The sequence below is a fragment of the Triturus cristatus genome, chromosome 5_1 (genome assembly GCF_964204655.1).
Source record: "Triturus cristatus chromosome 5_1, aTriCri1.1, whole genome shotgun sequence".
Classification (NCBI taxonomy): Eukaryota; Metazoa; Chordata; class Amphibia; order Caudata; family Salamandridae; genus Triturus; species Triturus cristatus.
Genome location: NC_140587.1, coordinates 441,172,170 through 441,316,348, shown reverse-complemented (window position 1 = coordinate 441,316,348; position 144,179 = coordinate 441,172,170). Strand labels below are relative to the sequence as shown.

General features: G+C 44.8%; 1 protein-coding gene across 2 annotated transcripts; it reads left to right on the top strand.

Annotated features, from left to right (window-relative positions):
- The first annotated feature begins 41,589 nt into the window (after positions 1-41,589).
- PLEKHF2 (pleckstrin homology and FYVE domain containing 2) lies at positions 41,590-122,838 on the top strand. 2 transcript variants are annotated; one of them, XM_085605225.1, is made up of 3 exons: positions 41,590-41,725; positions 117,010-117,186; positions 117,974-122,838. In XM_085605225.1, the coding sequence occupies exons 2-3, from the start codon at positions 117,152-117,154 to the stop codon at positions 118,734-118,736; spliced, it is 798 nt and encodes a 265-aa protein (XP_085461351.1). In that variant the 5' UTR covers positions 41,590-41,725; positions 117,010-117,151; the 3' UTR covers positions 118,737-122,838. The 2 variants fall into 2 exon arrangements, with proteins under 2 accessions (XP_085461351.1, XP_085461352.1); XM_085605226.1 differs by lacking the exon at positions 117,010-117,186 and having other exon boundaries at positions 41,591-41,725.
- Positions 122,839-144,179: the final 21,341 nt, after the last annotated feature.

Here is a 144,179-nt window from a genome sequence, read left to right as displayed (position 1 = left end):
CACCAAGAGTGCAGAGAAAGCCACTATAGTAAATCCCACTCAAGGTGTGAGAGAAATGGGTGTTTCAAGGGTGATTTGCCTTGCATCTGTGGGCATTTGCAGATTCTTAGTGGTCCCCTTTCCTCCCAGGTAATAACTGGAGTAACTCTACTTCCAGAACTGATGGGGAACAGATCACCAGGTTTACCATGGTGTAGAGGCATGGGGAAAAATGTTCTCGTCACAGAAAAAAAAATATTTAAAAAGTGCATTTGCACAGGAGGCATCATTCTCCCTCTCTGGAATCATTCACTCAGATGACTCCAATGAAGTGGATTAAGGGCCTTGTTAAAAGTCTCATAGCATTCCCACTACCCTCCTGGACACCTGTGCCTTGCTCACTCTTTCAGACATATTATCGGGAATCTTTGTATAGATTTGAGATTTTGCTGCTGATATATTTGACTCAAGATAACCAGCACTTGGGATGTAGAAGCTGATAATGTCAACAAGGCTGATGCCAAGGCCGCAGCTTTTGGAATTAGCACGAGTAGAAATGACTCTCTCCAGTCTGTTTTTTAAAGGCTGTAATAGGAAATAATCTGCGGTTTTGAGATGTGTGCGCAGGATTACTCTCTGGAGTACGGTATTACCATACTCAGATCTACAAGATCGGGCAGAGTGTTCCGGTTCAGCTCCTTACAAGGGCCTCAGTCACTGTGATGACAATTCACGGTTTTTAACAGGCGTTAAGGATCAAATGGGTGCAGGCTACCACCCTAAAATATATGTCCAAGGAACTGACATGCATTCATTATATCATTTTGGACATAAACACACTGTGTTGTTTAAAAAAACGTAACTAATGTGATTTAGTGCTTTTAGTACTTGTTCTTTTCTGTGTTTTGCATTCTACATTTCATTGTAGCTTTAAATGCCATTGAAACCGATATATTTTCATAAAATAAATATACAAATGTGTGTTTCATGCCGCGCTTGAATAATATATTTCTTTGAAAAATATATTTAGCTATATTGTAGCATTATAAAGCATTCTAAATAGCAAGAATGTGTATTTGCCAAAAAAGTATCTCCCCTTTTATTAACTTAAGAAGAATGAAATGCTAAGAAGCCCATGCTGGAATTCAAAACAGTGTCCTGCAGGTTGCACGTGACTCCAGCAGAAATCACAAAACTGGTGCTGATAACTGTCTAAATACATATGAATATCATGTGAACTAAGTGGAAAGTCCATGGAATCTTATTTAATAACTGTGAGAACGCTACATACGTTTTCCCATTTAGTGCAGATTAGGAAAGGCTTTACTGTAGAAAGAAAATAAACCCCTACTAAAAATATATATCCGCCAGCTGTATATGTGTGCGTGTGTGTGTGTGATTTCACTGTAGGGCTTTTACTTAACCTCTCATGGGAGCTTGCATTGTTTTTCTTTTGTAGTAGTGGGCGAGTCATAGATAACCTGGTGTTATTTTGTGTATGGTAGAGAACATCAGCATCCATGCCTGCTGGATTTCACATGCAGGAACTTTTAGGTCAACATCATGCAAGTGAAGCGATTTAGTAGAGTTTAAGGGCACAAAGTCACCCTAGAAAAAATGAAAAAAAAGCATATGGACCCTCTTTGCTTGAGAATAGACTTTGCGAGGGCCAGTGGCTCCCTTGGGTGGGCCTCTAGAATCGGGATTGTCAGCCTGCATGTTTGTGGACTTCCCAAAGATGCGCTCCAATGTGATACTCCCTGTTGGAAACAGCCATTACATCGCATGCGTAACAACGCATGCGATTATAACGCGGTCGTTACAACGACCGCGTTGTTACATCGCAGTACAGTTATAACACAAGTCGTTTCAACGACTTGCTGTAGGGGGCGCTCTAAGCTAAGGAATAGTATAATTTACTTTTCCAACACCTTCTCTACTGTTGCACACACTGGAGTTGGAATAGTAAATTATACTATTCCAACATCTAACGCCCCCTATAGCAAGTCGTTGTAACGAATTGAGTTGTAATGGTACTGTGATGTAACAACGCGGTTGTTGAAACGAGCGCGTTGTAATCGCATGCGTTGTAAACGCATGCGATGTAGAGATATATATTCCCTCCTGTATGGTGTGGCTGCTTTCTCCTCATCATCCTTGGTAACCAGGACATCCTCAGAAACAGTGCCAGCCCATCAGAGCTACCATGGGACAGCTCTCCAGCCACACTTTCCTACTTTTAGTGTGTGTGCCAGTATGTGTGTGCTTAGCTGTGTTGTGTTAATTAAGCCACTGACACCACAATAGGACTAAATCACATGCCATCAAGTGAACTGTGTACTTCCCATATGGGAGCTGGCCTGTGCCAACATGTTGGAATGTAATTCTGGCACCTTTCTGTATTATTTAACTTTCTGCTCACTTCTTCCTGCTGATCCTTACTTAGCTGGGTCAGTCACCTATATGGGGTCCAGAGGGCACTAAGTAACATGCCAAGAAGGTCCCAGGGACACTGTACACCTTACAAGGTACTGTTTGGGATAAGAATGTGGGTACCCGACTTCGAATGCGGCAGGACAGTGGCGGATGAAAACGCATTTGACATTAATGATAGTTTGGCTGTTTTACAGGAACTCAATGAATTACCAGTACTAAAAAGCAAAGTCCAAGTAAAACGCACTGCCACTGGGGATGTTAAAGCTGTTCTGGCACTTCCTGTCTGGGTCCCAAAGATTGGGGACCTGGTCAGAGAAAATATTGTGGACAAAAAAGAATTTGAGCCGTCTTATAGAATGCCTGTACCTGTCCTGGCTGTCGAAGGAACAAGAACAGTATTTCTTCTGCCTCTTGCTGGCAAGAAAGTAAAGAGATTTGTCTCCATTGATCTGATCAAACCACACTATGTTGTGATATTGAATAGCAGGCCGCGTGGGCTCCTGGGTAGGCCCTGATCTCCTCTCGCTACCATACAGAAAGTTCCGACAGAAAGACTAATAACGTTTGAAGATTCTACTCTATGAAGTAACAGGGTTGCCAACAATGGAATGGAACTTGTGCCTATTGAAATTGAACAACAACAAAATTCAAATGAAACACAGATCTCGATTCAGCCTAATACCGACATCTATGTGAATATGCCTCATAACGAGTCATCTGCCAGTTCAACAAAACCTGCTGAGCTACCAAAGATAGATCGAACAGTGTCTGGCTACTTCATCAATTTTGATACCTTCTCACTGGATCCGAGTGAACCTGAGTCACCTCCAGCTTCTATTTCCCCCAAATTAAAAATATATGATATCTACCTTTGGATGAAATAGACTTACTTTGTATTTCCCTGGCTACAGCTTTGGATCACAATTGGTCTACTTTTCCTAGTACTTTGGATAGGTGTACTGACAGTCTTTTTTTGCTCCAGAATGGATATTATCTCCGAGAACGCTCTGCAGGACAACATGTGAACTTGGTCCTGAAACCACATAAATCATTTCATTGTGAATGAAGACACCTGTCTTTTGTGAACATTACAGCATTTCCAATTCCTGAAGGTATAGTTTGGTCCAACTGAACTTTTGACTATGCCACATGTATTTAAACAGTTCATTCTCTGATGAATGGGACTATGAAACTGTGAATAGTATGCTGTCTGATTTAGAAAAATCTGCTGCATTCTCTACAAATGAATTGTATGATGATACATCTGATTTTGACACCATGTACTGCTACCAACATTATGGTCATCATTTTTTGCACAAAGTGAGTATCCCATGTAACGTGTTTACTTACCATCAATGGGAACATTGCCCGACACCACCGAAAGGTAGTTCACAAACGTTTGCACACAAGTTTGCTTATTTTTCTGGGTTTAACACTTCAGACCCGACCTCATATCATTATAAGTTTGCACCTACACCTGCAAAGAAAAATATGCCACCAACACAAAACAGGTATACTCTGCTTCCTTTATTTCCCAGCTGTCTGTACAGGGTTTCGACTTTTGGAAGGAAACCATATACACAAAATCGGTCTGGGTGACTAAAGATTGGCAAGTTCAGGAAACTGAGGCGTTATTTAGAGCATGTTTCACACCACAACAGATTATCTTCCTGAACAATACAGTGAAACAGACTTCCTGTCTTGGACTAGCCAAAATCAAGGACTTGAACACACCTCGGATTCCCTCACTTTCACACTTTGAGGGATGACAAAACTATACACAGCATAGTGAGGACATGCTGGATGACAGTACACATCATGGTTCATACAATTCATCAGACCCCAATTGGAAAGGATGATTGTTTTGGCCTATAGACAGAAATAGGTGTCAGTCAAGATTCAGGGGTACCACCGAAGGGTTAAATGTTCAAAGGCCTGATCAACGCTATGTACAATGAGATCATCCGGTGGTGGTGACATCCTACAGTGTTGGGAAGTTATGCCTAGATTGGCTAAGTACCTAACACTGTCTCAGATGAAACAACACTCATCCTTACTTTCAGATGACATGGATTGAAGGGATTTTTTGCTAGGTCCCCACAAACCACGTCGTAAACGCTTCTCATATGCTATTTACAATGAAGTATGGAAAATCTCTCAACAGGAAGCTGCAGAGAGGTTGGGTGAAATTGATAGGGTTAACCTAGAAGAGGCTTTGGCAGCGGTCGACAATGGCATGACCACACTAACATCCAGGATTTATTCACTGGACAACATTGTGTCTTCTGCAATGGATATAATAAAACAGGACCTGTCCATTCTTCAACATGGCTATCGCAGTTACAATCCATCCTGTTATTATACTGGAGACTACAATCACTGTGCACTGGTAATGTGCCTTGGCGATATATCAACAGTACGCCTTTGTTCTCTGCTTAGAATTTAATGGAAAGGCAAACAACAATGGTACAAAGAGATGCAAAATATACAATGTTGCACATTGAAAAATTAGACCAATTACCTTTCACCGTGTCTGAGTCACCTTTCACAGAATGATTAATCCATGATCATATAACATTGCCAGTGACAAAATTCCAATTTCAATATTGTGTACTGTACCACCAACTAGGCAGATATGAAGTGTTGGGTAGAGTATACATCCATGAATCTTGGGACTTACCTTACAGATTTAGATGCCGAAATGGGGACACTGAAGTCTTTCTCAGCGGTTCAGACTGCAAGAATTCGTTAGGAGGGTCTCTAATTTGTCAGGATATTATGCTTCACGGATCTTGCAACGCTTCGGTTGCAAACCTATCTTCTCACTTGAAAAAACCCCCAGCTGCCGGGATTCATCTGGTATTCAAACTACTCTTTAATGGGATTTATTTGATTTTGAATGATCAAGGTTGTTGCAGGATGCTGCCAGGCATTGCATATCTGGTCACAGTAAGTTCCAGGGTTACTTGTTGTATGCAAGTATTGTTTCCACCGACCCACACAGTCAGAGAGGCACCGCTATGGCCTTCGTTGAATGTTTCCCTTATATGGTTTGATTCTCTGAGCAGACTGAAAGCCATACTTTTACATAAGGAGGTGGCCTAAACCTCAGCTCGAGAGACCTTTTGATCTCCCGGTTGCATGGTCTTCAGCAGAGATTCAGGCCCTAGTCTGAACTAACTTCCCACTCCATTGTATCTTTAACATGTCTGATACGAGTGGGATACTACTCCTATTTAAGAACATAGGTTCTGGGCTGTTAAGCATTTTTCAGAGGGTTTTTGGAGTTGTTCCATCTTTAATACACTCCGTATTGCGAAGCGTTTTTGGAGGGCTTCCACTGATCCTGCTACTTGGAGTGGGTATCCTGGTTTTAATTTTCCTGCTACGTAATGGACGTCCACACTCCTCAGGAGATGGAAAAGCGCTCTTGGAGCGACGTTCCCATGAGTGCATGGTACTCTATCTGGGCACATCTTGGTTTTGGGAGATAAGCGAGCATTGGTTTCTGTCATTCAGATCAGTCTGGGTCGACTGCGTATTTTTCTGTACTCCGCTGGCTATTCTGCGGACACAAATGCGTGTTGGATATCTGTCTAACACTTTAATCGGTTGCGCCTCAGGACGTGGATGCACTGCTGGACCCGTTAAAGGTCCATGTAGTGCAGTGTTCTCAGCATATTCCAATCCTGATGTCGGCATTCATAGAGCTATCACGGGATGCTTCAGCTCCTGTTGGAATGGACACCGGCTCCGTACCAGGCTTACAGGCATCAAGTGCTTCCTCAGCAACGGCTGTGGGAACTGGAGAAGATCACCTTTCCTCCATTGACCTGATCCAAGAGGTGTTACAGGGACCGTCGTCTGCGAAGGCAAGCAACAGTAATGGTGCATCTTGCACACAGGACATATAAACATTTGGCTCTCCATGTACTGGGAAAAATACGCCCTTTTTCAAAAACAACTAAGACCAGAATTCGAAAACATAATTTTTTTTTATTCTTCCTCTTCTACTCTCACTGAGTACTATGGCTTTCTCTTGCTCAGTTGGTGTAACAGTATATTGACTTTTTAGAGGACTATAGAGCTTTTTTACGTCACCATCATTTTTGAACACATACCATGTTTTTAGATGTTTTTTAACTCATATTTTTTGCAATGTTTTTATGCTTTTAAACAGTCATATTTTAGCATTTAGTACTATGTCGTCCAGTCGGATGAGGAGTGTACGCCAATATAGGCCTAGGTAATTACACGATCCTTTACCTACATTTGTCCTACCATTGTTCTACATAACGGGTCTGGTGCTGACCTTTTACCTTGTTAGGTGCTGAACAAATGTTGTGTGGGATTCTGTGAAATCCAGCCTCATTTATTATGAAAGAGGATTCTCAGTATCACAGCAGGATTACCATTTTATACATAATAACTATGTATAAGGGTCACCACTATCGTCATCCTTGACCTACATGCCCATAGTACACATCTAGGTAGAAACCCTGAGGGTACCTTTTGGGTGTATAAGCACCATATCTTCGCTTGGCAATCCAGAGGAGAAAGACTTCCATGCTGACACGCAGACACGAGGCACTGAGGTCCCTGAAAGCTGACACTCCAGCAAGCAGTGCTCTGACATCCCTTGTGGGGTGTCCATCTCGAGACCAAGACGGGGTCCTTCGATCTCCCACATCAGGTAATGGGGTTGGCTCTATCCTAAGGAGATTCTTGGCTATACACCTACATACATGCTAGGTACACTTAGGTACATCTAGTTAGGGTTAGCATCGTTGGAGTACGCATTATTACTGTCATGTGTCTACATGCCTGCATAAATTCATTGTTTGAGCACTATGGTAGGATACTACCTTTTCTTTACGCTGCTGGTGCTTATAACCATATATATCTGTTTCTGTCTCATGGTGGTTGCAGCACATGTATTTTATACTAAAATGACACTGGTTCAATAAATGCTTATTGAAAACATCCTCACCGTTTAATCTGTATATCTCTATGAGACAAAGTAAGCATGAGTGACTGAGCGAAAAGTGCTGTACTGTTTCCACGATCCCTGTGGGGTCAGAGTTGTCATGTTCGATAGTTGCCAGAAGCTATCTGCTCCTTGGTAAGAGGGGCTCATAGTGGCACTGTGAGCTAGCTGGTCTACAGACTAACATATCCTCTGAGGGTATCTGGAATCAGTCTGGACACCAATTCCTTAGTTTATGTTGTCTAAGCACGCAGATCCTATATAGATTTATAGGAACTACACGACATAGCGGGTTCCTGACAAAATTCAAGTATTGTTTAATGGACTACATTTCATAGAAGGGGAGACAATGTAAAATCCTGGTTGATCTGGCCATGCTTTACCCTTAGGCATCCGCCTTGTTGTAGCTCCATTTCCCGCTTCCTTCCTTCCTTCATTGTGTGTCTGTATGTGAGCCCTCCCCTCACACTGCCACTAGAATGTTGAGGAATTTATAGTGTGGTGTGGGCACTGGAAGGCAGGAAAGTTATTGGCATTATGTAGTGGCGGTGAAGCTCAGGAGAATAAAATTGGTTTGCCTCTACCTGTGTGTGGTGCTTAAGGCACCAAATCTGCATGTTGTGGTAAATACCATATTGTTTTCCCTTGTTAAATTCCAGTAGGTGTGATCTACTGAAATTTTGCGAAGGGTCAGGCGTTTACAACAATACCACCCAACTCGGTATTCCAACTCCTGCACAAACAGGGCTTTGAGCAGGGAGTTGGAAAGCCCAGACCAATTCGAAATTAGGGCCATAGCAGAAGATGAAGTCATGAGAAAGAGTAAAAGCTGGGTGGCTCTTGTCAGCAAAAGACAGCTGGCCTAAACCGGTCCTGATCATATCATAACAAGGCTCGTCCGCTTCCTTTGCTCCGGACACTGTTTCTCTGAGAAAGACAGGCAGAATAATCCACTGCAGCTTTGTGAACGTGTCAACCGACCAAATAGGCGGAATGTCCAGCAGGTAAACAGCCCTACGTCAGAGCTATGGGCAAACCCATCATTGAATATCACAAAATAGAAGAGACAAGGGGTTGAGTCTTCTCTGACTCCCTTACCAATATTCAAAACTCACACAACAGAGAAAAACTGACACTCCAGCACGCAGTGCTCTGACATCCCTTGTGGGGTGTCCATCTCGAGACCAAGACGGGGTCCTTCGATCTCCCACATCAGGTAATGGGGTTGGCTCTATCCTAAGGAGATTCTTGGCTATACACCTACATACATGCTAGGTACACTTAGGTACATCTAGTTAGGGTTAGCATCGTTGGAGTACGCATTATTACTGTCATGTGTCTACATGCCTGCATAAATTCATTGTTTTAGCACTATGGTAGGATACTACCTTTTCTTTACGCTGCTGGTGCTTATAACCATATATATCTGTTTCTGTCTCATGGTGGTTGCAGCACATGTATTTTATACTAGAATGACGCTGGTTCAATAAATGCTTATTGAAAACATCCTCACCGTTTAATCTGTATATCTCTATGAGACAAGTAAGCACGAGTGACTGAACGAAAAAGTGCTGTACTGTTTCCACGATCCCTGTGGGGTCAGAGTTGTCATGTTCGATAGTTGCCAGAAGCTATCTGCTCCTTGGTAAGAAGGGCTCATAGTGGCACTGTGAGCTAGCTGGTCTACAGACTAACATATCCTCTGAGGGTATCTGGAATCAGTCCGGACACCAATTCCTTAGTTTATGTTGTCTAAGCTCGCAGATCCTATATAGATTTATAGGAACTACACGACATAGCGGGTTCCTGACAAAATTCAAGTATTGTTTAATGGACTACATTTCATAGAAGGGGAGACAATGTAAAATCCTGGTTGATCTGGCCATGCTTTACCCTTAGGCATCCGCCTTGTTGTAGCTCCATTTCCCCCTTCCTTCCTTCCTTTATTGTGTGTCTGTATGTGAGCGCTCCCCTCACACTGCCACTAGAATGTTGAGGAATTTATCGTGTGGTGTGGGCACTGGAAGGCAGGAAAGTTATTGGCATTATGTAGTGGCGGTGAAGCTCAGGAGAATAAAATTGGTTTGCCTCTACCTGTGTGTGGCGCTTAAGGCACCAAATCTGCATGTTGTGGTAAATACCATATTGTTTTCCCTTGTTAAATTCCAGTAGGTGTGATCTACTGAAATTTTGCGAAGGGTCAGGCGTTTACAACAATACCACCCAACTCGGTATTCCAACTCCTGCACAAACAGGGCTTTGAGCAGGGAGTTGGAAAGCCCAGACCAATTCTAAATTAGGGCCATAGCAGAAGATGAAGTCATGAGAAAGAGTAAAAGCTGGGTGGCTCTTGTCAGCAAAAGACAGCTGGCCTAAACCGGTCCTGATCATATCATAACAAGGCTCGTCCGCTTCCTTTGCCACGGACACTGTTTCTCTGAGAAAGACAGGCAGAGTAATCCACTGCAGCTTTGTGAACGTGTCAACCGACCAAATAGGCGGAATGTCCAGCAGGTAAACAGCCCTACGTCAGAGCTATGGGCAAACCCATCATTGAATATCACAAAATAGAAGAGACAAGGGGTTGAGTCTTCTCTGACTCCCTTACCAATATTCAAAACTCACACAACAGAGAAAAACTATCAAAAAAAGGGGTTATTCTGTTCCCCAAACTGGGCAGCAGGGAGAAACACAAAATGTTCTACCTACCCTCAATGGGGTAGTTTGTTTTACATACAACCCTACCAAACACTAGACCTGGGAAGACAAAAAATTTCTTAGTACTGCCCTCACACACTTGACAGTGTCATGCTTCATCATTGGGCCGCATCATACATCCAGGTGCAGACCAACACACTGGATGGAGCGCAATTTGTTTTATAAAGATATGAAGAAAAGTGGTGAGGGTAAAGTACAAATTAAAAAAGACACAACGAAACACAAAAGTGTAACACAAATCGAAGGGAAAACAAATCTTCCCCTTAGAGAAGGGACCAAGAGAGGTGCAGATACATATATTTAAAACTGCCTAGTGGTTAAATCTCAATTTTTATTTTTTGTTAACCTCTGGTAGGATTAAAACCAACAATATGGGGAATTTAAGCAACTCCTTAACTACAAGGATAGCGGTTTAGATAAGTGACGCGATTGCTATGGGGTGATGGTCATTGATATTATTCACCAGATAACATGAGAAATATATAGCTTGGTAGACCCTTGCTGAAAAAAGAATGAGGATTATGACATTTTGAATATACGAGCGGATTATAAGCTAGATTTTAAACCTACGTCATCTTTAGTGGTGTCTGTGTTTACACGTGGTGTGGTGATCTTACTAATAGGGAATAAGGTGTGTGTAAAAAATGGGTTGCGATGAGATAAAGGAGTTGCTTAAATGACACATGGGGAATTCAAAAATAGAAATGGATAATGAAAAAAACGATGAGCACGGGAATTAAGGATTGTTCTCCCCCCTCTTTTTGTATTTTTTCTTGTTGTAGAAATATGATTCCTCTTGGAAATTTCCAGAGAGAGCGACGTTGGGACAGTGCCTAACACACAAAGCAAAAAGGTAAAAAACACCCGAATAGGGGTAAAGACCAGAAAATAGAGACCAACACCCTGACGAATGCCAGAGCAACCTGGCTAGGCGCAAAAAAAGCTGGCAAAAACATGTTGGTATTTGCAGTGGGGATAGAAGGGCCGTTACCTTCCCTTAATACCCCATATTGTTTTTTTTAAAAAAAATTTTTTATTAGAAACCGTTAGCACACAATAAAATACAGACAAGGGCCTACAACCACCAGGGCCGGCCGCTATAGAGCCCGAGGGCCCGCAGTGCAATGCCACACATTCAAATGAACCAGAGGCAAAGCGCCCGGCAGTTCGTGAGCACATATAACAGGCCGTGGCCATAGGCCAGGAGCAATCGAAAACAACAGTTTCATTTTTTTTATTAAGTATAAAACACACTCAAGGCAATGAGAGTCCGAAATAGCAGCGTGCTCTTCCCAGGATGGGGAACAACATACAGTGTCCAAAGCAGTTCTTGAAGCAGTAGAGGGGGGCAACGGGAAAACAAAGCATGGAACACACCTCACACCCTCCCGCAGAATGCGCGGCTAGGGGGTCAAAGCAATATCGACCTCTAATGGCAGAGGCGGGGTGCAGATACGTCCATGATATAAATTCCAAGGACCCCATACCCTAGTCCATTTCCCTGGCTTGCCTCTCGCCACATACACCGTCTTTTCCCTAAACATACACCAATCCATATTCTCCTTCCATACCTCGATCGTGGGCGGCCTCGGGGAGCCCCATAACTGTGCAATGTTACGCTTAGCCACCATGTACCCCAAGGTCACCCACTGCGTCTGTGCCGCATTACAATCATTCGGTTCCCAGACATTCAACAAACACCTCCTAGCCTCTGGCAACAGGGCAACGTGCGTGACCTCCTCCATTACGGTGTGGATACCGTTCCAAAATCGCACAACCTCCGAACATTCCCACAAGATATGAAGAAAGGTGCCCGGCAGGCCACATCCACGCTTACACAGTCCATCCATCGAATAACCCATACGCAGCAAACCGGGCCCCGTGACATACACTCTATGAAGGATCTTCAGCTGTACAAATCGTAAGCGGGCCGGGATCGCCACCTCTTTCGGGGAGGCCACCGCCGATACCCAGTCCTCATCGTCCAGTTCCAAGCCATCGCCCGTCCATGCCTCCCGCAGACGGAGCAGCAAGTCCGCGCGATCATTAATGAGTTTCTTATAAATCAGAGAAATAGTGCTGTCGGGCACGTAGCCATCCAACACTCTATCCTCCAGTGGGGAATACTCGGGGATAGCAGTAGCGTCCGGAAAAACCGAACACAGCGCATGGTAGACTTGAGCATACCGGAAGTACTCTCTATCGTTTAATTTATATTCAATTTTAAGCATTTCAAACGTTTTGAAAGATCCCTTCGCCCAAAGATCACCCACCTTACATATACCAATCATATCCCATTTCTCAAAGCCTTTCGATCTCCACAGACAGCCCAACCGCCCAGAGGCATACAACGGCGTCGCCCGAGTCAAGCGATCCCTCCACCCCATCGCAGCATTCGCCGCGTGCCACACACGTACCGCCACCTGCGTGGGTCCTGTCAACCGCGTGTCCGGGGTCACCGAGTACAGCGCCCTATTATAGTCCCCACCCGGGAGCAAAAATGTATCCATTTCGAAGGCCGGGTTCAAGGCAGGACCGTATATCCCGTGGTTCACCGCCGCCAACTGAGACGCCCAATAGTATCGTTTAATATCGGGGAGGGCGACCCCCCCATCGTACCAAGGGAGCGTCAACTTGGCGAGAGCAATCCGCGGCCGCCCGTCCCAAAACAGTTGGCGCTGAAGACCCTCCACCTCCCGGAAATAACGGGCTGGCACGACATCTAGAGTATTTTGCAAAGCGTACAAAAAGCGAGGTAGCGACATCATTTTAAACAATGCCGCCCGTCCGAGCGGCGAAAGCGGAAGTCGTCGCCACCTCGCAACGTCGGCCTTCAATCGCTGGAGGGGAGGGAGAAGGTTTCGCTCATAGCGGACCGCGGGATCCAGTGAGATAAAGATTCCCAAATATTTGAACCCCAGGGTAGCAATCTGAATAGGGCAATCCCTTGGAAGGAGGGGGGCATCCCCTGAGAGGACGTAGACGCACGACTTGGCCCAGTTGATGACCAGGCCGGAGTTGCGGCCAAAGGAATTCAGTACGTCCACCAATACAATTAGCGACTGTCGGGGAGAGGTGAGATACAGAAGGATGTCATCCGCGTAAAGGGAGACACGGTCTTCAAACTCCGGCGTCCATCTAATGCCTCGCAACGACGGCTCCCAACGCAACCAGGCGGCGAGAGGCTCCAAAGAAAGTGCAAAGAGAAGGGGTGATAACGGACATCCCTGCCGCGTACCTCTCCCCAGTGCGAAGGGAGCCGACACCCTACCGGACTGATCCTGATGAATCAAGTCGCCCACGACCCGAACCAGTCGGTTAGCCAACACCTTAGCCAGAATTTTGGGTTCTGCGTTCAACAGCGAAATGGGCCTATAGGAGGCGCAGCGATCTCGCGGCTTCCCCACTTTGTGTATCACAACTATGGTGGCGAGGCGTTGGTCAGGGTGGAGGAAGCCCGCCGCACGTGCCGCCAAAAACATGTCTCGAAGATACGGCGCTATCTTATCGGGACGCAACTTATATAGTTCGATGGGAAGACCATTAGGACCCAGGGCTTTACCCGATGCGATCGAGCGAGTGGCCAGAGCGATCTCATCTGACGAAAACTTCGCCTCGATCAATACTGCATCAGCCTCCGATAGGGTTGGCAATGCAATGTCTCTAAGCAACAGATGAGAATCCTCCTCCGGACTCACAGAAACCGGAGAGTATACCCCGCGGAAATGAGCCGCGAAGCAGTCAACGATCTCAACCGGGTCAGTCACACGCACTCCATCCTTCCTCTCCACAACGGGCACCACCCTGCTCGCTCTCTCCTTCTTATCCAACCAAGCAATCAGCTTTCCGGCCTTATCCCCCACATCATACAGTCGCCCTTGCTGCTCTCTACTCATCCCTTTAGCAGCTTCCGTGACTAGCGCTCTATAATCTGATTGTTTGAGGATGAGAACATGCAATTTCTCATCAGTAACTCCACGCTCCAAGTCCTCCTCCATTTCAGCTATTTCAGCTTCCAGGTGAACCACCTCTGCTCTCTCGCACCTCTTAGCATGGGAGATAAGGGACAAGGCCTGCCCCCTGATCACCACTTTATAAGCCTCCCATAGGGAGACGGCCGACGACACCGACCCCACATTATCAGTGAAGTAGTGATCAGTGGACTTGACCAGTTCCGCGCGGATCTTAGGGTTACGAAGATACCAGGGGCTACTGGGTGCCACTCTCCCCTCTGCCCCAGGGACAACCCTCAGTTGCAACCATATAGGGGAATGGTCAGAAATACCTCGGGCTAAATGACGCACCTCCCCAATCATCCCAGCTTGGATCGCCGGCATAAGCATGTAATCAAGTCTCGAGAGACTCCCATGGGCCCCCGAGTGAAAGGTATATTGCGCCTGTCCCGGGTGCATCAATCTCCAGCAATCTACAAGTCCCAAAGTGTCCAAAAAAAACCCCAACCAGGCCTGAGCCCTAGGGAGATCCCTGGGGGGGTGACGGTCCTCCAACCCGGAGACAACGGCATTAAAGTCACCCCCCAACACCAGAACCCCCCCAGGGAGTCCCAGGACCAAACGCCCCAAATCAGCAAATGTAGCCGTCTGTAACCCCGGAGGCACATACACAGCCACGAGCAAAATAGTCCTGCCCTCCCATCTCCCCACCAGTGCCACATATCGCCCCCTATCATCGTGAAGCACCTCGTCCACTTCCAATGGGAGAGAGGCCCTAACCAGAATGCCCACTCCCCTAGAGCCAGAAGTGAAACTAGAGTGAGCGGCAAGGCGATAGCCCCTCCTATTTAGGGCCTGGAAGGAGTTCCCAATCAAATGTGTCTCCTGCAGGAAAACAATGTCGGGCGAAATCCGCTTCAAGAACTGCAACACCACCCCGCGCTTGATTCTGTCCCCCAGTCCATTCACATTCCACGAAAGGATTCTCAATCCCCTACCCCCCCATCCCACTCCCGCACATGATACCCACATCCCGGAGAGCACAACCCGGATAAGTCAGCGGAAAAATTCACATTGCCTTGCAAAACAAAAAAACAATCCCCAACAACCCCCCTCCCCCACAGTCCCGGAACCACAACTCCCCCCTCCCTGCACCCCTGCTTGAGCCCAAACAGCCCCCCCAACTTGCAGTGTGCCTGTCGCCCTAACATATACCACAAAAAGAACCCCAAAAGGAGGAAAAGACCCCAATAAGCTCCCCACAACCCCCAAACATTTGAAGGGCATGTTGTGCCAAATTAGAGTGCAATTGAGCCAAGGTACAAAACATCGCCAGTCCAGTCCATCGCCAGGAACCAAGTTCTAGTCCTGCTCCACCACATCCCGTCCGCTCTCCGCCGTCCGACTGTCTCGATCCTGTCCCCGAGGCAGGGCATCCAACCAGTCTCCAACCGCCTCCGGCCGGTCGAAAAAGTGGGGACGACCCTGGAACTCAACCCGCAGCCTCGCCGGGAATAACATCGCATATTTCAGCTCCATGTCCCTCAAGCGCCGTTTGACACCCAAAAATCCCAGCCGTTGTTTCTGTACCGCTTGCATGAAGTCCGGATAAAAGCTGACATTGGAGTTCTCAAACTTCAGCGGCCCGGCCACCCTCGACGCCTGAAGGATAGCATCTCTATCCCGAAAGTTAAAAAGTCGGGCGATTATAGGCCGCGGGGGAGCACCCACTTTGGGCGCACCACCCGGAATCCTGTGGGCCCGCTCCACCGCAAAGAACTTGCTCAATCCCTTGGGCGCGAGACGATTGATCACCAGATCCTCCACAAAAAGATCAGCAGCAGATTCCTCCGATCTTTCCGGCACTCCAATGATACGAACATTGTTCCGTCTAGCCCTGCTTTCGGAGTCCTCAAGTCGACGATCCGTCAGGTCACTGGCAAGCCGCAACCTACGGACCTCCGTCTGCAGGGCGGCCACATCCACAGTTAGGCTCGACGCCGCTTGAGTCAAGGAGTCGACCCGCTCGTTGGTTTTGGACAGGTCTGCCCTGACCAAATTCACATCGATCAGGACCGCGTCCAATTTATGAGCCAGGGTATCAAACCGCTGACCCACAGCAGCCTTCATCTCCTCAATGGCGCCCATGACGTCCTGCAGTGTCAATTCTGACGATGGGCCCGAGACCTCTTTAGACCTCTCAGGCGATTTATGCAAGCCACTGGGGGATCCCTTTGTCTGCGCATAACGATCCATGTTGTTGGCCTGAGTATAGGATCCCCTTCGGGTTGACTTGGGTTTCGACTTGTCTCCGTCTAGTCTCGCCGCCATCGTCCGGAGGCCACCAAGGTTGGCACCCGCCAGCACCAGGGACAGGGACCAGGTAGCTAATTCAATCGAACACAGCAGTCGCAGACAGGAAGCCCGTGTATAGTCCGAAAATCAGGCCAGACACTCCGCCATCCGCGCTCCTCTGAACCACCCAGGTCCCTCAGCCGGTCTCAGAAAACAGACTTGAAAACGAAAGTGAAAGTGCGGGGCACGTGGCAAGTCAAGCCCAGCATGCCGCTGTTGTTCACTTCGTACCCGGGCACCTCACCAACTCGAGATCGGGACCAAGGCAATAGCAGGCCGCAAACTTCGGAGGGCAACCATTCGGGTTCCCGGCGTCCGATCTGAATTTGGAAAACGGGTGGCACCTCAGCGCGAATGCATCAGCAAAAGCCCGTCAAATTTACCAGGATTTAGTCAGGATAGACGTGGTAGGTTGCGGAGGCCCTCGAGAGCCGTAAGCCTACGCGGCCATCTTGGTTGCGCGCTAGGCTCCTCCTCCAATACCCCATATTGTTGGTTTTAATCCTACCAGAGGTTAACAAAAAATAAAAATTGAGAGTTAACCACTAGGCAGTTTTAAATATATGTATCTGCACCTCTCTTGGTCCCTACTCTAAGGGGAAGATTTGTTTTCCCTTCGATTTGTGTTACACTTTTGTGTTTCGTTGTGTCTTTTTTTATTTGTACTTTACCCTCACCACTTTTCTTCATAGCTTTATAAAAAAAATTGCGCTCCATCCAGTGTGTTGGTCTGCACCTGGATGTATGATGCGGCCCAATGCTGAAGCATGACACTGTCAAGTGTGTGAGGGCAGTACTAAGACATTTTTTGTCTTCCCAGGTCTAGTGTTTGGTAGGGTTGTATGTAAAACACACTACCCCATTGAGGGTAGGTAGAGAATTTTGTGTTTCTTCCTGCTCCCCAGTTTGGGGAACAGAATAACCCCTTTTTTTGATAGTTTTTCTCTGTTGTGTGAGTTTTCAAATCCACCATTGAACTGCTGGCTATCTGATGGTCATAGGAAGCGTTGGAGATGGGAAGATTTATGTCCTCCATATTTTGGAGTGGGGTGACACAGGGGACAATACCAACCCAGATTTTGGAGTGACAACTGAAGATAAACAGTTGAAGATAGAACATGTTTCTCTGAAGTCATGCCGCACATCACCTGCTTCCTTGAAGCACTGTAACCTGAGAAGCAAACTCTGTGGGAGCCGCAGGGCCTCTCTGTTTTGTTAACCATTTATTTGTGATAATTGGTGATGCTAAAACTGTCTGTTTGTTAAGCCTAGTGAGTCTGCAGATTAAGTGAAGCCTATTGGTGCTCTCGTAAATTAATATTACTTCTGGCTTGGCTGTCTTGAGAAAAAGATGGATTTTAGAAGAGGCTCAACACCTCAATAATTGCAATAAAATAATTAGGAAACACAAAATGTCCCCCACAAAGTTTGCTCCTTAAGTTACAGCTCTTCAAAAAGTTGCTTGCGAACAGTAGCATAATTTCAAACAGGTATGCTCCGTTGCTATATTTGATCTTCAGTGTCTGTGTAAAGCAGAAAATCACCCACTTGAAACTTATGACTATATATATCTATATATATATCTATCTATATCTATATATATATATATGTATATATATATATATATATATATATATATATATATATATATAGATATATATATATATATATATATATATATATATATATATATATATATATATATAGATATAGATATAGATATAGATATATATATATGGACATTGACGAAGGCAAGCATGGCCGAAACGCGTTTGTCTGCCGTTTGGAGCAGAATAAAATAAGTTAATCATCTTTGAGAGTGTGCGCCACGTTTTTGTATTTTACTCAACGTTTGGAAAAAAAAATATATATATATATTCAATGAAAAAAACACAAAGGTTAAAACTTAGCTATCGTTCGGAAAACTTATTTTCCCTACAAACCAAGTTTAAAATTCACAAACTTGAAAGATTTTAGAGTTATAACTTTAATTTACAAGTCATCCACCATCTTCAAATTATTATAAGTAGCGGACCTTGTTAAACACTCTTTTCAGCTCGCTAACCAGGTAACACTAGCTATAACTCACCACTCTACCATGCACTGTGTTGTGACAAATAATGTCATTAAGAAGTTATAAGTGTTGTTATGAATGTTATGATTTCACGTGCTATAAATGATGTAGTATGCAAGGTATACATGGTGCATGGGAAAGGGATGAGTTATAGTTAATGTAGTGTGGCGAGTGAGGTGACAAGACTGTGTTCGAAGGTGCGCGACTTATTGTAATTTAAAGGTTGTGACTAAATTGAAAAACGGAAGTTATAATTATAACTTTACAATTTATAAAGTTTATGTATTTTAAGTTGGTTTTGTATAGAAAGAATACATAACTATAAATTATCCTTAAACTTTGTTTTTTTCACCATTCGTTAATGGTTTTTATTTTTTATTTAAAATGTGTTTCAAATCGCAGTGTGGAGTGTCATTGATTGGAGCGTGGTACAGTCCTGTGAAGGAGAGTGTCATAGAGTCTAGTGTTGTGAAATAGAGTTAAGTCAAGCAGAGTGGACTGATGTAGCATATAGTATAGTAAAGAGTTATACAGTGGAGTGACATAGTGTGTCCTACTATGGAGTGGAGTATCATAGAGTGGAGCGGTGTGCTGTACAGTGTAGTGGCGTGTTTGAACAGTAGAAATAAATGTTGTACAGTGGAGTGTCGTCAACTGGAGTATCATAGAATGGAGTGTGGTGGAATGGCATGTCATTAAGCAGACTCAGAGTGTCCTACAGTGGCATAGAGTGTAGCAGAGTGTTGTGGAGTGTAGTGGCATAGCGTGGAGTTCAGTGGAGTAGAGTGTTGTATAGTTCAGTGTTGTCTAGAGTAGTTTCATGCAGTAGAGTAGCGGAGAATCTCGTACAGTGTAGTGCTGTACAATGGAGTATCATTATTTGTGAGAACAATGCATGGTAGAGTGGTGAGATATAGTTAGTGTTGTCTGGTTAGTGAGCTGGAAAGAGTGTGTAATGAGGTCTGCTACTTACAATGATTTGAAGGTGGATGATAAATTGTAAATGAAAGTTCACTTCAAAATTATCTTTATTTGTAAATGAAAGTTATAACTATAACTTTAGAATTTTTAAAGTTTGTGTTGTTTAAACTTGGTTTGTATAGGGAAAATAAGTTTTCCTAACTATACCTAAACTTTAACCATTGGTTTTTTTCATGATTATTTGGTTTTTTTCAAATTTGTTAATAAAAATGTGTTTCAAACCATAGAGTCCAGTGTTGCAAGTGCAGAGTTGTTATGTAGAGTGTCATAGAGTACAGTGGGGGATGGTGTTGTAAAGTCTATTGGGCATATTTAGACTGGGGAATTGTAGGCTGGAATTGAGTGAAGTAGAGTAGTGTGTAGTAGTGTATCGTACAGTGTAGTAAAGTGCAATGTTCCCTCTAATTGTATTCCTCTGCAAGCAGCAATGAAAGTTCTCTGTGCACCACAGCCAAGATTGAGGGCACCAAAGATATGTTTTAACCCCTTCGCCGCGGCAGGAATTCCGCCGCGGCGCTGGGGGGGGGGTTTGGGGGCACAGCGGCGGCGCCGTGCTCATGACGGAACCACTCCGTCATGAGTCACGGGCGAGCTGTGCTCATGACGGAGTGGTTCCGTCATGACTCCGCCCACGGAGCTAATCGCCCACACAGGCGGGGAATTAGCGCCGCGTGGGCGGGGCGGCCGACAACGGCCGCAGCATGACGGAACCACTCCGTCATGAGCACACGGCGCCCGTGGCTCATGACGGAGTGGTTCCGTCATGAGCACGGAACGGGTTAAAGACCAATAGTGCCAGGGGTGAGTGAGTCGCATGTAAGGCTATGCCTCACAGTGTATCTGATCTGTGACTGATGTATCCCAGCCATTGGCCTTAGGAAAGGCACTAGCCTACCACGAGGTCCCAATGATACCCGATACAACAGAGCACCCTGCAGCAGAGAAAATGGGCACAGGCATCTCTCTGTGCTTCCTTTCCCTCAGTTAAGAAACGCCTTTTCTGTTGGCTGCTGCTGCTCCGGACGTGAGCTAAACCACATGTTTAGACAGCCTGACTCCCCTCAGCTGACTGCGGTAGGCTTGCACTTCATGATCCGATGTTGAGGTGGATGAGCCACTGATGAGCCATTGAAAGCTCACGGCAGGCTCAAGTCAGATGTCTGGTTTTGGTTCAGCACAAAGTCACCTTGAACAGTGGGACCCTTGCAAAACTCAAGTGGGGGGGGGGGCAGGGAATGGGAACGGTGGATTAGGGAAATATGATAATTTAAAAAACGTACCTGTTCCGACACTGCAGGCCGCCTCGGTGCTCTTCTTCTCTCCAGAGGGTGTCCCAGCAGTCCCTGGGACACCAGCGCAGGCTCCTCACCCAATTGCGGTGTTGCTCCCAATAGCATGAGAGCAACACCAGGATTGGTCTGAGCAGCTTGGTTTGCCACCCAGACAGTGCCTTTAAGTCTGTGCTGTTTCTCCAACCCAGCTGTGCAACACAGCTGGGTTTGGAGAAACCTAAGTGTGCATGACGGTTTGGCCGGCCTAATACGGCCGGCCAAACCATCCTGCTCACTCACAGTGTGCACTTCTCCTCCCCTGCTGGCTGAGGCGACTGTCAATCCCCACCCTGCTGACTTGGTTAGCTCTAGATGGAAACAGGAAAAATAAAATGATACCAAAACCAATTTATTATCATTTTATTCCCCGTTTCCCTCAGCTGGCACTCATCAGGCGTAGGAGGGCACCACTTCCCCGCCCTAATGAAGGAGCCACTGCTGCTCTGGACTGGGGGTGAGTGCTTGGAATGTTCAACACTCCGTCCATCATTTCCTTGGGTTTTTGCTTTGTTCGCCATAAGTTGGCAGGGTATGCTCAGACGTGAGTCCCTTGCTCACTTTGCCACTGGATTCAAGCAAGCCTGGCTGAAGATGGCTGAAATGCCAGAAACCGGTCCTAGGAAGCTTGTTTCCGGTCCAGGGAAGACATGGCTTGGCAGTTCGGGCTGGACTGTTCCCATGAGGCACAGGGTCAGACTGATTTGTATATGGCCATGTCGGAACTGGGGTGGCAGAGTGGGCTAAAGAACGGTGATGGATTAAACCCAGATCAGTTGACTGGGGGTGAGTGCTTGCATTGTTCAACACTCCGTCCATCATTTCCTTTGGTTTTTGCTTGAACCCTGGAGCACACAATGAGTTGTAACCTCATGCACCAAACAAAGCAGCACTCTGATGTAAAGAAGGCAAGAGGAAGAGATACCCATTTCGTGGCTGCACTGCATGATGAAGATCTAGAAAACCTAGGCTCAATCCCAGCTTCCCTATTTCATCAAATTGTGTTATTCTTTGCAAACATTTTATTTCAATTGACCTCCTTTTTCTTCATTATTACATATAACAGCACTGTGGGATTCAGGGGTGTTGGGAGGGAAGGAGGGACCACACAATGACGTAATACGTATTGTATTTATTTTCAGCGTTATTGTTGTTTTTCTCTTTTTTTCTTCAGATAGGTAAATATAACAACAACAAAAAAGAAAGACTCGAACTGAGGATGAATTGTTCGTGGTTCTGCCCGATGACTGAGGGCAATAATAATTACAACAGAAGGAAACAAATATAAGGGATAGCTTCTTTCCCTGGATGGCGCTACGGGTTGTCAGGATTGGATCCGGGTCTTCCGGTATACTCTTCTCAATATTCTCTTTCGGTGGGTGGGAGGGAAAAGAAACAGAAATAGACTGGCGTCAATAATGAGGGTATGGTGCTTGTTTAGTGTGCTACCGTCACCAGGCTTCCTACAGTGGGGAAGAAAGGATGTGAGGGAGTCTTTTATGGCTCGCACAGTGTGGTTTGATTCCCGTACTTCCCCACCACCCCCACCAAAAGGCTACCTTCAGCTGTACTCGCCTTAAGTCGCGGTCCGCGTCCTGGACCGCGGTGTTAGGACCCGGGCGCCTTCTCCCTCTCACAGCCCGCCGAGTTTGATGGCGGTGAACACCAAGCTCTGTTGGATTCGTCTCCTCTCCACATTGTCGTCCCGCCTCTTCTGGTTCTCCTTGTCGCGTCTCGCTGCCAGTCTTCTTCTTTCCCCGCTCTCTTCCTCCGGCTTCTCTCCTTTCCTCTCCTCGCAGTCCGCTTTATCCTCCTCCCCTTCCGCTGTCGTCGGATCTGTCGTGGCACCCGCTCTTCGAAAGACTAGACCGCTACCCGCTTTCTGTCTTGCGAGAGGATCCGTGTTGTCTCTCCTCGCCTTCTGGTCCGCTACAGTGCTGTCACTGTCCTCCTCACAAGCACATTCAAATGTGTGACTCCAGGATGTGTGCTGTACAAAATCCTTTATTAAAGTGGTAATAGGTAGGAAAACTTATATATATTTTGAAGTTTACAGCCATGTACTGCAGTTGTTTCACAAAATGTTGTGAAATTCTGCGAAAGTACTGCAGTGACAGAGATCACTAAGTTTAAATGCATTATAACTTAAAACATACTCACCCATCTAAACTGCAGTACCTAAAAAGTATCATATATTCACCATAGTGTATAATTCTGCCAAATATCATGTTAAATTCATTCATCTGTTTTCATGCCCAATCGAGATCAGGTACCCACATTCTTGTCCCAAATAGGACTTTGTAAGGGGTGACACCTCCTAGGGAGCTTTTTGGCATATTATTTAGTGCCCTCTGGACTTCATATAGGTGATTAACTGAACTACAACCCAAACCTAATACCCTTACTGTTAAAGATTGCTTTAAGTCCCGGTTTTTCCTCTCCACGACCGAATTTCCCTCGGAATGGTACAGAGAGGAGTACCGCAATGCAACACCCAAACTTCCCATGACTTCATTGTAAGCCCAACACCTAAAAGCAGGGCCATGGCCAGAATGTAATGTGCCAACTGCATATGTTCCTATGAAGACTCGCAAATCCTTTATAACAGTTCAAGCGTCAGCCGAGAACTGAGGCCAAACGCACAGGAATCTAGGGCATGAATCCACTGCCACCAGGATGTACTTGTAAGCCCCATCAGATTGTAAGAGGCTGCAGTGGTCCAATTAGACACAGACAAGAGGTCTGTTTGATATTAGTAATGGTGTTTGTGTTGGGCGTGCTACGGTGGAACCCATCATCTGGTGACAAATGTTGCACTTAAGAACAAATTCTTTCTTTTGCTTTGTCAAACCTGCCCACCAATAGCATTGTTTCAGCAATGAAACAGTTGCGGTAACCCCTGTATGAGCAGAACCCAGACCCTCGTGTGCAGGTAGAATCAAACCTAATCTGTGATCCATGTTTGGTATTACTCTATCCCCCACTCTTGGAATTTGAGTATAAGGAATGTTCTTTGCATCTAACTTGTAGGGGTACTTGGGTGGAAAGCCTTTTGGTATGGCTGAGCTGTTTTTGCCTGAATTGATGACAGCTACTATTATCTGTCCGTCTATTCATGTGCTATAACAAGTGACTGCCGCTACGGCAGCAGTTCGCACTACGCTTTTGCAGCTTCATCTGCCAATGATTTCTCTTAAACGTGTATGCCATCACGTTGATGACTCCCCGTGTGTATCACGTGAGCTCTCGGCAAGTCTTTTTTCAACTCTATCATTTGTTCCCAAAGCATTTTGTGCTTTATTGTGCAACCTTTTGAGTCTTTACACCTATTCTGAACCCAGTAGTGAAGATATTCATTTTATGTCTAGACGCAATAAAACTAATCGCACACTATGAGTGTGGGGAATTTCCGATCTGTTTGTATTAGTGCCAGCAATAGGGCTTTTAATTCTGCCAGCTGTGCCGTGCAATCTCCTAGAGACTGCGTCTTTGTACTGCTGGGATGGAACTTGCCATCCCGCATACATCCTTTTACAGTCGAACATGGCTGAGCAGAACCGTCAGTGTAAATAATGTATTCATACTAATCTAGAGGCATAAATCTCATTCGGGAGAGGTAATTCTCGTTCGTATTGCAGAAATGCTTGTGTTTTTAGAATACAATCAAATTTGTATTCTACATCTGTTGCAGCGAGAGAATTAGCCCATTGTGTCCATCTCGGATGTAGCGCTTTTGCATTTGGAACACTAGCTTTTGTATCAGCCTCTAAGGCTGGTACTGGAGTTACAACAATTATTTGTTTCCCCTGTGCCAGTGCTCTTTAGCTCAACTACAGCAGTCTGTACTGCTGTCAGAATTTGTTCGGTAGAAGCAAAAGACATTTCAGCGTTTGTGTACAAGTGCGATTTGTATGCTATGGGTACCGTTTTGCCATCATTGAAGGTAGGTAAGTGTACCCTAATTGACCCACAATTACAGGGATCACCAAATTTGTGTGTAGGTATTTGGAAGCTATCATGTCAGCTTGTAAGGAACAAAGGATATCCGTGTGTTCTTGTGTTTAATGCCTGATTGAAAAATCAGGTTTTATTAAATCGTAGAAAGATTATACTTTTTTTGCGTAATCCAAAATCTACGTTCTGCAAAAATTTAGGAATCCCAATATGGATTGTACATTTTTCAGAGTTTTCGGAGGTTGGAGCAGCGCACACTTTTCTAAAAAGTTAGCTGCTAGGCTTTTCCCTTCACTTGAAAGCTCATATCCCAAAAATAGGACATTGAGGTGGGCTATTTTCAATTTTTTAAAGTTGAATTTGTAGCCCTCAGAGGCAAACCCCAAAACTAGGTTGCTCACCCTGGTCAAATGATCCTTTAAATCATCACCCATCAGATAAATATCATCTACATAGGACAATGCCTCCTCATCCAAATTTTGAAGTAACTCAGTTACCCTAGATGAGAACAACTCGGGGCTATTCTTATACCCTTGGTGGAGTCAACAGAATTGACGCTGAGAGCCTAAGGCTGAGAATGCTGTCAAATACCTGCTCTCAAGTGCTATATTTTAGTAGAAAAATTCATTTGATATATCTAGTGTTGTTTCGTATTTTTTCCGCACCATGTTATTCATCAATGCGGCACTGTGTGCATTCTGATATACAAGGAATAAGGTACCACTTAATATTTGATTATGTGGTTTGGGAGAAAAGGGGAAAATAGAAATATATATGAACATATACCTCCCACTCGACCAACTCTAACTATACATTGGCTATGATAAGCTCTATTGGGCTATCCCTATGCTTGGAAATATAAAAAACAAACTACAAAAAATACATCAATTCACATTTTGTTTACTATTTTCTCTTATCAATTATTTCTATCATTTTTTTTTAATACATTTTTTTAAATGGTAATAAAAGCCACCATAATTTTCACTGTGTCCATATGTACAATACAAATCATAAATAATGCAACATTGATACAATACTATTAAATGTGCAAATTTAGCATTACTTTTGCAAGAAAATACATACAATATAACAATATTAAATTTGTGTCCATACCATTATCACATTGTTACTAACCGCATATTCAGTCATAACATACCAAACATTCTCATACACACATCACAATCATCATTTTCCAGCTTAAAAAATGGCTTGCAACAGAAAAACTCATGGTGAAAATTCTTCTTTAGTATCCATGGTATTGCCGCCAGCTGGAAAAGGAACAGACCTATGGTGTGTGTATGAGAATGTTTGGTATGCTATGACTGGATGTGAGGTTATTATCAATGTGATAATGGTATGGGGACACATTTAATATTGTTACATTGTATGTATTTTCTTGCACAAGTTATGCTACATTTCCACATTTAATAGTTTGTATCAATGTTGTATTAATTATGATTTGTATGGTACATATAAACACAGAGAAAATTATGGTGACTTTTATTACCATTTAAAAAAATATTTTAAAAAAATGATAGAAATAATTGATAAGAGGAAATAATTAACAAAATGTGAATTGATGTATTTTTTGTAGTTTGTTTTTGATATTTCCACGCATAGCGATAGCCCAATAGAGCTTATCATAGCCAATGTATAGTCAGAGTTGGTCGAGTGGGGGGTACATGTTCATATATATATGACTGTGTGCATTCTGTACTGCAAATGTAGTTGTGCATGTGTTCAGATGTCTGTAGTCTAAAACTAGACGGTATGAATTATCAGGTTTCATTACAGTAAACAAAGGATTATTCATTGAGGAGGTGCAAGTTTCTATTACACCTTGGTATTCAAGTTGATCTAAGATCACCCTGACTTGTTTTTTCGCTTCTTGTTTAAAAGGGTACTGTCTCTGTTGGTGTAGTTTTACTGGGATTACATGGTGAGTGACTCAGCATCCCACACTACATGGTTGCGATATAATGCTGGAGCAAGTGCTACCACCCATTCCTGCATGTATGAATGTTTTAAGTATACGGGAACAAGGTTGGAAAAAGCGGGTAAATTTACAGTTTCTCCCTTTAGTGCAATCCATAACAATCTCAGGCGGCTAAACTTTTTCAGCCATAAGTCAGGTTTCTCCCAATGAGACCTTTGATTTTTCTGGGTTTGTCCTCCTTCATTTGGAGTATTATTTCATATAACAGGTGTGGGACACTTACCCTTGTATCAGGTGTCTCCCCCGTGATATGTTCATTCAACGCCGCTGTCACCAGAAATTCCATCAGGTTCTGGCGAGCTATTGTTACTTCTGCTGCGCTGTCTAGCATCGTGAAAACCCATTCCCCATTCAATATTTGAGTCCTAAGAAATCTGGGCATGTCTAAATTTAAGACCTGCTACTTTCTTCTTTTTAAATTGAGGTTTCGAGTTAGGTTTATCTTCTTTTTTTATACTATAGTCCGAAGTATGATGTGTGTCTCTGGACTTTATCCATTATTCTTGTCTGTATTCTGACCGTCCTTCCCTCTCAGAGTTTTTTGATGAACCCTGATAGGAATGAGAGGAACGTGTATCAGTATCCTGTCAGGTTTTTTAATGTTATCACAATTTCTATGGTTGTACCTCCTTTCGGAGGGCTCCTGTTGAGTAGACCCACCCCTGGATTGTGATATATTCTCTCCATTCTTTTGTTTTTTATTTACCCATTTCTTTTTGGAAGAATTGGGTGCTTGCTTAGTGTTGTCTTTTTCAGGACTACCCATGAGTTGAGGTTTTGTTGCCCTAGCTCCCAAACTATCTCTACCTAATTCGGCATAGGTATCTTTGATAATTTTAGGTAGTTCATGCGCCTGTTGTAAAGGAGTGAAATCCCTCAGGCATTGGCGTATGCCACTGCTGCTGCCTCCATTTTTATGTTTGCCCATAGAATAGTTGACACCTGGGCAAAATTTCTTAACAATTTCATCCCTAAGTTTAGAGCAGGTTCAGCTCCATACTCATTCTTGATTTGTCCTAATACATCTGGTATTACTGCAATTGAAGGGATACCATGAGTTCTGTTATATATGGCAGCGAAAACTGTAGCCCAAGAGGTAAAATCTTCTATCCGGGGAGCTATCCCATTGGCAAGCATACTGTTAGCATTCTGTGTTTTTATTGTGGGCTTGTGTGTGGAAACATTGCCTCTGTGTTATTTTCTGAGCTTTCCAGAATGGCATTTGCTCACGTCTAGTGGGGATTTTACCCATAACTGCATGTAGCGTTTGTGGAGTTATTTCAGTTGCAGACCCCTGAATTTGTCCTGCTGGCATAGCCCTTGTTGGCTGAAGTGTGAGTGTTCTCATAATGAACTGTGTCAGAATTCTGCAAAGTTTTATTATTTCTTTGTGTAGGTGACGCAAGTCTGCTACCGGCAATGTGTCAAAGTTTGGATGCGATGTGTAAGCTGCTAGGACCGGCCAAGTCGCTCTGTCTCTGCCGAGCAGACCGAGTCTTACTTTATCTGTTGTGTGTGGGAGGGCACCTTTAAACCAGTTTATGCGCTCCTGGTAGGTGAGAGGAACTTCATTGTCCTCATATGGCCAATATTCCTCTGGTATTTCAACTTTAGTGTAAGAATGAAATGTGTTTGTGCGTGCATCTGCTGTTGGGAATTTAACCCCTGAATAGAATACCTCTGTCCTGTATGACTCATGTGCCTCATTCATGAAAGTTTCTGTTACACCTGTTGCTATGACTCCGTAGTCTGCTAATTTTAATGTAGGGCAGTTCTGACATTTTTTTAAATGTTAATATCACCTTTCTGTTCTCCTTCTCCTACTGCATTTGCACGTAGCGTTGCAGTGTTGTCTTCTTCCGTCAATGTTGAAAAAGTTTCAAGGAAACTGAGATAAAGTTTTAAGCACAATAGGAACTATTTGTCCTTCGAGCTTGAATTAACCTATAGCCAATACATAGGATATGCCTACTCAACTGAGGCGGATTTTTCACTTCTCACTCCAGACGTCTCTGGGTAGATGTGAATAGGGGTCTCTAAGAAAAGCATGGCTAAACTACTCATATTTGACCTTTAAATGAGAACCAAACCAATGTTAGCAGCACAACGTTGGCGGCGGTGCCATCCGCACCAATCTCCTTACTCCCGTACCCGGCGAAAGTCATCAAAAAAGCCATCAACAGCCAGCTTGCCTCCTTGATAGAAGAAAACAACATCCTTGAACCCTCCCCATCCAATTTCAGGAAAAACCGCAGCACAAAAACCACCCTCATCGACGTGAAAGACAACATCCGCTCCCTCCTCGACAGAGGAGAGACTGTGGCCCTCATCCTCCTGGACCACTGCGCGGCCTTCAACACCGTATCCCACCGCACCCTAACCTGATGACTACGCAACGCAGGAATCCGGCCCTCAACTGCATCCACTCATTCCTATCTGGCAGAATGCAAAGAGTTAGACCCTAACCCTTCCTCTTGGATCCCACACTGACCACCTGCAGACTTCCCCAAGGATCCTTCATCAGCCCCACCCTTTTCAATGTTTACATGGCCCCGCTCGCACCCATCGGCAAATCCCACTGACTCAACATGGTATCCTATGCAGATGACACCCAACTCATCCTCTCTCTATCCAGCGAACCCCACATCTCCAAACACAACTTCCAAGAAGGAATGGAATCCGTTGCCAGGTGGATGAAGAACAGCTGCCTACAACTCAACACGGACAAAACTGAAGTACTCATCATGGACTCACACCAAGATGCCTGGAACGACACCTGGTGTCTCCCCGCCCTCGGTAACCCTCCCTCTCCCACCAACCACGGAGGCAACCTCAGAATCATCCTGGACTCCAAACTCAAAATGAACAACCAAATCAACGCCGTCACCTCCGCCTTTTTCCACACCTTCCGTCGCCTGCAAAAGACCTTCAACTCGATTCCTCTTGAGCACAGAAAAACCGTCACCCATGCCCTCGAAATCAGCAGGCTAGACTACGGCAACCCACTCTACGCCGGGATCAACAAGACCCTCACCCGCAAATTCCAATACGTCAAGTACCTCGCCACCAGACTAGTCCTCAACCTACTGCTACACTGCCACATCACCGAACACCTGCGGACACTACATTGGCTCCCCGTCGAAAAGAGAATCATCTTCAAGCTTCTCATCCACACCCACAAAGCCCTCCACAACACCGGACCGGCTTACCTGAACCCTAGAGATCCCTCCGCTCAGCTCAGCTCTCCCTAACTACGGTGCAGCGCATCAAGAAAACCAGAACAGGAGGGCGGTCCTTCTTCTTCCTCGCAGCTCAGGGATGGAACATCCTCCCACTCCACCTCCGGCAGACACCAACACTCGCCATGTTCATGAAGAACCTCAATATCTGGCTCTTCGATGAACCAGAATAAACACCCTGGAGCTGCGGCCTCCTCCTTTCCCCCCCTTGCCATGAGACCCTACGGATGAGTAGTTGCACTTCACCAACCCTTTGATTGATTGATGTTGTGTAGTTCCTATAAACCTATATAGGATCTGCGTGTTTAGACAACATAGACTGTGGGATTGGTGTCAAGACTGATTCCAGACAACCCCACCGGGTATGTTCGCCTGTATACCTAGCTAGCTCACAGTGCCACTGCAAACTCCTCTTACCAAGAAGAGAATAGTTCCTGGCAACTATCGAACATGACAACCCTGTCCCATCAGGGATCGTGGAAACAGTACAGTACTTTTCACTCAGTCACTCGTGCTCACTTCGTTTCAGAGAGATGCACAGAATAAACGGTAGGGCCTTTTTTCAATAAGCATTTATTGAACCAGCGTCATTCTAGGGTAAAATAGGTGGTCTGAAACAACCATAAGACAAAAACAGATATAAATTATTATAAGCAACAACAGAGGATGGTAGATGTTTACCATAGTGCTAAAACAATGAATACAGGCAGGTATATAAATACATGACAGTAATAATGTGCACTCCTACGATGCAACCCTAACTAGGTGTACCTAAATGTACCTAGCATGTATGTAGGTGTAGAGCCAAGAATCCTCTTAGGCTGAAGCCAACCCCATTACCTAAAGTGAGAGACTGTGGGACCCTGTCTTAGTCTTCAGACGGACACCCTGCGAGGGATGTCAGACCACTGCGAGCTGAAGTGTCTGCGTGCATGAACATCAGCGTCTCGTGTCAGTGTATCAGCATGGAAGTCTTTCTCAACGGGGATGGAGAGCAGATACACGAAGGTGTAGGCGAGAGACGCACCTTAACAAAAGTGTGACTACAGGGGTCTCTCCCTCTCTCTCCTCCCATGGGCCGTGTAGAAATGTTTTATGTATGTTTGGAGCACATATTTCACTGTGTAGTCTGGATTTATCCGATCTTTCTGTTGGGACGAAACCTAGTCCTTTTTCTTGAATCTCCACCTGTGAGGGTGTGAGAGCTTAGTCAGTGAGGTTCACCACTAGACTATTCATCTGCTTGTTCCATGTTCTGACATGGTTAAATTGCCATAACAAATTCCTTAAGTTCACACCCACAGTATCTAACAAGGAATTGGTGTTCTTAGATCTGAACATTATCTCAGACAATGGCAAACTGAAAACAAAAACACACATAAAACCTACAGCAAATAACTGCCTATTGGTTTTTGACAGCTTTCACCCTAGACATCTCAGAGAAACCTCCAATTTGGACAAAATCTCAGACTCAGACGTAACTGTTCTGATATAAATTACTTCAAAGGACAAGCAGAAGGTCTGTGCTCTAAACTGGAGGAGAGAAATTACCCACTCAACATAATTTCTAAAGCAATGAAAATAGCAAGAAACAATAATAGAGAGGCCCTTATGGAAGTAAGATCTCCAAAACCAAGGGAAGAGAGACTGGTTTGTATCACTACCCACAATATAGCATCCAACCAAGTGAGCAAAATAGTCAACAAGCATTGGCCTATCCTGAACAGTGGATCCCTGAATGTTCCATAAAATGATGTTTTCACATAAACGTGGAAGGAGCCTGAGAGACATGATAGTCCACACCAGACTACATAGTAAGGATAACTCAGGTACATCATAGAGATTCCTCTCCCCTCTCACGGGCCACCACCCATGTGGCAATTCCACAGTGTCTGCCATCTGACCACCACAACTGAAGAACTAACATTCAACAACAATTAAATTTGGGAGCAGAGACAGTTCACAAACTGTAATTCACAACGTGTTATATACATGATCACCTGTCCGTGTCATCTCCACTACATCGGGATGACAAAACGCATGATTAAGACACGCATCTGTGAACATCACAGCAACTTGAGATGTGACCGGGCCCCAACAAAAATGTCTGCGCACTATATTGAGAAAGGACACACAATGCAGGATCTTCACTGGACCGTACACGAACAAATTTCCAATCAATCAATCAATCAATCAGGGAATTGTAAGCGTGCTACTCACCCGTGAGGGTCTCAAGGCTCTGGGGGGGTGGGGGGGGTGCAGATCTGTTTAGCTGAAGAGCCAAGTCTTGAGGGTCTTCCTGAAGGTGTTGAGGGAGGGGGCACGTCTGATGTCTGCCGATAGCTTGTTCCAGGTCTTGGCTGCAATGTGAGAGAAGAATCTTCCTCCTGCTCTGGCTTTGTGGATGAGCAGGGTTTCGGCCAGTGCGAGGTAGGAAGATCGGAGGTTTCTTTTGGGTACGTGGAAGTTGATTCTGTTGCTGAGGTATTTTGGTCCGTTGTTGTGTAGGCATTTGTAGGCGTGAGTGAGGATTTTGAAAGTGACTCTTTTCTCCACGGGTAGCCAGTGGAGACTTCGTAGGTGTTGACTGATGTGTTTGTGTTGGGGATGCCGAGGACGAGTTTGGCGGTGGTGTTCTGTATTGTCTGGAGTTTGCAGAGTAGGGACTTGTTGATGCCGGTGTAGAGTGCGTTTCCAAAGTCCAGTCTGCTGGTTATGAGTGCGTGGGTGACTGTCTTCCTTGACTCAGGGGGGATCCACTTGTAGGTCTTGCGGAGGATGCAGAGGGTGTTGAAGCAGCTGGAGGTGATGGTGTTGACCCATTGGTTCATGGTGAGTGATGAGTCGAGTACGATGCCGAGGTTCTTGGCGTGGTCTGAGGGGGTAGGTGGGCTTCCAAGGGCGGTCGGCCACCAGGTGCTGTCACATGCAGAAGGGGTGGTACCGAGGACGAGGACTTCTGTCTTCTCGGCGTTGAGCTGCAGGCAGCTGTTGGTCATCCAGACTGCGACTTCTTGCATTCCTTTCTCCAATGACTCTCAACTATTCGAAAAGGAACAACGTTGGGTTTTTAGAATAAAAAACCCACACCAGTGGACTGAACGAGAGCAATCCTTGGAGAAACTTCTCTTTAATATACTTACCCTGCCCTTGAACAACAATTTTTTGAAGGTTTTACTAACGGGAAGCTTGTCAGAATACCTTTCCTGTGCTCCAGTTAGGATCTATCTCATTCCCGTAAGACCTTTTTTTCCCTTCTTAAGACTCAGCGGTAATATGTATATTCATTACCTTTCTATCTAATACCAGACACGACAATCTATTTCTGTAGTTCAGGATATGGTCGTGGAATGATAACTGTAACATCCTTGTAGGGTCTCCTATTACAATCCCTACACTCTAATTTTAATACTAGCTCCTAAGAAAGTTTGTCCTCTACACCTTTGTGGGTTGTAGATATATCTTTTTCCCATCCCACTACCACATAGTACAATCTAGTTAGTGTGGGTCATTGGACTCTTCACATAATATTCACTTAAGAGTCAATGTCCTCTCATCTCCTGATGTTTTCCATTTTGCTTTTTTGCACTTTTATTTTGAGGGACTATGTTTATCACTCATCAAGTAGACCCACTGACAAAATCGAGGGAAGATGTGCTACTTTTGCTTTTAACAGAGTAAATATGCCTAAACATTCACCATGCAGACCTGGAGGGATCATGTCTTCCTCGAACCTCGATGAGATGTGTGGGAAGTGACTCACATATTTTGCTGGTAGTAGCTTCTTCGGACTCCGTTTTTTCAGATTTCGATACCTTCAATAGTTAACAAGTTGTGATCTGATACGAGTTTTTTGAATCAGTTATTTCACCTGAATAAACCAATCTTTATTACCTTATTTACCAACTTTTTGAATCTCTCCTTGAGAGGTCCAGCTGGTCACTCGAACTTGCATCACTGTGAGCCCGAGTAACCAGGAAGTGGTGCTGCCGCGGGCGGCCATTTTGGTAAGGTGAGCGTACTTGTTTTTTCTAGCACGCAGATGCCGACTGCCATGCTGCTTGTCATATACAGGTTGGGCTCCGCACTCAAGAACATCATCGGAGCCGCAGGCTGGCAATTCGCAAGGCAAGGGAGTAGCTTTGACAAAGTGAGTACGGCATAACCAAGACCCCTGAAAAGTGATAATACCCTCCTTTTTCTTAATACTTGTGACAAATTTCGAGTGCTAATCTCAATCCTTGTTTTACTTTTTCAGTGTTTGACTACAAGGATCCCTTTCCCCGTTGAGCTCATGGGGCCATATTTTGGTGTTTCCTGACCTTTCCTACTTTTGACCACATATCATCTTGACATATAATGATCTGCATAGAACAATACCACTATTACCTAACATAACGATATTGGCAAAGGTTGGCATTTTGTAAGTCTTGTATAATTGATTGAGGATTATACCTTTGGTGAACCCGTACCACAGACAAGAGAATGCTTCTTTCTACCATGGCAAGAACGTGGATGCGACTGAGTGTGTTTTATGTTCGATGTTTTGTATTGTCTTCTTTGTCATCACAAACCTGATTATGGGTAGCACTGACACAGCCTACAATAAAGCTAAAGTTGTGTAGCACAGCAGCAGAAAAATATATCATGTGTTTTTCCACATATGGTGATCTGGGAAAGGGTGGAGCGAATCTCTTGTTGGACTGACTTTAACTTCTGCCCAGGAAGAGAGAGAAGAGCTGACATTGAATTGATTTGGAAGCGGAGGAACTCTATGCACTGAGAGGGAGAAAGGATTGACTTTTTCTGGTTCACTAGGAAACCCAAATCCAGGAGCAATTGGATGGTCCAGTATAGATGATTTAGTAACAGGTGCTTCTCTTGCACCATTAGGAATATATCATTGAGATATATGATAAGACGGACTCCTTTGGCACAAAGTTATTCGACAACTGGACGCTTCAACTTGGTGAAGCACCACAGTGTGGAGGATGGACCGAAGGGAATGACTTTGAAATGGAACCACTGACCCTCCTAAACTAACTGGAGGAACGAGCGGTGTGGTGGAAAAATGGGAATCAAAAGTATGCGTCTTTCAAATTGAGGTGGACCACCGTTTTGGAGGAGATCTCTGAGGAAATGAAAACCCACCATCTTGAAATGGCAGTAATGGGTCCAAGAGTTGAATTCTTTCAAATTGATGACCTAACAGGAACCCTCTTCTTTTTTGGGGACATCAAAGATGTTGCTGGAAAACCCCAAGGGATCGGGTGGGATATGAAAATTGCTCCGTTCTGCAGGAGTTGAAGTAATTCATCTTGAATAAAGGACTCATCTTTAAGGTAAAAAAGAATGAGTTGTGAGGGGTAAAGCTGAGGTGGCGTCCCGAAAAAATTCTAGTGTGAACCCGGAGACGGTCTCTAGAACCCACAGAATCAGGGTAATGGACCTCAATTTGGGAAGGGAATGTTTTGCCCCCCCCCCAAAATGAAATGATCAAGAGGGAATGAGCCTTACCTAAAGCGCCTGAAGCGGCGTTGGAATTTCCTTGGCCTCAGAAGGAGCCTCTTCCGTGTCAGGAACGCCCTCCTCAGCCTTTGGAGAGGTAGAAGGGGAAGTGCGACTCAGCGCTGTAGGAGCAGTTTCCACCTTCATAGGCTCTGGTGGTGCCTGGTGTATATGGTTGGCTGGAAGAACACCCTTTGTATCGACCAGCCCGTCCAAAAAGGTGCTGGTTGTGGAACACCTTATGCAGTGAGGACTATGCTTTGTCAAGATCTCTGAACTTCTGGACAAATTCTCCGATGTCTTTGATAAATTTGTCTCCAAAGAGGAGGCTGTTAGCTTTAGGGCCCGGTTTTGTAGTGGTTAGTTCAGCCAGCTTGGGATCTTTGCAGATGAGGATGGCCCTACAGCGCTCCACTGGGGAGCAATTAGCATTTCCCAGTAGGCATAACGCTAGCTGGGCCCAGCCAGCTAATGTCCCGGGGTTGATGGGGGGAGCCTATGCCATTGGCCCTGACTGTCAGCTTTAGGATATTACAAAGGGTATTGGACACACAAGTGCCCTTGCGCGTGTCTGGATGGGAGTGGTGCCATGCATCAATCAGAGAGTTAACCTCAGATATGGTGCATAGGTTGGCCGTGGCCTGAGGATGATGCATGCGAGCTCCTGTGTGGTCCAGCATCCCTGAGGGTGCGACATTAACGTCACCTCCCCATATCAGAGGGTGGGAGCCGAGGGAGGATATAATGTTCCATACTCGGGTGAAGAATTGAGGGTCATCAGTGTTTGGGCCATAGAGCCCCACGAGAATCACTGGTTGGTTGTAGAGAGTACCGAAAAGTATCACATACCGGCCCTCGGTGTCAAAGAAGGATTGTGTGGTATGCCGTGGGAGGTCCTTCCTAAATGGTGGCGCCGCGTGCATAGTTGGAATAAAAAGCAGAATAGGTTTCCCCCTCAATGTCGAGAGCGCAGCCTGGATGCGTTAGGGGAGAGAAGGTGTGTCTCTTGGAGGAAGCATATGCCACTTTATGTCGAATGAGATATGTGTGTGTGAGGCGTGCCTTGCGATAATCATTCATACCTCTAATGTTCCAAGTCAGGAAGGCTGGGTCAGTCATGTAACGACCAAAAGTAGGTTAATGATTTAGTGTGTGTGGTCAGTAGTCAGGTTGAGATGCCTAGAGTGACGGAGGACAGTGTCGCCCATTAGATGCGATTAGTGCCATGCCTGTAACAATACAGAAATAACAGCATAACATAACCCATAAGGTGGGATTCCAGGTATGGACCCCTGAAACGAAACCCTTGAATCCCCCCCACCCACTCCAACCCCCCAATTAGGTTGCACTACAGATCCTCCCCCACCCAAGGAACCCAAACTTGGAAGAAAGAGAGTCGATATGGGAATTAACACTTCGGGTGTGATGGCTCCACCAGTTACCCCTGTGGCCATGTAGGCAGGCTGGCCGAGCGTTGGAGAACACAGAAGGAAGCAAGGTGAGAAAGCACGATAACAGTATACATAGATAGAAGCTTGAGGTGCAGTAAGGCAAAGTCTTAATAGGAGAGCCAAGTGACTGTATGGAATAAATCAAAGCGAGCAAAATCAGCCATTATCGCTGGTGCGGCTGTCCTCAGATACAGTGCGGTGGCTCCAGGGGAGTGACCTCTGCAGCTGTTTGGTGAAAGTAAGGGCAGCCTTCGGGTCTGTAAAGAATTTGGATTTATCACCAGAATCAATACGGAGCTTTGCAGGGCACATCAGAGCATAGGTTTTTGTAGAATGCGTTTGACGGGAAGAAAGTCCCTGCGGGCCGCCTGGACGGACACTATTAAATCAGGGTAGAAGGACAGAATGTTACCCTGGTGTATGACCTCCTCCATCTCTCTGGCCCTTCGGAGGATGGAATCACGGTCTTGGTAATTTAACAGGCGGGCAATTATAGGTCTCACAGGGGTCCCAAGAGGAGGCCGCGGGCCAAGGGACCTGTGCGCCCGCTCAATGATAACATTTTCGAACAAGACCGAGCCGAAAAGTTCACGGAGCAGAGATACAAGGTAGTCTTCCATTCTCCCAGTTGCAGTGGATTCCGGTATGCTGATGACACGAATGTTATTTCTCCGGGAGCGCGATTCAAGGTCTTCGTTCTTGGTTCGTATAATTTCAAGGACCTTGTCCATTTTGAGGAGCCTCTGCTTGTTCTCGGCCCCGACGTCGTCAGCCTCGGAGACCCTGGATTCGAGCTGGACAATGCGGGCATCGTGAGAGTCAACCCGATGCTTGACCGGATCGAGGCGTGACGTGAGGTGATCGATCTTAGAGTCTATAGACTTCAGGCTGGACTGAACATCAAGCAGTATAGAACAAAGACTGTCGTCCTGTTCACTGGGCAGATCTGTCTAGGTGGATTGTTCACGGCATCTGGGGGTAGCTCGCCACCTTTGCCCGCCCCACACCCAGTGAATGTGAGCTTAGGTTGCTTGGCGTCAGTTTTCCCCATTATCGTTTTGTTTGGGCAGTCAAGTGAGTAGACAGTGATGGAGTTCCAGCAGTGCCTGAGGGGGTCCCGGGGCGTCAGAACGGGCTAGGCCCAGCACGCCCCCGTGAGGTCTGACACAAACCCCCCGCGCGGGCCGAGGAGGAAGAGCGAGCAGGCCGCAGGAGGCGGAAGAAACAGGCCAGCGATGATGGGTCGGAGTGTAGTGGGGTCCCCAGGCCAGCAGGCGCCGAGGAGAACCAAGGGCGCCACCAGAGGTGGGCTGCAGATTATTCAGCCCCAGGCAGAGACGCGACGGCCCCAGCTGCGACGAGCCAGGCGGCAGTCATTGGAGCTGAGTATAGTAATGTTCCATTCACCGGGCACAAACAGGCAGGGCGCCAGGTGGGGCGGCGTGGGCAGAATGTCACCAGGAGGAGTGCTTGGGGGAATACAGGCCCTCAGACGCACCCCAGGCAGTCCACGGGCAGGTGTGTTGGGGCAGGCGTATGCTGTTGGTGTCAGTCAGGGCAGCCAGCCCCCGACCGTCAGCAACCCTGTGAGTAGATAGTGCAGCCGCAGGGCCCAGCAACACGCAGCTTCAGCCTAAGAGCAGAGCCCAGGACACAAGCCTCTGCAGGTTGGGACACCGCGGCCACCTAGGCCCACGCTTGGAGCCGGCAAGGAATCGGAGCCCAGGCAGATGATGAAGGGAGCACTGCAAAGCCACACGCCACAGCCTTACTTGGGGATGCGGGCGTCTCCAGCGCTGTGTCGGCAATCTGCTGAAGGGCGGGCAGCCATCAGGAGGAGGGATATCTTTGCCAGTTCAGAATCTTGAGGACTGGGGGCTCACAGCCAGGCCGTGCCACCGAGGAGCCAGGTCGTCCGCTCCAAATAGCGGTCGCGGCGCTCACGGTGCAGGTGGAGGGCAGGCCATAATCGCAGGACGGCCGGATGCTGCCCGGGCAGGCGCATGTAACTTGAACTGCCGTCCAGACGCAGCCCGGGGCGGGGTCCCGCAACTCCCCGCGGGCTGATGTAGCTGCCGGGGCTTGGGAGAGTGCGCGCGAGGCCGGCCAGGCCCTAGCCCCTCCACAAGCTCGCCGCAAGTTGTCAGCCAGACACAGCCCCAGCAGAAGTTATCCAGGAGCAAAGTGCTGTGATTTTGTGGTGATAGCACCCCTCTGTAGGCGGACAATGGCGGATGTAGCAGGCTCGGCCGGCAGAGCTCGCTCAGTGCGCAGTCATCTTGCCGCTGGCCAAGCCACGCCCCGATGCTAAGAAAACTTATGTAGATTAAGATGTATTCTATTTGTTATGTGTTTGTTTCGGGGAGTTTTTAAGGATTTGGGGGACCCTGGGCCAAATGCATTTTGGGGACTCTGTTTAGAACAGCTTTGATTATATGATCCAGTTTCATTTCTTTCATGCCCTCTTTGGTCAAATTCTAAATGTGTGTACATCTGATATTCAGGGATAGTGATGTGTGTTTTCAGTATTGTAACACCGCAGCACTTCACTAATATTACTGCAAATAATCTCTGTCACATCCTCCCATTTCTCATATGTAAGGTCCTGCATTGATCTAAAAGAAACTTTTTATATGGATGTTGCATGAAACATAAACACATGTTATCTGAAAAATGTGTGCAATAGACTCTCACATATTAAAAATAAATGATACAAAAATGCTATTCATAACAATTTGTTTAAAAATTATTCAAAGTCTTCAGGGCAATACTCTGCAGAACATAGCTGTCTCTATCAAGGGGCCCCCTGAAAGGCTGGGGCCCTGGGCCTGAGCCCACTTTGCCCATTCCTTAAAACATCTCTGGTTTGTTTGTAGGTTTCCGTTAGCAAGTGACCATACATGGGTCTTTCAGTTGTTCGTGTAGGAAATCTGAAACTTTACATATTCAGTCTAGTTTATACTTTGGGCTTCCTTGCTACTTTTGGTAGGGTTGCGTTACATATGAAGGCCAAAGTGAATGAAAGGCAATCATTGTCAATATTATAAAAATGTTGATTCTTTTTATTTCCTAGAGGCCAATTACCATGTCCTACAAATAGTAGTTTGTGTACCTCACTGCTACGACAATCTTTCATTTTGTTGCACAAGGGTGCATAAGAAAGATGTTTTTTGTTTGGCTTGTTGGGCCAGTTTATTTTGGGAGAACAATCACACCGAAGGGGGCCCCTGAGAGGATACCTAGGCAGGGGAACAGGGGAAAACGTATCAATCAAGAACAAATCCACTGCCGGTAAGTAATTTATAAAAAAGCTGTATGTCTCAGATTTATTTTGTGAATCAGAGAGCATGCAAAGAAAACTTATGTAGATTAAGACATATTTTAGTTGCTATTTATTTTTTGATAGGTTTCCATTAGCATGTGACCATAAATTGGCCTTTCAGTTGTTCATGTGGTAAATCTGACTCTTAACAAACTAACAGTAATTGAATAACTAAACACAGAGCGCTGACCTTCAGTGTTTAACATCAGAGAGAAGGCTGCAACCCTAGTTTCTAAACTGCACAGAATACAATCCTGAATTAAAATCCCATCCTCTACACACTTTACCAGACTGCGTGACCCCTGGTCCATCGCTTTACCTGTCAACGCACAGTGCCAATATGTCACATGACATAGGCTCTCTTCACACGGTCACCTGGTGAGGAGCCCATATCACATGGTGACAGGAAAAACGAGCTGTAAGCCATTTAATATTTCCGTCTACTTTTAAGAGGTTTTTAAAAGACAGCATCCATTAAGAGGCGTGAAAGCACCCCAGGACATCGGCACCTCAGCAAGCTTTTTTTTAGGAGTAGGAGGCTTGTTGGGGAGGGTACAGAAGTGGCTATTTGGTAGTTCTGGGCACAAAGCCCTGCTACTCCAAGGCCACGCCCCCGCCTCACATGGGTAATATTTTTTTCATTTGGCAGGTCTGCTTTACTTCGCTGTGTATTATTTTCTTAACTATCCAGATTGAGAGCACACTGAAGTAACTCAATACGGGACCTCTGCTCTACAAAATCCTCACAGGTGGTTAATTTAACATAATCATGTTTCACTTTCGATAATACAGGCTATAGGAATAGAGAATATGACAAGCTGACATTTAGAGTAACTCGTGGCAACGTCATATTCTTGAATGTTTCAAGCTTAAACAAAATGTTTTTTTCAATACACGTCCTCAATTCAGTCACGCAATTGTACCTAATTGAGACACTGTGAAATGTTAAAAATATATATTTTGAACTTTTAAGTCTTTATTATATTTATTTCAAGAGTTTTGTTGTCAGATTTACTAATGGGTCCGATCCTGCTTTCACTCTTAAACCAAGCAAGATGCTTGTGTAATTCCCTGTTAAGGCTGTGTATGTCCTTCAGCAATTTTGTGTCTCCGTCCTATACCGTTGGGCCGGCTCACCCTCGGAGGGCTCCTCCGTCGGTGCGGCAGAGTGGCTTCACACTGACTTGATTAACTATTCACTGAGGGCAGTAGGCAGCACTCGAGTGGCGGGACTGTGTTGCACGCCAGAAAGAATTCTGAAGGAGGTCACGGGACGCGACGCGCTTCTGACGCAGCGTACGGGCCGGGCGGCTCTCCTCGACGGAAGTCTGGACATCGACTCCGGTCCTGTTCACGTCTACAGCTGCCTCGGGCCGGGCGTGCCCTGAGCGGGACAGGCAGAGTCGGGACCCCGTCAGCGGCCGGAAGGCTGGGCGCTCAGCAGGTGAGTTTGGTGCCAGTGCTGTGGCGCCGTCAGGCGGGGAGGAACTTTATGTCGCCCCGGGAAGCATCAGTGAAGTTCGGGCGGCCCCGAGCACCTCCACCCGGGTGGGGCACCGCGCTGGAGACCTCCGCGGCGGAGCGGCTGTCATGGAGAGGGCGCCTCGGCGAGCCAATCCTGCCCTTAATTTTGGCTCCCGACTGCCCCTAATGTTGCCTCTCGACTGCCGCACACGGAAGACCTCCCTGAAGTTCACTTCATAATAGTGTTGGAAGGGGCGAACCCCGAGCCCACGGCGGGTCCCGCGTACATACCGCTGGAACGGGTAATCGGAAAGAAACTGATAAAGCCTTTAAGCAGCCAAATACCACAGTGGAGTTCTTTACACCTTGGTTGTAATAGTTATTGGTTGGAATCATTGAGGCGATCAACGGTTTAAAAAGGTCGTTTCTGAAGTGTAACCTCCGAGTCCGAGACGCCTTTCACTTGGAATCAGGAATCCTATAGTTTTAAGAAATGATATTTCACAAAAATAGTTTAGTTCCTTCAGTTGTGTTGTACACTGCAGACATATTTGTAACCGCTAACGTTCTATAGAAACACTTAACGTCCAGGAGCCGTACTGCTATCTTTATCCTGCTTGATAAATATACCTCTTTCACGGATGTGTGGGTATAACATGCAGTCTGGCACGTTCTGGTCTCTTTGCCAATGCTGGCTCGTGATGCAGGGCATGTGTAAAAACATTTTGACACGTCTGTAGCAGACAAACGTTTTATTTAGATAGCACTCTGAACAAACTACACAGCCACATAGTATGTACATTTTACTGTTCTTTTTCAGTGCTTTATTTGTGACTTAGTACCTACACACATCAGCAGTGTTATCAGAGGGTTTGCGTTACAGAATACGGCTACTAAACTAACGCTTATTGGAATGTTCCTGCAAGACGTGGGTTCATGTGTGTCTCATTGCATTCGACGGCCAACAAGAATTGTATACACGCACGTATCTGTATTTTCAGGGTTGTGGTTTCGACCATTCGTTGAAACTAGCATTTGCAATGCAATTGGTCTCGCATTTACGAGGGTTTGAGCTTTGCCATTGTAAATGACTGCCTTTTATTTCTGTGTTGTTTTTAACGTAGATAAATAAAAGGCATTGTCATTTATAATGCCAATAGTTTAAACTCTGGCAGATGCGAGACCTATTGCATTGTAAATGCGCTTGGCGCCCGTGCTATATAAATAAATAATAAAAATGGTTAGGAGAGAGCGCGTGTCCTAATAGCAGGCAGGACAAAGCTATTTGAGAAAATAGTGCTTGGAGGCTGTAATGAAAGCCTACAGAGTAACAACACCCGTAACAAGGGGTGTCGCCATGGGAGGTTACAAAATGAGACACAGCTGTACTAAGGAGGGACTACTAATCCTATTGACCAATGAACAGCCACGTTTACAGTGAACAATTAAACAAACCAATGAAAAATATGGGCGGAGCTTCAAGTCCCTACCTGAATACAGCGTGCCTCGCAGCGCATGCGCTGACAAAGCTTGACCTAAAGATGGGGAGGATACTATTGAAATCTGAGAGGATTCCCCATCATAGTATGTATGCTTATTGTTGCCGTTAGCAACCCGCTTCTTAAAGATTGAATGTGTTGCTAACATTAGGAAGTCTGACAATAAACTTTGGCAATAGACCAACTCCCATTGCACTATGTACTTCTAGAAACATTTAGAATTTATTTTTAGTCGGTGTACTGAAGCAGTGGTGTGAAGATGGACATTCAGTATTAACTTCTTAAGACCTTTTGCTTGTTGGCAAAATCAGTGAGTCCTTGCACTTGATGACCATTGATATTGTAGGTTGGAGATGAAGTGGGCATGTACAGGACAAATATTCACCTGAGCCAATGCAGTTTGACAGAAAATAACACTTTTTGTTTTCTTTTTATGCAGTCCTTCATGTGTGGTCGTTTCTTTAAGGTTTTAGGAATGTAGTAAACCTTGTTCTTCACTTAAAGGCCTTCTCCGTGCATTACTTGAATACAACAGCTTATTCCCTTATTTATTAAAAAGAAAAATTCACAGAACATTTTTGTCAATGTAGCAGTCTAATACCAATTGGTGTTTATCTCTCAGTAGTTCCATATAAATATATTTTTTTCTTTACTAGTAGCACATGAGTGAAGAATATAGAATTAATTTCATATTAAACATTGTTTAACATGTACCCTCCCATTGGTCTCCATCTTCCTGCTGCTTTACTGCACCACTTCCCATCCTGTTCTTCCTTGCAATACTTTCCTTTCTTTTAGGCATACTTTCTTCTCTTTTGTCACTCATCACCCATTGCTTCTTTGCATGCTGAACATGTCTTGGAATTCCAAGCCATTGTCCCATTTCCTATATTACCTTGCTCTGACTTTTATTGGCAGACATTTACCTGCATGCTAAAGTTTGTCTTGTCAACTTCTTCTGAATTAATGCTTGCCTCTATCTTTGTAAAGAGATGATCAGCTGTCGCTGCCATTATTAAACACCCTTTATTATCCTTGTCAAACTCTTCCACCATTTCCATCGTGCTACAGTCCTGCCAAGTATCACGCATCAGACGTGACTAGCGCATTTCAGTATGGTGTTCCGCATCACCGTACTGAAATGCATTGTCACGCATTTGCATAGTGTCTGAGCGTCAGCGAAGCGCTGTCTAAGACAGTAATATGATGAGTGTGACAGCTAGCAGCGCGGCGCTGCTCCTGCCGGCTTGGTGTAGCTGAGCTTAAGGTTGCTGCTAGGCAGCTCACTGGCTGCTACAATGTATCGTAGATGTCCGCTGTGTGGCTCTCAGCTCTTGCACGGTAGTGCGGCTGCGCAAAGGCTACTAACATCACAGCCAGGGGGGCCGCAGTCATATAAAGCCATACCTGGCGCTGCCGGGTGACGTCCCGTCCTGCTGCCGAAGGCGGGGAGTTTGTTTTGTAAGGGGCTGGTTACTGGTCAACTGGCTCTGCACTCATGGCGCTCGCAGAACTGACTTCCGCTCGTCCCGGGCAGTCAAAAATCTCCCGCATGGCATTTAATCATTGCCGGGCGGCATCACGTCGCAAAGCCAGTGACCGCGTTTGTAGCGGTCGCTCAGGACAGACTTCTGTCACTGGACAGCAGACTCACCGAGGACAGCATATCTGACTCGTGGCAACAGGAGCCTTCAATCTTGAGATGTTTTCAGTTCCAGCGATCACGGAGCCAGTGACCGCGTTTGCAGCGGTCGCTAAGGACAGACTTCTGTCACTGGACAGCAGACTCACCGAGGACAGCATATGACTCGTGGCAACAGGAGCCTTCAATCTTGAGATGTTTTCAGTTCCAGCGATTAAGGCCACTGCCAGGATGGCTTAGGCCTCCCATTCTCTGCTTCAAATGAACTTGTCTCCTAAGGCTAGAGAATGTTACGGGCGCCCACAATCGACCTCTTGTTTTCTGTTTCCCCTTCCCACGTAGACCAGAGTGACTCTCGGGTAAGGAATCCGTGGCCCTTGCATGGTTTTGTTTCAGTGAGGCTCAGTAGTTTCAGACACACCCTGCACCTGCTCCTACCTAAGAAAGGCCAAGATGAGCTTGGAGAAGATGACAGCCGCAGGAAGCACTGAACAAAGGAGGCGGGCGCCGCGGTGGCTTGTGGCCTGAGCCTTCATCCCAGAGTCCACTGCAGGCTCATGGTTGCCCCATGCCTCCAACATTCTAATCCTCCGCACCACACATTGTCATTAACTGTCTAAAGCCTCTTGCCATGGTCAAAACTGCTAGTACCGGTTTTCTCCACTCTGCATTTCACTGGCACCATCTTCAGGCACAGTGTCTTTGGCCACGTCATGGTGAAGTTATAAGACTATGGGAAGACACACCAGAAGCAGATGTGGGAGAGCTCAAACGTGCAGCACAGAGGTATGTTTCTATGGCCCAAACCAAGGTGGCATCCTTTTCATTTAATACACAAAAGGCTTGGCAGTTCCGAGCAGCTGCAATGCCTGCATGCCCTCTGTTACTAAGGACTGCAGTCACGCAGTCTGTCTCCGGTGATGTATTTGCATTTCTGGTGCTTTGCAGCAGTTTTGAGCTATTAGAGTTTCTTGTTGCTCAAATGAGTGATATAACTTCTGATATTTATATGTTTCCCATGTCTTCATTGCTTGATTTTGCTTGCGAGAAAGTGTCACTAATAGTCGTTGAAATGACACTCATAATTACACTGAAATTATGAAAATGTCACTCATAGCAATCTGAAAGCTTGGCAGCTATGGTGCTACTTGCTCTTTCGTTTCTCTCCCCAGGTACCTCTCTGCGGCAAATCCATCTCACCCTTGTCTTTTCATATGTCCCCATAGTCAGTGCTGCTAAAAATTCTTCCTCCCTTTCCTTGCTGCCCTCTTAATCAATTATTGCCTCGCTCTGCTGACCTTTTCTATATTTCTGTCGTATTCATAATTCCAGCCTGTAAGGGCATGGTGGTTGGCCTGACCTTCCCTATATACTGAAAAGGTCTGAGCGACACTGTACCCAGTGCCGAAACACCTGTCCTGTAAGCTGTAACTTCCACACCATGACCTCCCTGCTACAATCAAGTTGTAGTTGATGCAGGCACAACCTATTATAAAATGAGCCTTAAAACCAATACAGCTATCCAGCAACTATGTTCCGTTATCTACACTTTAAACTAAACTAATGCCCGAATTCAGACTGAGAATCTCAATAAAAACAAACTTTATGTAGTCAGTATATTTTACAGGATCTCTGCCCAAGTAAAACCCAACGTAGTTGTCTCACTCCTACTACCACCCTCTGACTTATAAGAAAATGCTTTCACCCTCAAGTACATAAAGAGCCTACTTACTTTTCTGCTCTCCACTTAGATCAGGGATTAAAGGGTCTGCCCTGTGATTTGTTGCAACCTTCCCATGTCGACCTTCTTCACCTGTTAAGACCTTCCATCTGTCCACATGTAGCTGAATCCATTAATGCTGTGTTGCTGGTGGAAAGGAGCAACAAATCACTTAGATGCTGAGGAAGGCAAGTTTACATTCACTCTATAAAGGCTACTGGGGAGTGCTGGAGTCTCTGTACTGTAAAAGTGAATGATAGTATGCTAACTACTACACTTGTGTGGGGGGGCGTGTCTGCCACAGCAAACGCCTGAAAGACCTTCATGGCACTGCATAGGCACTATTTTACTACAGGATGTGTGTATAGTGAAGCACAATGTCATTGTGCTATCCCTTTCCTGGATTCGAGTTTCTGCCAGTCCTCTCACAGGCGTTTTCTGGGTTGATGCTTCCACTGTCAGGATATAATATTACCTGTCTCTCACTTGCGTAAAGGAATTATGTTACACATGTTTCAAAGTGTTATGATTATATATTTTGGCCCACAGATGTTGTCTATTAGAACAAGCATTTGCAATGCAATAGGTCTCGCATTTACGCGAGTTTAAGCTATTGACATTGTAAATGACAATGCCTTTTATTTATGTTTTAAAAACAAAAATATAGGGCATTGTTATTTGCAATGTCAATAGCTCAGTCGCGTACATGTGAGACCTATTGCATTGCAAATGCTTGTTTTTACATGCAATAGCTTGTTTCTGTAAAAAGTTTTAACAGAACCCATTTTTCATATTGTGCAAAAAACTGATTTCAATCATGACAACCTTACCCATGAGTTGTTATTAAAAACACAGTCATGACCTCCATTCGCAGCTGGCGACGCTGCTCCTTTCAGCCACATGAAAAACCAGTGACAAATCTACGTCCCAAAACATACCTTGCAAAACTTTAGAATACTCAAAACTGATGTATTTAGGTAAACCTGGGGGTGGTGGTCTGTTTAACCACTAAAGTTAAAAAATATTTTTTTTAACCAAATTAAGAAATATACCATCATTTGTAAATAAAAAAGGCATCTCACTAAACTGGAGACGGTTCTACCAAATGGGGTCGGTGGCAGCAATTGGGTAATCTCATTTTACGGTCGATCGGAACGGGGATGCACGCACACACACACACACACACTTGGTTTTCCAAAAGGAGGCCCTGTGTGCCTAATTGCTACGATATTATGACTCAAACTAAAGTAAAAAAAAGAATATTGAATTTGGTTGGAGTGAGGGGGTGGCGATTTGGTTTAGCCCCCATCCGGATATACTAAATATAAAATGCCTATTTCCAGTTAGATTAAATGTCTGAACTCTGTTCAATTAGGTATTGCTGTAACAGAGCAGCATTTCGTCAATGTACTGGCAACTCATGCAGTGTTTCCCGTCTGCTCTGGCACGGCAGTATATGTGCGTCACGGCTGATGAAAGAAAGGCGCTGCGGGTCAGACTGAGGTGCGTTGGTAGCGCATCTTTGTGTGTGAATGCGTGCGCTTTGTCAGCTGTGTGTGAATGCGTGCGAGAGTGCGTGCGTGTTGTCAGAGCTGTATGTGTGTGCGAGAGTGCGTGCGCGTTGTCAGTGGCGTGTGTGTCTGCCTGTCTGTCTCAGTAAAGGGGAAGCTTGGTGGCCTGGCAGAGCTGTGTCTCACAGTCCTGGAAGGTCAGGTTTGCTGTGAGTCTCATTGAGGTACTTTAGCAGAGCAGCGTTTGTGTCCCCTGATGCCCAAGTTACTGAGTGCTGTGGGCGACACAGAGGTGCACGGGCAGAGCTGTGTGTGCATGACCTTGTACTGGGAGAGCAAAGGTACAGAGTGCTACTGAACAGCACGGAGGTGCACTGGCAGAGCTGTGTGTGCATGACCTTGTACTGGGAGAGCAGAGGTACCGAGTGCTACTGAACAGTACGGAGGTGAAAGAGAAGCAAAAGAGGAAGGTGCACCAGTAAGAAGTCCAGGTCCAAACAATATCTTGGATATTTCCTTTTAATTTTCTCGTAAAAGACTCACAGCCAACGCGTTTCGTTCCACACTGAAACTTCTTCAAGGCAAAACAGCGATACGGGGTGCAATATAATAATATCCCACGTACATGAATAATTATCCACAGTCAATATTCTGATGAAAAGGAATATCAAAAGTTAATTGGTTTAGCTTGTAAAATTCAAAACAAGAAGGTCACCAATACAGGATAAGTAGCTTTAAATTACGGGCGACCAGGGTGTCGGCTCCTTGATACGAGCACAAAAGGGATTCCAATATTCAAAAGGTAATTTGGTTTAGCTTGTAAAATTCAAAACCAGAATGTCACCAAGACCGGATAAGTAGCTTTGAGTTATGGGCGACCAGGGTGTCGGCTCCTTGATACGAGCACAAACGGGATTCCAATATTCTTGAAAATCCTGCGACCCCGACGTATCCTGGGGAAACGTAGCAGCAAGGGACAGAAAGCAGAGCTGTGTGTGCATGACCTTGTCTTGGGAGAGCAGGGATACCGAGTGCCACTGAACAGCACGGAGGTGCACTGGCAGAGCTGTGTAGGTGTACACTGTACTGGGAGAGCAGGGGGTGCTGTGGTTCTGTCGGTCACGTGTCTGCATCCTAGTTCCGGAAGGGCAGGGTGGATGCAAGTCGCTGGGAGGGTCACTGTTAGGAGAGCCGGGCAAACCAGCAAATGAACAGAGCTTGAGCCGACCCATAATGCATGCGGCAGGTGCATTGTGCAACACACGTCATGAAAATATGTTGAAGACTCTTCAAAATCCCAAAAGTAGGTTTACTTAAGATGCAAAAACATTCCACTTCGGAATTTATATCACCGATTTGAGTGGCATTTATTAGAAATGATGGTTTCTAAACATGAGCTTAGAAACACGTATGCCCCTTCTCCCCCGCCCCTACGACGATGCCATTACTGACCCAACAAGCGGCAGTGAAAGCGATCGCGAAAGCGATCGCTATTGAAAAACCAACGAGTGGTGCGCGCGTGCGCCACAACGAGACCTGTGTTTTCAATTATTGCGCCCGTGTCTGGGCACGATAATTGGAAACACGTCGGCAATGTGCGGAATAGACACCAATAGGCCATGGGCGGAGCTCCCGCCTTTGGCCAATTGCGTGCTGTCTTTCATAAAAAGACGCACGCAAAGGCCAATAGCGTGGGCCAAAAGGAAAAGCACACGCTCGACCGTTGGCGATTCCTAGGTCCATTTCCAAACCCCCTACTAAAAGTCTCTCACTGCGCGATCAGTGTTGCGTACTGCACCGCCAGGCGCGAGACCTAAAAAGGCATGCCAGATGTGATGTATCAGGTGTGGCAGGGAAAAGGTTCTTCTTTTTGAGAAGGATTATAGAGGACAGATAACCATCTCTGGGAGCAGTATTACTTCTACAATGATGGTTCATTTTCACTCAAGCGCATTTCTGCCGATATTATACTCCTCTTTATTTGTGGTGGGATATCTTTTTTGTTCTCACCTGGATAGTGTGACCAAAATGAAGGAATTCACCAAGTACTTTATTTCTAAGTCACGTTAGATGATTTGCAGTAGGTAATTCTAGTAATAATACATATCTTATTGCTGTGCTTGAAACACTTTGGTTTTTGCAGTTTTGTGGACATACTGAACAATTACCACATTTTTGTGTATTTTCCAGGTCTCTTCAGGGATGAAAATTAATTCTCTATGCGAAATTTTGTCCTATTATGTATATTCCCCGTTTCAATTGAAATTGTTGGTCAACCTGCCATTAAGTCTCACCTGAGCCAGTGCATGCGCTGTTGCTTGCAAGACATTTTGTTAATTAAAAGGGGCTTGTTGCCTGGCCATTGTTTACCATTGGTTAGCTTCATTGTCAGTCTAGCTTTCTGGCTCGTGATGGGTCAACATATGCCGGTTTCATTTTCTCTTCGTTTGTTTCTCACTTCTCTGGCGCATTGACCAAGTATTGATTGCTTAGTTAGAAATCACACGCTTGTGAAGATAACTGTGTACTTTCTTTCTAGTGCCTTTTGACAAATGTGAGGAATTCGTAGAGGGAATGTTTTTTTTAACCAAATTATTTTAGTTTTGTAAACATGATCAACTTTGAAATTGAATGCGGAATACTTTGCTTTTGTATGCCCGTTCACTTTTGCATTTTCCTGAACTCCATTTCCTGGAACCCCGGTGTTAGTTTTTAAATCGTCCATCTTTTAGCTTTGTCGCTCTAGTGGTTCTTTGCCACTGTTATTCAATAAGCCATACACCACGGACACGCCGCTCGCGCCAAGGGCTAGCCCATCTGCGTCCAGAACGTGACCAGCACTAGCCACGCTGCCCGTTCACGGTCAGGTACCCAAATGTTATCTGCATTTTTAAATCATTAAATGATACTGCTAGGCATTGCGATTCAAGTTTGTCTCCTAGTATTATGAAAGGTCCTTTGAAACCTTTCCCTATTCTTTAATTTCTTCTATAAAAACATTCAGGAAAAAAATCGCTATGTGATGGTCTTATTAATGCCCGCTCTCCATATAAACATACTCAAGAAATTTATGACCTACTCCTGGACCTTTGGTTGTACTTCCTTTTCAATACCGAATCGTGGCTTACGGAATGGTTTAATCCAGACATTGTACATGCCTTACCTTTAGGATACCCCATTCTTAGGACAGAACAAATTTGTGCGGAGTTGGGCTGGCATTTATTTTTTGAGGCTTCCTCCAATGCCAAACATTTGATCTAGAGTCCCTAAAAGGGGCAGAAAGTCTTGGATTTTGTTTTAAGCTTAGTCCCTCCTTGTCTGTTGCAGGAGGGCTTATTTATTGGCCCACTGACCCAAGCTCTATTTATTTAGCTTCTTTAGGAGAAGTAGTAGCTCTCCATGTTCTTCGCTATGCAAATTTGACCGTCCTAGGAGATTTTGACCTTCGTTTGAAATGTTGTAATGATCTTAATTTAGCAATTTTATGGACCCGTAAAGCACTTTTGGGCTCCGTCAATTGGTGGCCCTACCCATGCACTCTGCAGGCCACTCTCTAGATGGGATTTGTTCTAATTTGTATTATCTGAAAGTTCAAACCACCCCCCCCCCCTTCCCATCCGGCAGATCTGGTCCGATCAAATGTTGTTCCCTTTTTGCATACACTAAGCAGCTTCCTGCCCCATTAGTGTCAGCCCCCCAAACAGTTCATAAATGGGCTAATCTGATACCTGCCTTGTCCGGTTATGTAAAGGAGGACACCCTAGATTTCAAGACCTGGATTATTCAGGTCACCGATAAACTAGCCCTGAAGACGTGAGGAAACTGAATTTTCAGCCCCTTGGTATACCCAGACCGTAGCAGACTATCATCTCCATTGCAAGCAGTTGGAGTGGAAGTGGAGGAGAGACTTACAAGGCTGATGACCTAGGTCAGTTTAGACTGGCATTGAAGATTTATCATGGCCATATTAAGATAGCAAAAAAGTTGTATTTTGTAAAGCAGTGAAATAAAGCTCAACTTGATCAAAAACCTATTTTCTCAATTGAGAAATAATTTTTACAACCAAATGCTATGACTAAAGATATCCCCCCTCAGACTATGTAACCAAATCTCCTCATATTTTGAAGAGAAAATCCAGAACATTCAATGTGAATTTAGTTCTACTTCTCTGTTAAATACTGATTTAGAAGAAAACCTTTGTCCGACGGGAGCTTCTCTTCAAGCTTTCCAGAGCTTTAGCTTAGCTCAGCTCAGTCCAGACAAGCTATATTATCCTGTAAATCATGATTCCCCCTTTGATTCCTGCCCACCCTACATACAATGGTAGACCTTGTGAATCCAGTGTTTAACAATATATTACATTTCTCATTGTCCACTAGAAACATACATACAGATTGGAAACTAGATGCCATTAAACCCCTTCAGAAAAAACAATTGGCAGACCCTTCAACTCTTTCCAATCTTCGACCCATCTCACTATTCCCTGTCCTTGGTAAAATCATTGAAAAATTGGTAAATCGCGAATTAGTAACATTCTTGGAAGAGGCCAACATTCTTTATTTTTGGCATTCTGGCTTCCGCCACAAGTACTCTGCGGAGTCAGCTCTGTTCGAGGTCACAGATATTCTAAAGTTAACTTTATATGCTGTAAAGAATGATGTGCTGATCTGATAAGATCTATCGGCCACATTTGATTACATCTCTCATGATATCTTGTTATAGCGGATCAAAAGGTTTTTCATCTTGCATCTGGCTGTAGCCTGGTTGGAATCTTTCCTTACTTATCGCAGGCAAACAGTGGTACTAGGACCTTTTCTATCCCCTGACAAAACTGCTACTTCAGAGTGACGCAGGGCACATCGCTCAGCCCTGCTTTGTTTATATGCCCCCCCTTATTTAATTGATCTCTTCCTTTGAAATTACTTCATATGCTGATGATATGCAGCTTATCCTGGCCTTAGATAAAACGTCCACTGGCTCGGAGATGGATTTTAAACTCTGTTTAACTGAGGTTATTCAATGGATGCAATCTAAACACTTAAAATGCAACACAGATAAGACGGAGATCATGCTTTTAGGTAAGGACCACACAGTTTATCCTATGTTATGGTGGCGTAATTCTGCGCCCCCTCTGCCCCAGTACTGTTGAGGTAGTAAAAAACCTGGTTGTGAAATTTTGATTCTTCCTTATCATTACCGTTACAAGCTTTGGCAGTGGCAGGAATGTGTTTAACCTAATAAAATCATAAAAAATGTTTTTGACTACCTTCCTCTTTCAGGAAGAAAGACAGTGGCATTTTCATTGATTACGTCCAGATTGGACAATTGCAATAGTCTATATGCAGGTACCACCAAACAAATTCTTTACAAGCTACAGGTAGTACGGCACGCAGCTGCTAGGCTGGTGCTGAAACTGCCAAGTCGTTCATCGGCCTTAGCAGCTCTTAAAGCCCACCATTGACTGCGAGTACACAAGCGGGTTCTGTTTAAAATCCTACTGCTAACCTTTAAAGTTTACAGAGCAGTAGGACAAATATATCTAAACTTCAGATTTACTCATTACACTACCTCTCGGACTCTGAGATGGTCATAAGCTAATCTTCTTAAACCTCCGACATTTAGGCTCAAGACTAAAGGAGACAGATCCTTCGCTTTCTTGGGGACTAAGGCTTGGAACCACCTTCCCATTCAGTTGAGACACACCCATTCTAAATCCCTTGTTCGGAAACTACTGAAGACCTGGCAGTTTGTGGCCTCTGATTCTTTGTGTCATTCACTGATTCGATGACACCTTTTAAGGCCTTCTGCTGCTGATATGATTTCTGGTTTTTCTCTTTTTTTTACCACTCGGCACCAGGATGCTCCCCTGGGAGTGACAATGGCGCTTTATAAATACTGGATTCATTCATTCTTTTTGATTAGTTTCCTTCTGCTGCTCGCACTGGAGTTGAGGTACTTTTTTTTTTCCCCCCTCATCGTCGTTGCTTGTTCCCCTGTCATTACTTGTCAGTTGTTGATTGCCCTCCTTCTGTGTCTTTGCTTGTTCCATTGTTGTTGCTTCCTCTTTCACCCTCCCACGTCCTTGCTTGCTATCATGGTATAAATTTATTGTACCGCGTTTTCTACCCTCATAAATAGGTTTGAAATAGTATTCCCCTTGCTTTAACTGTAACGCTTTAGGCTCAAAAACAGTGGTGTACGAATGCCAAATCAACTCATTTTTAGGTTATTGCCTAGTAATATGAAATCATCACATAAGAATCAGTTGCTCTATGTTAAACTATTCGTGCAGAAGAGCGGCAGCTGCAAACATCAAGAAGGCAGTGTTCACTCTTTTGAAATGTCGAGCATAAACTTGATTTGCAATAGATGTATTTCATCACCTTCTGAGACGTGTTTGTAAATGAAGAATTTCTGATCTGTAACTGCTGTATAGCCCCTCCTATAGTCTTACGAGAATCGTAGGCTACATATGCTTGCAGAAGTGCAAAACGCGTGCTGTAAATCGTCAGCAAGCAGCTTTGTCTCACAGGGTTCGAACATACATCTGCTGCGTTTATGCTTCAAGTGGGAACAAACATTAGCAAAGCCACTAGATCTTGCCTATGAGAGATCAATTGACTGTCGATGTTTTCTTACCCAAGTTGTACAGCAGCATGACTGTCATTACAGACCTAGCAGCTTCTTCCTTTCAGTTATCACTCAGAATAATTCTCGTTTTATATTTTCTGGCTTGAAAATGGAGCTGTCTACATGATCTATTATTAGTAACATTAAAATATAGAGTTGGTTAAAACTCTGCCCAGAGGACTATTGTCTCTCACGTCATGCAGTTGGCTGTTCGGTGTACTGTTTTGCCTCTTATGAAGTTCTTATATTGCAAAGCATGAGGGACTATTTAACATCTCAAAAGTACATGGCTTCATCACATATTAGATTTTTCCTCTTAGAGCATTGTATACAGAAAGCAGTCATTTTTTATTTGTGATTTTTGTAACATAACGTGTATTTATAATGCACACGTTCACCCAAGGGTATCTTGGAGCTGAATAACAGCTGTTTATTGTTGCCCAACTTAACAGTACTCATTTTATCGACCTCAGAAGGATGAAAGGCTAAGTGAACCCTCTGGGATTTGAACCTGTGACCAAGAGATCGAGCACATGCTCCTATAGTCAAAGCATTAGTCCACTAAGCCACCAGAGCAGCAGGCTTTTTATTTTATTAAATATTTTAGTCAGGACTCCAAGTGCAAGCCAGACCCGTTGGCCTGGGCATCATCATTTTTATTATTATTATTATTATTATTATCATTTTTTTTGTATCATCCAGCTTTTATAGATCACTGGAGATAAATATGCTAAATCCTACGGTGAAGAATACTCTTACCTTGTTGTCATCTGCCTCAGTTGTGCATTGCATATCTCTGAAGTGACAGTTTGTCTGTTGATGCACATCTGTGGGCTGTCTGCTTGGAGTGTTCATGCTTACAGTGCTGTGAAAAATAAAGCTCCGCTTTAAGAATAGTTGGCGTTCCGTGTGTGTTGTATTATATTGGGTCGAGGCAGCATTTGTTAGTGTGTGAAGTACATTTAGTTGACTTTATGCATGCTTGGTGCCTTAGTGAATGTGTGCCTATATTGATGTTGCAGTGTGATTTGGTAAGGTTGTATCATGCTTGTAATCAGTTCGGGGTCATGTATATCAATGGAACTGCAGGTGGGATATACTTTTTCTGTGCTAAAAACGCATTTCTTCTCCATGTTTCTTCACTTTCAATTCATTTGTGGACATTTTCTCACAAGGTCGTTATCCTCTTTATAGAAACAGTGCAGCAAGAGTACACCCTGGGCAAACACACTCTGTTGCAGAAATGTCTTGTAATTCTCTCAAGTATCATGTAGCCATGCCTTGGTAGAAGGGTGTAGCTTTCCCTGGAGCTTACTTCCGCCTTCCCCAACAAACTTCCCATTTCTCATGTGCACTGCACCACATCTGCAGTCCCATCCTGGCACCCCTATGGATGCCTGTACATACATATATTCCCTCCCACTCCCCTTTCCAGTTATTCCCTGAGTAGTGCACAGCCTTCATATTTGGGTTACTATCTTTGTAGACGTGTTATTGCTTTTTGTGGCATCACTTGGGGAAGCGATCCCTTCCCCTGTGTTCGCATGCGTTGCCCAAGTTTGAAATACCAAGCATAGCTGAGGAATGGCTGGTGGTGGTCTCATCCCTGCCTTGGGCCTCTCTCCCCTGTATTGAGGGAAGCAGGAGAACAGTCATAGGCTATGCTGTCTGTGCTAATCTGCATATTCCTTTCTTTTATACTTGGGATGTTTAATGCTGAAGATGACGTAGGAGAGGTCAGGGTGCCCAATGTTTTTCTCTTAATTTTGAACGGATGAGTAGATGGATTGCCAGAGGGCAGTCGAGGTGAGGTGATTGTCAGGCACCAGGTATATCACTAGGCAAGGGGCTGAGGCTGGGTAGACCAGGTTCTGTATGGCTTCTCCACTGTTTCTCTACCTCTGTGTTGCTATAGAAAGCAGGGGCAGATTTGGTGGGTGATTGGGGCATACAAGACATACAATTGTAGATGAGGCTTCTAAAAGCTTGAGTTATCTATGATATCACTCTAGTTATCTATTTGGTGTCCTTCAGAACCTGACAGTGAAAAATATCAAACTAGTCCACAAAGGTCTGTGCTTTTATCCTTCAACTATAAACGTAACATTTTTTTTCAAAACCATCTTACTCGATTACTATAAACTGTTGGAGTACACCAGTGAAGTGTTTTGACCATAGTCCTAAATATGTAGATGGTTCTTGGGTGTTTTGGGGCTACTCATATATAATTTATTTTCATATATAATTTATTTCTGTTACTTTGATGATCGAATTTTTTCATGTGTTTGACCAGTTTTCCCATGGGATGGAACTTTTGGATTTTATTTTCTGTCTGCTTTCTTGAATCTAGTATATTGCTACTGGGTCTGGGCGCATTGGTTCGTAAACCTTGTTCTGGACCGTAGTATGTGTTTTCTTTTGGGAATGAATAAGGCAGAAGTAGTTTTAAAACCCTACAATTTAATGTCTAATGAACGTTTTGGGCATTGTCGGAGCTACTTTCTTGAACGTAAACTGTCGTTGGCAAGCAATTTTCTGTATATAATTGGGCGAAATATTTTGATGTCTAGCAAGGTTATTTGCACGTGGCTGTGATTTATTTTCCAAGCAGTAAATGCTTACACTTAATCCTATTGTTTTTTTTAACGAATTTTATTTTGAAAAATGTAAAACCAAAATGTAAACGGTAAGACCAAGCTATTTTGCAGTTCTTGCAGAATGGAAACCGAATTGTTAGGGGCATATTTAAGCCATTGAAAACACTTGCAAAATCCTTCACGACGTTGTTGATTCAACAACACGTTTGCATGTAAATAGAATGTTGCGAAGCGTCTCGTCTTTCCCTATTTATAAACTCTGTTTCAAATTGAAACTACAAATGCCTGTGTGACGAATTTTGGCTGGGCCGCAGGGTTTGCCATATAGATTTGGGTTGCTCACGAAGGAACCAGTATGCCCACATTGCAGAAGGCTGGCCTTGAGTATTTGTCTGAACATGCTAGAATCTAGGTATTTGGACATTTTTCCTTTTGAGGAAAATTAGATGTCACATTTATTTGGTGGAAGGAATGAATGAATGAATGAATGCCATATATCCTTTACAGATAGATGAATAATGGTAAAATACACATAGATACGATCATGTTGGCACTGTCACTGCCGTTTTTAGAAGCTTAAACCTTGCTGATTTGTGAATTATGTTACCCAGGAGACTAACAGAAAAGCTGTTGTGACCTCCGTGTGGCTCTGAGTCCCTTTGTCAAGATGCGGGTCCATTGTTCTGGTCCGTGGCATTCCCCATCGTAAATAACCTGCGGGTGGTGGGGGAGGAGTGTAATGCTGTATACTTCTGACTGGACAGAAGAAAGACCACACACGTGCGCCCCTTGCCTCCCATCTTCTAAACTCCACAAATGTTCCCCCATGTCGCCTCACCACCTGTTTTACTTGCATCCGTTGCCCTCAGTTAATATTGCATCTGCGTCAACCGCTCCACCCCTTCAGTTTTTTCTAAGCTATGGGTTTTTTGTTTTTGTGGAGCAAGTTCAAAAAGGTTTTACTACTCTATTGATCCATACAATATCGGAACTTTGTGAAGACAAAGATGAATTACTTGCAATTTACCCCCTCTTTGTTTTGGTACAGATAATCACCCCATCGGCTCCTGAATCACCATGACAGTTGGATAGGCCCTGCTAGTTGAAGCTGATGAAAGAAAGAATCGAGTTATTATTCATTATCGCAGTTGCGTGTATTGAAGGAAGTTTGTAAATAAAGCCTGTACCGCAGTTTCCACAGCCACTTTCTCTAAGGCTAATAGCTTTGATGCATTCGTTCTAGTGTGACTATATATTTATTTATTCTAGAGTTTTATATAGTGCTGGCCAGACCCGAGGGTATCGGAGCGCTTTACAACAGTTAAAATGAGAGCATCACAAAATAAGGCAAATATACACATGATGGTTAGTAAGTCCCAGCGTGGATGCTGCATTGAGTTATGGAAGTCCAGCGAGGCCTCGCAGTGCGTACATAGTCTAGGGCAGAACCATGATCGGGGCGGGGCGAGGGTACACTGGGAGGAGGTAGAGTCGGTGACCAAGTGTCAAGGTGCTGCGGATTGCATGGGTGAGCGCTTCAGCGAAGGTTAACTGCTTGGGAATGCACGGTTGAGGAAGAGGTCTTTTAGGAGTCTTTCGAATTTTACAAAGGACTGGATAGCCCTAATGTTTGCTGAGATAGAGTTCCATATTTTGGGTGCGCTTCCAGCGAAGGATCGAGCAGCAGTTTTTTGCTTGCGAGTTTTCATGGGGATGAGCAGTAGGGTGTTGGAGCTCCTGAGGTTCCTTGACTGGCTGGAGTTTGGAGGCCAGGTATTTCGGTTTCGCTGTGTGGAGAGCTTTGTGCGTGAGGCAGGCGGTCCTGAAGCTGGCACGCATCTCTATTGGGAGCCATTTAAGTTCTTTGAGTGCAGGTGCAATGTGATCAAATTTCCTGATTCCAGTGACCATTCTGGTTTCTACATTGATTGTACTTTTGAGGGGGGAAACGTGGGATTTGGCTGTACCGGTTAGGATAGCGTTTCCATAGTCGAGTCTGGATATCACCAGGGATTGGGTGGCTTGTTTGAGGTCCTTGGGAGGGATGAAGGGTTTTATTTTGTTCAGGAGCTTCAGATTGAGGAAGGCACTCTTCACGGAGTTCTTGATGTGTTTGGTCATGTCAAGTTTGGGGTCTAGGGTGATGCCTAGTGATTTTACGGAGTTGGCTAGGGTGAGATTACCCTTGAGAGTATCGATTGCTTTAAGTCATTCCATAATTTGGGGGTTCTCGTCTTTGTTGGAGATGAGGAGGATTTCGGTTTTTTTCATGGTTGAGTTTGAGGTAGTTTACGGATAGCCAGTGTTGGACTTCTTTGAGAGTGTTATTGAGTTTCTGAGTGTCTTCGATGGATGAGGTTTCCAGATCTGCGTTTCATCTGCATATAAGTGGAAGGAGATATTGGCTTTTTTGAGTAGGGAGGTGAGGGGTTCCATATATATGTTGAACAGTTGAGGGGAGAGCACTGATCCTTGAGGGACGCCTCTGCTGATAGGGTGTAGGTCGGATATGAAAGAGTTGATTTTTATCCTCTGGGTGCGGTTGTGTAAGAAGGAGGAGAACCATTGTATGACCGTTTCATCTGCACCTCCCCTATCTTGAAGAGGCTTGATGAGTAGATTGTGGTCCACCGTGTCAAAGGCTGCCGATAAGTCCAGGAGGATCCGTAGGCAGCATTTGTCAGTGTTAAGAGACTTGTGAATGTCATCCACGAAGTTAAGGATCGCGGTCTTGGTGCTACATCCTTTTCTGAAGTCCAATTGGTGGGGATCAAGGAGGTTGATGCTGTCCATGTGTTGTCAGTTGTAGAAGAACGCACTTTTCGAGGATTTTGGCAAGGAGGGGGAGATTGGAAACGGGTCTGAAGTTATTCAGATCATTGGAGTCAAGGTCTAGTTTCTTTAGTAGATGTGTAACTTGGCCGACTTTGAGGCAGTCAGGTACGACTCCGGTATTTAAGGAGCTGTTTATGATCTTGCTCCAGAATGGAGCTAGGGAAAGTTTCAGCTTTTTTGTCATTTGGGTGGGTAACGGATCTAGTGCGTGAGATGCGGGCTTGGAAGAGGAGATCAGCTTGAGGATCTCGGTTTCGGAAACGGGATTGAAGGAATTCCAGGCTTTTTTTGGGTGCTTGTGTGCATTGGATTTGGTTTCAGTAGGTGGGTTTGCGTTTGGGTTGGTGTCTAACGAGAGCTTAATCTTTGTGATCTTGTCATTAAAGAAGTTGGCGAAGTTGTCACATAGGTCCTTGGCAGCCTGGTCAGGGGCCGCCGAGGGCTTGGATGTATGTTTGTTTGATGTTGAAAAGTTCTTTGGGTCGGTTTATCGCGTGGTCTAGGGCAGTGGCAAAGAAAGTGGTTTTTTCGTTGTTGAGTTTTTTGTATTTCCTTCGGGTTGTTTTGAGTTGTTTGAGGCGGGTGGTAGAGGGATTGTTCCTCCATTGTCGTTCTGCGGCTCCAAGTTGTCTTCTTATCAGCGTTGATGTCAAAGTTGAACCAGTACCTAGATGAAATAATCCTCTTTTTTTTTTTCAGTTTCGGGGGGGCTAATTGGTCTCAGATGGAACTCATAGTAGAGTTATAGTGAGTGGTGAATTCCGTTGTGGAGAGATCGTCCGTGGGGGTAGGTATGAGTGAGCTTACCCTTTCTTCAAGGTCGGCCATGGAGATCTGCAAAAAATTTCTCATCCATTTGGGGGGGAGGGGGGTTGGGAGGGGGGTTGATGAAATAGGTTGGGTGTTGTGGAAGAGGATGAGGTGGCGGTCAGACCAGTCCACGGGTAGGATGTGATTGATAGTGATGGTGTCACGTTGGGAGATAAATGCATCCAGGTTCGCTCCTTTGTTGTGCGTAGCTTCTGAGCAGTGCTGGGTTAGGTTATTGCTGTGTAGCAGCTTATTTAGGTTCTGGATTGTCGGGTTATATTTTTTCATTCCAGTGTAGGATATAGGAATGAACTGTTTATTATAAAGGTTAGCCATTCCATTGAGAGCAAAGGAGGCAATGACTTACTTCTAAGACGCAAAGCTCGGAGTGAAGCATGTGCGCCCTTTCTCAAATTTCTCCTCACGGTTTGTACACAATGCTATGCGCTTTCAGAAGTGGTGTGGACAAATTGTGTATTTTTTTGTTTGTATTGGTATTCTTCCCAAATTGATGCACTGCACTTGATGGCAGGGCAGGTCTGTCAGAAGCGAAATTCATATTGATTTCTCTGCTATGGCTGCATGTTTTCTGTAGGCTGAAATGCAAAGGCGATGTCTGGTTTGAGTGCCTGTCCTTTTGGTTGTTGCTCATTGCTTGATGGGATTGGCCACTCCGTGCTGGTGAGCCTCCTTCTGTTAAATGCTAACATTTGATGGCAGTATTTGCTGATACTGAGAAACTTGGCCCTCTTCTTTAGTTATTGAATTTGCAAGGAGCTTTCGCAGAAGTTTTCTCGGGTATCCGGGTAATGAGTATAAAGTAAACATGAATAAAATGAAAATGAAGCATTATGATTGAGAGAGTATGTATTGAGAGAGAAATAACAGTTCCTTTTCAAAGTCAAAAGTATGTCTGGACCCGACCAGAGCACATTGTGAGAAAGGAAGTGTAGTCATTTTGGATAACGAAGAGAGCAAAAACAGAAGTTCCAGCAAGGTGGGTAGCCATCAGTTTAACAAACAAAACAAAAAAAAAGGAATTGGTTCTTCTTTGAAAGGGGATGGGGGTTAAGTACCCAGCTCTAGTGGTAATCAGTCTTCGTGAGAGTGAACCACTAAAGTCACCAAGTAAACCTGAGCTCAACCCCCTGGTAGCTACGGCACAGAGCAGACCCGCTTAACTTTGTGGCAATGTGTAAAGTATTTATAGAGCAATAATGTCAAAATGCAAAACCATAAACATCCCAAAACGAATAAGAAAAATAGAGTAAAATGTAATAAACAAACTGACAAAAATCCAAAAAGGGGAACCAGAAATAAGTTTTTTTAAGTAGAAATAGTGCCAAGAAGCACAACGTGCCAATGATGGTCATTGGTCACAGTACAACACAACTTGGGCACAATTTGACCCAGATGCGATAGAGTATGGGTTGGATCAAAGATTTTTCCCTCTGACATTAGTCCTTTTATTTACCAATCCACCACAGGAGTACACTTATGAAGCGCCCCAAAACCCAGGGAAGGCACTTGGAGACTCGCTGGAAAGCAGGCTGAGGGCAACAGAATGGTCCAGTAGCCACTGGTCAGCGTGGCAGTTGCAGGTTAAAGCCTCTTGTAGCTTGTTCTGTTCCTGTAGTTTTAACAAAGTTAGTCGCATCACCCTTGGAGTTCACTTCTTTGTCCTGTGTACAAGAGAGAGATCTGGTCTAGCCCTCCACGGCTCTACTCATGTTTCAGAAAGAAGGTTTGATCCTCTTCTGATTTTCTTCCGATCAGCGAGTGTTTTGAAGTGGGTTCCTGTAGATGCCACAAGTATGCCTAGCACGAGCTAGTGGGTGGGAATGACCCCTGGGGACATCCTAACCAAATGTTGTAAAGGTTCAGAGGGCTAACCCTACCCACTTTGGGCATTTTCAAGATGGCCGAAATCATCAGCTACAAAAAACCCAGGCTTTGCGGGCTGAAGGTGTGCAAGGGGGCGTACTACGGTAATTCTAATGTCCTTTCATATCCAACACCAAAATCCAGTTTAAGGAAGTCTCTGTACACTCAACAACGTCCGAGACAGATGTCTGGTAGAACAAAGCTGAGTTTTCAGCAACCAGACATGGGATACACAAAAATTGTTTTGGCAACCTGCCTTTGCCATTTGAAGTGCACCCCAAATGTTGTATGTAAACCCAGAAGATCTGTCAAACTGGCTGAGACGCTGTAATCTTAAAAAGAGACCCACTGTGATGGGAGACTGACTAGCTGGGGGGACAAAAGAAATCCCCTGCCTGTGTCGGCTAACATTTACTGTGGCAGGGAAGGGCTGTGTGAAGTGTGTGCCAAGAATCATATGAAAAACCTCAGCAGACCTGTCTAGGAGGATAGGGCATTCAAGCAGGACTTGATACGTTGATGTTAAAAAAAGATTATTCCAGCCCCTACTGCAATTTCGGTCAGGTTCAGATGGGCTGCCTCTGCCCATTTAAGCCAGCCTAACTTTTGCTCATGGGAGCAAGTTAACAATTCATTCACACCTATTCAAATGCTAATTACTAGCTGGCCGACGTTGGAGAGCAAAATGCAGATTTGGCTTCCAAGGACTTCAGGCAGAGCAAAGGTAACTTTCTAAAAGTTACTATTATATAATATTTAGATAAAATGTGACTTCACCATTGAATTAGATTTTTAGTAACTGTTAAAAATAGTTGTTTAATTATTTTCAGAGTTAGACTGGCCTGTTGAGCCCAAATGGGCTAGTTTGACGTCCATGTTGGTGTGCTTCTTGACTGTTTGTGTGTCAGTTTTATGGTCTGCTTGGCTGGTTTTACTGCTAATTTCCTCATATGTTAAGTTAAATTTGCCTGCAGGAAGCTCAAATCCATGCAGTCTTCCATATCTTGAAAAACACTTAATACAGTGTCTTTACAAGTTCAAAACTGCCTCAATTTACAAATATGAGGCACTTTTTTTAGCTATTTAGTTCACTAATAGGGGCCAGTTTTATTTTGGTGCCTAGGCCTATTTTCTATCCCAGTCCCACACTGATTATTGTTTTAGCTAGTCCTATTCCCAAGATACATTATTAGTCAATATTACATTCCAGTTTTTCCTATTGAAAAGCCAGCCTTGCTACAGTGAAAATAGCTTTGTGTCACTAGTCACTGTACGGACATGTTTAACATTAAACTTTTATATGTCCTTCTTGTTAATACCATGCAACCTGCCTTACTGACAGAAAGCCCTACTTAGCCTTAATTTACCAGATTCGGTACACAGTTGGTACCATATTCTAGGGACTTATAGACACATTAAAAATAAACCAATCCGTGTTGCAAGCACCAGCTTCCACTCACCTAGGATCCAGATTCCACTGGTGTGAAGAATAACCCCGCCCCACCCCCGACCAACCTCCACACTTGATTCTAAAAGGTGTGGATGATAGTCAAGGGAAAGGGAGGAGGGTAGTGGGAATGGAACGAAGAGACAGGAAGATTCAAAATGCAGTCAGGATAGCTTATTGGAAGAGTGCTTCCTGAAATTTCCCTGGAATATGGGAGAGGCGTTCCCTGTCAGGAAACCAAAGAAGAGATAGGAGAGATGTTCGGTACTGTGTATGTATATGTCCCCTTATGCTACCCCCTGAACTCCAGGACTTACCGGCCACGACTACCGACAAAGCGGCGAAAGAGCAGTCACAATTCCAGTTGGAGGGGGAAAGGAGTAAGATGAATCCCACAAGTTGCAGATAGAGAAAATAGCTCAAAGGATCCCAAAAGAAGCAGTTAACACAGTGAAGATATTTTGGGAGTAGTCATCCGGGATAGCGTATTCGTACAAGGGCATAAGAACTCAATTACGTTTTTCACCTAATCGATGATACCCATTACCCAATAGGTGTTGAAGAGTAAATTGCAGTCTGTCACCTATTAATGTCACAGGCACTATAGCAGTCCATGGCCTATTCACATAGGCACCGTAGTGAGTCAAATGGTAAGCGTAGTAATCGCGATTGAGCTAGAAAGTTACAGTGCACTGACTTAAATAGTCCCAAAATAATGCGCTACGGAAGCGCGGGCAGAAAGCATGCGGAAATACCCATGTACAGGAACTGAAGATCAAGGAAGCGCCGATGCGCTGTATGTACCGGGCCATCACTGGAGTGAGCAATAGGCCGCGGGGAGCTTGAACACCTAAATGGATACGCTGGAGGAAGCAGGAAAGCCGGAAGCAGAATGTCTCCTGAAGTCTATTATAGCCCAGCAACGAGGGTCTGGGAGAACGTGTTTAAATAGCGCACATCTAAGATGAAGGAGAGAAAAGCTATGCTGCCGTCTCGTGAGAACACGCACGCCTGAAGAAACAGAATGCGGAATTACAGGGAGAGGGGCTTCGCATCAATACATTAGGGGCACAATGACAGTGATCCATAAAACAAAGCCACACAACCAGGTATTGTTCTTCTCCTGTTGTCATAACAGTAGTGGGTGGGGGCGCCTAAGGTCATATCATTGCATGTCTGTAGTATTGTGCCTCGTGTCCTTAAGCATCTTTTGGTAAGTATAGAGTTAAAGTTGGAACTTTACCTGTGGCTCTAGAATTATAGAGCTGAAGGATGTATTAGTGTTCTCTATGTGGGGTCAGAACTGCTGGGAGACCATTGTGCCAGACGTGTCCTTTCCAGCAGGGGTTGGAATAAAGGAAACCAGTTCTTAATTGCATCGTGTTTGCTATCGTTCTGACACAGTCTATACAAATGTAACCTGTTTAAATTGCAACACAAGCACTTTACCACTGGCTAGCAGGGGTAAAGTGCACAGAGTTCTATAGTCAGCAAAAACAGGATTCAGCAAAAAGACAAAATAAAATCCTCGGTGACCCTGCAGAAAGGGTACATTTCCAATAATCCGGAGCCAACAAGCAGAGCCAACAGTAGTATCGCATGGAAGCCTAGGCATTCACAAATACAGTTTGCATGCACTAGGTCTTTAAAGCCAGATCCGTTGGCTTGCCCATGCTTGTGATTATATGAAGCTTGTGAGAAGATGTAGCTGTGTCTCAGAAAGACCTACCAATAGAACGGTAAACACTGTCAAATATAATGCAGTATTTGCTTTCATAGATGCTGTTAAAGATACAATAAAAACGGTACACACTCGGGAGATTTGAGTAAATTCTTTATCAGTGACACTGCAGCTGTTGAGGCATGTACTTTCAATCTTGTAGGCAGGCTTGATAGATGGAAATTGTTATCTTTATTTGTGCCTTTGGATTTCAAATGCCTACGTGTGAGAATAACGTCAGGCATATTCTGCTTTGCAAAGAACCTGAGCCAGACTTGATCACTCGGCATTAATTATGTTGTTTATTACGTCTTAGTTTCGCTTCCATTTGAAGGAGCCTACTGGGGTCCATTCCTGTGCGTGTGCTGCGGACCTTGAAAAAGGGGGGACCATTTAACCTTTGTCGGTGGAGTGTGCTGTTTCGCAAAACTAGGTGACCAGATTATCTGTGTAGCAACGTTTCTTACATTTCTTTTCTTCATGAGTGAATGTGGCAAATACACCCCTTGGCTCAATATACCACAAATGTCCCTCCACGCAGCTTATTGTACAAACCAGTCTGCAATAATTACTGACAACTGCCGGTGCCAAAGGGGTAACGTTCACTGCAGTTGGTTTTATAACCAAGACACACATTGAAGATTATCTACACTTAGTGCAGCAGCTTCAGAAACTCCCCCATATCTTCTGAAGGACAGGATGCCTCGACATTTTTCACCTAAATTGTTAATTTACACACTCGTTTGCAGCTTTTTCAAATTCAAATTCAAAAAGACCTTTATTCGAATTACTTGAATTCATAAAAGTACAGACATAAAAACAATTCATCATTACAATATACAACACAATATCTCTAAAAATTTTATAAGGAACTAAAACAACAATCTTTCAAGGATTTTCCATCATATTGCGTGCACGGATTATTAGTCTTAAGAAGGTGCCAGTACGAAAAATCAGTTCCTCAGAGTCCAGGGAGAGTAACATTTGACAAGACTCCATAAGAGAAAGGGGTTTGTGTTTTCTAAAATAGGGTGTTAAAAACCAGTTAATATATTTTAAGTAAAATTTACAAAAGAATAAAAAGTGCAACTCATTCTGCTTACTGGTGCTATCACAGGGGCACGGGTTACAGTCGGTAATTAAATTGTAACCCAAAGGGAAACCTAGCATGAATTTTATGGAACCGGCCCTTAGTCGAAATAACAGAGACCTCTCCCAACTAGTCATAGGTAAAGTAAGATAAAGTGGGAGAGGTTGCCTGGGCAGGTCATTCTCAATATATCTAATAACCGTAGCTTTCAATGTTTCCCTTTCCAGCCGTTCTGCCTCATAAAGTGCGTATAGTGCTTGTCTGACCTCTACCTTGTCTTGACATCCAATACTGGAGGGATCTACAAAGAGATCACCTTTATTCACAGCGCTTAATGATTTTGAAACTCCCGCTAACCATGGGATTAAAAGCCCATGATCACATTTAAGACAGTCTTTGATTATGTCTTGTGTTAGCGAGGCTGCATTATTCCTCCAAATTCTCAACCAGAATAGAACTGGTCTACTTCTAATGAAATCACAAACGTAAGGGAGGTTTAGCTCTTTGTGGCAGATAAATTCAGAGGACGAAATTGGGGCACCCAAAACTTTTCTGCAAAAACGTGTCTCTTCTCGTTGGATGCCGGGATTTTTTGCAGTAGCCCAAACTTCGGCCCCATAGGTGGCAACAGGAACGCACTGTAATTTAAAATTTTTTAAAATAGCACTGGTTGCACCTAATTTCTTAGGGCGTGGGAGACTCAATATTGAGTTAATGGCCTTCGAGAACTTGCTCGTGGCGTGGGCGGAATGCCCACTCCACGAGTTGTTCGCAGCGAAGGCCACCCCTAGATATATAAAAGAATTTACGGAGTCAAGTTTGTCAGACCCGATATGGATAGTGTTAAGTTTTCGTTTACCAGGTCCGCATGACATAACAAAGGATTTTTTAAAGTTCACACGCAGGTCCAAGCCCTCCATATGATGTACAAAATTTTCCACAAGCACACGGAGGGCATTAGGGGTGCGGCCCATAAGGACCGCATCATCTGCGTATAATAGAACTGGCAAGGGGTGCCCCTGGATAGTTGGGACATCTCTGGTTACTTGTTTTAGAGCCTTTGCTATGCCATTAATATAAACGATGAACAACAGGGGTGCTAAGACGCACCCCTGTCTGACCCCCCTGCCAATTTTTATAGCACCAGAGACTTCTCCTCCTGACCCAATCCTAACTTGTGCCCTAAGATCGGTATGGAGATATGCCAGGAAGTGTACTAAGGGCTCGTCCAATCCATAACTGAGAAGCATTGACCACAGTTTAGATCTGTTTACCAGGTCAAATGCGGATGAAAGATCCATGAAAGCGAGATATATAGGAGAGGATCGGGCAACGGTATACTTATCAATTATTAATTTTAAATTCAAGCATTGTTCGACCGTGCCCACCCCACTCCTAAATCCCATCTGACATGGATCCAATAGGTCAGAATCTTCAGCCCACTCTACCACCCTATTGTAAATAACTCGCCCAAGTATTTTTAGAGTATTGTCTAAAAGCGAAATTGGTCGGTAGTTTGCTGGGTCTGACCTATCGCCCTTTTTATAGATTGGAACAATAATACTAAGGGACCATGTCTCAGGGATGGATGCTCGTGTCATACTGTTAAAAACGTTATATAAAATTGGTGCCCATAGGTCTGTGCTGTGTTTTATAAAATCTATCGGTAGGCCATCTGGGCCAGGGGCCTTATTGCCTAGGCTCTCTCTAATGGCTGTCGTCACCTCAGGGAGATCAAACCGTAAGTCTCCCAACTGTTTCAAATCCAAGGTAATTATTTCTTCAGCGGGAGCAGCATAAATGTTGGAGAAGTGGGCTTCCCAGGTAGGGCCAGTTATATTGCAGCCAATAGGGGATACATTTTTACCCATGTCGTGCATTTTCCTAACAGCGGGCCAGAATTGCCCGCTGCTCTTTAAATTGGCACTATCAACCAGGGCCTCCCACTGTTCCATCAGAAGTGCCGCCTTCCTTTCAGCTATTTTTTGTTTGTAAAATTTCCTAGCTGTTTGTACCTCCGCTGTGTTCCTTGGTTTCGTGGTTAGTACCCTACGTAATTCCCTATTTGCCATAGAGCAGGCCGAATCGAACCATCTAGGGTCCTTCGTCTCAGGGAGTATAGGGACTAACAAATAATTTTTAATTGCCACGCATAATTTCCCAAAATCGGCGACTATTCTGTGACAATCTTCATCCATTGATAAACAGGAGTTTACCAATGCTAGGTGATCGTTCTTCACGTGGTCAAGTAGGGCTTCACAGTCAATTCTCCTCCATTTAAGACGAAGACCGTCACCCGATGGCGTGATATCTCTTGCGCCATTGAATTTAGCGTATATTGGGCTGGGGCCCAAGTACAAGGTGACTGTAAGAGGATTATGATCTCCATATAGGGTCTCTACCACATTTGAGTCAGTAACACAGTCTGTTAAGTGGGGGGATGTGAAAATAAAATCAATCGTTGAATTTGAATCTCTCCCTCTAAACGTGGGGGCGTAGGTCAGTCCTGGGGATTGGCTTGTTTCCATAACATTACTAAGAATGTGGTCGTTTAAAATCTTAACAAGCTCAATACCTCTGCGATCTGCTAGATCGGAGCAGCTTTTGTCCTCTGCATGGTATTTACTTGAAATTTTTGCATTGAAATCACCCCCAATGAGGATCCCTGACTTCTCGCCTGGGCCTATATTCATATTTGCATCAAGGTGTACCAATAAATTAGAAAGTGCTGCATAATTCCTATTTGGAATTGAATTAAAATCATTATTATTAAAAATTGATTAAATAAATCAAGGTCTTTCGTTTATACTCGAGGACCTGGATATTTGGGTTCCCCAGTGATAGGTCCTTAAAAGTACCGCCAGCCAATATTCTGATCCCTATAAAGAGTCCTCCCATTGCTCGACCATGGGCGGGCTTAGAGGCGGGTACACTAAAACAGTGATAGCCCTCTAGGTACACATTCCCTGTAGCCCAAGTCTCTTGAAACATAATGACATCTTTGCCATCCAATAGCTGGACCCACTGGGGGTCAGACAGTCTTGATTCGATGCCTGCAACATTCCAGCTAAGGATGGACAGATCATAACCACTTTGCCTGCCTAGGTGTTTAACACTGGTGGTCTGCTTGTAATTAGGTTGTGGCGTTAATGTTACGTCCTCACATACAGCTCGGGATTTGTCAGTAGTAGGCTGTATGGCCATAGGTTGAAGTCGGATAGTATTGAAGAATGTAGTTCCAGGCCCCACTAATATCGGAGATACTAATGTAGTGCTGACGCTAGGGGCCGGTGGGTCAGAAGGCCTGCTACAGACAATCTCCACCGATGATGTGTTGATCGAACTTCCAAGAGCGTTGGTAACATTATGGGCCGATAAATTATCCAAAACAGCCCGATTATTCAGTGGCCCATCCAATACAACAGCAGTCAGGGTAGGTAACTTAAGAGAGCTGCAGGCACCGCAATCCACAGCCATTGGTTTATCACTAGAAAGTCAATCGACCCCATCCAAGCCATTCAGGCAGTTAAAACGATTAAAATGATTAAAATGGAAGTAGGGCCTGTCTAGCACCTGAAAGTTTGGACGTTGTGCATGATCCCTATACCTATGTCTATGTTCCACCCTCACCCACTCATCTGATGTCGGAGTATGATACATATGGGTTGGGGGGAAGAAGAAGGATACTGGCATGGTCTGGATAGTAGAATCCAATGACCTGTTTATTCCTTTACAAATATGCCGCACAGTGCCCGGATCCTTAAAGCTTGTCAGGATGCAGTCCCCTATTATAGATTTCCTAGTTTTGCCTAGCCAGGAGACCCTTCTTACCATAATAATCTCACTATTAAAATGGGACGGTAGGGGTCGATTCCAATTCAGCCATTTAATGACCTTATGTTTTAGTGATTTGTAATCCTCGTTCTCCCCTGGTCTTAAGCGGGGAGCACCTGCTAAAACCACCGTTAGACTATTAGCCTCTGGTGGCAGGTCTGGTCTCCGTGGACTTGGGGCCGGCCGACCCGGAGATGGTGGGGGGATACCACCAGCTTCTAAATTGCCGTCAATAATCCCCAGGTGGGAACTTTGAGAGGCAGAGTTTGATGTCTCTCTGGGCCTATTAGGTGTGTTACAGCGCGGTACATGGTCTGAAACAGCCATTAATGGTTGTAGAGGAGGGGCAGTAGTCACTCTCTGGGGGGAGACTTTATTGTTACCCCTCGTACCTCCCTTTTTGGTAAGGTTCCCTGCGGGGGGATAGGGTCCCATATTATTTGATTGCTTACTAACTATGATGTTCAAATTAGTAAAAGCTGTTTCCAATAAGGTGAGCCTGCTCTCTACTTTTATCAGACTATCGCTAATGGGCTGTAAAAGAGAACGCCATAGCGATTCTAAGCTCCCTATAGCTGTAAGAGGGTTAGATGTATCAGCCACTGGGGTGCTTAGAATAGGGGCTCTAGTTAAACTAGAGACCTTTGAGAGAAGAGCAGTGGGAACATTCTCATTATCCCTCCCAGGTTGGGGTACGAGTGTATGTTTTTTACCGAAATCTAGATGCGTCGGTTTAATTTTCCCCCTGCCCCCTGTTGACTTTTTACTCCGTTTACTCGGTGGGGGCTTGTGCAGCTCTACCTCAACTCTTTGTTTAGGCTTGCATTTCTTGGCTGCGTGCGAGGGTGAGATTTGGGTGACCAGATTAACAAAAGTAGGACAAGTCCCAGAAGGGGTTATATCTGGGGGTTTTCCAGGGGCCAGCTCAGGGGAAGTGGGAATGTCCCGCAATAAGAGAGGAAAATCCTCAGGGGTCAGAGATTTTAAGCTAGGTGGGGGCGTATCATCCTCTTGGGTAATAGGATACGGGATGATCTCTGGCAGGGGCGTATTCTTCAGAGAATCAATGGAGCGCCGCCGCTCAACCCTGCGTTTCTCCAGTGATTTTTCCTTACCCACATCATCTTTAGTAGGTTTAAAGTACTTGTCCAATGTCCCCGCATTACAGCCCCCTTCCCTGGCAGTCGGTTTGCAAAGTCCTGGGGAGGACATCCTCCTGGACAAGTTGTGTTTTGGACGAAAGGGATGTGGCCCAGCCCGGCCTCCTTTGGCCCCTGACGGCCACAGACGGCCCGCCCTCTGCCCGGGCTCAGCCCGGCGCCGCCCGCGCGCGTCCCGCGACGCGGGGGATAGCCTCTCTTAAGTAGCGCCTCCGGGCGATGATGGTTGGCCGAGAGCTTCCGCCCCAGGTGCCGATGGGAAATGTAGTCTCCCTCGTGGCGCGGCCGCGGGAGCAGCGGACACGGCGCCGGGAGGGAGACAAGCAAGCAGGGCAGAGAAAGGTGGCTCAGGAGGCCTCAGGTGCAACGACAGTGGCGGTAAGTTCCCCCGCTCCACCAGGGATAGCCTCTCTTAAGTAGCGCCTCCGGGCGATGATGGTTGGCCGAGAGCTTCCGCCCCAGGTGCCGATGGGAAATGTAGTCTCCCTCGTGGCGCGGCCGCGGGAGCAGCGGACACGGCGCCGGGAGGGAGACAAGCAAGCAGGGCAGAGAAAGGTGGCTCAGGAGGCCTCAGGTGCAGCGACAGTGGCGGTAAGTTCCCCCGCTCCACCAGGGATAGCCTCTCTTAAGTAGCGCCTCCGGGCGATGATGGTTGGCCGAGAGCTTCCGCCCCAGGTGCCGATGGGAAATGTAGTCTCCCTCGTGGCGCGGCCACGGGAGCAGCGGACACGGCGCCGGGAGGGAGACAAGCAAGCAGGGCAGAGAAAGGTGGCTCAGGAGGCCTCAGGTGCAACGACAGTGGCGGTAAGTTCCCCCGCTCCACCAGGGATAGCCTCTCTTAAGTAGCGCCTCCGGGCGATGATGGTTGGCCGAGAGCTTCCGCCCCAGGTGCCGATGGGAAATGTAGTCTCCCTCGTGGCGCGGCCGCGGGAGCAGCGGACACGGCGCCGGGAGGGAGACAAGCAAGCAGGGCAGAGAAAGGTGGCTCAGGAGGCCTCAGGTGCAGCGACAGTGGCGGTAAGTTCCCCCGCTCCACCAGGGATAGCCTCTCTTAAGTAGCGCCTCCGGGCGATGATGGTTGGCCGAGAGCTTCCGCCCCAGGTGCCGATGGGAAATGTAGTCTCCCTCGTGGCGCGGCCGCGGGAGCAGCGGACACGGCGCCGGGAGGGAGACAAGCAAGCAGGGCAGAGAAAGGTGGCTCAGGAGGCCTCAGGTGCAACGACAGTGGCGGTAAGTTCCCCCGCTCCACCAGGGATAGCCTCTCTTAAGTAGCGCCTCCGGGCGATGATGGTTGGCCGAGAGCTTCCGCCCCAGGTGCCGATGGGAAATGTAGTCTCCCTCGTGGCGCGGCCGCGGGAGCAGCGGACACGGCGCCGGGAGGGAGACAAGCAAGCAGGGCAGAGAAAGGTGGCTCAGGAGGCCTCAGGTGCAGCGACAGTGGCGGTAAGTTCCCCCGCTCCACCAGGGATAGCCTCTCTTAAGTAGCGCCTCCGGGCGATGATGGTTGGCCGAGAGCTTCCGCCCCAGGTGCCGATGGGAAATGTAGTCTCCCTCGTGGCGCGGCCGCGGGAGCAGCGGACACGGCGCCGGGAGGGAGACAAGCAAGCAGGGCAGAGAAAGGTGGCTCAGGAGGCCTCAGGTGCAACGACAGTGGCGGTAAGTTCCCCCGCTCCACCAGGGATAGCCTCTCTTAAGTAGCGCCTCCGGGCGATGATGGTTGGCCGAGAGCTTCCGCCCCAGGTGCCGATGGGAAATGTAGTCTCCCTCGTGGCGCGGCCGCGGGAGCAGCGGACACGGCGCCGGGAGGGAGACAAGCAAGCAGGGCAGAGAAAGGTGGCTCAGGAGGCCTCAGGTGCAGCGACAGTGGCGGTAAGTTCCCCCGCTCCACCAGGGATAGCCTCTCTTAAGTAGCGCCTCCGGGCGATGATGGTTGGCCGAGAGCTTCCGCCCCAGGTGCCGATGGGAAATGTAGTCTCCCTCGTGGCGCGGCCGCGGGAGCAGCGGACACGGCGCCGGGAGGGAGACAAGCAAGCAGGGCAGAGAAAGGTGGCTCAGGAGGCCTCAGGTGCAGCGACAGTGGCGGTGCAGCTTTTTAGGAAATTCCTAGGGATGCTTGAAAGTTCTGATTTTACTATTGGGTGTGAAGAATACTGCTGGCACCTAACGATCTCAACAGATGACCATGCTCTGCCGGTCACGAGCAGGTGGAGAACTGCCGGGCACTCTGATCTAGTGACGCTGAAAAGGAGCAGGAAGGGATGTCTTGCACCAGTTAAAAGTTATCGAGCCATCTTATTTTTACTGGAGCGTCCAGCAGAACATTTGCGTGAGCAGACAAAGCGCTGCCTGGTTCTCTAATTTTAACAGGAAAACAAAATGGATTTGCTCCTTGTAGCTTGGTTCTGAAATTGTATCCACACTTCTAAGCAATTTAAGTAATGCAGTGGAGCATGTACATTGCATAAACAATACTATTAAAAGCCCAACCCCACTTTCAGGCTGTACCCAGTGCTTTAAATGGAAAAAGAGAAGTGCCGGTACTCACCAAATTGATTGGGGAGGGCATGGGAGGGGCGTGTCTGGGGGCATGGCTTTGAGGGAGCCTTGTACACTATCAGCATTTTCTTCTTCAATGTAAAGTGCCCCAGTGCCCTAGGCCAAGTTCTGCTCATAGCTGCAGGGTGTAATTGGTGTTTGTTGTAATTATATATAGCGTGATCTTAGCCCGAGGGCATTAACGCGAGGAGCAATAGTTTTACGCGAAAGCAGACTTTTTTTTTTATGGCACAATGAGATTTAAGTGATTTGCCCCAGATCACAGGATGTTGAGCCCTCGCTGGGATTTCACCTGTGCCATAAAAACAACCAGCATTGGCTTAGACAATAGGTCTCGCTTTCGGGACCTTATAAGTATTTAATTATGCAGCACAATATCGTTAGTGCAACAACATTAACTGTTGCATGGTTAAACACTTATAAGGTCCCAAAGGCGAGACCTATTGGCTATGCCAGTGCTTGTTATAGATCTTGCCTAGGGACAGCTTTATTGTTTTCACCGACTAATGTTTTGTAAAGTAAGGCACTGCAAAAACATTCTTATATTTAGCTGAATGCTTTTGATGGCTTATATCGGCCATATTACTTACGACTTAGGCTGTCCAATGTAGATAATACAAACATGCAAGCGCCAGTATTTCCAAGGTCGCAGAGGTTGAAAGACTGTATCATCAAATCGGTCTCCTGTAGCTTCTGCAGATGTATGCACCAAGCGCTGACTCCACATTATCTGAAGTCTCGTGCCAACAGTTTCCTTCAGTCGTCTTTAGAATTTATAAGAGAAACAAGCCCACAATTGGTAATAGCCTTTATGATTGGCATCTTTGAGTAACATGTCAATCTTGTTTCGTTTATGGCTTCATGCTACCAGGGGGAACAGTAGTATCTTGTCTGCCCGTCTCTCCTAAAAGCAAACATTTGTGGGGAATCCAGTCACCTCACATATGCAACTCTCTAGTTCCACCCAGTGGCCGCCTGAGGAACACTTGTGCATGTACGCGCAAGATTCAGCATTCGGTGTTCCTTAAAATGTGGCACAGCGAATGCAGCAGCCGTTTTGGGAAACAACATCATGCTGCAGGAAAGAGCATGTTTCTCAACTCCAGACGATATGAAAGTTTAAGTTTATTAGTATAGTTTTAATAGAAAGAGTTGCGACATGAAATCGAGACTGCTGGTTTCGAAGGGAGCATCCTCGTCACTAGACTTTACCTTCAGGCAGTATGTGTAGAAATGTGTAACATAATAAAAACAAGCGCGCGTGCCGCATGTTAAAAAAAAAAAACACAAGAGTGGTGCACGCGAAAGCCCTTAATGAGCCATGACGGCTCGTAACTGTAAAAAAAAAAAAAAAAAAAGAGGCACGTCTGCTGGCGAGTGGTGTGCGATGTGCGCGCACCGTAACGAGAGAGGAAAGCCAGATGGCGCCTCCGCTCGTCATTGTGCGCGTAACTGCACAGTCTATGCCACCCAAAAAGATGTGGTCGCATTTCTAAAGCCCCCACTCACTAAATGTCTTGCCAGACCAGCGCATGCGCTGGCTCAGGCGAGACCTAAAAAGTGTACGTTCATGTAGAACTTGTGCTTCTAGTGTATAGCACTTTAATGCCCTCCTGCCAAGTTTGCGCTATATATAACTGCAAAAATGGACCAATGTGCCCTGCACACACGAGCCAAACTTGGCCGAAGGGCGTTAGGTGCTCTGACAGACAATGGCGAGTGTATTCCAGCGCTGCAACCTTTCCCTATAACTGACAGCGCAACAGTTCCAATGTCGAGAGCTCTAGGTGTCAAACCACACGTGTCTTCCTGTCCTGTCGTGCTGTCAGGGTGTGAGCAGGGCCGGCCTGTAGCATGGGAGAGCTGGGCCCAGGCCGCCAGTATTTCGAGGGGCGCACGGAGCTGTGCGCATTAAGGCAATACCAGCAGCAGAACCCCTGTCGGCTTGCATCGGCCTTGTTCATGTCCCTGCCTCTGTCTGACTTGCCAGATTAGAGTTGTTTTAATCCTTTATGATTAGACTTTTGGGCAATGTTTTTTAATCCTTGATGATTAGACTTTTGGGCAATGTTTTAACACCTCATTGCCCCTTTCTTCGCGCTCCTTTCAACGTCTCACCCCTGCTGACACACACACACCAACAGACCCATCACCGTGAGGCAGCTAAGCTATTGGCGATTTAGGTGAGCTGGGGAGGTCCCGAGGCGTTTGGGTTCAGGGGGCAGTCACTGCTCATCCAGGGACTGACCAGTCAACTCAAAAAGGATCCCCTGCTGCCTCATTTCAGTCTCTATCATCAGCAAGGGCGCCAAATTTCTCTCCGCCCAAGGCGCTATCTTAACAAATGTCGGCTCTTGAGTGTAGGGCTGCAGCCATAACCTAGCGCTGGAATACACTCGCCATTAACCCAGAGACTGACCACAGCATGCCACTAGGAGTACCTGTACTCTGTTAACACAAGGAGAAGTCCCGGTACTCAATGGGAGAACACGGAGAAGTGTCGGTACTCCGTACCGGTGAGTACCGGCACATTTAAAGCGCTGGCTGTACCGAGACCAAACCCTATTCCAGTAGAGTGATTTTTACAGGAACACCAGGCGCACCTGCCACAAAGGGAGAGAAACGTTGTGTCGCCTGAGCAAGTGGAGAGCCATCTCTGCATTGTGATTTCTACAGGAGCACCAGACAGGAAATGGGTTGCCGCAGTTTAACCTCTGGATGCGAGCAGGTGGAAGCCATTATGAAAGATAAAAAAAAATGTTTTTGTCAGGTCGAAGGCAAGCCTGAACTTTAAATGGCTGCCCTATTGACCCTTTGGAAATTGACTACTAGGTGGGTAATTGCCGTCAACACGTTTTTGCTATTTCTAGATCATGACTCTTGAAGGCATTCAACGAGGCCAGTCACATTGGGGGAAATAATAAAAAGCCTTTGTGAAAAGGAAAAGAATGCACTCTGTGTACAGGGAATATAGGACATACGAATTTGATTAAATGCACTTCTGAGATTTAAAATGCCCCCTCATGTATTGTAAAGCAAGAACTCCATAGATAATGGAGTGTTAAGCCAAACAATGCAAGAGTTATTCTCCCCAGGGAAGGAGTCAAAGCCCACTCTATGTATATAGGTTTTAGTTGTTAACTAAACGTTTAGAAAGCAACTGCAGCGTCAAGCCAGACCTAATCTAATCGTAGACCAAAGGTTACAGTGGTGGACATTATTAACAAGGTGAGGAATGGCAGAGTTAGACCACGATTTGACTTGTCATCAATATTTTAGTGATATCTGAGTAGATCAAGGGCTGTAAGGCAGCCAGCAGAAGGAAAGTTTTAAAGAGATCTATCGGAGTTAAACATGGGTTAGAGAGGATAAAGAGCATAGGCATGAAAGTCCGCAAGAACGAAGGCTAGGACTAAGAATACTAATTTGAGGACTTGTAAGGACTAATTTATGTAGATGTTAAACAACTTTACTATGCAAGCATGGACAAAAGTGTATTTGTGATCATAAAATGTGAGAGAGGTGTCAGAAATGACACCAGAGAAAGGCGAGTGAGAGAGAAGGGGGAACTAGAATAGAGGGGTATTTTGGTGCACAACGGGAGCGGGAAATGCAGAATGGAAGTTTTGCTACAATTGAGGTGGAGGAAACTTGTTTTCATTTTCTTTTTTTAACATAATAAGAATATTATTAGCACCAGAATCATTTTATGTGAGGCAGTTTGCACCAGCCCATTTCTCCTGTTAGCGCCACCTAAAACAGAACCAACTACTAATGATGAAAGTGGGGAGAGGATGTGGCATAATGGCCAGAGCTGCAGATTTCGGAATGGGGAACTAGGTTCGAGTCTCGCCGTCTGCTCAACATCCTGTGATTCTGGGCAAATCACTTAATCTCCCCGTGTCTACGATAAATGAATGTGTCCTTAACTGGTACACATGAAAAGCGCCAATGTTGATGATTAAGTGCCCGTGCTGAGCACCGGAAACCACTGGCTCAAAGTGAGCACTGGTTTTTCTGGTATGGCTAATGTATGCTTTTTGCATTATTATTATTATTACAGGTGTGGCCATGCAAACACAACTGCATATACATGTATAACTATTTGGTATGCAGATGTGAAATGTACACATTTACTCTCTGGTGTGAAGTGATTGGGGCAGTTGTAAATTATTTTTCTCAAGTTGTGGGAGAGGACCTTTTAGTTCTTGCTTGAACTCATGAAGGATGGAGATAGCCTGGAAATTGAGATTTCCGGTGAAAAGGGCCTAGAAGATGGACTTAACTTGAAGAAAGCTCATAGCATCTTGTAAATTGTATTGTGACCTAGTTTACTATGTAGATTGGCAAGCGAGTTAGTGTACTTGATACTAGTAATCGAGCTAGAGATTTCACCCAGATTTTGAGCAGGTGTGCAGTGTTATTAATGAATAATTGAAGAGAACTTGAGAGAAGAGTGTCAATCGTTTTCAAGTGTCGGAATGAAATCCACAAAAGGTTCATTGGAGTGGTCTGTTCAAGTGAGAGTCAAGTTTGTTGAATATTATGCCAATTTTTCTTGGGAGCTCCATTAATGGTTGGATGATAGAAAGATGCAGTAGGAAACAGTCCTCTAGCTGAGGTGTGAAGGAAGAGAAGCAAACAATATGTGAGAATTGTCACAAAGAAAGAAGATTGTATATAAGGGATGAAGGCTACCAAAGGAGTCTGCTAGGAGTAGAAAAGTAAAGATCTGAGGCAGAAGCTTATGGCTGCTATTTCAGTTGGGAAGGATGTGAGGATTAACAAGGCCAAACAATCGGAGAGGATGGAGCAGAGATTAGAAGATTGTATTTAGGGCAGCCAGTATGATGATAGATGAGTAAGAAGCGATAATGGCTAAGAGGGGTGAGCCCCATCTTGTGGGGCTAAAAAAGTCTCTGGGTGCTGAACAACGTTGAGATAATCGAGGAGCTAATCGCACTTCTTGCCCTCTGAAGAATCTGTCAATAAAAAACTTTCTTTGTGCAAGCCATACTTAAAACATTGACTCACTAATGTAACTTTTTTTAGTCTTAAAGCGTTTAATGGCTTGAACTCGGCTGTTCAGAGAAAGGAAATTATTGTTTACAGCGGTTGGTTGTTGTTAGCTAGAAATACATTTCCTTATTAAAACATAGCCTACAGCCCTTCTCTGTGCCCTGTGTCCACTTTTCAGCAGTCATGGCTTTCAATTAAGGAAGTGCATTTCTTGGTCAACATGACTTTTAGGACCTTGTAAACTGGTTCTCTGCTAGCCTCCAACACCATTTGCTTTAAGAGCATTAGTACTAACATGGCATTTAAGAGCCAGCTTTTGTAGTAAGGACCCTGTGAGCTAATACCTAGTTTATGTAGTCAACAGCTTCTGCATCATTTGCCTACATTTGTACAGCCTACTACACTCCACCAATGTCCATAAGGTTCATTGTTGAAGGTCCTAGGTGTAATTTTATATTGTATCCACTTCCCCCACATAGTACTATATCATCTGTAGTGTGACAAATCCTTCCAAAGTGTAACGTTTTGATTCTTCATTCTGAATTTGGCACAGTTTGATGAAGGGATGAAAAGTTAGTCTGGAAATGCAAATTTGGGTTGTCCATAAAAAAACCAATTTCAATGGTTACTCTCCCTGCTACATCCGAACCTACTTGAAAGAATTTTACTAATTTGGTGTGAAGACAATTTTGTGCAAGCTGTAATTTGTATGTATTAGTATAAATCTATTTAGTATTTTTAAAGGTATTATTGATTTGGAAAATTAACAGTTTACGCTTAGCATTTTTATCAAGTTATTACTATATCAATTGGGTATGTGAATGAGTGTTTGGATCAAAGTGTCTCATTTTTAATAAACCTTTTTGAGATCTAATATCTGCTGGGATCGTCTTTTATTTTTTACTCCACGGGCTACGTTTCGTGGGTATACTTTCCAAGAGAATTTAGAGATTTCGCTATAGGGAATGTTTTCTTCTGTCTCTGGTGAACAACCTCACAGGGCTAAAAGGGCGCACTTCAGATGGTGGAAAAGGCCATCATTTGCGTGACAAATTGCACCTCTGGTTTGGGAACCTATCACCGATTGCACTTCCTGTTACCATGTACATCCCAGAAGCATTTCTTGATTTACGTCGTACTGCTGTAGAGTGCTTGTGAAGACAGCAGATATGTATTGCGGACTTGAAATTAGGTCAATGGCTCATTTCAACCAGTTGATCAGTTGTAACACACAACTGTTATTTGACCTCCTTCAAATATTTGCAATTTCATTCTTCCTTATTCCTTTCAGGATCATTTGCTTTCTCCTTGTAGTCACCAAGTATGACCTTATATTCCAAAGACTCTTTAGACTAGACCTTCAGTCCTAAGGATGTGCATACTATGCCATCATTTTAATCTTGTTTCCTTTCTGTGTTAACTACCTTGTCCCACTCAAGACCAAAGAATAATCAAAGGCTACAAAGGTTACCAGATTTGAAATGGACCAGCTGAAACCAGGGTCATCAAAGTTGTTCAAAGTCCAAAAGGATTACCTTGCCAAATGCAATAGCCCCAAACCAAACCGGTGTTTTTCAACAGCTACTAGGAGTTTACCAGCAATGAGTGTCTTTAACTTATCGGAATAGGCTAGGACGGTCTGGGCTTTTGCCTGATCGACAGAGTTTATGCATGTTTATGCTGTATGTTTGGCAGCGAGATCACCTACACATGGGGGCTGCGTGTTAGTTAATTGTGCCGCATTTGCACAAATGCATTCTGCTACTCCACATCTGCAAAATGGCGGCCTCTACTAATCAACATTACCAATAATTGGGGGACTATTTTTAGCCTGTTGTTTTGGCAGGAAGAGACACCGATCTTCCCTGGAAGCAGACGACCTAGGAATTGAAAAAGGACAAAGCACTCACAGAAGCATAGAAACTGAAACAGGACGACTACCTATTTGTCCCAGCTAATGGAAGGAACATAGGACTACCTTGTTGGTCGGGATATCTACTACTAAAGACCATCTTGAACTGACTCCCTTACAGTGGTCTAGCCCCTGTTCGTCACTAGTTATCACCCCCCGTTTTCCCTCACCACATGTGCACAAGTGAGAATTTTTATTTCCTATTTTTTACCTTATATTTTATATTTTTCTTGACCCAAACCCCCATCTATCACTCGCCTGCAGCGGGGCACTCACCCCTAAATTTGAATTAACCCCTACTCCACCCTCCCTTCGCCCTTAACCTACACCAGCACCCCCGTTGTTCCCTCACCTCCCCCATCTCACGACTACCCCCCACCTTCCCAAGCCCAGCCTCCCATCACAGCACAGGCCCCCACTACGGTCCCAATCCCACAACCACGGATAACGCCCCATATCACTCTACCCCACATCAACAAGCGCCAACCCCACTAAGGAACGAACAGGCTTACATACTTACACCATTAACTACCCCCCAACCTTTCGAAAAAAGCAGCCAAACGCTTTAAACCCAATTTGTTAAAATTACACCCCGAAACCCCTATCTCGGACCCCTACTTCTCAACAAACAAAGGGCACATATCCACCGACGACATTTTCTACACCAAAAGAAGAGCACAATGGAGGAAAGCCTTCCTTGCTCTGTACATGATCTCCTCCACCAGGAACACTGCACATGGTCTCACAAGCTCCATCTCCCCCTCCCTAATCTACAAAGCTGCAGCAACCATCACCATCTATCACAATGGAATCATCCTCATGCAATCAGACTGCAGCTTAAACCTGTTGGATACCATCTTCCCCATCAACAGGGATAAAGTGATAAAATCCCCCCCCCCCCCCCTCCCCCAGGAGGCTCCCACACCCAGCACACAGCCTGTCACCCCCCCCTAATGTTACGTCTGTTCATACTCATCAGATGTCAAGGTCAACATTTACACCCAATCCCAGTGCTACCCTCTCCTCCCTGCACGATTTCCTTCCAATACACCCCCCCCCCCCTTATTACACTACCAGCATTTACACCCATCCCAGACTCAGCACTCACCTGGAATGGGCATACCTCCCCTCAATGCCAACCGTGCCACCTGCCAAATCAGTACACCCACGACCACATCCACACCACACACCCCTGTGATTCTTACATCGCCACTACACACCAGTCAACCCCTCCCTGATCAGGATAAGGAACCAGGCAGGATATTACACAACAACCCAGATTATGTGCTTCCCACATACTACCCACAGGACGCAAACACACCACCTACCCTTACAATACAATTGCCAATCTCCTACTCCATCCTAGACTTAATGAGATTCTAATTTCGCTGCGGCAAATCAAAGGAGAATTACAAGTTCTAAGTAAAGTCTTTCTTCGCCAACCCTGGAACAATAGATTGACGCAAGATACCAATACAGACTTCCACACTAAACATAAAGAAGGACTTGCTCAATGATTTTATCACACATAGACACACACATTGACTCTTCATCCCTTCTAGGAGCCCCACACTGGACCTCACCAAAGTTCGACCTAAAAAATAATGCATCTTGGTCATCCTTCAATACTTATAATGAAGAAACTGTACTCAAAATGCTTACGGCTCTGAATCCTGCCAATCACTTCACTGACCCTCTCCCAGAAAACTGCATAAAAGACTTCATCCCGTTGATACTGCCTCTTTGGACCAAGATTATAAATGACTCCCTCCTTCAAGGAACCATCCCTGATATCCTCAAATAAGCCAAAGAAGCCTTAAAGAAGCCAATGGTTGACCCAGCGGACTTTAACAACTACCACCCAATATCCAACATCCCTTCCCTGGCCAAACTCTTAGAAAAATGTGTACACCTCCAGCTTGTAAGACACATAAACCATTTCAACCTGCTCAGCAAATTCCAATCAGGTTTCCGTGCAGGACACAGCACTGAATCAGCCATGACCCACATAATTGACGATGCACTACAAATGCTAGACCAGAACAAAACCTGCTTACTTATTTTGCTCGACCTTTCCTCTGCCTTTGATACCATCAAAAATGACAACCTGCTAGACCTTCTGAAACACAGAATGGGTCTATCCGATCAGTTCTAAACTGGTTGACCTCGTTCCTTCAAAACAGATCGCAACGATTCAAAGTTAACCATTTCCTGTCCAAACCTGTCCATCAAAACCGAATTCCTCCTAATCGCACATCCCGCCCAAGTACCCATATTTTAAGACTGGATCAAACACTTAACAGCACTCAACTGCCAACCTCTTATCTTTGACTCAGCAAAATTGTTGGGAGTAACGCTGGACATAAATCTCAATATGCAGAAACACATCAGCACCGCAACAAGAGGAGCAAACCTTCAGATAAATACCTTGAGAAAACTTAAACCTTTCCTGCCTGAAAAGGGCTTCAGACTGGCAGTACAAGCTCTAGTTATCCCAAGATTGGAATATGAGAGAGTGTCTCTCTGCGGCCTTCCCAGATCCTCAACGGCCCTTCTTAGAGCTTCAATCTACGCAGCACCGAGACTTATTACTGGCTCCAAAAGAAACTCCCACATATCCCCCGACCTAAGATCCCTTAACTGGTTACCCTTCGAAGACAGAATTCAACTAAAAATAAGCATGCCTGACGCATAAAGCCATTCATCACAACACTCCCAGCTACCTGGCACAGAAACTGGCGCCCTCATGTGGCAACAGAGCTTCCAGAAGTGCCAATAACCTCTTATTGAAACCACAAAGATACAACAAGAAGAAAACATACAACCGAGCCTTCTTGGGGATGGCACCCCGGATCTGGAATGCTTTGCCCCCAGAAACTAGACTTAATCCCTCTACTGCATCCTTCAAAAAATTAGTGCAATCCCTTCTCATGGCGAAGTTCACTTGAACATGGGTTACTGTGATTATACGACTCTATTCTTGAAATATATTGAACTATATATTATTTACTACTTCTGTATGTATCTTCGTTACTGTGATTATACTATGCTTGATTTGTATGGAACTACATACCATTTACCATATGCCTATGTATCTTCGATATGTTGATTCTATTATCCGTGATTTTTATGGAGCTATATGTTACTTACCATATGTCTATGTATCTGCGATATTTGCCTCGTGAAGCGCTCTGATACCCGCAAGGGCCTTGTTCGCGCTATATAAAACCTTCAAATAAATAAATCAGGAGTGACTAGCTATCACCTCCCTCCTGGTGTTCTTTGAGACTTAGGAATACAGGGAAGCGGCAGTGAATTGAAGACTTGTCATATGTTCGTAACATCCCACTTTCTATGCAATCCACAGACGCCTGCTTTTCCAGTGACTAAGGAGGGGTTGTTAAGTATGTCCCCAAAAAAGTCCATCCGCCCAGGCATCCCCTGTACAGCGCATGCATTAAATCGTTTTTCCCCTCAGCTGAGGTGTACCTCTTTTCTACGGCTGGCACTTCTTTTCTCCACGGATTTCTCTCTGGTCTATCATTCTATCCAGCATTACATTTTGCTTCTATATGGGAAACCTCCTTCCAAACGGAGTATTTTGACTACTTGTACATCTCCAGCTGAACCCTACATCAGCAAAATCAGAAGGCTGCTTAAAGAGAACTTAGAGTACCCACTGGTCTGGGCACATACCCGCATATGGAACTGAAACTTATTCGTGTAACATCGTATGGGAACTCATACTGACCTTGGATGAAAACAAAAAATAAATCCTCCTGCGTTACCATTACGGGTACACTTAACCACTTCAGCTAAGGTAACTTGAGGAAAGGGCTGGAATGTCAAAATTCCCCCTGTTGTGGATATGATCCTTTCAGACCATGGTCACCGTATGCAAACTTGGTCACTGATTTAGTCATCTAGTGTGGTGTAATGTGGAATGAAAATGTGCCTAGCTGTAGAGCAGGCAAGTTTCAATTCTATTAAGGACTCGGTGGTGAGTATTATGCCTTCTTCCTTCTCTTTATTACATCAGCAGCCATTTTAAAACACAACAAAACTACTTTTCCCATGAACAGCAGGGAAATAGGCAAAAGTTTAGAACATAAGTCCTTTTGTCTGCAGTCCTGTCCCAACTTGGTCCTACTACTCTGTTCACTCCACATTCTTTGTGCAAACAGCTCCAGAACGAACTTCATGCATCCTGTTTGAACCCATCATTTGCTGCAAAAAAGAGGCATAGTTGGAAAAACCACTTCTAAACGGAGTGGATCAAAGAACAATCACCAAAGAGAACATTGGCACGCAATGCATGACTACAGGTACAATTCAACAATGAAACATAATTTTCCTTTAACTATTAAATCTAGTTACTTGCACCAGAACGGGGAGGGTCCGTGTTCTTAGTGGTCGCCGGGCAGGATAATCATCGCCTCTGTGTCCTTAATTGAATTGCAACTTACCTGTACCTATAGCTAGGCAAATTTTTCATTTTATGGACCTGAGGCTCAGATTATGCCAGTTTAAAGCTGGTCTACTACCAATTGTGCTACATTCAGCACTAGCTTAAAGTAAAACCTCTTGAAGGTGGAGTCGGAGGACCAATCAGCAGCGCACATCAGGTCTTCCAAACGCGCTCCGAGGGAAAATGCCTTTGAGGCCATTGCTCCTCTAGCTGAGTGAGAACCAAGCACCTTTGTATCAATCCCTGCCTCCTGCATTACCCAGCGCACCCATCTGGCTATGGTAGGAGAAGAAACCGCCCTGAACGGTTGCCGTAATGCAGTAAGCAGTTGTCTTTCGCCCAGAGGGCAGACTTCCTCAGTCTGCACACTCATACACTCGGAGGCACTGTACCATGCACAGCTTGGGGAATTCCTGGAAGGCCGGGTATGAGATAATCCTGGTATTGCACTTGGTTCTTCTGCTGACTGTAAATGAAACCCAATCCGGGGAGAACACTAGCCGAGATGTCCAGGGCCCTCACGTCTGACACACACCTGCAGGAAACCAGGCACAATAGCTTTGCCAATTTAGCCAAAATCTCATTGCAAGATAAAAACCTATTCGGCTGCCAGGATAGGAGAAGGTTTAACACTAGATTCACATCCCACGATGCAGAGTAACGTGCCTCCGGCAGAAGGGATAGACTAATCCCCCCTAAGAAGCCTGCAGACAAATGGGTGCTCCCCAACCGGAGACCCGTTAATGGGAGAATGCCCGTTGAAATTGCAGATCGAAATGTATTGATAGAGCGGTATGCCAAGCCGCCTTGTGTGAGGCTCTCCAAGAAATAGAGGCTGAGGACTACATCCGCGTCCACGCAATCGACACACATCCGCCAGGCCATCATCCCTTACGTCCCTTCTACCACCAAAAGATGAGGATTGAGATCTGCATTCAGCAGGATGTGAGGAAAGTGGGGGAGTCGGATTGGAGAATCCCAAGAAAGTTTCAAAAGAACTGGAAACCACACTTGAGATCTCCAGAGAGGTGTAATCAACACAATCTCCATCTTCTGGCGGCGTACTTGGGCGGAGACCCGTGTGATCGAGGGGAGGGAATGCGTAGCCCTGCTTCCACCTCCAGTCCTGGAGGAATGCATCCCTCGCCTCCTCTTGGTGATCGGCCTCCAACTGAAAAATCTCAGCAACCGATGATCCAGACATGACTCAAACCGATCGACTGAAAAGGGACCCCACCTCTCCGACAACTGGGAGAACACCTGCGGTCCAGTTTCCAAACACTGAAGTCTAAGTGGGGGCGAAAGTGCCAGTCTGCCACCTCATTCGACCGACCGGGATATACTCTGCTGGGACTGACACTTAGTTTGCCAGGCAAAAGTTCAAAAAATCTTTGGCTAGGTTCACCAGGGCGCGGGATCTGGTACCTCCCAGATGGTGGATTTACCCGACTACGGAAATATTGTCCATTTTGAGAAGCAAGACTGCACTGCACCGACTGTGCCAGGAGCTCCAGTACAATTGATGTGCAAGGATTGTTCTTGGCTGGACCAAGCTCCACCTATGGAAAAATCGCTGCATCTCGCACCCCAACCAGAATGGCTGGTGTAGAATTCTATCACTACCTCTGGGGCGCAGCCGAAGATTGCGCTCCCGTTTAATGCCTCCATGTCCCGGAGCCACCAAACCATCTCCTCTCTCACCTCCGCTGTCAGCAGCACAGATTGAGAAGAAGTCAGCCCCTTTCTGAGATGGGGTGCTTTGGGGTGCTGCATCGCACGTTGGTGCAAGGGACTGGGAAAGATGGACTAAATTGAGGAGGCTTTCCAGGCAAGCAAGCTGGCACCGAGATGTTTGGGGCTTGGCTAAGGTATGATTCAACTTGTGCTTCATCTTCGCCATCTTCCGGGCCGGATGGCTCAGGGTAGAGGAGACTGAGTCTGTCGTGAACCCCCAAAAGTTTGCACATTGTACGGGGAGTCAAAAGGGATTTGTTTTGGTTTATAACGAATCCCAACCCCTGCAGTAAGTTCAGTGCTGTCCGCAAGTGTTGGTTCAGCTTGTTGGGACACTTGGCCAGGAAGATCATGTCGTCTAGGTAGACTATCATCTGTATGCCTTGCACCCTTAGAAATTCCACCGCCGGCCTGAGGAACTTTGTGAAACACCACAGCGCCGAAGATAGCCCGAAAGGCAGAGTGGTGAACTCGAAGACCTGGTCATCTCACCTGAACTGCAGGAAACAGCAGTGAGGAGGAAAGATCAGGACTGTGAGGTATGCGTCCTTCAGATCCAGCCGGACCATCCAGTCGAAAGGCTTCAATGCGTCCCGGAAAAGGTGGGTATCCGCCATTTTGAAGTGGTGATATACCACCCACTCTTTGAAGTCCCTCAAGTTGATCACTGGTCTCCGGACCTGTCGGCCTTGTTGACCAGCAAAATATTGCTGACAAACTCATTGGGGCGCTCTTCTGAGCGGCAAATCGCCCTTTTTGGATACGGGCGGAGACCTTGTCTATCAATACCATGTCGCGCTGGGAAAAGAAAATGGGACGGGTTACCTGATGAGGACAGCCGCAGAACCCCACCTGTAAGCCCTGCACCGTCTGAAGTACCCAAGCATAGCTTCTGATAGAAACCCAAGCCCGTAGGGAGGGTGCAAGACGACCTCTCTCTCAGGCACACCAAAGGCAGCACACTTGCCTTTGCCAGAGTAATTTGATTGATTTCTGTAGCCTTCGCGGCCTCGGAATGTCTGTCCTCTGGTAGGGTAGAACGTATTGAAGCGTGCGCTGTCCAGATATTGCCCACGCCCGGAGCCTTGTCACTTGTCAGGGTTGGAGTAGGAGTAGCGGCTGGACGAGCGACCCCTGCCACGACCGGCCCCATAGAAAACTCAGGGGTAAAGACCCTGTGAATGTTGGACTGGGCCTTGTCCAGTGAGGTGAAAGTCGCTGCAAACTTACTAAGTTCTTTTAAGAAGGGGCCCCCAAACAAAGCCCTCCCAAACCCCCCCCCCCCTCCTCCCGGGCCACCGCTCCAACCTCAGATGAGGCAAGGTCTCCCAACTTAGGGTCCACGTTTATGAAAAGGGAGCGGCGCCGCACTGTAGAGCGCACAGTTTGTGTCCCCCAACAACACAATGGCGCGCTGTGCCCATTCTGACAACACTTCCGGGGAGGTTAAAGAACCCAAGGCCATAGCCTCTTCATCAATGTCCTGGATCTTGGTCAAAGGGCCCACTGTGTCCAGGAGCTAGTCCTGGCAAGAGCGCCAGGATCGGTCGATACCCTTCTTAGGTTCCTTAACAAACTTTGCCAATAACGTCGCCATCTATCAGGTGTAGGTGCAACCTTGCCATCTAAACTGGGGCGAGGGCAATCCGCCCGAAGGTGGTTGCGAGCGTCCTTCATGGGCTTACGCAGACGCCTCTTGACATATTTGGTCACCCAGTCCGCCGATCATGGGTGGATGATGTCATCCGGGTCTAACATGTCTGAAATGCCCTCTTTGGCAGGAGGGGGTAGGGAGCCACGGTCTTGGGGGACCCGAGTCGTCATCTGTATTCCCAGGGGGAGTCTCCACTTTCTTGGGGCTCTGGGCTGTGTGGGGGGGTCGTAAAATTACTTGGGGAAGGGGGGCCGCCAGCACTGACTGTAGGGGGTACCTGCGCCATAAATGCCCTGCTTTGGGCACACAAAAGCATCTTTATCCACCCCAGAGTTGCACTGTCGTTTGGAGGGAGGTGGAATCCTTCCCTCTGGGGTGATTGGGGAGCCTTGGGGGGGGGGGGGAAGAGTCTGACGTGGGTTTAGCCCATTTGGCACACTACGCCGCAACCTGTGCTGAGAGGCTCTGTTCCAAGGGTTCCATGGTTTGGTTGACAGCCCTATAAATGAAGTCGTCCATTGCCTGTTAGAAGTCCTCGCCCCAAGGGAGGCAGGACAAGGAGGAGTCCTCCCGGAACGGCTTTTGATCTGCTTGCATGGCTGGGCAGTAAGGATGAGGAGTGGTGTACACACAATTTGCGCAACAGGCAGGTGCTTAAGTGCTGGGGAGCACCCAGTTGAAGCATGGAGAGCGTGAACAAAATTTAAGCTGTGAGGGGGCCCAGGCTGATATGGGTGAGCCAGAGGTGCACAATTCACGGGCAGAGCCGTGGGACACGCTCGCTTGATATAGTGTGTACTACTGCCACCTGAGAAAAGTGTCCCATGTGGTACAATGAGCCGCATTACGACCCCTCAGGGTGTCAAAACACAATAATACAGACCCCTTATAGCATAAAGTGAAAGGGGGGCAGTACAGATCCAAAACCAGGGTGTGTCACAGGTGGCTGGGGACAAGGCTGTGCTCTCCACAGGACATCCCTGGTCAGCACTCTATTCCGAGTGCCAACCTCGCGCTGCCCATAGGTGCCACAGCACCCGCAAGCAGTGGGGGTCCTCACTACAGTAGAAAACGGCAGTAAAGTTGCGTAAGGTACGCAAATGCGTCCCACGAACGAGGGAATCTGTGGAGAAAACAGAGATTAAGTCAAGCGGTCCCAAAAAACGGGAGATAACAATCAAGTCCACCACACACAGGAGAAGCAAGAGAAAACGACTTAACTTGCTGCTGTGCAGTGAACAGAGTAGTAGGACCAAGTTGGGACAGGACTGGGGGCAGAGAAGGAGGACATATGTTTTGAACTTTTGCCTCTTTACCTGCTGTTCATGGGAAAAGTAGTTTTGTTGTGTTTTTAAAATGGCTGCTGATGTAATAAAGCGAAGGAAGAAGGCATAATCTGAGCCTCCGGCCCTGACATAATATCACTAAGGATTCCTCCAGTCTTGCCTGCACGTCATAATCTATATGCTCTTTCAGAACAGCTCTTTGAACAGATACCAAGTGAAACTCCAAAATATGCTGATGACACCCAAATCCACATTCAGCTTGATTGCAAACTCTGAGCCAGGCATACATCATCACCTGCCTGGACCACCTGTTCGATTGGATTGTAGTGATCTTTCTAAGCTTGAACAGGAACCTAATCCATCCTGCTACCTTTCAAATGATTTCCTACTTGAGATACTAAACTGTAAAAAAAAAACAGGAACCTGGGAGACCATCTCAAGTTTGAGCTCTTTCGTTCCCCAGAACAGTACAGTGGTCAAGGTCATCCACCTGATGCTGTGTCTTTTCCTAAGAATCCTCCTCCTCCGTCGTACAGACCACTGAATGGAGTTGGGACAAGACTTGCTGATGTTGTGCTTAAACTTGCAGCATAGTCTTCACCGAGCACCCTGATAACCTCATTGACATGGTGTAGAGGCTGCAAAACGTAGCTGCTGGATTGTGTCTCAACCTATGTAAAACGCAATTGAATAAATCCAATCTTGAAAGCAGTCTCTAAGGTAAGGTTCAGTATCCTGTGTACCATTCATGTAGCGTACTGCGGCCAGAGTGATCTACCAAATGTGTATCCCACTATATACCCTACAGGACCTTGTCTTCAATAACCGTCCCAGCATTACTCCATGAACATTGAGGCAGATCTCACACGAAGCTAGCACCCTGATAATCTAGGACACTACAGAGTAGAGGCGAACTACCTGTGTTTCAAAATAAGCCGATAAACCAAAACTACCGGATAGCATGTAATTGAACTCATTCATGTGGGGGATAGAGATGAAGAAATATTCCAGGTCTGCTGGCTCTGTGTATTAAAGCATCCAATACAGAAACCTTCCACCATGGCTGCAGTTTGAATCCCCAATGTGTCCATGCATCCTTTCGGCCTGTTCAGGTCAATAAAAATGAGTATTAAGTTGGGTAACAATCATGTTATTCATACCCAATGTGTTCTCTTGGATGAGAGTGCACTTTACACATACACATTCAGCTAAGAAGGATATCTGATTGAAGAACATCTTCACTGATAGGAGAGATTACCTCTTACAGTCCAAGGTGTACATGTTAAGCCAATGTTGGTAGAAAAGGAAACCAGTCCTGGTTTGTTTTTAAAATGTCTTTACAGTTTATATGCGTGTCCCATTTTAAATAAGTCAATTTTGTCCTTAATAGCCCCCACCTCACCCCACTACCCCAAAAGATTTCCTGTGTATGTGAATTCCCGTGGAGGCAACTATCCAAAATATAATCTGTGCTAAGCAAGGAAGGTTTTTTTCTTTCTAAAATGGCATAATGCAAAGGTTTGAGCTGCTAGAATCACCTTCTTCCCAGCTTTCAGGAACAGAGTAAAAAAGAATACATTTATCACAGTTTTTTGCAGTTTTCTTTGTGGTAATCATTATTTCCTTTGTGTGTGGTTTCCACATACTTCTAGTGTGTGATGAACAGGTGGAAAACATGTGAGTTAACCTGGAAAGCTATAAGTTTCTGAAAATTAGAAACAATTTGGAATCCAGCAAGGTGTTGTGTGTAGATTTCTCATGATTTTCCCAAATAACATAATTAATCATTGAACTAAAAAACTAACAAAAGAAACATGAAAAAATAAAAAAAGGTGGCAATGTTTTCAACTGTATTTTTTTGCCCTGATGGCCTGTCTATAAAAGTAATATACCTTTACATCATTCATGATCAGAAAAAATCTGATGAATGAAAAATTGGAATGAACGAAAGCTATGTGTATTTTAAATGGGACTAAGATTTTAAGTTTAGGAATAGTTGCACTCTCTGAATTTAGGTTTATTCATGATATCATTTGGTTCAGAGGGCATTTTGCAGAGTTATTTCATGCCAACTGGCTTACCTTTGGAAGCCAAAAGTAGAGAGAAAATCAGTTGATGATAAAAAAAATTCTACTGTTTTGTGTTCCCACATTTCTCCTGATTAAAAATGATACCCACTTGTGTGCTTGAACCTATCATCCGTGACAGAAAAGGCTCCAAAATACAGAGCTGAAACATTAGGTTCTTCTTGGAATTTCACTCTCTGCTGATGGGGGTAGCTACTGTATTTGGACCCTTGGGCAGCCGGTACTCGAACAACCCTTCTGATACCAGGTATTTCCTGACAACTAGACACCCAGGGTGCTCCAGGGTTGTTGGTTACATGGATTCCACTGAGAATTCGTACCTAGAATGCCTTGCAAATATCAAACTTTGCTAAAATCACACTCTTTCCTCAAATTTCTACAAGGGAACTTTTGGAATTTGCGTGGATAGACACCGACAAAATGCCTACCAACCAGTGTTTCCACACTTCTCATAAAATCGATATCACACTTGTTGGTTGGCCTCTTCACTACAACAGTAAAGGCCACAAAAAGCAACAGGGAAACTTTCAATTTTTTTCTTCCAATACACTCGTTCTGGCAACGTGGGTTGCTGTGGTATTTGGACCTGGGCTTGGTTGGCACTCATGGAAACCTTCCACCACCAGACATTTCTGAAAACTACACGTGGAAGAGAGTTCAGGTTTGTGTGGCTTGCTTGAATCCACTACATTTGTATTAGGGGTGAGCGAAACTCTTATTTTTCTGTAGCTTCATTATGCAGAATTACACAAAAATGCTCTTGCTTTAAAAAAAATTACTCGAAAGGTCTGTTCGGGTAAAGATTTTTAATCAAAAACTCTACTACTGGCATTCAGTTTTGTAGTTTTCGTGCTCTGAAATTACCTGAACAATCCACTCTGGTAAAGCATCTACCTGCACCCGCTAAAGGAACTGCAGCTTGCATTCAAAACACCGCAATTCACATTCAGATATGTAGTTTGCGCTAAAATATCACCCAAACTGTCCGCTTGTGTAAAAATTCTACCTGAAATACTGAAATAAACTTCCATTTAAGTTTCTCCCTGAAATTCCACGATGTTGCGCAGTGGTGTTTTGTACCCCATGGCAGAAATATTGTTAAGTGTTTGGGCTGGGGCCAGAAGCCAAGATTGTGCAGCATCCCACCACTTTGCTTTTCTAATTTTCTGTACCTTGTAGTCTGATGGGCTAGTAGCCCGGTTGCTGGCCAAAATGAGGCTTTTACCCATATCTGCCCATCCCGGGGCTGGGTCAGAAAACCCACCAAGGCAGCAGGAAAAAAAGTGAGAAGCAGAATGGTATGCAGGGCTTTGCCTGAACGGCAGCCCCCAGACAGTCTTTTGCGCCAATAGGGTGAATATTGGACATTTATTTTCCTGCCCCAGAAGGCCGTAAGCCAACTAGTCACCAAGGACTGGTTTTAAAAAGAAAAAAAAAACAGTTAGTGGTGTTAACCTGTCTTGACATCTGGCCCTGCCCCTAGGCACCAGCTAGTCAATCTGCCTCCTGGGAGAGGCAGAATGGGATTGATGTTGCCTCTGTCAGTCCATACCCCCAAAGGAATACATATTTCCACTTGCTTGCATGGGGTATGCCTGCAATATTTGGGTTGCAGGCTCCTGGTGAGGCAAAAAAACTGGGCTCCAGAGATTGAGGGAGAAGGTGTGCTGTGACAGACCAGTTTCCACCCCTCTCTTTTTTGGGAAACCAAAAAAATCGGATCCAGAATTCTGCATCAAACGCATACTATCTCTGTTTGTGCCATGGTGCTTTCTGAATTCTTTGCACCCGGTGCAGACCTGAACGTGCTAGATTAAAAAAAAAAAAAAAAAACCTGTCCTGCAAAAACTCTAACTCTGAAAATTGGTACCTGTGACAAGGTGAGCGTTGTTAGTAAAATCACCAACGGAACAAAACAGTGGCCTCCATCTATCACTGGAGGCAGACCAGCATCTCTTTAAAGGAGAAGCCTGGAATTCCCTTTGGCCTCCATGAGGAGGGGTGAGGTGGGGGGGGGGGGTAATCTTATTGTGCACCTTCTTTAAGGAGCGAGTTTGTGAATAAACAAATCAGACTTTAGATGTCGATCTGGTCCCTTACCACTGAAAACATAACAACCCTCCCCTACCCATCTGCTGTTGTCCAAAAGCAGAAACGTTCTCTCTAAACTTACTACACATAGAAAAACATACGAAAGCTCAAGTGAAGCTCTAATTGCCTTATGAAGAAGGAAACTAGAGGAGTGACTGCCGGCTCTACAACGGCAACAAAAGCAAACACAAGTGTCATTCGACTCACCTTCGGAAGTGGGTGGGCAGCTGCCGTCTTTAGACCCTACATACTGCTGAAGCATTTATTCTTTACAAAAAGCTATATCAAGCCAAGGATATCATTTGACCTCCAATTGGGGAAACCCTTAGATCCTCCCTGCCTGTCACCATAGTGGGAGATATCTATGTAAGAAAGACCTTAACAAATCTTTTCACCTGTTGATTTCCAGGTGAAGATCGATTCCCTGAAAAATTATGCAAGACTAGCGGGCCCTTACTCATCCCTTTGATGTATGTGGTATTCAAGGAGACGGAGTAAATAGCTTCATAGGCTGTTTCTAATAAAGCTAAAATCTCCCTTTACCTTTAAAAATGCAAAGAATCCATCTGTCTTCTTTGGCCAGTGGATAGCCAGATGCATTAGTAAATTGATCAGTTATTTTTCTGGGGTCACTTTAAAACCTTTCTGGTTTTTATGCTCTAAATTAGGCATGAAGAACTTTTGCATGATTTATCAAGTAGGTTGGTACTGGGCACTCCATGGTCTTAAATCTGGCCTTTTCTCAGGACCACCTTATGGAGTTCTACATTTATTTGCATATTTTTTGTATGCTCTGGGTATGCTCATATTACACCGGATATTGCACTGCCATTTGGGATAACTTGGGTGTTACTAGTGACCTTGAGATTGCGCCTTCTGCTTACTTATTTCACGATATGGCAGAGATAGTGGATATCTTCAACCACAAGAAATTATGTCTGGCGACTGCTCCGGCAAATATATTGATTTTACTGTATTGGAGGAAAGTGGCATCTCCTGATCTGGATGAATGGTTCACCGAAATGCTGAAAATTGTATCTTGCGAACGCATTATGTGTAGAGTCCAAAACTGTATTGCCCGATTAATAAACCTGAGGGTTGTCTATACTCCTCACCATTTTTGACACACGGGTAGGCATTGGTGGTCCCCCCTCCCTTGGCTATTTACCCTTGGTGGTATATTGGACACAATTAAAACTTGGCTTGTATTTTGTTAAACTTAACTTTCCTGAGGTTATCATTATATAGCATCTCGTGTAGAGTGTTTGCAGTCTATATTACCACTATTAAGATCTTAGACCTTTTACTTTCCATTTAACTCATGGGAACTATCACGTACTGTTAGAAATGGGATTTTTAGTCGGCTAGGGCATGTGCCAAAGTCAGGCAGAAACCACCACTCTAGTCAGGGTAAGGGAGTTACACTCCTAAAATAACCCCTGCACACCCCCTTGGTAGCTTGGCACGACCAGTCAGGCTTATCTTAGAGGCAGTGTGTAAAGCAATTGCACATAACCAACAGTAATACAGTGTAAGCACTACAAAAGAACACCACACCAGTTTAGAAAAATATCCAATATTTTTATATACTTAAGACAAGACCAAAAACGATAAAAATCCACACCTCAGTACTTCAAAATCTTCACTTATCAAAATATGCTTTAAAAATAGTTCCTTTATGTCGATTGCTCCATCCAGGTCTATCACAGCGTCGTGAGCAAACAAATTCAAACAGTTCTGCCTGTCTGCAACGTCGTGGGCCACCTACGGTGTCGGGAACACCCACAGACAGTGCCTTTTAGAAATGCAGGGCATCGGCGACCTCTCGATGAGCTTTCAAAAACACTGCGTCTGCAGGCGTCTGTTCCGGAGGTCGGTGCAGGAGGCATCGGGGCCCTCGAAGTCACACGCGTTGCAGGTCGATCTCCTCTCTGTTGGAGTCAGGAGCTCTGGCGTCGGCAGGCGTCGTGTGCTGTGGTGCGGCGTGCGGTGCCCTCAGGTCGCGGTGTGAACAGCGTCTCGGTGGCGGCGTTAGATGGCGTCGTCGGTGAGAAGGGTCGCAGTGCGAGATGAAGGTGGTGCTCGTCACGGTGCTGGCAGGTCGCGGTGCAAGCAGCGGCATCGATATTGCTGAAGCGCGGTCGTCTGCTGACGAACTGGAGTCGATGGCGTCGGTAAGCCAAGACTGCAGTGCGGGATGAGGGCAGTGCGTTGTATAACTTTACGAGCGGTGCCCTCGAACAAGGGTGCAAGCAGCAGCGTCGATTTCGGCGTGGAGCGGCATCGTCTGGGATGCCAAGGCGTCGTCGTGAAGCGAGGCGGTGCGGAGTGCGGTGGCCATAGGTTGCGGTGCGAGTGGCGGCGTCAGCAGGTGTCAGTGAGACCAGGGTCGCGATGCGGGTTGCAACGGTGCCCTCTGTGGTGCAGTCGGGACACAGTCTGCAGCGGCGTCGTAGATGTCGTTGAGTCGCTTTTCCTCTGTTGCAGCACAAAACACACAGTCCCCAGTGCTGCGGGCAGAAGAGCTTGAAGTCTTTGCTGTTCCTGAGACTTCTTGAACAGGGGGCAAGCTCTACCTCAAGCCCTAGGAGAAACTCACAAATTAGATTGCAGAAAGTTCAGTCCAGTCCTTTCACTGCCCAAGACCGAAGCAGCCACTGCAGGTCAGCCCAGCAAAGCACACAGCAAAGTGGTAGTTCCTCCTCACAGCTTCTCCAGCTCTTCTTCTTGGCAGTCTTCTTGATCCAGATGAGTTCTAAAGTTCAGGGGCCTGGGCCCCAGTATTTGTATCCAAAAATCCTTTGATCGCTTAGGCAGAGGGTGTCTGTGCCCAGCCAGAACCAGTTCTGCCTTCTCTGGTGTGATGTCCCTGGTGTAGACCAGGCCCTTTGAGGTGCAATGAAATCTCCTCCCCCTTCCCCCATCGTAGCCCAGGTCTATTCAGCCCTTTCCTGACCTTCCTAGACTATCTGGAGCCCCTCCTGCTTCCTAGCCTTCTTTCATCCAAAACCCAGACAGGCAATCCACATTCCAGCAGAGGCACACTGGATGACTGAGCAAGAAAATACCTACTTTCTAAAAGTGGTATTTTCAAACACAATGTAAAAATCACCTTCAGTAAAAGATGCATCGCTAGAGTTCAGGCGTACTAAACTTCATTTTCTTACCTAATTCCCCGGGCTCGTTGTGTTTGTAAAATGTTATAGACAAACTTCCCATTCTGTCCTATGGGGAACAGGTAGCCTTGCAATAGTGAAAAACGGAATTGGCTGTAATTCACTATCAGGACATGCCACATACACCAGGGCATGTCCTGCCTTTCACATGCACTGCACCCTGCCCACAGGGGTACCTTGGGCCTACCTTAGGGGTGCCTGACATGTTAGAAAAGGAAAGGTTGGGGATTGGCCAGTGTGTGCATGGGCCAAGTCGACATGGCAGTTACAAACTGAGCGCCGGGCTACTCACATGGGTGGCACAATCTGTGCTGCAGGCCCACGAGTAGCATTTGATTCACAGGCCCTGGCACACTCAGTGCACTTTACTAGGGACTGACAAGTAAACCAAACATCCATATATTTTTCGCCAGAGACTGTTTTGTTTCTATCGACATAGAAGAAAATTGTCAGATCCCTCTTTACCGTTTATAACATGCAAATATGAATATAGGTAATTAGCCACTTTCCTACTTTTTATGGTAACTAGAGGTATGTTTTGCACTATTCACATCCAGTACTTACTGCACTTTAGTGCATCCATATCTCTGCTGACTTCTTTGTTCCTTCTTGGACATACATGACTGCTAATATCTCCACAATCCCAAAGGCACATTTGTTCTTTATCTCAGTCTTTTGATTTAATATATTTGGATCACTTTTTATGTGGATCACGTTTGGCAATCCTGGTTTGGCGGTAAATTGCACATTGTTCTGCACTTGTACGTTGAGTTTTATTGATTATTTTGAAAATAAAATGTTCACTGGTATTTTAGGAGGTCATGTGGTGATAAATATGACCCATAAATCCTATGTGCTAATCGGTTTCAAACTTTTTTTTTACTTTTAATTAATCAAAATAAAGAATTGCTTTTATTAATGTTTTCCTACTTGTTATGTATCATTTGATCAGCCTTGATATAGTCCCGAATAGGAACAAAACACGTGTCGGCTGAAACTATCTATGGAGCATTAACATCAACATATCAGTAATTACTGTTGAGCAATTGTGAGTGTAATTAAGATAGTGTTTGATTTTTCTTTCTGTGATACCAAGATAAAGTAAAAAATACCATCCACCTGAATGTTTGGACTTCCGAATGATTTCTTGGGTATTTGACTATCTTGCACAATAAATAAATGCTCTATATATTAGTGTGTATAAATAGTTGGACTTCTATCAATAGTTAATGTTCCACGTACACTAGGAGTGCTCAGCATTTGTTTTTGGTTTGCCCAGATCTGATCCTGCTGATGCGTTTCTGTGGTAATTTCCTTGTATATCCTTCTTAGTTTCATTAATCAATATTTGCTTCAAAAAGAAACATATGAAATCCCCCTGATCTAGGGGACTTTGTCTTGCTCCAAAGCTAAGGTGTTTTTTTTTTTGCTGCGGTGAAGGTTATAATCCACATATGTTGTATATACGAGATGAACTCAGAGCGTCCATTAGAAGTTGATGTTTTTGGTTAACTCTGTCTTGTGTAGCTACTTTTCGTGCAAATATTTGTGGAGACCTCTGCCTTGCTCATTGGCCACTAAGTATGTTAGTGCACTTTATGAACTGCTTGAAAATTGCTTTGCTGGGTCATGATCATTGTCTGCCGTTCTTCAAATAAACATAGGAGTTTATTTAAATGAACATATCATGTAAAGAAATTAAGTTCCATAAGTGTTCCACTTTTTCATCTGACATAGTGCCCGTGCAGTCTCGCAGTCAGACAAGGTCTCACTACCTACTACATGTTAATCCACCATATAATTTAATGGTATAGGTAAACGTATAGGATCCTCTTTATTTTATCAATCTAAGAGAATACATTGTAGGTTTACATGTCTGTGCTAGACGTCTAAGTTTACAGTGCAATCTCTTCAGTACAGTGGTGTTTCATCCAAGACCGTGAAACACATCACCTTCCATATTTTGTGTTGGCCGATGCCCTTTTGATGCAGTGGTTGCCAAGTGAAATGCAGTTTTGGGAATGTCGAGTCAGTTTAACACCATTGAACTTTCATTTCCATAAAAGAGTTACCTATCTGAAACCTGCCAGTGCAGTCCAGTTATTGATTCAACTTTACTAGTGCCAGAAAAAAGTACTCTGACCCCTATCGCATTTTTTTTATTTTCTAATTGGAAATACAAAACAAGTATGTTGTTGATATGAAGTAGGGTTCAGGTCATTACAGCATGTGAAATAATATATAGGCAAACATTGGTGTGGCCATATTCGATAACATTACATGCATCAAATGAGCAGGATATCACAAGACGCAGGACAGGCATTCGAGGCATCATTTACATCAATACGCTAATACAAATGTGCACGTTCCTTGATATCAGTCTTCCCCAGAGCTAGAGTCATCCACTCCCATCGTAAGACGATCTGATTGCAGTAGAACCTGTAAGTCACAAGGTCTAGCCTTGAAATATTGTTCAGTTGCGAAGTTCAATGTCAGAATTTCACTGGAGGCCACATCTTTCAGCCATTTCAAAGTATTTGGGGAAGGATCTTTCATCCAAGTCATTGTGAATCTTCGCTTCGCCAGAAGCATCATTATCGCCACCAGTAGAACCCTTATCGCATTCTTTAGGTCTTGCCTTATACTGAACATGTGATGTCTGTTGCATGACCTATTGTTTGCTTAGAGTCGGCTTATTGCTTACCATCCTCTGTCTTTTAGAAAGGGACTGAAGGCATGGCTTTACACACTGTAATTTGTTAAGCACTGGTTCCTACATCACGCAGATGCTCTGTGGGCTACCTCCAAAAGCGCCTAGACGCCCCCGGGTAGTAGTGCGCTATATAAATAAATAAAATTGGTTGGCGTTGTCACTTGTTTGCTTACTTCTTATCCATCAGCTTCCAGCTTTCCTTCCTTGTGGTGTTCGTCACTCATTTGGAGTATGGACCCTTAACTTGTGACCTACCACTGCTCCCTTGTCACTCTACTTTTTTCTTTCTGTTGTCACGTGGCCGATGGGGACATTGTCGACATCACTAAGCATGAGCACAGCAACCATGATGCAACTTTTGCGTACGTTACTACATGGCTTTATTTTTGCAAGACTCTGTTTATGCCTTTCACTTGAGAACTGTCTGTTGTGTTCGTTCTCTGCCTGTTCCTGGAGTTTAGTCTGAACATTATGAGCAAGGTCGATAAACAATGCCCTTTGTTAATCTGTTCTAGTCAGGCACTAGCACCTAGATAAAACACACTAAAGCAGCTGCTGCTGAAAGCTTGTACTTTTATCTTACGGGGATACATGTTCAGGCAGGCACACTTGGAGAGGGGCCTTTCCAGGGAGAAGAGTAACGTGCACCTAAGATGTAAAAATACCAACTATAGTCTAAGGTATGAGGTCTGCTGACAAAGCCCAGAGACCTTCTATTATATAATACTCCTTCTCACCAAGGGGAGGGAGGTTAGGCACTATAGTCCTTTCTCCTTTGTCTTTGTATGATGACATCTCCCTTTGATGTATGGACTAGGAGCAATGCTCACTATATTCGTGTTAGCATTTTTCTGCTTGTTGTGGCACGTATGCTGCACGTTAGAGCACTTTAGTTAAAATAAACATTTTAAACTATATTCGTGTCTCGGTCAGATCTTATTCTGGACAAGTACGAGAGTGTGAGCGGAAAGGAGTGTCTTATTACTACGATTACTGAGAGATCCGGGAGTGTTGTGTTCTGGGGTGTCTAATCATTTGCTTCTCAGTGAGTGTGTAGGAGAACAAGTGAGACACTAAAGCTAATCGGTCCTAGGCGTGTGGGTACTAAGGTGGTAGGAAGGCACAGTCCCTATACACCGAGGTCCCATAACCTTGCACATAGTTCTGTGAATGTGCAGAATCCCTGCAACACTGGTTAACTACAAGAATGCATGTGTTATCCAGCTGGTTCACTTTTGTACTTTTGTGTTCCCTCTTTCTCACCTGTGTGTTTTCCCCCTGTCGGCTCTTAGTTGCAGTTCTTGCTTCTGCCCCTCCTGCCCACCTTATGTCACCATTTTCCTTCCTCACCTATTCTTTAGCCTGTGCGCTTCCCTGCTATTGTCCATGTGCTTCTCCATCTCTGCCTGCCCACCCTCTGTCTGTATGCTTCCCCATCACTGTGCGTGCTCCACTGTCCCTGTACTTGCCCATCTCCACTCACAGTTGTTCATTTACTTCCCCAAATCTGCCCACCCTCCGTTGTCCATGTACTGCCCCATCCCCGCTGCCCTCTATTGTGCAGATGCTTCCCCATCACTGCTGGCCCTCCATTGTCCGTGTGCTTCCCCATTCATTCCCACTCAACCTCTTTTGTCCGTGTGCTTCCCAATCCCTATCTGCCCACCCTTCATCGTCTATGTACTCCTCCCATCCCGGCGCACCCTCCGTTGTGCATGTGCTCGCCTATCCCCACCCACCCTCTGTTGTATGTGTGTTTTGTCATCATTGCCTGCTCTCTGTTGCCTATTTGCTTCCCCATCTCTGCTTGCCCTCTGTTGTGCATATGCTTCCCCATCTCTGCCTGCCTTCTGTTGTCTGTATGCCTCCTGATCTCCACTCCGGCCGTTGTTTGCACATCCCAAGCCCTGCCCACCAACCCTCTGTTGTCCATGTGCTTCTGCAACTATGTCTGCCCTACATGCTCTTTCGTTTATTTATATATCGCAAAAACAATGGTGTGTGGCCAAGATGGTCCAATAAAAAAACGCGAGTCGCGCACAGATTTAAAAACGAATATGTCTGTATTTATGTAGGCATATGGCCAATTCATGCCAGGGAAAACAAATAAGGTAAGTATATCAACAGGGACCAGAAGAAGTATGAATGGAACACATTTATTGAAACAATATATAAACAATAGTTCAGGTGCTCACACAAAGTGACAGCAAGCATGTAGTGACAGGTGAAGGTGATTATTAAAATATGTACATCTTATTGGCAATAAAAAGAAGAAAAACTCCAAGGCACCAATTTTATACAATAAATGGAGTTTCTATGTTGTAGGAAGTCGACGGCGTTTCGATCTCCTCTATTCGAGATCATCATCAGGACAGTGGGAGTGTGAGCAAGCGGAATCTATAAAGGTAAAATTAAACGAAATTAGTGGGAGGTTTTTTCATTGGACCACCCTGGCCACTTTGAACGATTGTTTTTTATATATATATATATATATGTATGTATATATATATATATATATATGTGTGTGTATATATATATATGTTTTATTTATATATTACCTACTGGCGGTCGCCAGTAGGTAGTTATAGTTAGGACCACGTTTCCATAGGAAAACCTCAACATTCTATTTTGAATAACTTTGGCGCCGGTCGACGAATCCTCGCGAATTTCTCAAAATAGGTGGGGCGCTACGCTCCGCTCCTACCCTGAAAGTCTCGGGGGGATTCGTCAAGCGGGGGCTGAGATAAAAGGGGGGTCCCAAAACGCGTTTTTCCCATGCATTTTTCCATAGGACCTTTAGAACGAGCTACAGCCCGAACGGCTGAACAGAATTACTAGAAATTTGGCAGAGAGGTAGTCCCTAGGTCAAGGAAGTGCCTTTTGTAGGTTTGGTGTAAATCTGTTCAGTAGATTCTGAGAAAATAGCCTTTAAATCAATATATATATCTGAGCCCGCTTACGGTACGCTTACCGTACGCTTACCGTACGCTTACCGTAAGCTTACGGTGGCGTGCGCGAGCGCGATTCTGATTGGCTCTTAGATCTTAGTAAACATTCGAATCGGCCGAAACCAGGAAGCGGCGTCCGCCATTTTGTCTCTCGCACTGAGTGTTGTTTATCAAACATGATGGCCAAAAACATGTTACGGGGCTGTTTTGACAACTCCCTCCCACATAGTCATGTTGAGGGAGTCCCCAAACATCCCCCAAGAGCAAAAACGGTTTTATTTTTTTTTCGGCAATTTCGCGGGGTACGCTTACCGTACGCTTACCGTACGCTTACCGTACGCTTACCGTACGCTTACCGTAAGCTTACCGTACGCTTACGGTATAAAAATAAAAAAAACACTATCCACACTTACCCCACCCCCTGTGCTTTTGGTGGCCGCAGGCCACCAAATGTGCAGGGCTTATTAATAGAGAAAAAAAACGTAATTTTGGCAACATGAAATTATAAAATCGAAATAAAAAAAACACTATCCACATTGACCTCACCCCCTGTGCTTTTGGTGGCCGAAGGCCACCAAATGTACAGGGCTTATTAAAGTTGATAAAAACCGTGCACGGAACGAACTGCGTTAAGTGGGCGCGCACGCCACAAATGGCGTAAAGTAACTTAGCATTTAAAAAACCGTACAAATTCACTGAAAAAACCATAGGTTTCACACACGTTATAGTTAGGAAATAGCATTTAAAAAACCTTGCTAATTCACTGAAAAAACCATAGGTTTCACACATGTTATAGTTAGCTGGACATTTTACTGATAAAAAACCAATGAAATTCCCCCGTTATAGTTACTGTAGGCAACTATAACTCACGCGACCGTAATCCTCTGCTGATGACATATGTGTCTTTATGAAAAAAAAATATTTGTAATATATGTATAGCTAAAATTTAATGGAAGAAGACATGGGCAAATAAGTGTCTAAATACAGTATTAGCATCAGCAGAGGATTGCGGTCGCGTGAGTTATAGTTGCCTACAGTAACTATAACGGGGGAATTTCATTGGTTTTTTATCAGTAAAATGTCCAGCTAACTATAACATGTGTGAAACCTATGGTTTTTTCAGTGAATATATATATATATATATATATAATGTATGTATGTATCTCACCCCCGATTCTAGTATTGGTAGTCCCTTGTTTTTCTTTAACACTTTCGTTTATTGAAAACAATTATTTTGTTGAACTACAGTTGCTTTCAGGACACCAGTTGCGGGTACACGGCATCCACCCACTATTTTCACAGGGTGAATGCTGTCCACCCTGGTACGAAGTTGGGCCCCACAAAAATATGTTGAACTTGCCCCAGTGTAATTTTGAGACACCGGGAAACGTTCATCGGCTCCTGCACATTGTCTGCTTGCGATTCACAGCAGTAACCTGCAGGCAGCGAGGGGGCTGTGTTTTATTTTCACCTCCTGCTGGGCACTGATAAAGACAAGTTAAGGGGCCATCAGGCCTCCTTTTGATGAGTAAGGGACTGGAGGAGTCCTGGAACCTCACAAATGCACCGGCAAGGAAACAAAAGCACACAGCTTGTTATCTCTTCACAGGTACTTAAGAGATGCATACTTTTTACTTTGTTGTGTATAAGTGCATACACTGTAAGATTCAGAGGCGCAACTAGAGCCAAATTTCGGGGGGGGGCTGAGCAAATATTTCGGGGGGGGGGCTGAACTTTACGCAATAGGCAGAGTGGAGCTGCAGGGGCTCTTAGAAGGGGTGAAACAACAGCAAGGACTTATTAACATGCAAATGGTCTTTTAAAGACCTGTAAAGTGCTCGGGTGCGGCTGCTTTTTTGCCCGGGAAGGTGTCTCATCCCGGGCTGCCACACACGACGGGGGGGGGGCTGAAGCCCTTTCAGTCCAATGGGTGTTGCGCGCCTGGTAAGAATGTCAGATGGGTTGGTCTATCTCAGTATTTACACACATAATTTAAATAGCACTATTTTTATTTTATTTTATAGTGCTACTCATCCCAATGCGCAGAGTGTTAGAGCGCTTTACATAACATAATAACATACACATTAACCATTCCAAATAAATCATGTAAGTGTGTAAATTAATGTACAAGATGTGTTACATGATACAGTCCGGGTTACAAGGCTTAGGAGTCAAATACCCTTCATAGCTGTCTGTGGTCTACCAGAAGGATTACAATTTATTAACTGCAAGTAACAAAATGATCTCTGTGTTCAAAGCAGTAATCCACTTATCTATCTACATAAAATAAAAAATCTGTGATCTACATGATATGCTTTGCAGGAGACTACTTTTAAAAACAAAACATTTTATTGCATTTTCAGTTGGCATATGTTATCACACATATCAGAGCATCACTTCCAGTGAGATCCCTTCCTGTGATGCCATGTGGAATGTTGCACGTCGTGACGTCATGTGCTTTCATAGTCCGCGTCATAATTTCACTTGCATACTGCCTGACTTGGTCAGTCCCCCCACTTCTGTTTTTTAGGACTTGTGGCCTGGTTGCTTTATTCTTCTGCAAATGGTGGTGGCTGCTAGCAGGTTCTGTTTACTGCTTTACTGTGAGTATTGCACCCAAATAGCTGAGATTCTGTGCTCCGAGAACTGGCTGTAATCAGACCTCAATTTGACGAATGTTAAATATTAAATACAAATAGTCCGTTTTCACTGACACTTTAGTGTACGGATTGAGACATCACAGAGCTCCGGATGAAGCTGTGCTATGTCATCCAATCCATTTTCAAATTTGCTCTTCTAGACCAGTAAGTGTATGTGTTCCCTTGTTTTTGCAGAAACGCTGCCGAAGGAATCGAGGAGACAATCAGACTAGGAAAGAAATTACTTTGTGAGTGCTTGCATAAACAGTGTGTATTGGTGCGTCTGGAGGAGCACGGGTCACACATCCCTAAACGTTTGCACTGTGCTAATGTAGGGAGTCTGACTGTGTATGAGGCGAAGAACGGGTGTATATTCATAGACGGGTGCTTGGCTGCCAAGAGAAAGTGGTGTACGCAGAAGGGGCGTACCATAAGAAATTTGAAAAGATGTGTGGCATGACACAAGGAGCTAAAAATGTTCACTTTAATTTGAGAAGAAGGTTGAATCTAGGAGACGTGAATAAAAAGAGACATATTGGGGACTTTCAGAAAGTTGACCTAGGAATGCATTCATTCCCGTTGGTTACCATTGACTTTGTGGTTTGTAACTCACAATTTTTGCCTTTCTATGTGCTGCCTTTATTTGCTTTAGGCCCTCCAGGTTCAGTTTGTCTCTCCCGTTGCCTAAACCTTGTTTACAGTATTTTTCCGCTAAATCCCTTTCTGTAAACAGGCCTTTAGTTCTTGTTCTTATCTTGTCACAGTTACTGTGCGTTCAAAGACCGAGGTCAAAGGTTGGGCGCTGTCTTCCTTGAGTGTGCTTGTTTACTTTTCTTTCTCTGACTTTCATGTGAGAGGATTTATGGGACAGTTTTGCTGGATACTGGGGGTAGGAAAGAGATTTGTTTTCTAGCAAAACAACATTTAAATGAACAGTGTAAGTATTTCAAGATTAGGAACACAAATGAAGCCAATTTTTTTTTATTTCTGAAGTATGTTGGAAGCTAATACTTAAATGTGATCAAATCAAATCATTATACTAGGTGATGCAATTTCCACACTGTTTGTGCACTGTATAGTTTTATTTGTAAAACTGTATGGCTTTGCAAATGTAATGGTCCTCTGTTCAATTAAAAATGTGTTGTCTGTAATGACAGTGCACTACCATACCATGCATACTCCACTCTACGCCTCTCCACTCGACTGTCCACCACTCCATACCACTGCACTTTACTCTGCACAACTCCACTTTACACCACTCTGCGCCACGCCACTCTGCGCCACGCCACTCTGCGCCACGCCACTCTGCACCACGCCACTTTACGTTCATCTACTCTACCCTGTACACTCTAATCTATACCAATGTCTCTTCACCACTATACTCTACACCACTGCACTCTTCACCGCTCCAGTCTAGGCCCCACTAATCTACTCTGCACAACCCCACTTTGCCAATGTAATCTACGCCACTCTGCATCACTGCACTCTACGCCAATGCGCTTTACTCTGTAACACTCTATGTCCCTCCACTATATGCCAGTCCACTGTAAACTACTCTGCACCACTGCCCTCAATGCCACTGCAGTCTACACCACTTTACTCTACTCCATTACACACTATGCCACTCTACACAGTTGCACTCTATCCTGGACCACTCCACTCTACGCTACTTCACTCTACTCTGAAACAATCTGCTCTATGCCACTCCATGCCACTCTATTCTTAACCACTAAACTCTATGCTTATGCACTCTACACAACTGCACTCTACACAACTGCACTTTTCTCTGCATCACTGTACTCTGCCGCTCTACTCCACTGCACTATCCTCTGCACTCTGCCGCTGCACCACTCTGTGCTACTTATACACCACTCTGTGCTACTTATACACCACTCTGTGCTACTTATACACCACTCTGTGCTACTTATACACCACTCTGTGCTACTTATACACCACTCTGCCACTCGCCTCTACTCTGCGCCGCTCAACTCTGTCCTGCTCTGCAGTGCACCACTCTACGCCACTGCATTCTACAATGCACAATTCCACACTCCTGCACTCAGTTCCACTATACAATGCGACACTACACGCCAATGCACTCTACACCAGTCCCCACTACTCTATGCCACTTTGGTGTATGCCACTCTATGCGACGCCATACTTTGCCACACCAATACACAACACACTCTGCCACTCCACTGTACAACACTCTTTGCCTTTCCACTCTTGACACTCCATGCAACACTCCTTTACACCACTAACCTTTAGCCATGCTAAACAGCAGCCACGCTGGTGTACAGCAGAGCTAAAACACATTAGCAAAGTCAATAGCTCTTGCATAGGTGAGACCCACTGGCTTTGCCAATGCTTGATTCTAATAGTCTACCAGTATGATAACCTAAATAGGTTAACTGATGTATGATAGTAGTATTTATTTGTACGCATACTGTTGTGGGAACGTTTTTTCCTATTTTAATAACCTGCTGAAAACCCATAAAGTCTCAGTAAAACTTTTATGCCTTGATTCTAATCATATAGAATATAATAGCAGCTTTTTCTAGGAAGACTTTGGGGTTTCCGACCCTTCCCTTTTTAAAGAGAGGTTGTCCACTTCCCTCGGTTTGAAAACCTAATTGATAGTCTGCGGGGCGGGAGGATGGCAAGAGTCGAAGTTGTACCTGCAGAGTAGAAAGTGAAGGAATGCTATCATTGCCTTAGGTGAACGAACGGGAATGGGAAACTCCTTTTGGACCATAAACTATGTAGCAACGGGATCCTAGTTAGCGAGTCAGTGAGGCACTTCAGATGTGACCAGCCGGCGTTGTAATCTCCACTAGGACAGGGCTACTTAAACTGTTTAAATAATACTGATTGGGTAGATTTACGTACTGCCTACTGGTTAAAGGTGCTCGGTGCTGCTCAAAGGGTGTTTTCTAGATAAGAGGAACCAGTGTCATTGTTCTGCAGTATTGTGCCTCCACTGTCCTGACACTGTCAGATTGTTAATCCAGCTGGAAGAGCACCCCAAAATGTAACCCCTCAAGGCATGATTCGTTCTCTTGTTTTGTCGGAGACTCCACAGAGGTAGCCGTCAGTTCGGAGGTGTTGCCGCCTGTGAAACAGTTGGAGTCTCCTGCTAGAGATGCGCCGGATGAGCAATTTATTTGTCTGTTTAGGTATTCATTTATTTACTTATTTATAGAGTTTCGGAGCGCTTTAAACATGATTCTGAAAGTGTAAGAACGTGTTACAGTAGAATACATAGATAAAAAAAATCTCACATCTAGACTGGTAGAAAAGACTGTACTATTTACATGTCTGCCCTAGACTGGACTGAAAAATATTCAGAGATCATATAAACGCAGCTATTTACAAACTACAGAGAGCCCAACAAAAACTATATAACAAGCATTGGCATAGCCAATAGGTCTCGCTTTTGGGACCTTATTCGTGTTTAGCCAGAGCTATTTGCGGTTAGCAATGACAAAGGGCCATGCTACCTCCAAGGACAGTTCCAAAGGTATTTACATACCAGTACACCTCAGCAGCTCAGCCTTCACCAGAAAAAAACACATTGGTACGGAATTCCCCATCTAGCAAAGACAATCCCTTGGAATTAATGAAGGTAGTAAGGACCCGGCTCTACCTCAACAGATGATCCAGTATCATCTAGAATAATAAGCAAAGAACCACACACAAAGAGAGATGGCTTGGGGTGGATCTCACCCAAGATCACAAGACTGTTCCTCCATTAGGATGGTGGGCACTGCCCAATGGGTCCCCTCTCTCACTCTGCTTTCTTGCACACTAGGAATAAATGCAGCTACACTAGGAATAAATGCAGCTACACTATCACAGTGATACAAGAAGAGCAATCCACTTCACATTATGCACAACGTCCAGGCTTCTCGCATAAGCAATCATCACAAGCCACACTCTTACAACAGCAATCATATAAAGCTCAAGCGTCCTATCCCTCACTTCTTTTCTCCACCATACACTTCAGCACAGTGGCCGAAGACAGGATAAAAGCACCACTATGGTCATCACATGAGACTATAACACTTCCTACATTACCCACACTATAACCCATGCTCTTTCAAACTAAACACAACTTACAGTACAACATGCTTCCCATCTTACAAAGCATGTCAGCCTCCTGTCAGGGCTATGAAGCATTATATCTACACTTACTGCTAAGCGTTTGGTCACTAGACGTTGAAAGCGCCCTGAGCCTCGACTGCTGGAAGCTTGGATTCGCTCGCTCACAAATTGGGTGCAGGCACAAAACACGGCTTTGTGCCGTGAGGACGCTCTAGGACTACCCATATTCCCGATAGCAAGCGCGTGGAACACAATGCTCCAGGACCCTCGAGTTCTGAGCGACGGAGCCCACGCGTTTGCAGAGGAGCTCTAGGAAAGGGTACTGGCTTCACTCAGGAGCTGCAAGGCCTCGCTCTGATCTGTGCAGAGGTGAAGGGCTGGCTGCTACCTCTGGGTTGTACTCTGAAGTCAGGCGATCTGGTTACCCAATAGAATTATTCCAGAACAAAGATATCACTTCACCCTGGAGATGGGTGGTCTTCTGAACTCCGTGTAATCGGGAACCGAGGAGATCCTCTGGTGTAGCGCTCAAATCGCCTCTTTATTGGTAAGTTTGCCCTTATCATGCCCGCCAGAAGGGGGGATGGGGGGGGGGTGAGGGGGCGGTGCTATTAGTCTGCTGGGGCCCACCCTCGTGCAGCAACATAATACAAAGATATTAAAGAAAGCATGCTGCATCTATTAATGTCGAGGCATCCAACGTGGCTAATACCCATAGAGGGCACCAGGTGATGTTAGCTTGCTGCCTTAGGCCTCGTAAAAACATCCGACATGCTGCCTTTCCCCGAGACTGACTGTTCCTACTAGCATTTCAAAATACAAGAAGAAACAACCCCTGTGACAAGATAACCTCTCAAAAACCACAGAAAAAGAACCGTGAATTATTATCTGTTTTTGTTTTATTATAAAAATATATATAGTTGTAAATCAACTTCTTTTTTTTGAATAAATCGTTTCATTTTTTGTAGATAAATATTCACACATCACTAACAATAATTCAAACTAAAGTAGACTAAGCAATACAATCAACGAAGAACATATATAAAAAGTGACAATAGTACAATTTACAGAATAATCATAAACAAATGTCAGTAATACAATACAAAAACCATATAAACATACATTTGCGCCAATAAATACACAATTGCGCCGACGCGCGTTTCGGAGTCTTTCTTCTTCAGGGCGGTATTGGTATTACAAGGGCGGAGAAGTTTGAAATAACGTACTAAAATAAACCAACAGAATAAAGAAATAACTAACATAAATTGGCTTTAAGCCTCGTCACAAAAAGTTCTGTGGAGAAAGAGATAACGAGGTTATCAATTATCACATATGCGAAAAATATATATTTAACGAGCACATAATGCTTCCAAGTTGCTAGAATATGCGGAGAGCTAAAGAATAAAAATAAAAAGATATAGATTTGAATGAAACAGAAAATGATAAGAGTCCTTTGGTGAAAAAGTAATTGAGAACCCATTGTCCAAGGAGAAGGAAGTGAATATTTGAAAGAAAATTATTAAAAAATACAGAGGAATAATAATTCAGTGATGAATCATGACAAATCACCTAAAAGTGCGACCCCTGCAATAACACAAATAAGGAAAACATACTACACACTTGTAATCTTGATAGGGAAACTCGCAATCCAATGAAGCCAGAGGTGGATAAAATGAAGGAGCCTTCCCAAAACTTAGAATGCAGCCAGGGATGGAAATACCAGATCTAGTTCTTAGGTCAGTAATGAGTCTGGAAAAACTAGGGAAGATAAGCATAATGAGCCTCAAAGGTACATTCTCGGAGAATATCACCTACTACCATAGGTTTATTGACGACATCTTTTGTATTTGGAGGGGACCGGAGGAGCAACTCTCCGAATTTATTCTTTGGATCAATCTTTGCGATCCACATTTGAAATTCATTTCTAAAACAAGCAAAAGAGAAAATTGAGTTCCTGGATATCTGGATAAAGGCCATTGAAGATCAGATTCAGGTATCTTTATATACTAAACCTACGGCCCGCAACACCCTCCTCCAATACCAAAGCTATCACCCTCGTAGCCAGAAGGACAGTATCCCCTTCAGCCAGTTCCTGCGTCTCCGCAGGAACTGCATGTGTATACAATCCTTTGAAGAACATGCAGAGACCCTCAAAAACAAGCTAAGGAATAAGGGATACCCCAATAGAATTATTAAGGATGCGTACAAAAAGGCCAAATATTACTATCGAGACACTTAGTTGATCCCCAAAAGTAGAAATACCCAGGAAAAACTGGTAGTTGTTACTAAGCACTCCAACTTTAACAATAAACTCCGCCAAGCGATCAATTCTTCATGGCATATCCTGAATTCTGGCTACCAACAGAAAGATCTACCTAAGCCCATTTTTGCATTTCGCAGGAATAAGAATTTGCGAAATGTATTGGTGAAATCAATTTTGCCTACTGAAAATCCCTTGATCCAACGCTCTATTACGGGTGCTTCACCTATTTTCGGCTCGCATAAGTGTGGCGGATGCCAGGCATGTGCTTTTGTTAAAACTACTCCGACCCTTGAATGGGGTAAAAAGACTTTCTCCTTTACAGAAATGTCGAACTGCAGGACTATGAATGTGATCTATTTAATCTTGTGCCCGTGTGGCAAAGGCTATGTGGGTGAGACGAGCAGAGAGATGCGTGTCCGCTTTTGCGAACATAAATCATCCATCAACAACAAACGTGCAGGAGCTCCTTTAGTCAAACATTGGATTGAAAAACAGCACTTGACTAAAGACCTTAAATGGTTAATCCTGGAACGGATAAAAACACCTAAAGACCGCAATACCGAAGCACTCAGGAAGAAGAGAGAAGTTTTTTGGATATTCACTCTTCAGACTTTTGACAATGGACTCAATGAATCCCTTCCCTGGGAAAATGCCATCTATTGATATTTTGATGTGCATTATAACTTCTAAGCATTAGTCTCTTGTGAATATACAGTCTTGTGTAACCTTGACTTCCCCAATACCAACTCAATTTCTTACTAGTAGACTATAAGATCCCCAGTATCTATTCTTAATATATCTCTGTAAATTGATACGTGTTCTTTATTCCTGAACTCTGATCCTTTTTGTCCTCTGGGGGCTCCTAAGTAATTTCATCGTTTGTTTTCTTAGTTGCACCGTTTCAAAATGGCGGCCGAGGATATATATTGCACTGGCCACGAACTCGACTTTCCCCAACTAGTTTTAATATCCATCTAACTAGACCGTAATATTTCCAGGATCTACTTTAAATAACCCGTTCAAAAGGATATTTTTGTCAGAGCACGGACAACTCTTTGGTGTGACTCATTCTCCTCCATCTGCACCTTTTCCAAGATGGCGCCCGTTACCACACGCTGCATTAGGCTGTATATCCGGACTCATTCTGTCATCCGTTTAACGATACTGCTATATCTTCAGTTTCCACTTTAAGTAATCCCGGTTAAATGGATATTTTTGTTCCAAGCCTGGATACAGACCTCTTCTAGTAGTTTTAGATTAACTACATCGATCTCTCCCCTTCATTCATGCCCCTCTTCCAAGATGGCGGCCGCTACTACACGCTGCATGAGGCTTTGAATTTGAGACCCTCGGAGTCACTTAATCGTCCTCAGGTGTGGCCTCTTTGTTTTTCCCGCCTCTACCCCCTGACCTCTACCTGCACTATTTAAACGACGACTCTATCTGTGACCCATTTACGCAGCGGTGGGGTAACGAGGAATTCTACCTTGGCGATCTAATTCTTTTTCCAGTGAAGTAAGTTCTTGCTGTGTGAACTGCCCAGGTATTGATTTTTGTGATCTTGTCTTGCTGTGGATGTAGAGTTAATCCTAGCTTGTGCTCTTTTTGATAAATGCCAGATACTAATGGTCCCTTTTTCTTAAACATTGTTGTTCTGTTCCTCTTGACAGACTATATTGAATATAGACCCACTGTTGGTCTGAGTCGCAGCTAGACTGTTGGGGTTTGTGACACATGAATTCGGACTCTCACGCTTATTTCCGTACCGCCACTAGGAGTATATCTGCATATACCCTGTAAGTTTTATGCAATCATCCTTTTAAATCCATTGACTATTACTCTAAGGAGCTAGCTAGATATTAAGAATTCTCGTCTTTTTACAGATATTACATGTAGACTTAAGTCTACAGGGCTAGCGTTTTGGCATTTTCCGCATGAATCCTGACCCTGGGAGTCTATGCCCCTATCGCTATTAAGACTACTCCTACGCACCCTGTAAGTGTTGTGTAATCATCTTAATATTAGTACTCACCTTAGCATTAAGAGACCTCTGTGATTGACCTTTGAGGCTCATTATGCTTATCTTCCCTAGTTTTTCCAGACTCATTACTGACCTAAGAACTAGATCTGGTATTTCCATCCCTTGCTGCATTCTAAGTTTTGGGAAGGCTCCTTCATTTTATCCACTTCTGGCTTCATTGGATTGCGAGTTTCCCTATCAAGATTACAAGTGTGTAGTATGTTTTCCTTATTTGTGTTATTGCAGGGGTCGCACTTTTAGGTGATTTGTCATGATTCATCACTGAATTATTATTCCTCTGTATTTTTTAATAATTTTCTTTCAAATATTCACTTCCTTCTCCTTAGACAATGGGTTCTCAATTACTTTTTCACCAAAGGACTCTTATCATTTTCTGTTTCATTCAAATCTATATCTTTTTATTTTTATTCTTTAGCTCTCCGCATATTCTAGCAACTTGGAAGCATTATGTGCTCGTTAAATATATATTTTTCGCATATTTGATAATTGATAACCTCGTTATCTTTCTCCACAGAACTTTTTGTGACGAGGCTTAAAGCCAATTTATGTTAGTTATTTCTTTATTCTGTTGGTTTATTGTAGTACGTTACTTCAAACTTCTCCGCCCTTGTAATACCAATACCGCCCTGAAGAAGGAAGACTCCGAAACGCGCGTCGGCGTAATTGTGTATTTATTGGCGCAAATGTATGTTTATATGGTTTTTGTATTGTATTACTGACATTTGTTTATGATTATTCTGTAAATTGTACTATTGTCACTTTTTATATATGTTCGTTGATTGTATTGCTTCGTCTACTTTAGTTTGAATTATTGTTAGTGATGTGTGAATATTTATCTACAAAAAATGAAACGATTTATTCAAAAAAAAGAAATTGATTTACAACTATATATGTTTTTATAATAAAACAAAAACAGATAATAATTCACTGTTCTTTTTCTGTGGTTTTTGAGAGGTTATTTTGTCACAGGGGTTGTTTCTTCTTGTATTTTCAATTGTTTATTCCCTGCTACTCTACCCCACTATCTATTAGTACAGGGACCCTCTGATGTTCTTATTGTTCCTACTAGCATTCCTTCCTGGGCAGAGGAAAATACAGGCTGCCTCTTCTGCTGGCGCTCATGAACGAAGACCGGAAGCGGACTACTGCCGCGCCTAGAACACCTGGCTAGCACCCTCTGCGCGACCGCAGAGACCCCTTGAGGTGCACTGCCCGGGAGATGGAACTCTGGTGGCACAATACTGAAGCTGTGCACGCAAACTCAAATTTAATAAATAAGCCATAAGTACACTTGCGCGGGAGAGGCATGTTCTTCTGGTTTAAAAGAACAAATCTTTTCATATTTAATGAATGGATAAAAAGCATGAAGCAAAAGATTCCGCTCAATAGTCCTTCCCCAAACATGCAAATTCAGTGAAAAAATATGCATGAACACAGCACAGGGGTGTAGTTATCCCAGCACTCACGGCACATACCTTTTCCAAGTGACGGACTCCAGGCAGCAGGCCTCCAGCGCACGCTCCAGTCACGTGCCTCTGAACAGCTCTAGCAGCCAATTGTGGGAGGGGTGGGGGGGAGTGCGGCGGAGAGCAGGGACGCGCAGTGTTTTCCTTGCGGGAGAGAGCGTGATAATTGTTAACAGATGGCGCCGCTCGCTCCCGCAAGGGAATCGCCAAACGTGCACGCGTTGCCATTGAAAGCAATGCAAAGCGTGCACGTTTTAGGGCAAAAAAGAAAATCGATTCCAAGAGGTCCACTGCGTAGGCGAGACCTAAAAACGAAGATGGTGTAGTAAATGTACATGCCGGGAAATGTCTGGTGAACACAAGACCCCAGATGCGTTTTTGTTTTGTTCCTTAAAAAGCAATACATAAGCACTTTGCCACATGGACACACTTTTCCAGAGGGGGCAAGTGGGTTAAATTCAGCTTATGATCATGATATGATTATAATGATTACCTTTTTAATGTGATTATTTTTAAAAGAAAGGATGTGCACAAAATACGCCAATAGCATGACCTTGATTTTGTTTACTTTGTTTTGTTGAGGTTTTGGTAAGTGGAATAAAAACATAGCATAGTAACAGATTTACAAGATATTGGAGGAGGTTTCTATGAAGAAAAATTGCCTTATGCAGACTCGAGGGGACAATAAAACTGAACCATCGGTACAAACATCATATTTGCATTTGCAGAAGTACAGAATATCTTGAGTGCAAGATGAGCGACGTATTGTTAGAACGAAAAAAGGCGTTTTCGGAAGCCTGTGAGTGTGGGAGAGAAGGAATAACAAGATAATCCGTTAAAAGGAGAGACAGTTCTCTCTTTGATGATGGGATGCTGTTCACAGGAGTAGTAAAGTCCGTAGCCTGGTAGGTAATAAACGTCTTTCAGTTTAAGATCAAATGAATGGGAGGTGTGATTTCTGGGAGTTAACATTTTGTAAATATAATCTATTCCCTAGTAGACTGTTTCCGGTGGTTATCACATTTACTGATCTATCACATCCATGCCCGCCACTTGTTTCCTTTGAGAGGAGGTGTTCCTCACTCCCAAAGAAAGCAGTAAATCTAGTTGGAAGAGACTTTTTGATGCAGTCTTACTTCATGTAAGCGCAAGAGCCTGAGCACGCTAGGGCTGGTTGAAATTTCCTAGTTATATAAAACAAAAAAAAGTATGTTAAGCTGCTAATATTGACAAGTTTAGAATTGTATTTGTCATTATTAAGTAAATAAGGATTGTTGCATATAGTCTGCTTTTGTGAAGGCGCCATCCATTGAGGAATAAACGAATCGGTGCCTCCTGACCATAGCTGACTTTATGGTTTATACATAGACTTTGAGAACAGTATCTAAAGAGCACAAGATAAATGTGATTGTGTCCTCTTATATTCCATACCTGAACAAATGCAATTGTAACTTTACGCTGTCTGCCCTACACATCTTCCCTACACATAAAGAGAAACGTAAACTTTAATCTTATAATTGTTACGTTTGCAATGTAAAATGTGGGCACACATTTATTTGAGATTAACTTTTAACCTTTGAATTTTAATTTATCAGAGATAACACATGTTGATTCAGCAACAGCATCCTGTGAAAAGCCACTCTTAACTCTGCTTATCACTCTTACATCTAATGCAAGCTTTGTTTTTTCTAGGATTTTGAAAATGGTGGATCGTTTAACAAACAGTGAAGCAAATGCAAGACGAATAAGCATAGTCGAAGGATGTTTTGGAACTGCTGGTCAGCCGTTGGCAATTCCTGGGAGAGTTCTCATTGGAGAAGGAGTTCTTACAAAATTGTGCAGGAAAAAGCCCAAAGCCAGACAGTTTTTCCTCTTCAATGATATTCTGGTCTATGGCAATATCGTAATTCAGAAGAAAAAATATAACAAGCAACACATAATCCCGTTGGAAAATGTCACCATTGAGTCTATTCTAGACGAAGGAGATCTACGGAATGGATGGCTCATTAAGACCCCAACTAAGTCTTTTGCTGTTTATGCAGCCACAGCCACTGAAAAGTCTGAATGGATGAACCACATACAGAAGTGTGTATCAGACTTGATCTCTAAAGGTGGCAAAACTCCAAGTAATGAACATGCTGCGGTATGGGTACCTGACTCTGAAGCAACAGTCTGCATGCGCTGTCAGAAAGTAAAATTCACACCAGTGAGCCGTAGGCACCACTGCCGCAAGTGTGGTTTTGTTGTATGTGGGCTATGTTCTGAAAAGAAGTTTCTTCTTCCAAACCAGTCTTCCAAACCAGTGAGAGTTTGCGATTTTTGTCATGATATTCTTTCGTCTGGGGAACTGAGTCCCTGCTATCCCACAAGATCAGACTCCTACTGCCAGGCAGCAAAATTCCCCCCAGGCAATGTGTCGGATGATGACGACGAGGATGACGACAGCAGTGATTAAGGACACACATTTTTAGCTGTTTCAATGGTTGATCAAAGATATCCGTGAAGAGCTGCTTCTGGACATGCCCAGTTTCATACCAGACACAAACATATCTCCTCTTTAGCCATACATTTTACCTGAGAACCCTCAGCTGCATGTGCCTCCGTAGAAGACTGTTTATTAATGGATTCTTCACCTATGCAGGGACGTGGGCTGCTTGAAATTTGCCCAAGATTTTCTAGCTTCCCGTGCTTGTGTTTTTTGGGCTAAACCGTTGTGGAAAGTGGTCTTATATATTTTGGGAAATTGAAGTATAGCTTCCTATTTGTTATAGTGTGATGGACTGTTTTGTTCTGTGGAATTTCATAGTTTCCCAAACTACAAAAGTAGTCCTCGCCTGATGCATGGAGCACAGTCGTCTATGTTTTGAGGATGTCCAGGGTTTGAGGATGCCATATCTTCCATTGTTTGAAGAGGCTCCATCTTCCATTGTTTGAGGGCACACTGCCAACAGTTTGAGAACGCAAAAATAGGCATGTTGCCAGTTGTAATCAAGAAGGGCTCATCCTCAAACCCGTAATGTTGAATTTGGTTTGCAGGTTGTAGATAAAATATTGAGGACAGAGGTTTATTTCGTAACGGATGAATCGGTTGCCATGTAAAATTTGGAACCAAATTGTATTGTTACTTTTTGTACAACTTTCTTCTTTTGTGCCACGCAGTGCCTTGTAATGCCAGTACTGGTATATTGACGTTGAAAGCTTATCGAGGCTTCTACCATATTAGAGGTTGCATGCCACCCTTAATCTATGGTGCTATTTCAAATGAGTGCTGTGATAAAAGAAAAAGGCGTGTGGTAGTTTTCATGAGGCAGCTGCAGATGTCCAATGAAAGTTTTAATTAATACCAATACTAAATTTAAGGTGTCACTGTTCCTAAATAGCCCCACTAAGAAGAAAAGTTCACTATTTATTTTGAAAATTGTGGAGCAAACGTTATGAAACTAATTTTGTGCTTCATATACAAATAAAGTTTAATTTCGGGCTTTTAGCTGCTAACCAATTATGTGGCAACAATTCATGTTTTTCAGCATTGCCTTATTGAACACGGTTAGGATGACAAAGACCTTTTCCTAACTTTTGGCCTATAAAATTGATTTCAGACGTCTTGGAGCATTCAAGGCACTTTAAGAGTATTTAATTGCTAAGGCAAGGGCAAATAGTTTTGAATTGTAGATGCACATTTTTATTTAATTCTCTACTGGCAGTTTGTTAGTGTTGCAATCTCTAGGGATAGCCCAAGGAAACCTGCACCGGTTTCGTTTTCTATAAAGGGCTACTGCTCTTGTTTGCCACGGGTAGAAAGCTGTAGTTTTTTTCCCTTCTAAACCTTAAGATTCAGACCATTTAAGAATGCCTTTAGTCTAGGGCCTGCTGTTGCAATTTTTATTATTAACAAAATCATCTAATACTTCTCCTAGCCCCAGATCTTGCAATAACCAGCATGTAGCTCTGCTTGAGGAGTCTTTATCCAATATATCAGTTTCTGCTCTCAAAACTAGCACACAGTGAGTGGCGAAATAGGAATGACAAACATAAAAACAAAATATAGATTCCAGTGCATTAATACAAATTAATTAAAGCTCATTACTGGACATGGGTGAGAAATATAAAAATGGGGATAAATATGGGTTTGATTGCGTACCATAATATCACCTATGTTGGTGATCTGTACAGCTGGTCAGTTGTCTCTAAAGTACAGCCACTTGTGTGCACATGGTCATTTCAATACAAGTATTTATTTTGCGGAGACAGTGAGCCTTTTGCACCTCTTTCTCTGCACCTCTAATTGGAGCCCGTTGGTGTCTAAAAAGCTACATTGACTGCTTCAGTGTTGGTGTTTGAGTAATGGTGTTGGTTTATCAGTGTTGAATTATGTAATAATACTCTGTGGTTGCATAGGAAAACTTCCCACTTTTGCTGGCTTCCTGAGGAACTCCTGCTAACTTTGCTTAAATTCTTAGTGAACTGGGGAGGGGGGAAAGTAACCCTTTCAACTCCCTATTGCTGTTGTGCAATAATAAAATGGGCTGTGTGCGTACGTATACAAACCTGTAGTTGAAAGGGATTGATCTGTCTGGCGCAGGAATGTAAATTTGGGCGATTTCTGAACCCTAGCGTGGGCAGTCACATTTGAAATAAAACTTTTTTAAATGAACTTTATTTACCCCTGCAGCAGCAGTTCTTATGAAGGTTAGCTGTTTAGCAACGCTCTTACGTTCAATTTTAGTAATCACTCAAATTGCATATATACAAGTATACAGACTTGTGACTGTTGCCAGAGGTTGCTAAACTTGAGCAACAGAGTAAATTTGCAGTGCTTCCTTATGACTGTTCTAAAAACGTTAATGGAGATGAACCATTTTTTTAAAAATTGTTTTACTACTAGTGAGTGTATTCTTTAAATTGTATTGAAAATGAGACTGGTTTGAAGGTGGCTGATTGAGCCTATGATTTTTGTAAGCTTTATATCATTCTGTTTAAGTTGACCCTTCGAGCAATGCAAAAACATGCCATTGTTGCCTCAGAACAAGAGTATAGATAGTATTGTCTACAGAAATAATGTTCGGACTACAGATAAAAGGAATAAACTGATATTCAGTTTGACATTTTGGGTGATGGCTGCTTCTTTTTGAAGGGTTGCTAAATAATTTTACATACATTTAAGCTTTTTCTGAGAAACATGATTCTTGTGGTTTATGCCATGAAGCACAATTTAACCAATTTATATTGAGTATGTACTTTACATTACTACAACCAAAAGGAGTATACTTCTCGTGCTTCTTGAACAATAGCCAATAGGAAAACACTGTTTTGTCCGCCTTGTATTACAATGTGACCCTTTTTCTAAAACTTTCTTTGACCTAGTGCACATATTCCTTTGTCTGATGATTGATTTGAAAGGAAATGTATTCTGGAACCGTGCTATGCTAGATCAGCAATGAGATGATTCAACTCTTGCACCTAGTTAGTGTCACCCTAACAGTTTTTATTTACAAAATTTAACATTTTATGTGAATTTGTTAAATTTGGCTTGTTGTACCTAATATGATCGTGTTTACTTTTCTCTTGAAAGATAACTTCAAAAGAAAAATAACTATTTCTAAACTCATTTTGTACTACTTTGACTTCTTTTAAATTTTTAAATGAGGAGATGAGTTAAGAGGAAATGGAGATGCTGTGGTGCAAGCCAAAGAACATTTAAGAGATTATAAACAAAACTGCTTAGGTCGCTGTTTCATGTTAGTGTTTGCAATGAAATTTTGCAGGGACAATCCATAAAGAAACGCCAGATCTGTTGTATGCTGAAGAAATCCCGTTTCCTTCTTGCCTTTGTTAAAGTACGTAGCATTATGTGAACAATATTGAGCTAAATAAAACCAGCAAAAAGCACTTGGACGAAGCTTGTAATTAAGTCCTTTTGATAATGTCCTACTAATGATTTAAGCTAAGCACATGAAAGGGATTTATTTACAATGATTGAGCAATAAGCAAATGTGCCTTATTACACATGTAAATCTGTAACTTTTATCTATGAACATGCATAGTTATTTTAATTTAGTTATAAACACAGATGCATAATTCTCTGGACTCCTCACATTTTCTTGCATTTTCTAATACTTTACACCTTTTGTATGCTTGTTGTCACCTTTTTACACTTCGTACCACCTTCTGTTTGCTAGGTGATTTAAATGTATTTCTAAAGTGACTGTTCTAGTCACTCATTTTTATAACTTAATCTAATTTGTTACCAGTAATTTGAATCAGGTTTGATTTTCAGTGTCCAATAAACCTATCCGGGTAGAAATTTTTGCCAATATGTATTGCAGTACTGAATTTGTTTCCTCATGGTGTTAATTTTTTTTAAGCTCCATCTAATTTCGGACAGTGGCCATTATCTTGGAAGATGCTAATGTAATATTTAAAAAATCATTTTTAAACACCTTTGCTGTCAGACTTGCTTTTGTCTCTAGCCTTTGGTTTAAGTATAGTCTGCATATTGTTTTCTTGTTTTAGTACTTTTTGAATCCATTCTATAAACATTTATTGTGTTTGCATCATTTGGTTTTGTGTTATTCCAGCAGTCATATTTTAGCATTGATAGTCTCTTTTTAATGTGTGCCTCTTCCACTGATGCTATTGTCTGGAAAGTTAGTAATTGGAGTTGGGTTGGATTTAATTATCTATTTTTGTTTTTTTTAAAGTTCCTTTTTCAGTTAATCTTGTTGCCTACTTGCACATAAAAAACAATGAAATTTGCCCTATCCAGAGTAATGACAATAGCAAATGAATTCAAGAGAAGTCCTGCATTATTCCCTGTAGAAAGCAAAGCAGTGTATCTCTCGAGGGTTACACTTTTTTTTATGTCTCGCCTGAGACAATGAATGCGCTCTCGGTTTCAAGACATTTTGTTAACTTACAATGACCTTAGAGCCCGCCCATTTCTGGCCTTTGATTGGCTTCATTGTCACTCATTTGCTTGCCTTTCTTTGGTCAGCATATGCCAGCTTGACTTCCTCTTGTGTTTGGCCAGTTGCTGGAGCATGGCCCAAGTACTTGCACTTATAGCCCTTGTTTACGAGAAGCAAGGCTGGCAGTAAAAGAGGTGCAGTTATTGCTAGCCTTGCTTCTCTTAAGCAACAGCTATAAGTACAAAGTGCTTGTTCACACACCGCATACAGGTTTTCAAAACACATAAATAAAAGGCATTGTTATTTACAGTGCCAATAGCTTAAACGGTCGCAAATGCAAGACCTATTGCATTGCAAATACTTGCACGAATGTGCAAATACAGCAACCTATACTTTTTAAACCTGAATGGTGGCTATTTATGTGCAAATATAGCAACCAGTAATTCTTAAAGTCAGAACATCCACTGTACATTTGAAGACACCACCTGGTCTGCTGCTGATGCGGGCACATTGCTTACCTCAAGCTGCACATGGATACTTGTGGACCAGCAAATAAGGGCCTTGCACAGGTGCAGCACATGGGCCTGGCTTGCACAGCAGAGCATGTTCATGGCGTCCCTCAATGTATCCCCATCTCATGTGAACCTCCTTTGTTCGTTCCTGACTTCCTAGCTACCAGCAACTGCATTATGGGACTTAAGAGACTTGCCTTTTCTAGTTATGTCTGTCTGTGGGACTGACAGGCCCAAACATGCAGAGAGATGTTGACTAAAAAGCTTGGAATTCCTGCAGATGTTCGTAAATAGCTCCCAAAAAACTCCATATCATGGGCAGTAATTTCCATAACTTGTATACTGATATTTAGCTCTTTTCCAAACACCTCTGTTTTAACCAGGTATGGGAATTGTAGAACAGGAAAAGTGTTTTGTCCAAGATCACTCAGCATTGGTCATGTGGGAAGGCATTATTAAAAGGGTTGTCTACTTGAGCCACACTCGTCAAGCTAATAAAAGTCGGACTTTCTGAAAATGAAACCTCCGTTCACGAATTCAGTAATAGTCTACGAATTTATAATAACATCCGGGGAATTTAAGATGCAGGATACGTTAAACTAAACATGCCAGGATGCATTGAGAAAAACCGACGTGGACGAGCTATGCATATCTGACATGGGGCAACTGTCAGTACTCGAGGCTCATTTGTAAACACCATTTCGGGCACACAGAGAAGCGCAAATCGGAGCAGCTTGCATTATTCCAGCTCCCTGTGGAGCGCCTGCAACAGTGGCGCATCAGCCCGTGCGTGGCTAGATGTGTGAGTGAAAGAAAGGTAGAAGTGAAAGCTTGTCAGCTGCTCAGCTGGATACTGGTAGATGAGCTGGCTTCAGTGCAGATGTAGGGTTTAATATACAGAACACTAAAGCATGCTTCAAACACTGTAAACAACTGGTGCTTCGTTTAAGCCAGTTAAATGTACTCTTTTAAATGTTCTTGAAAGGATGAGAAGTAGCGCAAGAATAGTTAATTTCACCTGTTACCTAGTATTTTAATTTAAGAGCCCCAGACATGCTACTCGATTGCCAGATGCATCTTGGCCACCATTAATAACGGCCATCCCTCCTCGGAAGTATGAAAGGCTGAGTCGCCGCAGGGAGATTCAAAACACTGACGTGAACAAGGATCTCAGCAATGAACGGTTAACCCATCCTGATATGTTAGAGGTGCCATCTTACCTCCTGCATGCTCAGCGGCATGCAGATCTGATATTTCTTCTGCAGCATCTCCGTCCGCAGTCCTGCTGTTCACGCCGTGGCACTGGTTAAAAAAAAAATTGTTTTCCCCAAACAATCCCTTGCGCTTGGCTTACCTCACAGGCAGGAACTGTGCCCAGCACACCTTTTGCACTGGGAGTGGAAACTCCTACTGTACTCTGACACACTAGAAAGTTAACCCCCTGCCCTGCCAGGAATCTGCATTCAAGGCGGAAGGCGAAGAGCCAATCCGAAGTGCATATTCCGGAACATGCGAGGCTGTGTTTACTTGTTAATTAAAAAAAAAAAACGTTGGTTGAGCTGCACGCAACGAGAGGCACGGCCGCCATTATTAAGAATGTAATTTTTAAAAACCAGCATTTGCAATGCAATAGGTCTCGCATTTGTTAAAGTTAGAGCTGGTGGCGTTGAAAATGACAATGTTTTTTACTTATGTTTTTTATTTGCAGCTATTATATTTGCATAGCACCATTGCCAATGGTATAAAAAAAAAAAAAGTAAAAAACATTGTCATTTTTAACGCCAGCAGCTCTAACTTTAACAAATCACAGACCGATTGCATTGGAAATGCAATCGGTCTCGCATTTGTTGGAGTTTAGCATTATAAATGCAAATGTTTTTTACCCTGCCATGTTGCAGTGTGCAGTACCATATGTGGCCAAAAGAGATCCCCTGGGACCTCTTTTGGCCACATATGATACTGCACCCTGCAGGAGATATGGTAAATCCACCCTACCTATAATGCATTGCTTGCAAGGCAGTACCACAAGTACATTCAAATAGCTGTGTCCATATATAAAATTAGTAGCTTTGAAATGAGACAAAATAATTATTATATTAATTCCAGAATAGGTTGTACTCTGTATGGAGCTGATGAAGGGAAATTTAAAGAATGTCTCAATTAAATGTGAGATGTGCTAGTGAGAAAAGTAACCACTGCCAGCCTTGCTTAGGACCAAGAGTGTGTCCTTCCTGAAGCCCTTTAAGAAAATAGTGCGCTGAGTCTGTAATTAAAACCCAGGGAGTAACAACACATGTAACAGGGGATGTCCTCATGGGAAGTTACAAGAAGGCAGTACTAAGGCGGGACTACTAAACCTATTGATCAATAAAAAGCCATCATTTACAAAGGACAGGGACTGGAGCCAGTTAAAAAGATGGGCGGAAAGTAGCATGTCTCGAAGAGACGAGTGTAAGCGCTGCCTAGGCGAAACCTAAACATAGTGGGAAAGGAAGAGTAAACAAACGTGCTTTGGTAAATAGGCACATTCGTTTTTTGCTTTTTTTTTTTGTATCCTGCTACAGGAAGCTCTTGAGAAGCACTTATGGATCCAATGCCCTTCTTATACGCAACTGTAGCACTGCGCTTTTGGCCAGAGACAAGACCTTGAAGGTGTACAAACTGTCCTCCATATAAATGCTACCCTTAATTACTGCAATGTAGAGGTAGAACAGTGAACCAACTGTTTTGTTTCTGTTTTGGCTCCTCTTTCTTCATATAAGACCACCTTAAAATAAATTGTGATGTACAAAACATACTCTGTGTTTGGTTTAATAAACTATAATGTTGTCAATGTATAATAATAACCCAGGTGACCAAGAGGGTCCACATGACAACTTAAGTGCCTCCTAGTTTACTATTTGTGTTGTCAGGGTGGGAGGAGACATGAATGTTTGTTTCTACGTTAATTTAAAAAACTACTTCTCAATCCACTGATAGAACCTGATGAACTAAGTTGAAACGCTCTGCATGTTAACGAAATACACTTTTTGGGTATTTTGTAGAGACTTTCACATTTTTAGACGTTTGTTACAAAATGGCTTTAAAAATGAATATGTTCTTAACCTCATCCATGCTCATGACGAGCTGGGCTCGTCATAACGGCTGCGGTCTGCCCACGCGTGTTTGATTCCCCGCTTGTGCGGGTGAATTAATCAGTGGGCGGAGTCATGACGAGCCCAGCTCGTCATGAGCACAGCTCCACTATGACTCATGATGAGCTGGGCTAGTCACGAGCACTGCGGCGCCGTGGCCCCCCCCCCGCACCGTGGGGGAATTACCCCCGCAACGAAGGGGTTAAAGTGGTGCAGGACACCTCATGTTTGACCGTCAATTTGAAATCTTTCTGTTAGTGCTCTTTCAAGTACACAGCATCCCACTGTTGCTGTTCACCAGGTCGTTTCATGTAAAGTCCAAGTGGACCACAAGCAGCCCCCCGGCAGCACTTTGAGTGTCACTTGCTCCAGGTCATTACACACCGATTCCAGTCCTGGACTTTTGTATGATAGCCTAATACATTTATGGGTGGCGTAGTCCTTTTCAAGTTATTTTTTAATGTCTTCATATGAACTAAAGCACCTGAAATTAATGATTTGCAGGTGAAAAGTTCAGGACTGGAATTGACTTGGATTGAGGTGCTCACACTACTTCGAGGGAGCAAACTACACAAAAACAGCTAATTATTGCACGGTTTACCTACTGGAAGATCATTCATGAGGTGCCCAACAAGTCTCCGGGACAGACACTGGATTGAGAACATGGTCTTCGAGTTCAAGGAATGCTTTAAGAGGCACATACACACAGGGACACACCCACACCCCTACACACAAGCGCCAGAAGAGAAGTAAGCCTGTGTACGATACAATTAGCAGTGATTAAGAGCTAGGTACACGTCGCACAACACACAGAGCCAGCGCCGGCTTTAGAGCGGTTTCCGTGTGGTCTGACCATCATTTTTGCCCCCACCCCTCCCCGACCTCCTCATGACCACCGTGCAAAAATGCCCATAATCTCTACATAGACACTCACATATCTTTAGTTTGACTTTACTAATAAGAACGTATTTCTACCCCAGCAAACCCTTTTCATCAACATTTGGAATAGATAATGAAACATTGGGAAGGGGGGGGGGGGGTTGGGGAGGACAGAACGTCCTCACCTGTTTTATTCAGTTTGCATGCAGCTCTTTGATGGCAGTTGTAACAGTCACTGTTCTACATTAAGGTTATATCTTATGAACTGTGGTGACAAAAGGATCTCTGTGGCAAAAGCAGTAATCCACTCCGCTAGCCACTGAAAATACAGATCTGTGATCTGTATTGTAACAGTTCTTTGCAGCAGGCATATTAACCCTCTGCGCTACTTAACTGCAACTAGCAAAACTCTAATCACTCTCTGTAGTATCTTGTTATAGTGCTGTTCCTGCCATTCACTGCTCCACCAGTGGAACACTGTGGAGATGATGTAATATGGAATGGTTATCTATGAAATCCACAGTTGGAGAAGGACTGAGCGCCTTGCTGGCTGCTCCTGGTGGGGCTGATCCACTACTGAATTACTACTGTACTACTGATCTGTAACCAACTTGAATAAATCCTCTTGAAACATCACAATCAGCCTGGAGTGATCACTACATTTTTATGGCGACGAGTTGAACCTAAGAACCTGCTTCTTCTACCTCTGAGGACCCTACTCTCAACCTCAAGCTACTTATGAATCTTCAGCTGCACTAACTCAACTACTCGCACACATCAGCCCCACCAGTGACCTCCCACCGGTCGCCCTCAACGCAAAGGTGCCAGTTCCAATTTCTAAGCAGCTTAATTCTCTGCCTGCTTTTCCTACAGCAGCACCTTAACAAGCAAGGAAAAGGCGTTCTAAGGTACCCAAGAAATAGTTCATCTGTAGCTACAACAAGTGACATTTTTACATGCAGTTCCTGCTGTTCCTACAGCATCTCAAAAGGTCTGTTCTTGCTGTCCCTACAGCGCCTCAAGAACTCTATTCCTGTTGTACCTACAGGATCTGTTGGACTGGCTGAATTTGTCTTTCCAAAGGGAGTGGGATTCAGTCTCACACGTTCAATTTTGTTTGGGACTAGTCTACATCTGCACACAGTTTGTCGCATCAACATGTTCTCTGCTTCCAGTCAAGCAACCTCACACTAAAGAGTGTAATTTGAAGTGTGCTCAAACAACTTGACAGTCCTTGCACAAGTGTTCTGTGAAGTCACCTCAACATCTGGTAATAAGTCATCAAAGCTGACTACGTTTCGCCTCTAGAAAGGTCTACAAAGCTACAACAAAAGTCTACACTGCAACTACAAACGTCTACTTTGTCTCATGAACTAAGGTAACCAGTTTTTGCCTCCAGTGCGAACTGCAGTGTTTCTGTTGTCAGTAAGGCTCATTCGTGACTGTTTGGTGCAAGATTTTGCCTTTCTGAGGGATTGGATGTTTTAAAGCTTCTCCCTGACAGCGCTGCTCCGGTTTGTACCCATTTGTTCTGTTTTAATTTTCAACTACTGGCTCTTTGGTGTTTTCGCCGGGTCATTTTGCATGTTGCATGTGTGGAGACATACACGGTGAGCAAAGCGTTTTCAACTTTGGTTTTACCAATGGTTGTTGTTTTCTACGAGGCCAGTATTAAATATCAGTTGTGGGGCGATTCAAAAGCGGCTCGAGTGACTTACCTTGTCTTTGTCGCGTGTAGCTGCTCAAGAACTCTTCAGGACGTCCTGCCAGTTCTTATCTTGTCGACTGACGTTTTGCAGCTGGAGCGTGCCGTGAACCTCTCGGCGTACGCCCCTGAGCGTGCCGCTATCTTGTTGTTGGCGGATTCAGTCATAGCTTTCACCTTCAGTGATGCGCGCCCTCTGCCTGTAAGTTGCCAACCACGTTTTTCTCGGCACAGCTTGGAATTACTTCAGTGTTTAGCGATGTCATGTCATCCAGTAAGGATTTCATTGCTTTCACCTTCAGTGATGCGCGCTCTCTGCCTGTAAGTTGCCAACCACGTCCTTCTCGGCACAGCTTGGAATTACTTCACAGTGTTTGGCGATGTTATCTGGTCAAGATTTCATTTCCGGTTTGCCTGGTGTCTTCTTTTCAACATCTTGTAGGTACTTTCTTTGTTTTGGGTACACATCCGTTTGTTTTATCACAGTGCACAGTCATTGGTGCCAAGTGTTTTTTCCATCTTCAACTCATCTCTCCTGACTTGCTGCAACATGTTTGGATTTTCCATGTTTTGACCTGTGGACTCCAGAGCCATTCGTGTCCAATGAGACAGCGGACACATGTTATGTTGCAGTTATGCTACCTTTATTTTACAATCAACTCTGCTTTTATGGGTTTACTGCTTATTTATAATTTGTATTTCATGTAACTGCAGTTCTGCTGTTTCCACAGTGCGATTACTGGATGATATGTTTACAGGTCTAAGAGATGAGTCGTGGGATCCTACCCTTATATATGGGTTTTTACACAGTTTTTCCATCTCAATTCTTGAGTCAGTTTTAGTTTCAGGTTCAGCATTCTCATATTCCTCTACACCACATGGGGTGCACAGTGTGGCACCTGTTTCCATTGCTCCTGTTTTCAAAGAGTGGGTTATAGTCCCATTTTCCTTCTTAACATGACTTGTCACTGTTGTCTTCACTTACCATGTCTGGTATGGATCTCGGTCCCATATCCACGCCCCAATGGATGTCTTGTGTGTAAGCCGCCCTGCGCCTCACGTTTGTCGTGTGTAAGCCGCCCCACGCCTCACGTTTGTCCTGTGTGTAAGTTGCCCTGCGCCTCACGTTTGTCCTGTGTGTAAGTCGCCCTGCGCCTCACGTTTGGCCCATGTGTAAGCCGCCCTGCGCCTCACGTTATATGGTATGTATAAGTCGCCTTGCGCTTCATTTGTTCTTTTGTGTGTAAGTCGCACTGCGCCTGCCGCGTTTCTCTATGTAAGTCACCCTGCGCTTTATTTTTATTTACACTGGGTGCTATGTTCATTCTCTACGGATTGTTTCCTGTTTTAGTATATTGTTTAACCCAGTGCTGTTAACATTTTATTATCTTATTATTTTTGTTTTTATTACAGGGAAGCATGAGTAATCCTTTGTATTTCTCTTCTTCTCTGTCATCTTGTTTCTTCCTGATGTGGATTACTCTCTCGCATACTTACCTGGCCAGTTGGTGTACAGAGAGTACTCATTGATGGTTTCTTTTTCTTTTCTTTTATTTCTTTTTCTCATTTATAGAAAGGAGGATGGGTGTAGGAGAGTAGGATCTACACTTATGTTGCCCCCACTTTTTTTTATGTAGACACTGGTTTCTGGCTATAGTCAGGCTGGGTCCCTGCTAATCAGGGCCCCAGTCTCTCTGTTGTCTCTAAATGACTTGGTGTGCATATTAGATGCACTAGTGATTGGATACTGTGGTGCCTTATTAGCCCCTAGTATATGGTACCCTAGGTACCTAGGGCATAGCTACTTCACAGGCCTACCAGGGGCTGCAGCATGTATTATGCCACCCCTGGGAAGCATTCTCAATCTCACACCACAGGCCTGCTACTGCAGCCTGTGTGAGGTAGTGTTGGCACCCCTCACTGAGATATAGGTTTCTATATCTCATCATACACACACATATAAACCTACCAGCCACCCCTATGGCAGGCCCTATCAATCCTGAGGGCAGGGTGCTTGGTTTACTATGTTAGGGAGTGCCTCTGCCTGAGCAGGGCCCCTCTGCAGCTACCAGAGTCTATTCTCTATGGCTGTTTGTGGATGCGGTTAAACCATATACTCTTAAGTGCATTCAAATGCTAACTTTGGAATGACTGAATCAAAACATGTCGTGTTTGGTGTCAAACAACTTGGAATCATACCCCCACATCAGCCGATGATGTGGGAGCATGATCCCACCCTTCTAGAGGGGACGACATGTAAAACTATAAAAATCCTATAGAGCCCTGGCATCACAAAATGGATGCCACCAGCACAGACACTGGGCTGCCCTCCTGCTGCTGACCAACTCGCAGTGGAGGAAGCCCAACAAAAGGCATCCTGTCACAGGGAGGTGTCACCACCTTCCAGACATGGTTTAGTGTATTGGGGCTGGGTGGGTGCACTCCTGGAGTGCTTTGAAGTCCTGCACTGGGAGAGCAGTAGGCTCCTCTGTGCATATGCCAGCTCAAACCGGTTCAGGGGCTACCTGTCCCTGCTCTGGCGCGAAACTGGACAAAGGGAAGTGGGTGTAACCACCCCCTCCCCTGACCCTCTTAGAGAAGTGGTCATAGAGCTAGTCCCTCCCCTATCTTCACTATAAGATAGCAAGCTTTGCCATTGCAAATCAGATAGCCCTGGACAACGCTCTACAAAGGAGAATCCTGGCCCTTCGACGTTCCACTACCTTTGGATGACAGAAGAATCTCCCTTGGAGTTAAGGAGTGACTCCCCTGCTTGGCAGGCACCAAAACCCTTAATCAACGGTTGCGACCTTTCCTGCTCCTGCCGGAGTTCGAAGTCCCTGCTGCCCCGGAAGTGGATTTCCTGACTTCTCGACGGCCATTGTGAGTCCCATGCAAAGCTGTGGCGAGTTGACCCCACGAGTGACGAGGAACAGCAATACCCGGGGACCGTACACTATTGTCGAGTGAAAACCCTTCACGACGTCCTACGTACTTGTGCATTGGACCATTTGTGGCCCAAGCCTCCAGCAGGTTTTGCAACGAAAATCACAGGCCTGCCCCGTCCTGAGTGACCGTGGGCTCCTGTGAAGCATTTCCTGAAGAGGCGCCTCCGCGATCCCTTGCCCGTTGGCTTGTGGGTCCCCCGAAGACTTTCTGATTGACTAAAAGGGCTCCCCTGGTTGCTCCAGGCCTGCCCTCACTCACCCTCGCTGGGTGAGTACCTCAGACCTTGCTGGTCTGCAGCATCGGCTTTCTTAAGTCTACACGAGACTTGCAGTTGCCAAGGCTTGTTGGCTCCAATCCGGTTGCCGACACCGCCATCAGCCGCAGACGTCATGGGACACTCCGAATCCAGCTGCTGGTCATCGTCGATCCCTCCTGGACCTCGTGAGCGAAGAGTCAAAACACCATTGACTACCTAAAATGACCCGACATCCGTGGTCAGCCATCTTTCTGGCCACCGGTCACTGGCAAGTGACTTTGAACACTGTCCCTTCAATTTTCAGGTCGCCTCTATCTTGAATCCACCCTTGGATTCCACCGGACACTTCTTCAGTCGACGCAAGCAGCAAGTCTTCTTTGGTCTCTATAGAAAACAGTGACGCGACCCGACACCAAAAGACACCTATGCACCCAGCTTCCCTGGGTGAGGTGCCCTACTGTGTGTTGGCCCTTGAAGTACTTACCTTGTAAGTGGCTTGCTTGTAGACTTACTCGAAGTACCCTAGAACTTTAAGAATCAAACCGCGACTTGCACCATTTTAATCAATAGGGAACCCGCGGCTGTGTTCACACACTGCACGTGTCTCCCGTGGGCCTGGTACTTACCTGCTAACACTGGAGTAGTGAAGCCCCAGCGATGCCCTAGGCCTGGTCATTTTGCAAATCGACATTCTTATACCATTTTTTTAGTATATGGTCTGGTACGCCCCTAGGGCTTCAGCCATATTTGTGCTTAATTCATTGTGAAACGTTGACATTTGAATGTGTATCTGGCCTCTAATCTCATAAAGAGATTAGTAGAGTGTGTCTAGAAATAAATACATATATATTTGATATATATACCTGTGTGGATTAAACCCAGATCAGTTGACTGGGGGTGAGTGCTTGCAATGTTCAACACTCCGTCCATCATTTCCTTTGGTTTTTGCTTTGTTCGCCATAAGTTGGCAGGGTATGCTCAGACGCGAGTCCCTTGCTCACTTTGCCACTGGATTCAAGCAAGCCTGGCTGAGGACGGCTGAAATGCCAGAAACCGGTCCTAGGAAGCTTGTTTTCGGTCCAGGGAAGACATGGCTTTGCAGTTCGGGCTGGACTGTTCACATGAGGCACAGGGTCAGACTGATTTGCATATGGCCATGTCTGAACTGGGGTGGCAGAGTGGGCTAAAGAACGGTGATGGATTAAACCCAGATCAGTTGACTGGGGGTGAGTGCTTGCAATGTTCAACACTCCGTCTATCATTTCCTTTGGTTTTTGCTTTGTTCGCCATAAATTGGCAGGGTATGCTCAGACGTGAGTCCCTTGCTCACTTTACCACTGGATTCAAGCAAGCCTGGCTGAGGACGGCTGAAATGCCAGAAACCGGTCCTAGGAAGCTTGTTTCCGGTCCAGGAAAGACATGGCTTTGCAGTTCGGGCTGGACTGTTCCCATGAGGCACAGGGTCAGACTGATTTGCATATGGCCATGTCTGAACTGGGGTGGCAGAGTGGGCTAAAGAACGGTGATGGATTAAACCCAGATCAGTTGACTGGGGGTGAGTGCTTGCAATGTTCAACACTCGGTCCATCATTTCCTTTGGTTTTTGCACTGTAACTATTGACCAGCATATGCCAGGCCAACTTCTCACAATGGGAAACAGGTTATTTATCTGTTTCTTTAAGACTTTTGCTTGTTTTCTTTCTTTCTACCTCCGCTCTGTTGTCCCTAGTACTCTCCTCTCTATTTTGTTCTTCTAAGTTCTACATCTAATTCTTTATCTCTTTTCCCTTCTGGAAGAAAGGAGGATATGTAGTATCTTGTTATAGTGCTGTTCTTGCCGTTCACTGCTCCACCAGTGGAACACTGTGGAGATTATGTAATATGGAATGGTTATCTATGAAATCCACAGTTGGAGAAGGGCTGAGCGCCTTGCTGGCTGCTCCTGGTGGGGCTGATCCACTACTGAATTACTACTGATCTGTAACCAACTTGAATAAATCCTCTTGAAACATCACAATCAGCCTGGAGTGATCACTACACTCTCTGTAGCAGAAACATTAACCCAAGAGTTATCTTGACATTTTGAATGCTGCTTGAACACTGGGCGCACAAGTAACGCGGAAGCAGGTGCTTGTGAATCATACGTTATTGGTAAACGGAGCGCCCCCGGCTCCAGAGGTCAGCGCTCACTGCCGCTCCCTCCTTAGGTCAGCACCCAGTGCGGCCGCACCAGTCGCGCTGCTTTAAAGACGACCAAGGCCAGCTCAACGCCTAGGAAAGCTGTTTCTAAGGCTTGCCAGGCACTGTGATAGGAGCCAGCACGTGGAGTTCGTTTAAAGAAATCTGATTGGACCGAGGGACCACTGATGCAACTGAAATTGCCCAAGTGATTAAAGAAGCAGTTCTCGCAAAAAGGAACACCTTTAAAATACTAATGTACTCGGCTCCCTGACCCCGTCAGAGCAGTTGTCATTGCTAAAGTGGAAACTGCATGACAGACCGGCGCATCGCTGAGACCAGGAGTGCCACAGGTGTAACGTCCAATCTGACGCTCTGCCGAGTGAAGTGCCAGATCCTGATCAGCTTAAACCCACACACCCCGAGGCGCAATGTGCTACCCCAGAACAGGGATGCAGGGCGAGCAACCCAAGTGTCTGCTCCATCGAGGCTGCTGGCGCGGTGTGTTTGTCAGCCGTCAGATGAGAGAGAGAGACCTCTTCTGCCGGCTCTTTTTGGCATGAATGGCCTATCTCCATCACGCTGTGGTTAGCCATAACATTTCATCTCTGGCTTCTGTCTCCAAGCTCCCTGGCCGGGACTCGCCCACAGAAGGCAGGCTTCGCGGACCCTATACCTAGAGGATGGGAAGCTCCCAGAAGCACTGGCAATGTGCAGTTGTGTTCCCGGCAGGGCACTGTTCAGTGCGCGCAGAGTCCATTAAGGGTGCCTTGTTTAGCCCAAGATGCATCGGTCCTTTTGCAGCGTCCGCCGATCTCCTTATTTCTGATGCGCGCCAAGCAAGAAGCCATTCACAAAGCATTCTCAGTAATGTATTCCGATGGTCTGCACCTCTGTCCAAGCAATTTTACACATAATTTGCTCATTATGACAGACGCAGAATGGCGCTCGCTGTCTGAACCTCAGAAGGATAACCGCCTTAGATAACAGCAGGCTAACACGTATGTCCGGTTGTTTAAGGTTGATGCAACAGAATGGACAGGTTACTTGCTCTACTGGAAAGGCCCCACGCCAGAAAAGACGGGTTACTAAACTTTTTGGCTAGGCTCTAAACTAGAAGGGCAGATTACTTACCTAGTTGGCCACTCTCGTACCAGAAAGAGAGGTTATCCGCCCTGTCAGCAGGGCCCCACACCTTGCCTAGCCTGTTTGCCAGGCTCCATACCAGAAAGGGCAGCTTACATACATGATTGGCCAGGCCACACAGCAGAAAGCACACGTTAGCTACCCAGCTAGCCAGAACCCACAGCAGAAAGGACAGTTTTCTTTCCTTGTTCAGTAAGCCCCACAACAAGAAAACGTGCACAAGCACATCATGCCTACAAATACTGCAGACACAGTCGTGCACACATGAAATTGAATTCTTGCTGAGAATTCAGCTAAAATAATGTAGTTACCGTTTCTCTGCGCTAAAGAAAACATCAACTGTACTGTTAGGTCTGAAGTAAAGAACCAGGTGAAGAGAGAGAGCCTGTCACACCACAATGCACATTGACTGTTGATGCGCATGACACACAACGGCATAAACAGACAAAGAGGCACCGAGAGAAAGGGCTGCAAAACGTAAAGCAGGTGATCCCAATTTGGGCCCTTAAAGACAGACAGCGTCATGAATGTGCGACCTGCGCACCCTATAGACTAGGGTGACCAGAATTTTAAAGCCAAAAACCGGGATATTTAACGAAAATAGAAGGTCTATAATTTTACTTCAAGCCAGCAGACAGAATGACAGCGCTCCTCATCAGAAAACTACAGAACAGGCAGTTAAAATATATATAAAATGCAATTTTTAAACCCAGTAGCTTGACTGTTAATTAAGTTGCTTTCTTGAAATAACTGATAACTATCACTACTTTGTAAAACATCAGAAAGTACCTCCCACTGTTTTCAGTCGACCCTCTGTAAAAACCAGGACAGAAGCTACATTTTCTGAAATCTGCCGGGACAGCTGGTGAAAAACCAGGACAGTCCGGTCAAATCCGGGACGCTTGGTCACCCTACCATAGACCCAGTTCAAAGGGATGTACTCTGCTAAATATACAGACAAGCACGCATAAAAGGAGAGCACTACGAGACGCAAGGGAGGACGTGGGCGGGACGACAGGCGTGCGAGAGAGCGGATTGAACTCGGCAGGGCTTTAAATGGGATGAAAAAACTAGGGGTCTCTCAAGGGGCATGGCCAGTATAATTAAGGGCGTGGCTTTAAAGCATGTAAGCTAAAAAATCTGTGCTTAGCATAGTCTGCCACCCGACTTGTATTTTGCTGTTTCTGTCATTGCATCCAGATATGATAAAACAAGTATCATACCTACAAGTCAGGAGTATTGGCTTTGTCAATGGTTGTTAGTTACATAAGATAAATCAGCTGCAACTATGGCTAGTATATAATATTGAAAAAGCTTCCACTTAAAGCCCTGGTGACACCACGATAATGTTGCTGCTTTTGAGTTTCAAAAAGAGAAGGGGAATCCGGAGAGAAAAGGACTCTTCAAAGGATTTCCCTTCCCCCACAACGCTCTCCTGGCATGACGTCATGCCGTAACTTCTCCACTAGTGAGAAGTGAGCAGTGTAAGCAGCGCATGTCGATGTGCCTGCTGTCACTGCAGTCCGGAAAAAAATGGACCGCCTTTGCCAGGGCACAAAACAGAGCCCTATAGAGATCCGTTTCGATGTCCCCTTTAAAAAACTTTTGGTGCTCAGCACCGGTGAGACCCGGCCCACTTAAAGCCCTGGAACTCTGCTAATTACTGTCACTTGGAGACACTGTCCTTGGACAATGAAATCTGCTAAGTGCACTCAAGCTCCTGTCAGAGGCTGTCACTTGCGAGCGCACACCGAGGCTAGACGCAGGTCTCCGCGCCTCTGTCGCAGAATATTAAATCAGCATTGTGTAAACGTGATTTATGTGAAGCGGGCACATAGTAATTACATTTTAAAAACATCAGAGCGGGCGCTATACTGAAACACGGAGCGGCGCCCATGTATAAAAAAAACGAGTGCGCATTACAGTGCTCAGTAAAGCGCATGGCACAATGATTGTTGCAGGAAAACATGTCGTGCCTGCAGTAGAAGAAACGCATTAAAGAAAGTAGTGCTTACAAACTAAATAAAACGTACCTTGTAACAAACAAAGCAAAAGGGCCAGTCCTGGAAGCTTACAAATGAAGAAAAGGCGTACTAGGGAGGGACTAAGAAGCCTATTACCAATCAGAAGCCAGCATTTACGAAGGACATTGGCACAAGCCAATGACAAATATGGACAAAGAGTGGGAGGGGCTTCAAGTACATAATCCAATACAGCATGGTTCGCAGAGCAGTGCGTGTGCTACCCAGGCTTGACCTAAAAATACGTTGGGTGAGCCGCGCGGCCACCATTGAGAATGTAAATAAAAATAGGAAAAAAAGAGTTGGGTGAGCCGCGCCCGCCATCATTAAGTATTTTATATAAATGAGAACTGACTTTTTAAATTTAAGAAAGTGCTCGCCTTTTGGACGTTGGTGCAGCGGGGGTGAGGAAACTAGCATATTTACAAAGTTATAGCGCAGAGCTCTGGTTAAAAACAAACAAAAAAAACAGCCACACGAATCGTAAGGAGGGAGGGGGAACAAAGGTTTACCCCAAGGCTGCAATGCATCTGTGAGGTATGCAACACAAAAAGCACTGGCAAAACCAATAGGTGCAGTTTGCACGTTTAAACATGCAGTTGGCCGGTTCTCCCGAGCTATGAAACCGGAAGTGAAGTATCTTAAGCACCACCAATAAGGAACCAGGAAATATAAGTGACACGAGTGAGTGCGTTGAATCAAAAGGTGGGATTACATGCTGTATAGAGAGATTACAACAGGTCTAGCAGCAGCGCATGCACGCTGTAGGCTCGACCTAAAAAAGAGATAAGACCTGGACACTGCTGGTCTTGTCATTGTGCCTATTTTCTCCACAGTTACTTTTCAGTGTTGATCTTCCCACACCCTCCATGTGGCCTCCTGCCCCGACATCCCTCAAGCCGGCAATAAAATAAAGCCTTTTTTCTTTACTTTCTGCACAGCAACTGCCCTGCTGTACTTCATGGCTAAAATAAAAACATTGACTAAACCAATCCATTACATAGGCTTGACCTTTTGGCTTGGTCAGTGTTTGTTTTTAGGGGCTTTGATTCTCTCTAGGAGAACCTTTTCTTTTCCCCATATCCAGGCACACCCCTGGGTTCTCTGCTGACTCCCCGGGCGGGCCCTAGTGCCTCACCTGCTCAGCTGGCTCAGAATGCTCCCTCCGTGGTCTAACCCCTACCAAAGACTACACTGCTATAATTTGCTAGCACACTCCAGACCTCCTCCGCCTCTCCAGATTGCCTAAACAATTTCTGCTCTATTCACTGCTTCTGGTTCCATAGGCCGAAAGCCATAACCATGCTATGGTCTACAGTGCTTTTGTTTACTTTGATCCCCAGTTGTTCTTGTGATGCTATTGTCCTACGTTGCTCTAGCCTCCTCCATTATGCTGTACTTTAACATACGCTGAGCCCAGCACCTATTTGAGCATTGGGTTCCTTCAGAGCTTTTAGTCTTTTTACTGTTATTTCAACAGGCGCCTTTTTATGTGCCCTAATACAGTAATGCACTAAGGGACTAAAACCAGTACGTAAGCTAATTCATAAATATGTAGAATTTGACTGATGCCCAAAGGGGAAAATATACTTTTTTTTCCTATTAACAAAAATAAATTTAGTTTGGAAATCAATCTGGGTATTACAAAAGAGAAATATATCATATGAGGAATATGAAAAATGATAAAGTTAATCTTGAAGTGATGGTGCAGTGGTCCAGAAAATAGAGTGCGGCAGATCAATGATGAGTGAAAAATGTGCATAATAGAAGACAAACTTGTCTCTGGACGCATGGCCAATTAAAAACTTCTGAGTGCTTCCGGAACAACGGGAATTGACAGCATGCAACCAACAACGCTACCTCTCCTGCAGACCTGATCACTTCCTGGCTTTTTCAGCCTCAAGAAACTTCAGGGTCGCATGCCCTACACTGAGCAAAGCTTGCCCTGTGGTGTCGGGAGCAGGCGGATACAACAGGGCTGTGACCTCTCCGGCTTGGCATTAAAATAGCAAAAGTATTACTGGAATGTTCTGATAGTGACTTATAACCACAGATTCCTCACCTTTTTAATATTCTCCAGGTATCAGACTGGACCCGGAAACTTCTTGGCAGGAACTCTATGCACCAATAGGTGGCGCTGTGCTGCTCCACACTGACCCGTTCTGCTCCAGAAATGACGTGTGGAGTGTAGATGCCACTCGTGCGCTTGTCAGTTCGATTCTTTCCACACCACCAGATTTGAATCTGGAACCCCCTCTCGTCTCTTGAGGCTCCTTTTACCACTTCTAAATTGTAAAACAGTGTGCAAGGGAAGTGTCACCTCCGAAAATGACAAGTTTCAGCCCTTGTAGGGACTATTGCAAACAATGTTCTGTGACAGACCATCATCGGGTTTGTCTGGGGTACAGTCAGGACTCTTGAGGCCTGCAGCGAGCGATTGCACATTTATAAACCCAATAGTCATCCGAGATTTAAGCCAAACTCTACATCGCCAAACACCAGAAGGCTCTGAGAAGGGACCGCTCCAAGTCCTAAGTTCAGTCCTGATTCTGTTTCTGATCCAGAAGTCAAAGGAGTCGTTCCAGGGGTCGATCTTAGTCTTGATCAAAATCATCAGGTAAGTTGAAGGCAAAACACTTGAAATCTAAGTGGAACTCTGACCCTTCTTGCCAATTTCATGAGACTGTCTGGGACGGTGCCATACTTATTAATCTCTCTCCCAAGTTGGTGGACCTCAGAGCCTATCCCAGAACTTGTTACAGCACAGCCAGAGTTTCCTCGGCCGTCCGGCACACCAAAACAAATCGTAGAGTTCCATGAGGCTATGCTCCGAATCTTTTTGGATATTTGCTGATTCCCTCTGGCGTGCCTTTGGGCCCCACGCAGCGGAGACTGTCCTCCCGAAATTCTGTCACCGGGTTTGCCCTCAGCACTGGTTAGACCATCTGAACCCACACTGGCCCTCCTCTGGCTCAAGTTCCGACTCCACTGCCAGCGCTGAGATCCATGCCGGTTCTCGGAACTTCAGCGCCAATGCTGACTCCCATTGACATTGGAAGATGGGATACCTATTGTACTCCTTGACTCCAAGTCGTCGTCTTTTCAAATTTGACCTCCCTCCATCCTAGCCTTCACAAGGGAGAAAACCTACTCTGCATTTCCTGTTTGGAACTGATTCGGATAATGATGAAGACATGGATGACAAGATTGGCCAGCCATACAATGAGGAGAATTGGTATGATGAGTTACAAGCCTTCACACCACCCCAGAGTCTTGGCTCCTTTCACCCCTTCGTCCTACTACGGAGGAGAGTGTTTCTTACGCCACAATCATGCGTAGAGTGGCAGAGGTTCTTGACCTCTAACTTGTCACCTTGGAAGTCTAGACCATGTTCTTTTGGAAGTCCGGGGGGGAAATCTTCAAGGAGTCCCTCTTACCGAGGCCCTTACAAACACTTTGTTGGGTGCATGTGCTGTACTTTGCTGTATTTTTGTTCTCTTGTGTTCCTGCACCACCCTGTTTTCACCGGGATGGTCATGTTCTCAATTTGTTATTGGACCTCACTGATTCCGTTGGGTGGGCCATTGGCACCAGTGTCGCTTTTTGCCACAATCTTGGCTGTGATGCTCGGGTTCTTCAGGCAATGTCCAGTCATTCAGTGACTGACTGAAGACCATCTCCATTTTATGGCAGGGAGTGCAAGCCCTTGTAGCCAAAGTTGCTCTTGCATCAGTGTTTGTGCCATATGTAGTTTGTGGTTACTTCCACTGCTTTCTGGTGCTAAAAAAAGATGGAGGCCTTTGTCCTATTTTAGACCATTGCCCTCTCAATGCTTTCCTATGAACAAGAAATTCAAAATGCTCACACTGGCCCAGGTCTTGTCTGCCCTCGACACTGGAGACTAGATTTTGGCATTGGACACGCAGGACAGTCATTACCATAAATCAGTTCTGAAGGCCCATTTGTGCCACCTGCTGTTTGTGATGTGGCAGAAACATTTTCAGTTTGCGGTGCTTCCCTTTGATCTCACCAGAGCCCCACGGGTGTTCACGAAAGTGATGGCAGTGGTGGCAGAACACCTTTTGGATGTCAGGGTTGTCAACCACCTCTAGACTGCAGCGAATCTCCTGTAATCTTTGGGGTTCACTTTCAATGTGTCTGTCACAACTCACTCCTTTTCAGACGCTCCCCTTCATCTGAGCCATTTTGGACATTGTTCTGTTTTGTGCCTTAGCAGGGCATTCAGGCTATGATCCCTATTTTTCAGTCTCAGTCCTGTATTTCAGTGTGGTTGACTATGAGGTTGCTGAGACTGATGGCCTCCTGCATCCTTATAGTTGAGCATGTCAAGTGGTATATGATCGCTCTGATGTGGGATCTGATGTCCCAGTGGAAATCCAACATCAAGGGGGCCTCTCCTATCATGTTCAGATTTTGGGGCAAACTGCAGAGGATCTGCAGTGGTGGTTGTTTAGCCACGACTGGGTCAGTAGCAGGCCCCTCTCCTTTCCCCACCTAGAGTTGACCGTGATGACCGGTGCATGGGGTTTGAGCTATGGTGGACATCTGGGAGAGTTATAGATCAGAGGCTTCTGGACTCTGGCAGAGTCCTGGCTCCATATCCATTTTCCAGAGCTTAAGGCCATCCGCTTGGCTTTGAAAGCCTGCCTTCTGTCCATCAAGGGAAGTCTGGTTGGGCTCACATTCAACACCCCGTCATGTGCTGTTACAACAAGCAGGATGGGGGTCATGGATCCTGTGGCAGGAGGCCCTGTGCCTCTGGAAATGGTTGAACTACCAAGTTTATTTCTGGTGGAGAACAACCTGGCAGGATCATTACATACCACGGTGGCCATCTTCCGCAGTAGGCGCCTAGAGGATCATGAGAGACCGTTACACCTGGAGGTGGTGTAAGGTCTCTTCCGCAAATAGGGAGAACCATGGCTTAATCTCTTGGTCACTGCTGAGAACAAACAATACCAGCACTTCTCTGCAAGTTGGCATTTCCAAGGGGTCTCTTGTTCAGAGATACGTTCCACCTTGAGTGGAACTCTTGACCCCTGTATGCCTTTCGGTCGCTACTACTCCTTCCCTGAGTTTTCAAGAGGATCAGGACCGACTGGGCCCAAGTCATCCTAGAGGCTCTCAATTAAGTTTGGAGAGTATGGTGTCCAGATCTTCTGGGCTTGACCATCTGTCCTCCCATCGGGCTATCTTGGCAATCAGGCTTCCCTTGACACACACTATATACACCTGTAGTTGGGACAAATTTGTGGGTTAGTGCTGTGCTCGCCAGATAGACAACCATGCCTACCCCCTCTACCCCCCACCCCGGTAAAATTATCTGACGCTCTATTTGCGCTGTTCCTAGCTTGGCAAGACTTTGCTCCTTCTTTTTTGTGGTTGCTGGATCAGTCCTCATTGTTTAAGTTTCCAGTTGTTATGCTTTTTGAAAGGTTTACATTTGTTATCACCCTCGCTCTTTTTCATTCCACAGTTGGGCCTTTACATGGTCCTTATGTTTCTAATGTACACTCCCTTCAAGCCACATCACAGCAGCTCCTTGCTACTTGTCATCCTCAAGATAGTGTTTCTTGTGGCCATAACATCAGTGCAGCATGTAAGTGAGCTTCATGTTCTTTGTGTCATCTCGCCGTACACCACCTTTTTCCCAGACAAGCTGGTTTTGCGGTTACTGACTTCCTTCTTTTCTACAATTGTGATGCTATTCCACATCAGTCAGAACATCACTTTACTGGTGTTCTATGCCTGAGTCGTGCAAGTATGAGGAGAGACTCCCTCACTCGCATCTCAATAGAGTACTGAGCTTTTACATACATTGTACCAAAGAACATCGGGTGGACTCTTAACTCCTTGTGGGGTTCTCTGGAGCTAAAAGGGGGCAAGGCTGTGCAGAAGAGAACCGTCTCATGGTGGATGGTACACTGCATTAATATCTGCTATGCATTGACTAAAAAGCAGCCTCATGAACTAATGTGTATTCATTCTACCAGGACCAAAACTGCTGCCACTACTTTGGCACACATAGTCCTTACTCTGGAGATTTGCCAGGTGGCTTACTGGGCGTCCCTGCCATACATTCAGGAAGCACTATTGTTTGGACAGTCAGGTCTGGCGAGAGGATTATTTTACCTCCAACTCTGTGCTGCAGAACTTTCTGGTTTGAGTCCAGCTACTGACCCACCTCCG

Excerpts from the sequence above, each read along its gene's own strand:
- PLEKHF2 (XM_085605225.1), top strand. The coding sequence starts at position 117,152 with ATGCTGTTCACAGGAGTAGTAAAGTCCGTAGCCTG. Across the intron at positions 117,187-117,973 it reads GTAGTAAAGTCCGTAGCCTG|GATTTTGAAAATGGTGGATC; the intron begins GTAGGTAATAAA and ends TGTTTTTTCTAG.